Source organism: Balaenoptera physalus (assembly GCF_965194825.1).
Source record: "Balaenoptera physalus genome assembly, chromosome: 21".
In the NCBI taxonomy this organism is placed as follows: Eukaryota; Metazoa; Chordata; class Mammalia; order Artiodactyla; family Balaenopteridae; genus Balaenoptera; species Balaenoptera physalus.
Window position 1 is genome coordinate 7,623,286 of NC_138902.1, and position 144,179 is coordinate 7,767,464.

At 40.8% G+C, this 144,179-nt stretch overlaps 2 long non-coding RNA genes and 1 pseudogene across 11 annotated transcripts; all 3 read left to right on the forward strand.

The window, feature by feature from the left end:
- Positions 1-3,259: 3,259 nt before the first annotated feature.
- LOC309651588 lies at positions 3,260-4,314 on the forward strand (annotated as a pseudogene). Its single transcript has one exon. The product of its transcript is annotated as an uncharacterized misc_RNA (transcript).
- Positions 4,315-43,967: 39,653 nt separating this feature from the next.
- Positions 43,968-100,685, forward strand: LOC309651483. Of its 9 annotated transcripts, none has more exons than XR_014258166.1 (8): positions 43,968-44,164; positions 84,152-84,288; positions 85,736-85,969; positions 89,334-89,412; positions 92,089-92,207; positions 92,305-92,518; positions 98,496-98,684; positions 99,702-100,685. It is a non-coding gene; the product is annotated as an uncharacterized lncRNA (long non-coding RNA). The 9 variants fall into 9 exon arrangements; XR_014258173.1 differs by lacking the exon at positions 99,702-100,685 and adding an exon at positions 98,839-98,936; XR_014258167.1 differs by lacking the exon at positions 99,702-100,685 and having other exon boundaries at positions 92,302-92,518; positions 98,496-98,986.
- A 27,005-nt stretch (positions 100,686-127,690) lies between these two features.
- Positions 127,691-128,316, forward strand: LOC309651497. The gene is made up of 2 exons (XR_014258194.1): positions 127,691-127,744; positions 127,826-128,316. It is a non-coding gene; the product is annotated as an uncharacterized lncRNA (long non-coding RNA).
- Positions 128,317-144,179: the final 15,863 nt, after the last annotated feature.

A 144,179-nucleotide genomic window follows, 5' to 3' on the forward strand; every position in this document is an offset into this window, starting at 1 on the left:
CCACTGGATGGTGGCCGCTCCCACCCACCTCCACCCTCCCCCCCCCACCTCCCCCCTCCCCCCCCCCCCCCCCCCGGCACAATAACCTTGAGGTTGTGACCCAGAGACCAGAAAGATCTGAGAAGCAGGGAAGGACGTGACGAAACCCTTTGTCCATGTTGCTCCAGGCTGAGCAGGGCTAAAGTGGCGTAGAGGTGAATTTGCCCCCAGCCAAGGGGTATGGGGCAGCAAGGGAGAGGGACTGGGGGGCTTTGTCCTCAGAGCTTCTTCCCAATCAAGGCTTTCTACCTCTCTGATGGAGGGTGAGGACACCCAGGGGCCAGCCCAGGGCGTGGAGCCCAGAGAGGCACGGGCTAGAGGTGCCCTCCTGGTGTGCTGATATCCAAAGGCAGGACAGTGCGTTGAGTGAGTTCAAGACAGTCACCAAGGGAGGGGCTGCGGACAGGACAGTTACCAGAACCCCGGTACCCTGAATGAAGGATACCAGCAGGAAGTTATTGCAGGCGTCCAGAGGGGACTCGGAAGTTGGCAGTAGTTGGATGATACGCCTCTAGCAGGAGGACTGGATTATTTAAAAGGTGGGAACAGTTTAGGTGTGGTCTCGGGACCTAGGTCCAGTGACTCCCAGGGGGTCCATCCCGTTCTTCCTTTGTTTAAAAGGCAGAGATGGTAGGACCCAGAGAGCACGATTTTAGACTTCTTGAGTGCATGGGCTTTGCTTACTCACCTTTGTACCTTAGCACCTCACACAGAGGGGCTCCATAAATGATTGTTCATATCGTCATAATAAGCTATTGCCCCATTGTTTTTGCTTTAAAACAATTAAGACTTTAAACAATAGTTTTAATTTAAAAAATGATCATTTGTATAGAAAGTCTTCTAGAACATTTCCATGAAATCATAGTTTAGTTATACACCTATCAAAGTGGCCTTGTTGAAAGAATATTTTGTGAAATTGGCTTTGTTCAAGAAAATCTGAGGGTTATGGCCAGTTTCCACAAGAATCTTGACCAGGTTCTTGGTCCCATGGGGGTCACATTCAAATAGGAAAAACCCAAAGAAAGGGAGAGGCAGGTCCTTGGAGGGCGTGCTCTCATAGCACAAGCTGGTCCCTCCGGCAGTTGCTTCTGATAACCATCTACACGTCCTGACTCCATCCTCCCCCTTGGCAAACCCTACTGCCCTCTCACTGGACACCTCTGCTGCTAGGCATTGCCTGCCTTCACCTGTCTGCTTTTGGAGGCTTGATCCTATTTTACCAGAAATCAAGGCTGTGTGAGCCGGAGTTGGTGTGCAGCTCACAGAGGTAGATGTCCTTCCCAGATCCCAACCCCCTTTCAGCCATAAGACAAAAAAGGACATGATAGTCGGGAAGTCCTTCTCTGGAGGACAATTTGGTGCTGCCTCAGGGTTGAAGAGGTCGAGAATGCCTTCTGGGTGACCTTAAGACTTGGAAGGGTATGGATCAAATTCCCTAGTGTGTGTCTTATCACTTTGCACACCACTTGGGCCCTTGAAAATGAATCGAAAGATATTTTTGTTGAGGGTAGTTTGAATAAAAGAATTCTGTTGATGGGGCTTCCCTGGTCGCGCAGTGGTTGAGAATCTGCCTGCCAATGCAGGGGACATGGGTTCGAGCCCTGGTCTGGGAAGATCCCACATGCCGCGGAGCAACTAGGCCCGTGAGCCACAACTACTGAGCCTGCGCGTCTGGAGCCTGTGCTCCGCAACAAGAGAGGCCGCGATAGTGAGATGCCCGAGCACCGCGATGAAGAGTGGCCCCTGCTTGCCACAACTAGAGAAAGCCCTCGCACAGAAACAAAGACCCAACACAGCCAAAAATAAATAGATAAAAAATAAGTAAAAATTTAAAAAAAGTAAAATCAATCCCCAAATATTGAAAACAAAACAAAAAAACAAAACAAAACTCTTAAAAAAAAAAAGTAACTTATTAAATTTGGCGGGACAGCGGGTGGAGGGTTCAGAGGGGGATGGGATGAGTTAGGGTGGGGCGGGTGTGATATTCAGATGGAACAATATTTAACCTACAGCCCCTCATGCCTGGGATCCTTTGTACCAGCAGGCACGGAGGCGTCCTTCGTTTCATTCAGTTATTTTTTTAAAAAAACGGACTAGTTGACGAAGTGCCAGAAACTTTATACCAAGTGGCCTTATTGAGCCACTATTTTATTCAAGCAGTGCTCAGATCAGCAGTACCCCACAGGTCAGAAAATCACGGCGAACGGGGAATTGTCACAGCAGAAAAGGCAAGGGTAAGCAAGCCTGAAGCGTCCCACGAGGGGAGCCGTGGAAGAGGCAGCAAACCTGAAGAGCTCCCTGTGTGTGCGCGTCAGCAGGGGAGCGAGCGAGACAGAAAGTTGTTCTAATTGCAGCCTGTCTCCTGCGAACGTGTTGCTCCCTCTGGACTCTCCGGTAACCAGTTCACCCAAAACTTTTCTGCCACGAGGCCCCACATCTCCCGCGTGCCCCCTTCCTTCCTGCGCCGGCTAACAGGTCCCCGGTCACCGAAGCGTCACCTCTCAGCCCCCGGGAAATCTCCGCAGCCCCCTCGGACTGCAGCCTGGTCGCCGCCCGGCCTCCCAGTGCAGCAGTCGGGGCGACGGAGAGGGAGGCGGCGCGCAGGCCGGGGAAGACCCGGGAGGACCGACTCGCGGGCCGGGCTCGGGCATCAGCATGGGGAAGGGAGGCGCGGGCCGAGCGCGCCCCGCAGGTAAACAGGCTGGCGAGGCGCGGGGCCCTGTCGCCGCGGCCGCCCAGCGATTTCCAGGCACGCGACTCCGCCTCCCGGGCTCTCTCCCTCGCGCGCTCGCCCCGCCGCCCGCTCGCAGCCTCGGCAGCCGCCGCAGCATCGCTTCACAAAAAGGACTGTTCCCCGCCGAGCCGCTCCTCCACCTCCACGTCCTCCTCCGGTGACGGCAGCCCCGACAGCCGGGCTCGGGCGCGGCGGCGGCGCGGGGAGGACCTGTCACTCCCAGCAACCGCAGCTGCGGTGGCGGCGGCGGCTTTTTTTTTTTTGCCCTTATACTGCTTGGCCTTTCTGTGGTTCCACCCACCTCTTCTCTCCCTTCCTCCTCCTCCTCCCGTAAACAACTCTCCCATAGCTCCCGCCAATAAATAAATTAGGAGGAGGGTAAGGGGAAGGGGTGCGGGGGGAGGAGGGGAGAGGAAAAGGGAGGCAGCGCGACAGAGCGAGGCAGAGTCCGAACCAACAGCCAGGAGTATGCACGCACCTCACACCATGAGATGGCGACGCGCCCCACGCCGCTCCGGAAGGACCGGCCCCCGGGCCCCGCGCCCCTGCCCCGCCGCCCGCTCGCCGCCGCCACCGCCGCTGCTGTTGCTGTGGACCGCGGCCCTTGCGCCGGGGGCGGCCGCCGGTGACGAGGCGGCTCCCGCGGGGGCCTCGGTGTGCTACGCGTCCCCGCCCAGCGTGGGCTCGGTGCAGGAGCTGGCTCAGCGCGCCGCGGTGGTGATCGAGGGAAAGGTGCACGCGCCGCAGCAGCAGCAGGGGGCACTCGACAGGAAGGCGGCGGCGGCGGCGGGCGAGGCAGGGGCGTGCGGAGGCGAGCGCCAGCCGTCAGCCGTGAGCCCGGGAGCGCTGCCCGCCGCCAACGGGACCGTGTCCCCCTGGCCCGCGGGCCCCGCGCCCAGCGCCGCCGAGCCGGGAGACGAGGCGCCCTATCTGGTGAAGGTGCACCAGGTGTGGGCGGTAAAACGCGGGTGCTTGAAGAAGGACTCGCTGCTCACCGTGCGCCTGGGGCCACCCCGCGTTCCCCTCCTGCGGGCGGCTCAAGGAGGACAGCAGGTACATCTTCTTCATGGAGCCCGATGCCAACAGCAGCGGCCGCGCGCCGGCCGCCTTCCGAGCATCCTTCCCCCCCTCTGGAGACGGGCCGGAACCTCAAGAAGGAAGTCAGCCGGATGCTGTGCAAGCGGTGCGGTAAGTTGCTCGCCTCGCGGGGCGCGCTCGGGCGGGGCGGAGAGGGCGCACTCCTGGGGCGCGGCGGGCGCCGGGCTTCGACGGCTTCCGGGCGGACGCGGTCTGAGCGATGGAGTTTCGGGCTTGGAAGACTCTGGGCGATCCTCAGAGGAGGAGGGTTCGCGGATTGGATTCCACGGGCAGCGCCTTCTCCAGTGTCCCTGTTTCGAGGCATTGCCATTGGTGAAAGCCCAAGTTTGGTCCTCGGTTGGGGCCGCCTCAAACTTTTTAATTCCTTGGGGTTTCGTTCGCCAAGTAGAATGGAAATGGGCCGGCTGCTTTCTTGCGCGTGCCTTCTTGAACTCTTTCGTTAGGAGTTGCTGTTAAGGGCAGCCGTGAGGGGCTTTTTCCTCTGAAGGAGGAAAGGTGAGTCGGACAGGACTGTAAAGTCTTCCCATCACTTCGAGTCCGGAGTGTGGACTTGGTCAGGGATTTGTGTCTGTGGAGAGTCCAACAAGAGCAGGACGGAGCACTGCGATTCCCCTTGGGATGTGGCAAAGTTTTTGGCGAAGTCATGTCCGAACAGACAGGTGCAGTCTGCACCTTGTGAAAATGTGTATGTGAGAAGTATAAAGTTGGGTGTTTTCTTTTTGGTGACATCGTGTCAAGAATTTTTGTCTTCCCAGTCTTTTAATTTGGAGTATGCTTTGGCACGTCAGTGCGTCAGAACAGATGAGCGTCATTATAGAGCTTCACATGTAGGCCCTTAAGGAGAATTTCGGAAGATAAGTTTAGCAATCGTGTTTCAAAGACCTTTCCCGATTTTACCACTGCAGAGGGTTCTTCCCAGGTCTCCTTAGTATTATCAGGTCTGAGAAATCAGCTGATAATCTGATTACATTTCTGAAGTAGCATTACGTTTATGCCATTCATAAAGTAATTTCTAGGTTCTAACTATTTGTGTAATTTCCTGATGATCATGTAATCACTAAAACATAGAGGGGTTTCTTCTCAAACCAAAAATTAACATGATTACACATCACAAATTCTAACATGCATAATAGATTTCCCCCTGGTCTTGATGTATCCGTCTGATAGATGGCTGGGTTAATTGAATTTTTACAAAACTCAGCACCATGCCATGCTCAGTCTGCCTGTGATGCAAAGTGTGTCAGCTCTTTTCAGTTCGTATCAGGTGATGGCCAGTTATTTAAATTTCTGATTGGCATTTCTGATGCTTGTAGCCTGCGGTTAATTAATGCCTAACGATTTGGTTTTGATGTCAGGGAAGAGCATTGCTTATCCTCCATTGCCTTATTTTCACAATGCACTTTGTGCGCCAGAGACCTGTTAAGATCGCACCACGCTGTGGCCGGAAGCTGTTCTCAACAGTGGTGCTGAAGAAAGCTGAGTGACGTTGGGATTCCCCTGGTCTGGCTGATAGATGTTACTATAAAACATGGGAAACTCTCTGCTGGGAGCTGTCTTATTAGGAAACACAAAAGCTCCTCACCATTGTACTGCATCATATGTTATTCTGTTAGAGAATCTGAAACAAAACATTTTAAGCCACGCTGTCATCCCATTTTCACGTGTTTTATTGCATGCAGTTCAGGAAGGATTTTGCTTTTACCCCAAACCATGTGAGTTGTGGATCATCTACTGCACGTGGTGGAAGTTAATATAAAGGGGATCGTAGTTGGCAGTGGTGCCTAGGATGGGGGGTGGGGTGTTGCTAGATAAGCCATGGTGTTAGTTATGCCTTCTAACTAGAAAGAGATGTCAGTTTTCAGGGGTAAACTTCTTATAAGGGTCCAGAGGAGGCTTGGATAATGGAAAATTCATGTTGTCTGGAGAAATACTATTTTCGTGCTTCTAAGCCGAAAAAGCTTCACTAAAGGTAGTTTTGCCCTTTTGTTTGCCAGTCAAAGGAAATACATGGTTGTAAGTTGTGGCATGCTAAACAAAGCAGGGTTTTTTTTTTTTTTAATGAACTGGAAATCTCCTGCATGTAATGTAGTTGATTAAGAAATCATGAAGTTACTGCTTCAGGTTTGTGTAATTATTGTGTATGTTTGGTGATTTTAGGGTTATGTACTTTAAAGTATGATACCGCGTGAAACTTTAACTAAATAGATTTAGCTAAAGACCAACTGAAATCGTGCTCAAAGTTTCTCTTGGATTTTTACGAACGTAGTAGTTATTGTGACATTGTAGGCTATAAGTAAATAGTGTAAGCTATTTTATATAATGGAAACTCAGTAAATCCATACTTGGAATATGGGGTGTAAAAGTGTGTATGTGTGTGAAAACTTGTGAATTCTTCCAGTTGTGTGGTCTGGTTTAACAATGCCATTCAGAGCCTACCAGGCAAAGGAACACAAATGGGGGGGGGGGAAATGTACAGAGAGAATAGGGACCGATTTGTCGTGGTCGAGCTGCTTCTGTGTGCTTCTGGTCAGGAGATTTCAGGGAGAGTGATGGAGCAGAGGGTTCTCATCTAACCACACGAAGCTGCCCTGGGGGCGCAATGGTTGTGTTCCTGCCTGAACCCTGATGCTAGGCTGGAGAGGGGATCTAGGCAAGTCATTTTGTGATATCATACCCAGGGGAGCAGTTTCCAGCTCTCCTTTGCTCAGCTGCAGTGTTGTTTCCTACAAGTTGCTTACTAGTGTAGAAACTACACGTGCAACAGATTAGCCTTAGGGTTGAGCTAATGGAAGTCTTCCCTGAATTATTTTTTCTCTCCTCCCCGCCCCCTCTCCCCATCTAAGAGAAACTCCTGAGTAGAGTCTGTATAAAAAGAAGGTCTTCTCTGAACAATGGACTTTTGGAAACAAAAACTGTGTAGTGTATTTTAGATGACAACACAGAATCTCATAGCTTGTTTGCCTTATGTTTGAGGTTTGTGTGAATTGCACTTCCTTTACAGTTAAATTCTTCCCAGTCTTTGCTTTCTCTCTTGCTCACTACACAGGCTAAGACATTTCTAGGTTTTATATTTATTGGAATGCAAAATAATTTCAATTATTTTGTTCAATTAAATTGCCGTTATTCAAACAAATCATTGTTTGATGTACTACACTTCTAGTTTTCAAAGCATTGCCGTTATACTAGGCTGTAACTGATTCCCAAAAAGGAGTAAAAATACTGATGTTGAATAACATCTCTCATTGGGCCATGCAAGATTTGTACATCACTTGTGTTCTTACAAGCCAATCTAAATATTCAGTATATCATATTGGAATGTATAATAATGCAAACATGTTTATCAAATATTTATGATCAATGTCTTTCTTTTTCTCATGTTCTCAATAACTATTTAATAAAGTGTGCTGACCTTATGGTGTTATGAAAATGACAGAAATGCTGCAGGGATTTTCCAGCCAACTATTGAAGAGAATTGTTCTTAATAAAAGCTATATTAAGGGCATAGCAATAGGAACAGATACAGCTTGACTGCTTGTCTTTCATAAATACATGTGTAAGTGTAATTTCCCAAGTGCTTGTGATGGCTCTCTTTAAACTGTATAAATCTTACTGTCAATTCTATACTGTATATAGAACACTTCTTTCTGTTGAGTAGAGAAACCATGTATGTATTTATATATATTTATGTTAAAAAATGAAACCGAGATGGGTCATTTGGGAAAACAACTCTTTGGAATAAAAATATTTTAAAAGGTGAATTTAAATATCTGAATCAGAATATATTACAAGCACTAGGGGATCGCTCTCATCAGTTGTGGGAGATCTATAAATCCTCTGGATCTAGGGAAAGTTTTACCGTATGTCTTAATATATTAGGTAAGACCAGGAAGCTTAAACAGCCCTGAGGGTCAAAACAATGGGCCGTGCTTCCGCTGGCCTGTATACTTATAGCAAATGAGAGCAAAAGACGTGATTGGGCGGGTTATTGCCCTTGTCAAATGCAATCTATTCATTGTTCAGGAAATCTCCTTTGCTTCGATGCCCATTTTCTTCCTGTTATTTTTTTCTTAATTATAAATGTAACATCTTTTAAAACCTATTTTTAAATTTCAGTGACAAGTGATGAACTGGCCAGATGTCCAAAGATCTTGAAACTCTCATCTGCCCTCAGTACTTAGCAATACTTAGGTTTTTTGTTTGGTTGTTTTTGATATGCTCAAATGATGTGGAAAAATTATGTCTATAGATAGTTCTGATTGAATGGGTATCTTGATTAGCCTTATATAAATGAATGATAATGAAAACAAAGTATATAATGAGAAACAGTGGTAGGGATTCATGAATTATTAGTCATTGAAAGTATATAATAAAGTTTGTAAAGAAAACAAAAGGTAAAAAAATTAGGGCTCTTATGGACTCATGCAATTTGTTACCAAAAACAATAGTGTAACAACATGTTTTCATCAAAGTTTTCATAAGAAAGTGAGAACGAATTTTTAATGTCCTTACTTTTAAATAACAGAAACGGCTATTGTAGACAGTTTTCCATTCATGTATGAATGCTCTAAATTTGTGCATGCACATTTTAGTCTGTGCTGTTATGTTATCATGGAATTTAAGTTAAAATGAAAGTAACATTATGAAAGAATGTATGACCTAATGTATGACTCTCCCAAATATCAGTCACTTTCTAATACTTGAGCAGCTGATTAGTGATACAGCCTGTCACATTTTAAAATCTAAAGTTGAATTATTTGCAAATGTACAGAATTCAGACCTAAGTCTTATTGAGTTAAGTGCTAGTTGAGAGGCTGTATTTCATATTACTGTGTTTTTTCATATTGTTTAGGGCTGTGATGGGCTTGAGGTAAGCCTGTTTCTGAAGGCCTGTCTCCTGACTCTCCATCTGCAAATGATCCATACAGGTCGAAGAAGATTTAAAAAAAAGAAATTTTGGTGAAGTTGAAAGCTTAAAATGGGTTGACGAATCTCTGCTTGGCATAGATCTGATAGTTAGGAAATAGTCCCCCCCAACATAGACTTGCCACCCAGCCATCCTAGAAAGAGATGCCTAAGTGGTAATTGACATTATTTTTTTAGTCTTCCAGAGAACCAGGATATTTTTCCCTTTGGAAAATAGTTTCCTGAGAAACTGTATCCTAACTTTTGTTCTCCCCATTAGGATCTAGCCATATTTATATCCTGTTTTTTTTTTTTTTATAATAACTAAAAAAACAAAAAGAAAAAGAAACTTAGTTTACTCACAGCTTGGATGGTACAGGGGAGACAGAGCTATCAGTTCCTAACTCAGGCTTCAGCTGTGTCTTCCCTTCATCTCTGTTTCCTTTGTGAGGACACTGCAGGGTAAAGCTTTAGGTAAATGATGGGGCCCATGAGTGGATCTGAGTCTTCAAGAGAGCAAGTATGTACTGATGCCTGCTCATGGCCACACTGACAAGTCTTCTCTTGACACCTTGGAATTCGGCTGTCTGGGTCTAAGTGTGTCAGAATATGGAAGTCCTAGATCACAAGATGTGAATGTTGGTAGTTCCCTGGTGGCCTAGTGGTTAGGATTCTAGGCTTTCACTGCCATGGCCTGGGTTCAATCCCTGGTCACGGCACTGAGATGCTGCAAGCTGCACGGTGCAAAAAAAAAAAGAAGATGTGAATTTACAATAGGTGTCTTTCAGTTCCTGATAGGCTCTTTGTCCCTCCCATGAAGACATAGATGGTAACCTGCACTGCATCTCTATTTCAGGGGCTTCCCTGCTACAAAGCCCAGGGCTCTGGCTTTGGAGATCTGCCCCAGTCAGTGTGCTGGGAACTAGAAGAGCACAGCTCCGAGTGCTGCCTGCTTCTGGAGCTGGGGGCCAGGTTTAGGAGGTCAGGCCCAGAACCTAGAGGAGGGAATTATTTCTTTCGCTCTACTGTGCCAGCAAGTGTGAGCTGAACAGAGCCCAGCACAAGGGGACATGCCTGATGTGGGCCCTAGGGTCTTGGTAGTGGGCACACCCGTGAGCACGGGACATGGAGGGGTCATGATCAGAGAGGTGAAACCCTCTCTGCTTTGCTGCGTTTGGAAAGTCACAGCAGTAATACTGTCGTCCCAAATGTTTGTCTCTAGCCTGGGAATTGCTGTTAAGGCAAAGGAAGCTAAAAAATTGAGGGGCTTACTAAGACCACCGAGTTATAACTATCACTCATTGAGTTTGTATCTTTTTTCCTCTTTGATAGACACATATTGCCTGACCTGTGTGGGTTAAATACGTGTTGAATAATCAAATGAATAAATGAGTGAAGCATCCCGGATGCTTGTTGGAGGGTGTTGTTGGATGGTGGCAATCACTGTTCTAGGCTGAATTTTGGAGAAAACAAGCAAAACCTCTGATTCTTTCTCTTCAGGTCTGTGATTTGGTGAGCTAGCCTCTTTGTAGGAAGTAGCATTTAGAACAGGACACCATTTCCTCCTCCGGATCAACCTTTGGGCTTCCGAGAAAGGTTATTTAATTTCCTAAAATTTGTTTTTTCATAACTTATTCCTGGATTTTAATATTCCGTATTCTGTGTACTCTATAGCGCCAGCTGGGGAACAGAATTCCCTGTGTTGTAAACACTTCCAAGCACAGAAGGGGTTTTCGATCGTCAATGAATCCCTGCCACTGTTTTGAGCAGACCCATTACCAAATCATCCCAAGCAATTTTATTTTGGGTACTAGATCTCAGCTCTCAGAAATTCTATGTTCTCCCTGATCTCCCCCATAGGTGTTTCACCACGTCAGCCCTGTAAGTTCAGTTCTTGTAACTGAAGACGGAAAAGACTGCTTGTATCCCTCAGAAGTAATAAGAGAAGAGTTTGGGTGACTTACTTCTCACTTTTTCTTTTCCTTTGTCGTGAACGTCCTGTCAGCTCTCGGTTAGAATGTTAGGTGGGACGGCGCCTGTCCATTTGGGCTCTGGTGAACGGTGAGATCCTTTTCCTCCATTTTTTTGGCTGGCCCTGGAGGCACCACAGGCGACGTGTCATCCGTGAAGCAGCAGATGCAGCGGCGGCATTTTCTTCTACCGCAGGGAGCATCCTGGCTGCAGCTCAGTGCAGACCTGGAGCGGAGGTTCTGTCTACCGAGGAGGAGAAGGGCAGCTGTCGTGGTTTCAGGTAAAATTTGCCATTAGCCTTTGCCCTCGGGCGGTGGTTCTGACAGTGACGTCTCTTTGGTGGCTGCCTGCACGGAGATGTTCTGCTCAGAGTTCGTTGTCGTGCCATCAGCGCACAAGGACCACAGCTTTGAAATTTCCCCGGCTCTCGATTTCTTTGCAAGTCTGGACACCTCTGAGATACTCTTTCCTCCAAGGTCCTCATTCCCATCCACTGAGATGGCGCGCATCTTTTCCTCAGAAACCGTGGCAACTTTTCTTTCATTGTAGTGGGAATTTTATTAAAAAGTCAAGCATTTTTGGACCACAGTCTTATTCTGGTGAGTGTTTTTCCCCCCAAGTTTGTAATAACATAAAATTTACCATTTAAATTATTTCTAAGTTGCAGTTCAGTGGCATTAAGCATTCACATTCACAGGCCACCATCACCACCATCGATCTCCAAAAGTTTTTCATCTTCCCAAACTGAAACTCCAAACCAATTAAACAATAATTCCCTTTTCCCTCTCCTCCAGCCCCTGGCAACTACCAGTCTAATTTGTCTCCATAATTTGACTATATTTTACCTCATTTTAGTGGAACCACACAGTATTTGCCTTTTTGTTACTGGCTTATTTCCCTTGGCATAATGTCTTTAAGACTCGTCTATGTTGTAGCATGTGTCAGAATTTCATTCCGTTTGAAGGCTGAATAATATTCCATTGCATGTATCTGTTTATCTGTCAGTGGACACTTGGGTTGTTTCTACCTTTTGGCTATTGTCAATAACGCTTCTGTGAACGTGGGTGTACAAATATCTGTTCGAGACCCTGCTTTCAGTTCTTCTGGATACGTATCCAGAAGTGGAATTGCTGGATCATATGGTAATTTTATGTTTAATTTTTGGAAGAACTGCCATGGTGTTTTCCACAGTAGCTGTACCATTTTACATTCCCACCAGCAATGCACAAGGGTTCCAATTTCTTCACATTCCCGCCAGTGTGTATTATTTTCTATTGGTTTGATGATAGGAATCCTGATGGGTGTGAAGTGGTGGTGAGCAGTTTTTGTATTGTTGTTGTTTTCTATTCCAAGTTAGTGCTTCTAATTACACTGTCATTAATAAACAAAAGTTCTCAGAAACAGAGGTGTTCATCTATTCAACTCTTAATTTACCCAGCATTTAGGCTCCTGAATCTGAAGCCACCAGATAACAAAATTACAATAGATCATAACTTAATAAAAACCAGTAAAAGGTTTAAAGATTAAACTTAGCCTTTAGTCACCATAAGAATGTTGTACTCCTATTCATATTGCTATCAACATGGTCCAGAGAGACACCTTATCATACTTGGATTAGTATCAGCATCTTTTAATTGATTTGATTTATTCATTAAGTTTCCTTTTTTATAATTTCCCTGCCTCTATTCTGTCCATTGCTCCAAACTGACTTTCGTTAGACCCTGCACTGGAGGAGGAATCATTCTAAAATACTACTTTTATTAGACCTCTTTTTCTGCTCCAACTTCCAATGGATGCATCATAGTTACCTCTCGACCCCGACATTCAGGTCCTCGTTAATCCAAACCAAGCCTAATCTTTGTCACTTGTACTATGTGAACGATTTTATCCAGTCTGCTTCATGAACAGGCCATGTACTTTCCTCATCCTCTCGTTTTTCCATATGCCACTTGCTCTGCCTGGGTCTGCTTCTTCCCTCATTTCTGTCCACGGAAATTCTATGTGTCCTTCAAGGGACAGCTATATCCTACTGCTTCCATGACAGTCCTAATAACGATCCTGCCAGAAATACTCACTCTAGCCTTTGAATACAGAGCACCGTATAAAGTATGTTTTACTCCATACTTTATACGTGGTGCATTTCAAATTTCCCTTATGTTATCTTTGTTTTTTAAAAACTGATGTGTTTCACAGTTTTTCTAGCTGTGAATGTCTTGCCTCACGTGGGAGACCACAGTATCCTTGCAGCCAGACACTTGGGGTGTCCTCAGCTTATTCACAAGTGAAAAGTGCCCCAGCCTTAGAGTCAGGAGAACTCCTTTCCACTTCTGGCTTTGTAGTTTAGTACCTGGGTGGTTTGGAGTGAGTAACTTTACCTCTTTGGGCCTCAATTCCCGAATATGCAGCATGAGAAGGTGGAAGTAAAGAGCTTTCCATGGTCCATTCAAACTGCATCTGTTCGTCATCTCAGAAATGACCCAACATGCAAACCCCTTCTGCTGCTGCCCGTGGAGCTTTTCTCTTCCTCTCTTCTCATTTTAGTCTTGTTCTGTGGAGAGCAGTCATGGAAAAACAACTGTGAAACTTTTGGACACTCCGAAAGAGGAGTGACAGCTTAAGGAGAGTGAAAGAGTATCTCCCCTTTCCTCCAAAGCTTTTCACCTCCCTTGCCTTTTGGGTCATTTTATTACACTGTCAAAAATAGTTATTTGTGTTCCCGAGCATTGTCTTTTCAAGAAGCAGATACTGTCTTTGAAGCTATAAAGTATGATTAATATATTAATTTACAACTGTAAACTTTTAAAGCAAGAAGTTCAGTCATTTGTTTTATGAAATGACAAAGAAGATTCAAAGTGCTTTACTATGAATTTTTATTTATTTATTTTACCAGTGTAAATCTGACACTGTTTTGGGTTTTAATAATTAGTGCTGTTGTGGAAATGGATGAGACCAGCACAGAGAGTAGGGAAATCTTGGTTTCCAGCCGGATGGCACCAGTTCTGTTGATGGTGGGGAGAGAGTTCCCACCTTCATGCAGAATTGGGTTAAAAGACCTTCTTTCTCAGCTTATGATATTTATGGTTGGGGCAAGAAGATGATATATTTTAGTCCTTTTGTGAGTAGAAGGATCAATACAGAAACAAGTTGTCAAATGAGAAATAATTTGATCTTTGTAAATCACTGCATGAAGAGACGTTGGCAGTGCCACAGGGGCCGGGCATGACTCAACTGTGTTGTGTCTAGTTTTGTTTTGCTCCTTCCTTTGCCTCTGGTGAGTTCAGCTATTCCAGCAGATCTAATGGTGCTTATAAACCTTGGCTCCTAGGTCCATATCTCTAGCCCAGACCCTGTTTTCTGGCTCCAGATCAGTATATTCAAGCACTTACCAGATAACCCACCCAAATGTCCTATAGACACTTCATGGTAAATATGTTAAACAGGATCTCATCACGTCCCCTGCAGTCCATCTGGACACCTGGATACTAATGATGAAACTGCTATCACTACTCCTATTACAGTCACTGCTGTTACTGCCAGCGGCTTCCTGGAGTGACAGCTTATTCCATGCCACGTAGAGTAGTAAGTGCTCATAAGAGCTTAGTTAACCCCTCACCATATGGTAGCATCAGTGTCTTCCTAGTTAGCCCAACCGGAAACCTCTCCTTCTGCCCCATAGCCATTTGGTGACCAGATCTTATTGATTCTTCCTCCTTAACACATCTCAGACCCCTCCCTTCTACCCCAACTCCACTGTTTCTGTAGCAGTTCTCAGCCTTACTGTAATAGCCTCTTATCTTTGCTCAGGGATTCTCCTCATCTTAAATTCATTCTCTGAACTATTGCTAATGATCTTTCTGAAGCAGAAAAGATGGTACTATACCCTTGCTTAAACCTCTTCAGCTGCCATCAGGATAAAATCTGAACTCCTTAGAATGGCTTAGAAGGCATTCACCTTTTATCCAAGTGTTCTTATCCAATTTCTTTTCCTACCTGGAACCCAGTGCTACACTGATGGCATGGCTCCCCACGTGCCAAGTGGCTGGAGAGATCTTTACATTTACACCTACTGTTCATTCTTCCCCATAATGGTCTGCTTCTCTATCTACTTTCTGTACCTTTGCTACCCGTTGTTCCAGACTATGTCCTTCAGTGGGAGGATGGTTACATAAAACTTTATGGCTATATAATGGATTGTGTTGTCTTTAAGAATCTTGTTGTAGAAGAAAGTATAATGACTTACAGATACATTCATAGTATATTGTCAAGTGAAAAAATATTATAATGCAGACTGTGTATAATTGTTTTTACTATTATCTATCTATTTATATCCATCTGTCAATCTAAAGAGAAATAAAAACCTGGAAAGCTATATAACAAAATGTTATCAGTGAGGCATTAGAATTATTGATGTTAGGAATTTCATGTGTACTTCTAAAATTTCAATAGTGATTGTATATTCCTTTTAATAAGGAAAAGGAATACATGCTGTTTTTAATAGAAATACTGACAAAGACTGAATCTTACTTAAAGGAATTTGTTCCTTATGAACATTGCCTTTCTCATAGTAGATGTACTAGTTAGGGTAGGCTAACTGCTGTAACAAGTGGTACCCCAAATATATTACAGTGCAAATTCAATAGTTTATTTCTGCCAGTGAGTAGACAGACACAAGATAGTCTAGTCTTTCCTTTCCTCTGAAAGAGACTGGTGCTGACACCTGAGGCATAGCTGAACCTCACTTCCGACCAAATTGGTTGAAATAGGCAGGGTTCCAATTTGCAATGGTCATTTCATTCTTAATGGCTCAGCTGTCCTTTGGAAAGGAGACAGATTTGCCTTTTGCTGCCTCATTGTAGTGGGTGAGCTGAATAGTTACATGCAGAGCAGACATAACAGCCATCCATGTTTATGGTAGGTAAATACCATATGAACTATGTGCTCTTTCTTGTGTTCAACTTCGCATTTTGCAGGTTGGTTTTGCATTAAATCTTTTTTTTAACATTTTATTTTATATTGGAGTATAGTTGATTAACAGTGTTGTGTTTTGGGTGGCCAGCAAAGTGATTCAGTTATATGTATACATGTATCTATTCTTTTTCAACTTCTTTTCCCATTCAGGTTGTTACGTAATACTGAGCAGAGTTCCCTGCACTATACAGTAGGTCTTTGTTGGTTATCCATTTTATTTTATTTTTTTCCTTTATAGCAGCGTATACATGTCAGTCCCCAACTCCCTAACTATCCCTCCCCCCGACTCTTCCCCCCTGGTAACCATAAGTTCTCTAAGTCTGTGAGTCCGTTTCTGTTTTGTAAATAAGTTCATTTGTATCTTTTTTTTTTTTTTTTTAAGATTCTGCATATAAGGGATATCATACAATATTTCTTTCTCTGTCTGTCTGACTTCACTAAATCTTTAAGGTTTTGCGCTAACACTTAAAGGTGGGATGCTCACTATGTCTGATTTCATCTGCTACCACTGGAAATGAAGAGGGTCAGGCCATAGTCACTGCCTTTCACTGGCATGTTGAGGATGCCTTTTAAAGCTCTGTGTTTAACAAATCATTTTGATATAGGGGCTGTGGAGAAATACTCTCAGGCTTTATCACTGCCGACTTAATTGGGTTTCATGATCACATTGCTTAGTAGGATAAATTAAAAATGGCGGGTCAAACTGCCTGTAAAAAGCAAAATTATTAGGTTCAACCTGCCCAGTGTATTAACTGTATTGATGAGTAATCGTTCCACCATTTTAAATCACTTTTGTTAACTTTTTTCATAGTTGTATTTCCAGGAACTTGCTAAATAACTGTCATTATGTACTCAGTAATATTTATTTTTAAAATACTATCGAAAAGTCCATGAAAATGATTAAGTTGCCAATATTATCCACCTACTTCCTGTTAGTAAGAATGTTGGCGGGCTTCCCTGGTGGCGCAGTGGTTGAGAATCTGCCTGCCAATGCAGGGGACACGGGTTCGAGCCCTGGTCTGGGAGGATCCCACATGCCACGGAGCAACTGGGCCCGTGAGCCACAATTGCTGAGCCTGCGTGTCTGGAGCCTGTGCTCCGCAGCAAGAGGGGCCGCGATGGTGAGAGGCCCGCGCACTGCGATGAAGAGTGGTCCCCACTTGCCGCAACTAGAGAAAGCCCTCGCACAGAAACGAAGACTCAACACAGTCATAAATAAATAAATAAATAAATAAAAGACCGTGAATTTCTTTAAAAAAAAAAAAAAAAAGAATGTTGGCAATTTTATGATGCGCTGGTTGTATGCCAGTGCTTCCTTTGTGCAGCCCAGGAGGAAAAGGAACCAACTCGTAACAGGTGAATGGAGACAATAAATGCGTGGTTGTGAAGCTGTGTAAAATAATTAGTCTTTTGTGCATCTACATCATGCACGTTATTGTTGTGCTCTCTTAAAATTTTTTTTTTAATAAATTTATTTATTAATTTATTTATTTTTGGCTGCGTTGGGTCTTCGTTTCTGTGCGAGGGCTTTCTCTAGTTGCGGCGAGCGGGGGCCACTCCTCATCGCGGTGCGCGGGCCTCTCACTGTCGCGGCCTCTCTTGTTGCGGAGCACAGGCTCCAGACGCGCAGGCTCAGTAGTTGTGGCTCACGGGCCTAGTTGCTCCGCGGCATGTGGGATCCTCCCAGACCAGGGCTCGAACCCATGTCCCCTGCGTTGGCAGGCAGATTCTCAACCACTGCGCCTCCAGGGAAGCCCCAGAGGGTACTTAAGAATTATGTGTAGGGATGTCCCTGGTGGTCCAGTGGTGAAGACTCCGTGCTTCCACATCAGGGGGTGTGGGTTCGGTCCCTGGTCGGGGAACGAAGATCCCACATGCCACATGGCGGGACCAAAAAACAAAACTAAAAAAAATTATGTGTAAAGGATAGAGACTAATCACATATGTGTGGTACTCTTCTTCAACCTCATCCTCATCATGGGCCATTTGGCTCCGTGAGGTCCTTGGGTTCCAGCACAGCTTAAGGCAGTGTCCTACCTGCAGGTCAGTCAAGGACGTATCTGTTCATTCATTAAAATGGATTAGAAATTTGTCGTTAATTTACCACTTCTTCAATGAATTTGTGTAGCCCCCCAAATCCTATTCCTTTCCTCTTAGATTTAGGCACTCCTGACCTGTGAGAGAGATTGTAGGGGCCATTCTGAGGATGTTGCTTAAATAAATTACGAGAATCATGAGAGGGGCTTCCCTGGTGGCGCAGTGGTTAAGAATCTGCCTGCCAATGCAGGGGACACGGGTTCGAGCCCTGGTCTGGGAAGATCCCACATGCCGCGGAGCAACTAGGCCCGTGAGCCACAACTACTGAGCCTGCGCGTCTGGAGCCTGTGCTCCACAAGGGGAGAGGCCGCGACAGTGAGAGGCCCGCGCACCGTGATGAAGAGTGGCCCCCACTCACCGCAACTGGAGAAAGCCCTCGCACAGAAACGAAGACCCAACACAGCCAAAAATAAATAAATTTAAAAAAAAAAAAAAAAGGTCCGCATCAAAAAAAAAAAAAAAAGGAATCATGAGATCGCTTAACAGTGTAGGTAAGTGATAGAAAAAGAGAAGCAGTGAGTGCACTTGACTGATTTACTGCTTCAACAAATATTTTCTGGGCATCCATTATTTGCTAGTCTTTCTACTGCTTTCTGGAATCCTGGTGATGAAGAAATTAGGCATGGTTCTTTCCGAGCTAATAGGGTAGAATTAACAGTTACATAAGGGATTGTGATATATATTATATATATTATTGTAGAGATATATATATAATTGTGCTAAGTTTTTATAGGGGCAAAAGTACAAGGTATCATGAGAACATAGAACAGAAGACTGTAACTTAGTTTGAAAGATATCAGAAAGTCTCCTTGAGAAAGAGACATTTCTGATGGGAGTGGGAAGAGGAAGAGGAGAAAGGAAGAGAGAAGGACATTTCCATTCCTGATGCAGGGAAGAGGAACAGCAGAGAGGGCTGTCAGTGCAAAGGAGGCAAGACTGAGGTCTGAGAGGTAAGGAGAAAAATCAGATTATTTTGGAATTTTTAGGGTTCTGGACTTTGTCGTAAAAGCCTGGGAAACCACTGTAGGGTTTTTAAGTACATCAGTTATAAAATTTCCATTTTGAAAATGTCACAACTGGCGGTTGTGCAGAGAACGGACAGAAAGGGATGTTGGGTGCCTGCAGGGAACTCGGGGCTCCGAGTGGGGTGAGGATGTGGGCTTGCTCTAGAGAGGGAGCAGAAGGGATGAAGAGAAGCAAAAGGATTCGAGATGGTTTTGGAGACATCTCTTCAGCTTGGTTATGACGGGGGGGTTGCTTGTGAAGGGGGCTGTGGAGGCTGGCTCCTGGGTGTCTGGCACGAGCCCTTGCGTGCGCGTTAGGAAGGGGACGGGGAATGCTGCAGAAGGAGGTGAAGCTTCCTGTGGTTTTGATCCGTGCAAATGGAAACACCAAGTCAGCACTTGGATGGCTGGAACTCAGAAAAAGAAGTCTGAGTTGGACTTAGGAACATGGGAGTTTTGGACAAGGACGTGGTTATTTCTGTCCCCAGGGAGTAGATACAGTTGCTTGAGGGAAAGTGGGTAAAGGGTGAGGAAAGGTGAGTAGAAGATGAAGCGTGAAGCACAGCAACCTTTAATGGTGAGGCAGACGAGGGGACAGAGGTGACAGGGAAGGAGCAACCAGAGAAGGAAAAGGAAGACTTAGCAAGGGATCAGGATGGAAGAAGCGGTCAGCTGTGTCCCTAGAAAAATCATGTCGGAAGGTGGGGAAAGGAGAGCCTGACCAAAGCAGCACTTCCTGAGTGCTGACTGCTGTCAAACGCTTTGCATTTTATTATTTTTTATTTTTAAAAATTTATTGGAGTATAGTTGATTTACAATGTTTTTAGTTTCAGGTGTACAGCAAAGTGAATCAGTTATACATATACATATAGCCACTCTTTTTTAGATTCTTTTCCCATCTAGGTCATCACAGAGTATTGAGTAGAGTTCCTTGTGCTATACAGTAGGTCCTTATTAATTATCTATTTTATATATAGTAGTGCGTATTTGTCAATCCCAATGTCCCAATTTATCTCCCCTGCCCCCGCTTTCCCCCATGGTAACCATAAGTTTGTTTTCTACATCTGTGACTATTTTTGTTTTGTAAATAAGTTCATTTGTACCATTTTTTGCATTTTAAAGTGCACATAGTTTGTTAACAGCATGGAGGCTTTGTAAAGAGTTCTGGCCAAGTGCCAGGGGTGGACTCCAGACAGGGGTGGGTTGAAGTACTCCTGGCCAGCTTCTGGATTATCAATACTGGCTTTTAGCAATATATTTATTTGAACCTAGGTAGCAGGAAGCCATTTTTAAAACGCAACCAGGACTTCCCTGGTGGTGCAGTGGTTAAGAATCCGCCTGCCAATGCAGGGGACACGGGTTCGAGCCCTGGTCTGGGAAGATCCCACATGCCCACGGAGCAACTAAGCCTGTGCACCGCAACTACTGAGCCTGCACTCTAGAGCCCGTGAGCCACAACTACTGAGTCTGTGTGCTACAACTCCTGAAGCCCGCACGCCTAGAGCCCGTGCTTCGCAACAAGAGAAGCCACTGCAATGAGAAGCCCGCGTACCACAAGGAAGAGTAACCCCTGCTCGCCTCAACTAGAGAAAGCCTACATGCAGCAACAAAGACCCGACACAGCCAAAAATAAATAAATGAATAAATATATAAAAACGCAACCTTGTTTTTGACATGGGGTTGGGAAGAGCGATTCTACTTGAAGGATCTAATGGGTAGTTTGTATAAAGATATGAGTTTTTAAAAAATCATCAAATTGTTGCATATAGTGTAACTAAAGTGTTGCTGAAGGTCACCCTTTTATTAGTGTTTTCCCCCTTGGCTAAGAGTTCTTTTCTACGTACCACATAAGCCACTTCAGTGACAGATAATGGTTCAAATATTTCTTGACACGCTGACTTGAGAACTAACTACTGTCTCTCTAGTAGGTACCTGGGTCCTATGGGAATTTAATGCTTTGTCACGTAAGGACTTGAGAAGTGACATCTATCAATCTAATTAAAAAATATATTTGAGTCTAAAAGTCCTCGGACCGTACATTAGAGCTATCTCTCTTTATCTGAAGCTCTGACTGGGCATTTTAATGAGCGCCAGTCAAGAAATGCAAAGTTATTATTCTGACAGTAACTGAATGCGTTTCTCCTGCCCGTCTATATACAGTCTTTTTATTGTCTAGTCAGCTGCTGAATTGATGCATTCATACCTGTATTTGCATGAGGACTTGGAGCTGCCATAGGAAGAATGGTTTTGAATTTCCTGTTTTTATTTGTTTACTTTCTGTGCAATAATAGTGTTTTCGTGCAAGGATTTTTTTTTACATTGGGTTTGCCTAATTTTAATACAGTGTACGTAAGCTAAGAATCAGATTTATGAAAACTGTACATTTATAAATGAAAAGAAATGGAGAAAGGGATGAAAAGGAAATCTCCAAAAAAATAGGAAAAACAGTCCTGAAAGCTTTGACCGCAGCAGCAGGCCCCTTGGTCTAATTCACCCTGTAGAACCACAGATGGGTTTTTGGACCAAATGTTCTGATCTTGGACAAACAGGTGGTTTGCAAGCAGGGTTTGTACATTAGAGTATACAGATCCCTGGGCTTAACTCCTGGAGCTAATAATTCATTTGGTCCAGGGTTTTGTCCTGAGACTCTGCGTTTTGGGAACTCTCCTCAGGTGATCTGGGAGTCCTTGGACTCTGGGTCCCTAATGTGTTTTCAATGTGTAAAGTTGAGGATTTTCTGGAAAATCAGAAGCTGGGTAAGAAAAGAGAGAATTAGAATTTACTGAGTTTCTCATATGTGCCAAACATTCTTTACATATTTTACCTCCTTTATTCCTGAACACCATCTTGCGAGGTATATCACTCTCTTCCAATTTTAACCCCAGATTCAAAGAGGTTTACAGAACTTTAAAGGTCAGGCAGCTGCTGGGAGGCAGAACATCTTTTTGCATTCGGTTCACTTGATTTCCTCTGTTAGAACCATGACGAGGATCGGAGCAGTGCAGCCGGGGAGAATTCTAGTGACACCATCCTCTGAGCGAGGCCATCTTGCCCTCTTTGTCGTGGGGAGCATCCACGTTTGCTAGTGGACACTTTCCTATTTATCTTCAGAGAGTGTCCAGATGGGTGATTGGGTGGGGAGACCTGGAGGCATTTTGAGGGTGTTGAAGTCAGATCCATTTGGACAAAACCGTGTCTTCAACAGATTGCAACGAACAAGTCAGGTTATCCTGTTACGAGTTGATATCGTTTCTCTAAAAGGTCTGTGCTAACAAGCGCGTGTCTGAATGGGCAGACACCACACATGGACATTAATATTTCTCTAGGAAGGAAATGAGACCTGATGGGGTCCAGAAGGGACGATCTGGAGGTGGGAGTGGACTTAGCACCCAGCTTAAGGGTCAGGCCTTGCTGCCTGGACCTACCTCTGTCACTTGTGACCTTGGGAACATTCCTTGATGGTTCTAAACTTGATGCACGATGCAAATAATGTGTCTCTCTTAGAGACGAGGGAGTGTGGGCTGTGATAGTGTAGTTCGAGCACCTAGGTCATAGTAAGTGCCCTGTTTATGCTGATTGGGAGAGTGAGGGGTGGTCACCGTGGAGCCTGCATGGCGGCAGGGAGGATGCAGTGTAGCTGGGGACACGGCAGGAAGCAGCAGTAGAGGCAGAAGTAAAGGTGAGCATCACCTGCTTGAGTGCTGTGCTCTCCATTCCCTTCACGAGTTCCTGTTTTTTAATCTGTGACACCAAAGGTTCTTTAACAGTGTTCCTCCAAGGGTGATGTGTGGGTCAGCAGCCTGGACCAGCCTGGCGCTCATTAACACCGCAGATTGCGGAGTCCGCCCCAGACCTACCGCTCTCCGGGTGTTTGATGCTCTCTGAGGGCTGAGCTGCACTGCTTCTCGAGGCAGCCTCCCTCCGTGTGAACCATGTTTGGGAAGCTGCCTGGTCACAGAGGAGCGGGTGTCCAGGCTCAGCCGTGCTGGCTCTGCAGCGAGGGTTCTTTCTGCAGGATGCTGTAGATGGTGGCAGGTGAAAGACACTGAGCGTGAAGGGGAAAAAAGAAAATCTTTACTAGAAAAGTTAAATGATAACATGCCCTACCCAAATGAACTCCGGGACTGGCACCAAGAATGAGTAATAATGGGACACCAAGTAAGGATGCTCTCAGAAGAGCAGCGGGTACCATGCGGGCAGACGAGATGGTGGAAAGGGGGTTGAGAGAGTGTGTCCGAGACTCCCCGGGGAGGAGAGTGGAGACCCCCTCACACTGAGCCCTGATTGGGGCAGGTGCCCTTGGGGAGGGGAATTGCAATGGCCTTAATCCAAGAATGACTTTGAGGGAAGCTTCCAACACGTAGAGAAAGATCAACCTGCCAGACTCCACTTGCCCAACTGGAGTGCACGATGGCTGCTCAGCCGTTGTAGGCTCTGGGCTTGGGGAAGAGCTCCCACCTTGCGGTGGGCTCTGTGCAACCAGGCCGAGAGTGGATTGTTTTGCATTTAGAATATCTTAGGGAATTGAGCAAGACGAAAACCAACCTTGGTAACTACAAAGAGTGGACATAATGCTGCTTTCTATCTTCTCACTACGAATGATTTGAGCTAATTTGGTGTGCTCATTCTGTGCTAAGCCCTTCCTGTTTGTTATCTCACTACATCCTGGTAATAATCCAGAGGTTACCATCATTATACCCATTTTACAAATGAAACTCTCCCAGTGCAGTTATGGTATTTGCCCAAGACACACAGCTAAATGAGTGGTGAAGCTGGGATGCAGAACCAAATCAGTCTTGTTAGAAAGTTTCCTTGTATACTAAGTGCAGGTTTTCTCTACTTGGCTCTTAGGAAAAAATGAAAGGCACTGTATGTGAGGACCATTATAATGTAAATAATGAAAGCAATAGTATGTATTCCCTGCCCTCCCTGATTCCACAAATACTTATTTATTGATCACTCACTGCTCCAGGCGTGGTACAGTTGTTAAGTGGGATATGGAGAAATGTGAGGAATTTATAATCCAGCTGAGGAGAAAAGATAGGTGTACACTTAACCAGATTACAGGCGTAACGTGTCACAAATGTGTCACAAGTGTTTAGATCTATGAACTTTTCCCAGGAAGGAGAAGGCACCTCTGCTGGGGCAAACCAAAAAACAAAACAAACAAGCAACCTTTAGAGAGCATATTAATTAAGATAACACTCTTCAGGTAAATGGGATTGTTTCATTTTATGTTTTCAGAGTGTGTCAAAAACCGTTTGTAGAAGCATGTTGCATATGTGTATCTTGAGTTGGAAAAATAATTAAAACAGGGAGTATCAGTTAATACTAGACATTTGCCCCTTCCTTGGATAACTGCTGTATAACAAACACAGGCCCACCTGCCACTACAGATAATAAAACTCTCACAAAAGAACCTCACCAAATGGGGGAGAAGTTATTACTATGGTTTTTTTTGGGGGGGGAATGAAAAAATGTATATCAACACTCTTCCTTGGAAGAAATGTAATTTCTGTTTTAGTAGGAGAAAATAGAATAATACCCTGGCTTCAATGCTATTATCAGGAAACATGCCTTTGTTTTTATCTTGAGGTAAGGTTTTTTTCATATCCTGTTGGGAGACTGTAGTAACATAGTTATTTTCGGCGATATTGTTTGGCCATCATTCTTTGAAGTTCATGTCTCTGGTCTCATTCTTAATTGCTTTTACATTTTTTATTACTAACGTTTAATAGCGACCACCCATTAAAACTATTGCAGTACCTAAGTATATTGTAAATTTGTCTGACGTGTTATTGCTTCTGGATTAGAAGATGGAAAATAATTACAATTTTTCTTCTTGTTGTAATGCTATTATGATGATGATTTACTATTTCCCCAGTTTCTGTGATTTGGTTCTTTTCTTCATTTGTATGTTTATTTGCTGGACAGGACATTTGCCTATGTACATTTAAAAGGAATAAACTCTCAGAGCTGTTGATTTGAGAAATCCTTTTACAATGCCATGGTAATCTGTTTAGCTCCCAGACATTTCTTAGCAGATCGAAGGAATTTCCTGTCCACTCCCAGAGGTCTGGCCGACTTTTATTTATCTTAATGAAGGTTCTTCAGCTTACCTGGGTCTGGTCTTGGCCTTAAGTGAATTAGTGAACCAGAATCTTGGAAATGGAATATAAGCAACATTGCATTAATTTCTAAATGTTTAACCTCATAACACAGCAGGTGCTACCTAAGGTGGTTGCTGTAGTGTGAGGGCAAACTTACGTCTGCAGAGCCTGTAGTTGGCAATATTTTAAGGAAGTATGGGTCTTTCATGCCATTCGTTTCAAATGCATTTGTAACACTTTGTAGATATGTAGGGATGAAACAAATGCTTCTCCAGCTAATCAACCAACCAAGCAGCATGTTCACCCCTGGATCATTGATAACTATTGATAGTTTATAGCATATGACTTTACACAGTCATTAATTCAGTGATATGATCTGACCTTTACTAAGCAGTGTCCTAAGGATGTCACTGTTTTAAATCCTCAACAAAGTGTTAAAAGCCCACAGAGTATTCAGAGCACTGCTTACAATCTCCATATTCATAGTCATTTTTTTCCCCCAGTAAATATGCTTTGAGCACTTATTATGAGCCAAACACTCGGATACATTGCTGAATAAGGACCTTACCCTTATGGTGCAGATTCGTATTTTACAATCTGTCAGCTCAGTGGTCTCAGAAAGGCCATCTTTTCCCAAAGTAGTTTGTGAAATCAGAAGGAAAAAAGGTCATCTTGGGGTTTAACCTGAGTTCTTGTCTTTTTCTGACCACACGATGGGCTTTAAGGAGAAGAGGGAATGACCAGAGAATACCTTCCGAGAGCAAATGACTTTTCCAACACAGGACGTGGGCTGGCACTTCCAGGGTAAATGAAGCCATCAAATTAAGTTGGGCAGTTGGTGGAGGGGGGCAGGTCATTTGTGGTCATGGGAGAGATTTCCAGATTTTCACAAGCTCAGGAGCTCTGTGGCATTTGAACACTTTTCACCTTAATTTTAAAATAGTGATAATTTAAAAAACCTGTATAGGTTGATATTGCACAGCTAACTGAAAATGAGCTGTCCTTCAAAACAATGCATTCGTCTCCATGAATGAAGGGCTCCTGAAAATGCCATGAAAAGGCTGTCACGGGCTTAGGCCTTGTGGTTTCCAGCCTTGTTGCAAAAAGACAAAACAAATGTTGCAGTCTTTGCATTTTCAATGCCTGTCGGTTCCACCTGCTGCCCTGCATTCCTGGGTTCCTGTTTATCCATTTCTAGGTCTCATTTGGTCTGCAGATTGCTTTAATGTGCTGGGTCCAGGTGATGTGATATACATGCAGTGATGAATAAATGAATGAGTAAATAAATGAAAAAAAGTCAGGTTCTCCATCTTCTAGGGCCTCATCCAGCTAACTTTGCAGTAGGGGCTGGTGGAGCATCTCTGCGTGTCTATTTCCTACATGTCTAATGGCATGAGATAACTGTGAGTCTTCCTTAGTTAGACTTCGTTATCATTACTGGGATGGAATGAATTCGAAAATGATAGAAACACTTGTAGCTCAGAGGAATGAAACATATCCAGAATTCGTCACTGGGAAGGGGGAAGAGAAGATAAGGGAATCCTTTGGGTTCCTCTTCCCACCATCCTCCTCACAAGTTCCTCCCATGTTAGGAGGAGTTGGTCGGATGATTGATTCAGGCTGTCCTTCATGGGGCCCTGTGTCCTTTTGGGGCATGTTTCCCTGTCTGTGGCCAAGTGTGAAAGGGCTTGTGTTCCCATGGACGGCTGGAGGACTCCTTGCCTGTTATGCGTGGCAGGCCCCCCGGCCTTCCCTGCGCACAGCGTGGGTGGGACCCTCCCAGAACCCCAGCGCAATGCTCGGGGGTCTGTGTCAGCGCTCAGTGAGGTTGGTTTGCTGCAGGGCTGTGGGCGTGCTCCACAGTCCCAGGATAGATTGGACTGGAGAAAGTAGGAAACTTCAGGGAGACTTTGTGGCTAAGCTTTGTACCCAGACACTGTTTACCAAAGGAGTTCTGGATTTGGAAGTCATCAAAAAAATTAAACTTGTCCACCTATCTATAAAAATGATGCCAATTATTGTGTTCATGCCCCTCAGCAGGGAACCCCAGAGAGGAAGGGAGGTGTGAAGGGCAGGACCCGGAATCAATACCCTTCCCCCCACCTTCAAGCCACTAGCACAGTCCAAAGAGGATCCAGTATTATTACCATTACTATTTGTTTGGTACCCATTGTGCAGTTAGCTCTGGATGATGGTGTCTATGTGCTTATTTTCCTGGTTAGGTTGCAGGTGGGAGATTGAAGGTTACACATCTGTGGGTCTCCAGCAGCACCTAGTAGAGTGTTTTAAAGCGTGACTTATTGCACTTTTTTTTTTCTTCTCCAAATGTGAAATACTTTCATGTGGCACCTTGTCTAGTTAGCAGGGCTTTCACGGGGCAGAGGGCACAGATGTGTGTAATTTTCGGGCAGGTGTGTAGGTTGTACCACACTTTCAGTAGGTGAGGGACTCTCCGAAGTACAGCTCTGCTTCCTCTGGTGGGTGGCTTTCTCCTCCCAATCTTCCCCTTCTTTTCTGTTTTTGGAGATGGAAATCAGAGGAGTGAGCTGCAGGTTGAGATGATGGGAAGAAAACCAGAAAGCAAAGAGAACAGGTAGATGTTTTCAACTTTATTTCATTCACAACTCAAAGTCTGATTAGGAGAATGGGACCTTTCCCTGTAAAATAATTATCAGGATTATCGGCTGAAAGAAAAGAGAAGCAGGGAGAAAATGCTCTACTCTTTTGCAGTGTGGTAGACATTTGTCGTTTTTGACCTAACTTCTCCCTGACCACCCTCGTTGCTCAGAGCCCCCTTCCTTCCTTCTCCCGCAGAGAGAAGCAGCAGTAATCCCCCTGCAGTCGAGGCCTCCCACTCCTGGGAATTCCCTTACGGGGAAGAAGCAATCAGTTAACTCAGGATACTTTTCCACTCTAAGATTTGTTGGGTTCCTTTGAAAAAGAGATAATTTAAATGAGTGGTGAAGGAATTAACTGTGTGTAGGGACGTCCTCCAGCCATCCCTGGGAACACACGTCCAGGGTGGGGAAAGGTGGAAAATGTGAGAGAGAGAAGGTATAATGGATAGTGAAAACTTGTTGAGAAGTTGGCTGGGAAGTTTTCCAGAGCCAGGTGGAGGGATTGTTTTACCAGTTCATTAAGATTTCTTCCTGCAATAGTCTTCTGGAACTTCCGTCTTTAACCTCAAAACAGCAGTTAGTATACATTATATTTTAATTCAAGTTCATATTATAGTGAGAAAAAAATTAACTGTCTCAGTAGATTCTTTGTGCCAAGTCGAGAGACCCCAAAGGAGGACGCAAGCACATGGAGAGGGAAATGGTGGTTGAATTGCAAATTCAGGCATGGCAGTTGCTAACTTCTTCAGGAGAGGGAAAAAGAACACACCACAATCAACTGGCAAAACTTACTAGATTAGGAATTAATCAAGGTCAGAGACTCTGCTTGGGACTGGGGTGGATAAAGAAAGTATGGTTGATGACCAGTGTGTTTATAGTCTCATTGGGAAGTATCTGGGCCTTGGAAAATAACTACACTACGAGGTTATTTTTGGCAAAACGTCAAATGATCAAGTCACGGATAAATGATAGAAGTATTCAGAGGAGCTGGAGCTCATTTTTACCTGGAAGGGTCAGAATAAGCTTTCTTGAGGGTGGTTAGGTTGGTGGTGGACCATACATGGCAGGGGGCGGCAGTCAAAGAGAAACCAGAGCTGGGCAGTAGTTAAAGCGGTAAAAACAGATTTTGTTGCAGCAGGGAAAAGAGACCTCAGTATTGAACTGGACTCAGTTCTGAATACAGCATGGGCAAGTGGTGAGTGCGGATTTATGGCCAAGCAAGTAGCAGGGTGGAGGCAGTGGATGGGAAATTACTAAGAGGAATCATGGGGTGATAGGGATTCTGGCTAAAATGACCAAAAAGGATTCTTGCTGAAGACAGGCCAGGGTGATCAGACATCAGCTGGGGGTGGAGTGGAGGATACAGAGCCAATCAGATACCAAGGGGAGGAGAGTTCTTGTTAAACTGACTTAGAAGGGTTCGTGCTAAAACTAGGTTTTACAAAGAACTGCACAGATGGACCTAGGAGAAGGTTCAGGAGCCCGACGAAAGTTTGGTTAAGCAAAGAAACTTGGTAACACACAGAGAGGAACAGACGTGAATGGTTGGGCACTTTCTGTATCTGCAGTGGTCCTGAGCCTTCCAACAGTTCTGCAAGAAAGCTCTGTTACCCCCATTTTATAAGAAGGAAACACAGGCTCAGAAGGTATAAATATGTGACCCAAACGTCCTCATCCGTGAATATAGTCCAAGTCAGAGCCAGATTTTAAACCCAGGGCCTCTTCCAACACCAGCTTGACTTTATGCCATTCTGTAGGGTGACATGGTCTGGAGCCGGAAAGCTAACGCTTTGCACCCAGGACTCTTAGTCCCAGCCTGTGTTTGAAAATCAATGATTACTATGGTGGATCTTTATTAAATCTTTTAAGTTCTCAGTCAACATAGAAAAGCATGGGTTTTCTTTCTTTTGTAAACTTTAATTCTTGTGGTTTTGTTGTGTTACACTGCCGTCATCCTGGATGCGTTAATGAAGAGGTGTGATGTGACCCAGGGCCCCCAGCTGTTTAATTCTGCTGATTTGCTCCATCTTCACATGAGTTCTCTGTGCTGCAGGAGCATCATCAGAGCGTGGATGACGCTGAGAGGAGTTTCTGTCCCGCCGTTAGTGCCCCCTTAGGGATCCCCATCCCCCAGGTAATTTTCTTACCGTCTTGTTGCTATTTGGGAACGCTGCCACGTTGTTGGCAATGGAAATATAGTTTTTAAATGTGCCTCCTATTGTGTTTCTATAGAAAGCCTCTTCTGGAGGCTCTGGAGCCCTTCAGAAGGGCTTTAATTACTGCATTAATTGCAAACTTGGGGACAAATTGGGCCCAGTAGTAACAAGCTATTGGGCAGATTCCTGGACTGCTTTAAAGAAAATGTTAAAAGCCTTTTGGATGTGAGAGGCCAGGATTGAGAGAAGGAGGAGGTGGATACACGTGGGAGGTACTGTCTTTCTTCAGGCTATGAGCTTTGCATTAAAAAAAAAAATCTCTTTCCCTCTCTAATTTGCATTTCCGGGCAAGTGTCAGATGGCTCACTGCTCCGAGGCCTCAGCAGTTCCTACCTGGACTTGGATTGGAGGACAGTGGGGGGAGGTGGTCTAAATGTTGTAGAATAGAACGTCTCTGAAAAATAGTTGGCTGGGGAAAAAAAGAAATTCTCCTGGTGTGGTCCTTTTAATATGGTAATCCTCGAAATGCTCATTTTTTATTCTGAAGAAAAAAAAAGGAAAAGAAAAAAAAGGCCAGTAATTTCCTTCTCTGGCAGAACACTCACTAGAATGTTTCCTTCACGTTCAGTTTCTTTGGTGGTTGGCTTATGGGCAAATTACCACGATGTGAGTATGGGTTTGGGAGCTGCTAGAAGATTCTGTAAGTTGGTTTTTATGACATTTACCTTGGTCTCTTTCCCTGGGAAAATAACTGATTAAATACCAAGGTGACTAGATGGAATTGAATTCCATGCCTCAGTGATTCATTCAGAATGGTGTCTTCTAACAGGCTTTTGAGAGGAAATTACCACATGTGTCATTTCTGGCAGGACTAGGAAGAGGTTTCAGATTCGAAACCGTAAGTGGCAGTCACACATGTTTTCCTGGTTTACAAGATTTTCGCTCTTAAGGTGCGTCAAGCACTTCTCTAAAGCTCCTTTAATCCTCACAACGGCCCTGTGGGGTTTGGGACTATCATTAACCCCACTGGCAAATGACAAAACTGAGGCTTAGAGAGTCCAAGTGGAAAGATGAGGCTGTTTGGCTCTAGGGTCAACTTATTCTAACCTAGTGCTCGAGAAGACATTCATCCCATTTAACGTCGCCTTCAGTATTCATTGACAGGTGCTTAGTGTTGTTCTTCTCTCCCCCAGAGACGCACACACTCTATCCATCCATCCACCCACCCATGTGGCTAGCTACCTACCTACTTACCTACCTACCTATCTAACAAATATTTATTCAACAGTGTTCTGGAAACAAGATCAGGAGTTGTGATGTGAGGAAAGACCCCATCCCTACATTTGAGGAGCTCCCAATCTTGTATGGAAGCCAGTAAGGTACTCGAGGATGGAACTTCTGACCCATGCTTGGGGGAGGGCTCACTCATCACTTCATTATTTTAACAAGGCACTGAGCTAGTAGATGCCAGCACGGTTGACAAGTAGGCGATTCTCCCCATCCTTGGTAGTTCCAGTCTAGTTAGGGGAGACGGACAGGTAGACAGCTTGGTGAGTTCATTACTATGATGCCAAGTCAGGAGGGGTCCAGCATTTGTAACCGTACAAGGCACAGATCCAGGAGAGGAACTGCACCGTGATTTGGTGTGCCTGGAGAGCAGAGTGTAAATGGGGAAGAGGTGAGAGGTGAGGCTGGAGAGGTCCTGGGAAGGGCTGGGAGTTCACAGCGTTGTCTGCTCTCTTAGGGACCCTAGACTCTATCAGGACAGTGAGAACAGTGCTTTGTGCCCGGCAGTAAGGTCTCAGGTCACTCTAACGGAATAGTAGAAAAGCAGAACCGGAGTGTAACCGAAAATTAAGCAGCGATAAGATACAGCACATTTCAGAAGACTGGAAATCACTGCTCTTACTTATAGTTTATAGCTATTTCCTTACCAGAGACAGACTGTGAGGGAGTCTGGATCCTGTGTCTATTTCTGGGATATTGGTTCAGCAATAAAGATGTATTTGGAAAGGAAAAAGAAGGGGGTTGAAAATTTAAAAAAAAAATCAGTACACATCAAATTAATTTCTGATTCTTCCATTGAGAGAATGATCACATTTCAAAGTTGTAATATGGAGCTGAGACTTAGATAATGGATGGGTGGATTTTGACATTTCTCTATAATCAAGTCGTGAGAACGTTACAAAGCTACCAGAGTTTATACTTTCCAGAATTAAAAGGAATGGAGTAGAATTGGATAATGGGTTGTGGAACCTCTTATTCTTGGATCGTTGGTTTCTTTAGATCCCAAATTGGCAGTAACTAAAAGTTATTTCAATTTTATGTCTGCTCAGTGGCTGAAATGAAGTGGGTTAATTGATGTGGTTTTGCTTTTTGGGGAGGAATGCCCTAGTCACAGAAATCCCTGAAGCTCCCAGGCCTTCCTTATAGCTCCCCAGACATGTTTTCAGGATAAGTAGTCAGGGAGAGAGGCACTTCTTTGTCTCAGACTGCCTTCTTCCTGTGTCCGAATGGACAGTGGACCAAGAGTGCTAGTTAGAAGCATGAGTCTAATTTCAGTTGATTGTGTAATTCAGTGGATCAGAAAGTATTGTGTCCTCAGCCCAAAATAGATGATTAGGAAATTGTAGCCTGGATATTTGGAATGAAGTGCTGGAGAAAGAGGTGGGTAGGTGTGGAGGCCAGGCCTCCTGGCATGCACCCCTAAAGCCCTTTTATCTTTTGTCTCAATGCTTCACCTCCAGAGTAGGTGTGTGAACACTGAGCTACTGTGAAAAGTATTTGTTTCATACAACTTTATGTACACAGACCCTGATGTAGTGTGTGGCATACAGTAGGAGTTCAGTAATTGTGAATGAATGAATGATGTCATCAGCTTATATAACAGTTTGGCTGTACCGTGTATAACAAAGCTACTCCAGGAATGAGGGGTCTTGGCATAACCCATGCATTATAGAAAGGAACATTTTAGGTGTCTATTAGAGAGATTCAGGACAAAGACATTTCTGTGCATCTAGTTCATCTTTATTTCTTCCTACCACCCTCCCTCAGCCAGCCTTCAGCATTTTGCCTTAAAGCTCTACAAGTCATTGAACAATTTTTTTCATGTTTTTTTAGGACAAAAAATTGACTAAAAGCAATCCATCCAGCACTGAGTCCTTACTTACTGAAGTCAGTATTGCTCTGTTCTGATTCCTTTCTCAGCCATTGTTTTTGTTCGCTGGCCAATTCCATCAAATCCCTGTCCAGTCCTCCTGAGCTCCTAGGCTGCAGGCCTTTTCATTCTTCTTACCCTGCCCGAACCAGGCTTTATCCCTTCCGTCAAAAATCATTAGTGAATCTTGCATTGCCATTACCTCGTTTCAAGATAGGTATTTCATCCAGTTACAACATATATGTGCCTGAAATCAGGAAGATATCAAAAGGTGACTAACAGGAAATGTGATTATTGGCAGAAATGTTCTATTGAACAAGCTTAGAACTATCATTCTATTTATTTATAAGATAGAAAATGTACCTTTTCGTTGAGATGGGCAGATCAAGAGCTCCCCAGGTGTGGTTTCCTATGAATGTTTACCAAGCTTAACCCAAGTTACGTTTTGTTACTTGGTATTGAGTTAGAATCTCCCTGGTCCTGGTAGGTGGTGGTATTGGGTGTGGCATGGGATGAGGGGGCAGTGAGGACAGGGCCACAAAAAACATATATACAATGGAATATTACTCAGCCCTAAAAAGGAATGAAATTGGGTCATTTGTAGAGACGTGGATGGATCTAGAGACTGCCATATAGAGTGAAGTAAGTCAGAAAGAGAAAAACAAATATTGTATATTAACGCATATATGTGGAACCTAGGAAAATGGTACAGATGAACTGGTTTGCAGGGCAGAAATAGAGACACAGATGTAGAGAACAAACGTATGGACACCAAGGGGGGAAAGTGGAGTGGGGGAGGGGTGGTGGTGTGATGAATTGGGAGATTGGGATTGACATGTATACACTGATGTGTATAAAATTGATGACTAATAAGAACCTGCTGTATACAAAAATAAATAAAATTCTAAAATTCAAAAAAAACCCCAACAAACATGGGCACCAGGGTCTTAACTTTCTTTCATTTTAACTTGAGTTGTATTTTCTACTACAGCCCTTGCCTTTGAAGTTTTTATGTGACTTCCTGGGGATAGACAGTGTTGTGGAAGCTCACTGACCTTTCCTGCAGTGAGAAGAGGTGACAGGTTACCAGGGAAAAATAAGAGATCAAAGACTTTTTAATTTTTCCTCGTTTGTTTTTTAAGCACCTGCTTCTTCATGGATGCAATTGTCCAAAAAGTCAGGTAGGGAAATTGGACTTTTACATACCTGGCACTCTTACCGGGGAGAAGAGAATCATTATAAGCACGATTATTTTAGCAGCAATTTGCTAGATTAGTTTCTGAAGGATGTATGTGTATGTGTTTTGTGTTTCACTCTTAGTTTCGTCCTTAGCTTAAGTCTTTCTCCACTAAAGGCAGAGTAGAAGCAAACACAAGTCAAGCTTTTTTTCTAGCTAGTAGACTTAAAACGAATGACTTCGGTAACTTAATTTAGAAGTTTTGTGAAGAATTCTTAGAATGCAGTGATGGCATCATGAGAGGAGCAAAGGAAACAAAAAGCTGCTGACTTTCTTGTGGAGGAGAAGTAAGAATTTCATGAGATGGAGGTGTTAACAGCCTACCATTCATTTTACCAGAGGATAAAACCAGTGTCACTAGCAAAGAGATATGTACCAGGCTATGGCTTCCTGATTTGAGGAACAGTTCTCAATAGCAGAAAATAGAAGTGTTCTCAGACGTATGTTAGGTCTCTCACAATCTATCAAAAATAAAAAAAAAAAAATGATAGCAGTATGGAGATGAAAGAGAAGGAGAGAGAAAAAAGATTGACTGTCAAAATGTTACATGCAAGAATGCATTGAATGTCACTATTATAAGAGGTCTTATTGTGATTACATTTCCGATCTATTTGGATTTTCTTGTCTTAAATTCTTTTCAGTTGTCAGTTTGGGAAATGTCTCCTGTCGAGGTGTTTTTTTCCTTGCTGTTAAATTTCAGCACAGCATCATTCACCAGAACTGGGTAGGGTAGTACTGGGAATGTTTTCTATCTCAGCAAGAACCATAGATCATTGATGCTGGCAGATTTTCTCTTCCTGTTTCTACCGTGAGAAAGCATCAGACGCCAGCCTAGTAGTAGACAAACCATTAGATCAATATTCCAAGATCTAGAGTGTTCTGCTATTGATTTGCATTATTCATCCCATTTTAAAAAGTGACAAAATTATTCAACAAACATGGAACGCAGAGAGTTTCACTGAAGCTGTGTTTGTGATAAAGGCTATGGATAAAAGACATCTGTCAGGTAACAATCTGGACTGGTTTAAGCACTTGGATTTCCAAGGTTCTGTGCAAGAGCTGCTAGCTCATGATTTAGGACCCACGCACAGGAGAATTCAGGCTGCATTAATATAAAAATATGACTTGCAGCCCTGGAGATGTGGCTTCAGAGGAAATGATGACTTAATGCTTGTGATCTGTAAGAATGTTGGTGTTTTGGGTCAAATAACCTATGCATTTTCTCAAGGGAGGTAGGTTTGTGGAAAAAAGGCAGTAATTAAACTGAAATACCAACAAGGAAAAAATAATTTAACTGTTATGATGACTCATTTAGTTGGCAGCTTCAGGTAATGAGGTGCTCTGGATTAATTTTCCTGAGAGCAGAAACATATCCCTTTAAATGATTAAGCATGTTATCTTCATCAATCTTTGAAGGAAATATTTCCAAGGTACATTTTATATTCTCTTTTGTCAGTAGTATTCTTGACAATTTTTAGGACTAGAGACATAGTTTTGTTTTTTTTTTTAAAGAGTTTAAAGAAATATTTGATCTTTGAAAATCATGTTACATCATTGGTCCCCAGTGTTTTCATCTACAGTATGTGAGCTTTGGGTTAGATGATCATCAAGGTTCCTTCCATCTCTAATATTCTCTAAGTAAAGGGCTCTTGTGCACAATAAAATTTAAAACATAAGAATCATCGAGGGGGCTTGTTAAAAATGCAGATTCTTAGGTATCATTGTTGGAGGTTCTGATTCAGTTGGTTTGAGCGAGGCAAGAGAACCTATATCATAAATGGGTGCATACCCATGGCCATTTTGATGACCTCATTTTGAGAAACTGATTCTCTTTCCAGCCTCAGATAACAGATGTCATAACCATTTTTGGCCACCAGGGTACCGTTGCTGCCCTGCCCTCAGTGGTGTGAAGTTGTAAGGGGCTGACCAGACCCAGAGGCCTGTGCTTTGATAGTTTGCTTCTGATCCCATCCTCAGTATTAACTGTCACTTAGTTAATGTAGCTGCTGAGGAAAACCAGATAATTGAGCTTAAAATTAGGTGCCCTGCATTTGTACCTATGAGTCATTAAGTTTTCATCTCAGGCTGGGTAGGGGCGAGGGGAGGACTTCCATTTTCTCCTGTAGTCTAAAGTGCATAAATGAGCCACGGCTATCTTAGACCCTGTTTGGAGGTCTCTTACTCTTTGTTCGTGTTCTTTGTCATCCTAAGAGTCAAGTTTCTGGAAGGGCGACATCAGGATAAGTGGCAGATTTCTGTGTAAATATGTTAACATTTCATATAGTGAGATTTGGGGTCAGGGCTGTCCCTGACTTCTCTTTTAAATTTCTTTATTTTTTAAACAGTTTTATTGATATATAATTCACATGCCATACAATTGACTCTTTTGAAGTATATGCAATTCAGTGGTTTTTAGTAAAATCTGTGAATTTATAGAGTGGTATGCCCCTATCATGTAATCTAATTTTTGAACATTTCCATCACCCTCCAAAAGAAACCTTGTGCCTATTTGGAATCACTCTCATTCCCACCCCCAGACCCATTCAACCGATAATTTACTTCTTACCTCTATAGATTTGCCTTTTGTAGACATTTCATATAAATGGGATCATACAGTATGTGGTCTCTTGTGTCTAGCTTCTTTTATTTAGCATAATGTTTTTGAGGTTATGCAGTAGCATGTATCATATTGCCAAAGAATATTCTATAGTATGGATATACTACGTTTTATTTATCCATCCACCAATTAATGGACATTTGGTTTGTTTCCACGTTTTCGCCACTCTGGCTGATGTGTGCATGTAGTTTTAATTTCACCTGGGTGGTTACCTAGGGGTAATTACCTGGGTCATATGATGAATCAGTGTTTCAAAGTAGCAGTTTCAAATTTGACAATTCCACCAGCAATGCATGAGGGTTCCAGTTTCTCCACATCCTTGCCAACACTTGTCATTATTGGATACAAGTCCTTTATTGGATATATGATTTTCAAATATTTTTTCCTAGTTCATGGCATGTCTTTACTTTTTTAATGGTGTCTTTTGAAATGCATTATTTTTTATCTGAATGAAGCCCAGCTTATTTTTTTCTTTTATCAATATACATTTTGGTGTCATAGCTAAGAAATCTTCACCTGACCCAACATCAGTGTCTTGATGCTTACCTAAAATCGTGTAGGCTTTGTTCAATAGGAAGTGACCAGTGACACCTACTATTTAGTGCCTTGTTTAAACAGATTAAAGATGAATATTCACGTTGTGGCCTGAACCTCCTCTAATGAAAGCTTGCCAGCAGTTTTCCTAAGGTCGTGAAGGTGCCGCAGCCAGACTGGACTCATCCGTCCCCATGCCATGGCCTTCTTAGCATCTTTTCCTCATCTTAGTGCCTGCCAGCAGCAGAGGAAGGAGAACATAGGTCTCTAATTTACCTTTTTGTACTATGAGGTAGCACTGTGCCCTCCTTACTTTTTCAGAGCCTTAGGTAGAGGACCCTACCCTGAGGTGCCACAGCTGGAGGAACACAGCCCTTCTTTTTCTATAGGGTTTAGAGTGAGATATCGGGACAGTAGCTCACTCTCAGGCAACAAAAAACCAAACAAAAAACCACCCACTACCTTAGGGTTTTGTCCTAAGAATATGCTGGTTGCAGCCTCTGTAGGTAGACACCAGGCATCCCTGAGAGCTTCTGATAGACTTGATACTTCTCCCCAATCCTGTTGTGTCTCTCCTGCTTTCTTAAAATACTAAGTACTTTGTGTCCACGTTCAGTTCTAGATTTTTCCCACTGAGTTTAGACTGGGAGAAACGTTATCAAATCCCAGCTTCATGAATGCCTGATTATCACTTGGAACTTTTGTCTCTTGAGCCTAGAAGGCATCTCTTGTGTATAAATGACACTGGACATTGATATGCACCATAAACTTGAATATAGTGCACATCTAGTAACAGCTTGTATAAAACGTGTTACTCCCCCAAAGTAGTCCTCACACCTTATAATTGAAAAAGTGAGTGATAATTGACCAAATGCTTTCACAAATATGATCCCGTTTAATCCTCACATCTCTGTGGGGAATTACTGCTCCTTTTTTTAAAAAATAAATTAATTTTATATTTATTTATTTTTGGCTGCGTTGGGTCGTTGCTGCGCGTGGGCTTTCTCTAGTTGCGGCGGGCGGGGGCTACTCTTCTTGCGGTGCGCGGGCTTCTCATTGCGCTGGCTTCTCTTGTTGCGGAGCACGGGCTCTAGGCGCGCGGGCTTCCGTAGTTGTGGCACACAGGCTCAGTAGCTGTGGCGCATGGGCTCAGTTGCTCCATGGCATGTGGGATCTTCCCAGACCAGGGCTCGAAGCCGTGTCTCCTGCATTGGCAGGCGGATTCTTAACCACTGTGTCACCAGGGAAGCCCATAAGCTACTCTTTAGTAAATGTGGGCCCTTGAGCAGAAACATCAGTTTGTTAGAAATAGAAATTCGGAACCCACAAAATCTGCTTAGTCAGAAACTCGAGGGGATGGGGCCCAGCAGTCTGTCCTTGACACACCTTCCAGGTGATTCTGATGCAGGCTCAAGTTTGAGAACCATTGGTGCCGTAGTTAATTTTTTTTTTTTTTTAGCATTCCTTTAACCTTTCAAAGTGATTTATGAATTTCATCTGACTTACCACCCTTTAGGACAGCATTTTTCTCGCAGTGCTTTGTTTTTGGCCAAAATAAAGGGTTCCGTGGTCAGCTGGCATGGGAAAGACTACATTCTTATGCATACTTACTCTGTGCCCCCCATACCCTACCCCCGAAGTAGGTAAGGATTCTGGGGTCAGTTGCCAGGTTTCAAATTTTAGCTCTATCATTTAGTAGCTACTATTACTGCCACCTACTTACCTTAGTGATCTTTGGGGAAGTTACTTTCCTCTCCGAGCCTTTACTGTCTAGCTTGTAAACTCATGGAATAAAATGGCAATTACTTCTGTAGGGAGTTGTGAAGACTAAACAAAGTAATGCACATACAGTGACTCAGGTGGTGTTTGGCACGTGGAGAGCTTCCTTGAATGTCGTGGATCATACTGGCTATGACCCTTGTCATTGCCAGGACTGTACTAAATAAATAAATAACTCTCCATCGGTTATCTCTGGCGCTTGGCGTTTCACTGCTCATTTCTAAACCTGAACATTTGCCGTGTGCTCCATTTTTCAATATTATACAGATGAGACTAGTTTTCACTAAAATCCCGAGATAAACTATATTTGAAATTTTGCTTATTTCTTCCTTTTGTTTTCTGCCACCAAGCCACTTTCCTATCTGGGGCAGAATATTTCTTTTGATAGTGATTTAATATTTTAAGCCTTTGTTGAAGAATGTTGTCTAAGATGTGTCGAAAGTCTAAATAAACATTATTTCCTGCCTCAGTTTATTTACCACTTCAAAAAATTTCAGGTGTTTTATATCTATATCTCTTTATAGATACAGAATCTACCTATAGATATAGAATTAATACAGATATCTATAGATTCTATAACTTTACGGTGTTTCTTCTATTAGGTTATTTTTATTTCAGTGTCTGAGTCTATTCTTAATTAAAAATGCCATCAACCTACCCTATACTTCCAACAAATCCACAATGAATCTTATTTTATTGGGTCTTCCCCAGAGCCTTTGTAGGAGCCGAATTTTGGGCTATTTGGATGATTCTATCTAACTTTGCCTACAGATTCATAGTCGTCCTCAAGAGCATCCAGAACTCTGGTTGGATACCACTCCATCCTGGTGATTCATTTCACTTTTGTCAGTTAGGACGAGTACAACCCTTGCATTTTTCTTTCTTTACTTTAGCATAGTTGGACTACTTCATAACAACATTTGTATCCAAATATCCTCTTCAGTAAAATATATCAGACTTTTGATTTATTCTCTTTTCTATCTTTTATTCATCCATGTACTCATGTTTGTAAGTCCAACTGATTCTTGGCTGGCTTTCTACCAATAATAAAAGAAAAAAAAACCAACAACCAGAAAGTCCTTAAATTTTTTTTTTTTTTTAGCATTCCTTTAACTCTACCAAGTGATTTATGAATTTCATCTGTCTTACCATCCTTTAGGACAACATTTTTCTCACAGACTTTTGTTTTTGGCCAAAATAAAGGGTTCCGTGGTGAGCTGGCATGGGAAAGACTACATTCTTATGCGTACTCACTCTGTGCCCCCCATACCCTACCCCCAAAGTAGGTTAGTGATTCACAATTCACAGTGGCATTTTGAAAGATTCTGAGATGTACTGCATAAAGAATCTAATAGATTAACTTTGACCTATTCACCACCCCCCCACCCCCCCCACCCCCCCGTAAACACCTATTATCATCCCATGAGCTAATGTTGGATAGGACACCTCTGTGACCTTTTGGTTTAGGAGTTTCCTTATTCTCTTTTGGTCAGTCTTTGTGTTTGTAGATGTACTTCTCTTTTTGTCTTTGCTTATTTATTTCATTGCTAGTTAGACTTGCTGGGTCTTTTTTCCTTTTGCATTCTCAATATTAATTTGAAAATTTTGTACTTGAACTTTCTGTAACACATCTTTGAAACGATTCCTTTCCTCTTTCTGTCATCTGGTCTCTGAGTGATTGTCTTTTTGTTTTCATGTTTCTTTAGAGTGTTAGCCCTGGATTGGGTCAGATAACTTATGGGGAGTACTTACAATGAGTTTTAGGTCTTGTACTTGTGAATATTTGTTTTTTCCATTTATGCTTTTCCCATACTTAGTTTTTTGATAGGCGTCTGTGACCCAAGTTGAAATTTTATAATAATTTACTTTGAACAACAGAATAATTTTTGTTATCTTTCTGTATTCTATATTGAAATGGTAATTTTCATACTTTTAAGAAGAATGCTACTTTGGTACTACTGGTGGTTATAATGGTTTCAGCTGTTTTTTTAATTTACTTAATAGTTGATGTAAGATTTTTAAGCTTCATTGCTTGTGATAGGGAATTAGCAACTAAAATAGTATGTTAACATTTATATTTTCCAGTGAACCTACTCAGAAATTCACTTTTCCTTCGCAGAATTTGTAACAGAACTTCATATTGCCTTGCAGTGCTGACTGCATACAAGCTACGCTCTTGTTTCTGCTTGCAGGCTCTTGCCAGATGTCATTTTCTCAATGACACCCATTCCTACCACTGCATTTGAAGTTGCAGACCTCCTTCCCCACACTACCTGTTCCCCTCTCTACTTCATTTTTGTCTTTTGTGTTGATCAATATGTAACACACTATGCATTTTATTTATTCATTGTGTTTGTTCTCCTTCAATACAAGGTGAACTCCCTGAGGGCAAGTGTTTTCATCTGTTTGGTCACTGCTTTACCTCAACTGTCTAGAACAGTGTGACACATTATGGGTGCAGAGTAAGTTTTTTATTGAAGTACAGTTGATTTACAATGCTAATTTCTGCTGTACAGCAAAGTGACTCAGTTACATATATATGCATTCTTTCTCATACTTTTCCATTATGGTTTATCACAGGATATTGAATTTAGTTCCCTGTGCTGTATAGTAGGACCTTGTCGTTTATCCATCCTATATATAATAGTGTGCGTCTGCTAACCCCAAACTCTCAATTCATCTGTCCCCCAATGAATTCTTGATTAAAAAAAAATTTAATCTCAGGAGATGTAGAAAATGCATTCCATAACATTCAGTATCTATTCATGATACAAAATGAACAGACTATCATTAGAAGGTATAAATATTCAGCAGATGTGATATTTAATGGTGCAACATTGAAAACATTCTTTTTTAATATTGGAAACAAGATAAGACACCTTTCACCAACAAGATAAGATAATCCTTCTTTGCAGCATTACATAGGAAGTCTTACACAGGAAGAAAAAGAAGAATTCTTAGCATTGGAGAAGAAGAAACTGCTATCACTAGTCATTGAGGATATCTTGTCCCTGTAGAAAAACCAAAAGAATCTACAGATGAAGTATTCGAATGAATAAAAGTGGTTAGCAAGTACATTGCAAACAAAATCAATATACCTAAATCAGTTGTATTTCTGTACTCTGCTACAACTATTTAGAAAAGGCAATGAGATACCATTTATAATATTATCACAATTATAAAGTACCTAGGAATAACTCTAGCAAAAATAGGCAACAACTATATGGAGGAAAATATAGAACAAAGACACTTAAGAAAAACTAAAGGAATGGAGAAATAAATCTTATTTCAATAGAAAATTTCAATCTACAGAAGATGTGATTCTCCCCAAATTGTTTTAGAGATTTTATGAAACTAAAATGAATTTCCTTCACCTCCCTCCCCCACATAGAACATGCGAGCTGATTCTTAACAGCAAATGGAAGAGTGAATTGGGGATTTTTGACCTACTAGATATTAAGACTCGCTATTATAAAACTCTACCAATTAAGACAGCATGGTACTGAGCAGAAATAAAAATAGATGATTGGAAGAGATTAGAGAAGCCAGGAGCACAGCCGTACATTTATGGTAAAGAGGACTATATAAATATATATGTATATGTTTTGGGGTCAACCTTTAAGTTCTCTTAGCAAATTTTAGTTATACATTGCAGTGTTATCAACTAGTCACCATGCGATACATTAGAACCTCAGAACTTATTCATCTTATAGCTTAAAGTTTGTAGACTTTATTTTTTTAGAGCAGTTTTATGTTCACAACAAAATTGAGTGAAAGGTACAGGGATTTCCCATGTACCCCCTGTTCCCACAGATGTATAGCCTCCACCATGATCAACTACTCACCAGAGAAGTATATTTGTTACAATTGATGAATCTACATTTACACTTCATTAGCACCCAAAGTCCATAGTTTACATTAGGATTCACGCTTGGTGTTGTATGTTCTATGGGTGTTGACTAATGACATTATCCATCTAAATTATGGTATCACTTAGTTGGAATCAAAGAGTATGTAGCCTTTCAGATTGGCTTCTTTCACTTAGTAATAAGCATTTAAAGTTCTTGCATATCTTTTCATGGGTTGATGGCTTCTTTCTTTTCAGTGCTGAATAATATTCTATTATCTGGATGCACCAGTTTGTTTACCCATTCATCTACCGAAGGGCATCTTGGTGGCTTCCAAGTTTTGGCAATTATGAATAAAGCTGCTATGAAACATCTGTGTCCAGGTTTTTTATGTGGACATAATTCTTCAACTCCTTTGTGTAAATACCAAGGAGTCCGATTGCTGGATCATATAGTAAGAGTATGTTTAGTTTTGTAAGACACTCTTCCAGAATGGCTGTACTATTTTGCATTCCCACCAGCAATGAATGAGCGTTCCTATTACTTCACATTCTTGCAAGTATTTGGGGCTGTCAGTGTTTGGATTTTCATTTTTCTAATAGGTAGGAGCATTGTCTTTAATTGGCGGTGTGGGGGGGGAACAAAGGAAGTAACTCAGATATTCATTAATATCAATCGAATGATGTTGATTAAGCATGGTCAGTCCCTGAACTAGTGTCCTCCCGGACTGGGGAGTGCAGCGCGGGGCGGGGACTCGCAGAGAAGAGGACAGCACATCAACCCCAGCGGGAGGCGCGCAGGTCTCGGGATGCGGAAGGCGGGCCGGCGCCGCGCTCCTCTCCGCCGCCGCGAGCGAGATGGTCACGTGCAGCGGAGGGGCTGACCCCGCGGGCGGGCCTGGGAGGGGCGCCGCGCCCTTGGTTCGGGGTCGCCCGAGGCTAGGCGCGAGGCGGGCGCTTGCGCAGCGCGGGGCGGAATGAGAGCCGGGGCGGAGTCCGCCGCGGGTGGGGAAGGGCGGGGAGGAGCCTGGGAGCGCGCCGGCCGCCATAGGGGGAGGGGCAGGGCGGAGCCGCGGCGCGCGCGTCCGTCGGAGGGGGAGGGGCAGGGCAGCCACTGGGCGCGCTCAGGGCGGCTGCCGCGAGCGTTAGGCGAGCGTGGACCGCGGCGCGGCGGTGCGACTCCTTCCCCGGCCCTCCTCCCCGCCCCAGGCGAGGGCACCGTGTGGCGGCGGCGGGGCCAGCGAGGCCGGAGGAGGCGGCCGTGCCCGGGCATGGTGGTCTGGGGCAACGCGGAAGGTGAGCGACCCCCGGGCCCGCGGCGGGGGTGGGGGCGGGGTGGGACCGGCATCGCGTCGCCGGGCGGCGGCCCGAGCGCGGGCGGCCTGAGGCGGGGCGGGGGCGGCGCGCCGGCCCGGCCCCCGCTGCCCTTAGTCTCGCGGTCTGGGCGGCCCGCGAGAAAAAAAAAAAAAAAAATAGAATGATCTTAAAAATTGAGAGTTGCATATATAATAAAATGGCATGAAACTGTACACAAACATTGTCCCAAAACCAGTTTGCTGGTTTTGATACTGTAATATAGTTAGGTAAGATGTAACCATTGGAGGAAACTGGATGAAGCATGCATAGGACTTCTCTGTACTATTTTTGCAACTTCTTTTTTACCTCTGATTTTTTCAAAATGAAAAAAGAAGTCAACAATTTTAGAGCTGTTTTCTTGCAGATGAAATACTGTCCCGCCATGAAAGCAATGAATTACTGATAAAAACCGAGGGCTACATCTCAAAAACATCATATTGAATAAAAAAAAAATTAGCATAAAAAGATAGTATAAAGCTCAGAACATACAACCTAAACAATATATTATTTAGAGATACAGCTATGAGAAAATTAACAAGAAAAGCAAGTGAGGGCTTCCGTGGTGGCGCAGTGGTTGGGAGTCCGCCTGCCAATGCGGGGGACGCGGGTTCGGGCCCTGGTCTGGGAGGGTGCCACATGCCGCGGAGCGGCTGGGCCCGTGAGCCACAACTGCTGAGCCTGAGCGTCTGGAGCCTCTGCTCCGCAGCAGGAGAGGCCGCGATGGTGAGAGGCCCGCGCGCCGTGATGAGGAGTGGCCCCCACTTGCCTCAACTGGAGAAAGCCCTCGCACAGAAACGAGGACCCAACACAGCCAAAAATAAAAATAATAAATAAATAATAAATAAAAAATTAAAAAGAAAAAAAAAAAGAAAAGCAAGTGAATGATAAGACACAAACTTGAAGATAATGTTTATCTCAAAGGACTAACGGAGGGTATGTGACCAAGAAAAGGGATTCAGGGTCCTCAAAGGTGATTGTAATGTTCTTTTCCTTAAATTTGTATTAATCACTATTTTATAACAACTCTTAAGTCTTAAAAATATATAAACCTGATGTTTAGTATTTAATAATCACCTTTATTGAAAAGAGTAAAATTAAGTGAAAGGTGAATAAAATTCAGCAACATTAAACATGTTTGATAGATCATATAATTATAAGAGCGTCTAAGAGAAGATTGGGTTCTAGTGTAAATTCTGGTCTGACTCTAATTTGGGGTTAGTAGGTTTTGGTCAGTGGTTTTTGAAGGGCGGTCCCTGGGCCAGCAGCATTAGTACCACTTGGATATTTGTTAGAAACGTAAATTCTCAGACCTTACCCCAGACCTACTCTCTTGGGGAAGAGCCCAGCACTGTCTATTTTAACACAAACCCTCCAGGAGATTCTGATGTGCACAGACTTTTGAGAGTCACCAGGAAGTTCAACTTTCTCACCCATAAAATTAGAAGCTAAAACTAGATCAGTGTTTCCCAAAGTGTGGTATATGTAGTACTGATCATGTGCAAGATGTTTTTAAGTGATAGACACATCACCATTTAAAATTTTATTTATTGTAATGTTTGTTAGACTAGTACAGATAGCTAACCAAACCCATAAGTTCACTGATGTTGTGTCATACATTGCTAAGTTAAAAAAAAAAAAAAAAGAAAGGAAATGAAAGGAATCAACTTAATGTAAATATAAATAATAAGGCAAAAGAGTAAGGTATGTATAGCAGAAAGTAACACAACATTGTAAATCAATTATACTCCAATAAAAATTTAAAAAGTAAGGTGGTATGAGAAGATCACCGAATTCCTGGGGTTAGTTCTTAGATATTAAAGTTTCAGTAGTCCTGAAGAGGATCAATCTTGAAAATATTTTCCATTCTAAAATTCTGAGACTTCATATGCTTGCTTTTCTTACAGATCTGCCTCCTTAATTTTGCTTTTTAAAATTCAAGCTAATACGTTAAAAATTTAGTCCACACAGCTTGTGTTGGGAGAGGAATGGCCTGTTAATGTGCTTTTGTATTGGGGGATACTTAATCTGAGATTGAAAATTTAACTATAGCTAATGGAAAGTGTGGGTAATTCACATGCGAATCATTAAAATTAAATATATTAAGGAGAAATCTGTTTTGAAAACATGATTTAATTTTAGAAGCACTTTCTTCCTTTCACTACTTGTAGTATTTATAGTGGAATAGGCAGATGGTTTTATGTAAGGAAATGAAATGAGATTTGTGGACAGTAAGAAACATATTTTGATAATTAGGGATTTAGACTTTGAAAGGTCTATACAAGTTATAAACAGCTACAGCATGACTGGCCCTTTTGTTAAAAAGTAAATTTATTTATTTATTTATTTTTGGCTGCGTTGGGTCTTTGTTGCTGTGTGTGGGCTTCCTCTAGTTGCGGCGAGCGGGGACTACTCTTCATTGCGGTGCGTGGGCCCTAGGCGCGCGGGCTTCAGTAGTTGTGGCACGTGGGCTCAGTAGTTGTGGGTCGTGGGCTTAGTTGCTCCGCAGCATGTGAGATCTTCCTGGACCAGGGCTCGAACCCGTGTCCCCTGCATTGGCAAGTGGATTCTATACCACTGCGCCACCAGGAAAGCCCATGACTGGCCTTTTTAACTGGCATTTTAAATAGCTTTTTTGAGATGTAGTTCACGTATAGTTCACCCACTTAAAGTGTACAACTCAGAGGTTGTGCATAGCCAGAGAGTTGTGCAGCCATCACCGTGCACAATTCTAGAGCATTTCATTACCCCAGAAAGCAACCCTATATCCATTAGCAATTATTCTCCATTCCCTCTACACTCTCAACCCTAGGCAACCACTTATCTACGTCTTATTTCTATGGATTTGCCTATTCTGGGCATTTCATATAAATAGAATTTATATTTCATATAAACATAATGATACGTAGCCTCTTGTGACTGGCTTCTTTAATATAATATCTTCAAGGTTCATCCATATTGTAGCATGTATCAGTATTTTATTCCTTCTTATTGCTGAATGATATTCTGTTCTATTGATATGATATGTCACTTGATGGACATTTGGGTTGTTTGCACTTCTTGTCTTTTATGAATAATGTTGCATGTATGAACATTCATGTACAAGTGTTTGTGTGAAAGTATGTTTTAATTTCTGTTTTCTACCTCGGAGTGGGATTTCTGGGTCAGATGATGACTGTGTTTAACATTGTAAGGAACTGACTGGATCTAAAATGCATTCTCATTCAAAGCAAAATTACAAGTTTGCTGAAAACTTAAATACATGTCTGTTCTAATTTATAATAAGGTACCAATCTTGTTTGTCAATGGTTTTATTACAAAATATCTCTCTAAAATGATATTTGGCAAAAATCATCATTAAAATACATGTTTTTGAAAACAGCAGCTTACAAACGGCTGTTCTACATCACAATTTATCATCATTTATCAAAATTGTCACATCTTCTGTGACATGGGTCTTTCTCTGCATATTTTATCGCTGCCTGTGTCGTTTAGCATTTAGGGGGGAAAAAATGTCATGGAATCTGCTTCCTGAGCTGATGATTGAATTCAGATTGTTTTGGTTGACTTTTACAAATAAATTATATGTTAAGAAACTGATGGTAGTTTTTTTTCTAAAATTCTCGTTTCAGCAATAATAAAAAACATACTTCTAAAATAAAAACATAACATTTTGGAGTCTAGCTGCATCTGACACTTGATATTTTGCTGTGCTGCCCTATTAATATTTTGAAGTTATAAGAAGAGATACTTTTTTGTGTAATGAGAATTTATGTTCAGTAAATTGTTAATATTTGACTTTGTCTTACTTTCTTCTAATGCTTTCCTAAAGGCTTATGTACTAAATTACCTACCTTTAGATTTCTTTTTAGGAAAGGTGTTCAAGATATTTCTTTTTCATACCTACTTGTGAAATGAGGTTTTTAGCACCTCCTTGTTATGAAGGAATATTTGTGAAAAAAATAAGATAAACAACTAAATGCAGTGAATAACTGAAGTAATAGAGAAGTGATAGTATAGAAAAAAGATGCTCCTCAGGGAAGAGAAAGAAAAAATACCAGGTGGACTTGAATGGATAAGATTTATTTAAAGCCTTTCATTGCTGCATGAAGGATAAACAAAAAGAGTAGTAAGGCAGCATGAGGCATTCAGTGTCCTTGTAAAGAAGACAGGAAATATCCGTAATCTCTGAATCTATAACTATATGATTCTACACATAGATCAGCTAAAATCATCCTTTGTTTTATTTCTAGTAGGGATAAGCTATTCTATGCACAATATTGTAATGGATGTTTGTAGTGAAGACTTGAAGCATTTGGATCATTTGGGAAGTAGACTGAGACAGGGTTTAGTGTGTAGAATACTTGTAAGCATGTGCCCTTGGGAACAACATAGTGGGAGGGAGGCAGAGGCGTCAGGATTGGGCAGAAGCTTACGTCAAAGTGTCTCCTTGGCCAGCCTTCCAAGAGAGGTTTGTTGATCGCTTGGGTGTGGGGTATGACAGAAAGAGGTGTCAGGATGATTTCAAGGATTTCAGCCTAACTAACTAGAAGGACGAAGTTGTCATCAACTTCATCCTTTGCAAGGAGGTTTGGTGGAGAAGATCTGGAGTTAGTTGGGCCTGTTAAACGTTCGAGATCTGTAAAACATCTATTGGCAGAGGATGAGTTGGTGAGTCCATATGTGAAACTGGAGCCCAGGAAAGAGGTCTGCAGTATATACAAATATGGGGGTGGTCAGCCTAGGATAGATGCTAATTCGACCAGGAGACTAGCTGAGACCAGCAAGTGAGCATGTGTAGACTGACTTGAGGATGAGACAGGGCTGAGTCCTGGGACACTTCAGCGCTTAGAAATTGGATCAAATAGGGGAAACCAGCGGAGGAGACTGGGATGGAGCCCCAGGACCCAGCACACTGCTTAACAGCAGTGGGTAGTGGATGTTTATTTAGTGGATAAATGTCCAAAGGGGAGGGAAAATAACATAGGACAATGATGAATTTTATTTCTCCAGGTAGAATAAATTAAAAGGTGAAAAATAGGATCAACTGTTATCTGTCTCATCGGTGAATGGGTGGGGAGTGAGTCATGGAAATTAGAATAAAAATAGATGTGCTCTTTTCTATAAAAATATATGTGTATACATATAAAATAGGAACCATTCCTTTTAATAAACTGAAGTATTTTTAATGCAGTTACTTTCTTTTAATCTTTATGGTACCTATTGTGCTTGTGTGGCTAATTCTTGGAGAAACTGTATAAAAATGTCCCTTGTGTATAGAGATGAATCCAGTTCTTCAGATTGATTATTTCTATTGTTTGTGAATATGCTTTAAAGTAGCAAATTAAGTAGTTGAAATTCATTTGAGAAATTATCCTATATTTGTATCTCTGTTCTTTGTACTAAGTTACAGAAGAATTTCATTTATATATTTGCTTCCATATATTTGATAATTTACTGTAGAATTTTCAGTGTTCTTCATGGTTAAAATTGGTACTAAAGGTGATTTGGAAATTGTGTTGAGCATGTATCTTGCTAAACTATAGAAGACAGACATTTTCTTCAAGGATTTTATATTCTAGGTGAAAAAGTTAAAACATTTATGGAAAGGTACATAAACAGTTTTCTTGGGAAAATATACAGTTATGTCATTGAAACTCTGAGTCCTGTCTTACACTGAGCGGGACATTTATTAAAGAGTAGACTGAAAGTAGAAATATCTGTAAGCTTGAATTTTGACGGAATGAAAGAAGAATACAGAAATCAAGCTCACAAACTCAGCTGCCTTGATGTGGATGAAGCTTCTGTGAACAGACAGCTACTGTCCTTGAATAATAGTTCACATATCTTTTAAAGTGAATTAAGCTTTGGTTGTATTGGACCTGACCTGTCGGTGAGAAGGAGATGGCTGAGTCCAGGGAGGCGTGTGAGCTTTCTCAAGACAGACTAGAGTCGCTGGTGACTGAGACAAGTAGTGAAACGTTATTTCAAGGGTTGAAATGTGAATAGGAACCAGTGATTTAACAATGCTCATCTCTAACTTTAAGCCTTTTCTTGAGCCAGAAACCTTGGTTTTTTATGAGAGTTTGAGATTCCCTGAAGATACAACCTAGGTTGGACAGTTACCCAGATCTATTACATATTTAAGCTCAGGAAAGTTATGTGAACTGTGTTACTGCTTCTTGTTTTTATGAATTTTTGATCCAGGCTTTCAGAAAGACCTGAGCTGAACTCTAGGACAAAGCTTGTGGTGACCACCTTTGCTGTTTCAAGCCACTGTCCTCTGTGTTTCTTTGTGTCATTCAGGAATTTTGTTGTCATAGCTCCTCTATTACTGACGTGTGTGTGTGTAGGGGGTGTCCTTCATTTGTAAATTCTGTAATCTTTGGACCTTGGATGGAGATGGTAAATACAGAAGTCTTAGAATAGAATTGGTCCCAAACTATTTTGAGAGAAAACACAAAGCATATTAAAATTTACATTTTCAATTAAAGCATAGGGAAACCATACACAAAAAGGGTGCAGAAGTTGCTGCTGTTGTTTATTGTGTTATATGCTGGTTATAGACCTTCATTTTACGGTTATTTCTCTGAAATGCAGTAAAAAAAACCCAAAAAACAAAAAACAATGCCTAGCACCATAGCAGCCCCTATGAAATGAGGCATATGCTGTTTCTAAGACTCACAGCATGTTTTTCTGATACTGTGTTTGCCCATAAACATGTTTATGGTAGGTGCTGTCTGAGGCAGGGGCGGTTTTCCTATGGAAATCCTCTCTTGAACATACTGGTTTCTGATTCCCCTTGAGGAAGAATGAAGCTCCTTTTTGCTTCCTTAGCAAATTTGATACTTCAAGTATTAATAACATAGCCAGTGGTTGATATGTATCTGGATGACTTACAGGTCATCATGATGGCTGCTCTGTCATAAGTTGCTGTGGTTTCAGAGTACGTTAATACTCTACGCAGCGTTTTGAGGTGGGAGGGAGCTGAGGTGTAATGAAAGAGAAATTCCCTGCACAGCAGTGGTGATGCCTTAATGATAAAATCATCTTGCTCGGTCTCAAAATCACTGGGTCTACCAGCAACAGCATTAGATGTGAAGTCTGACCTGGGCTTACATTTTGATTTTGCCATTGAAAGCGTTATGACTTTGCCCTCAACACTTCTGCGAGTCTAGAGGAATGTTAATTACTAAATTAAAACAAATTTATGAGATCCTTTTGATGGAGTAGAGTGTAATATCTGCTGAGTGCCCCAATAGACATTCAGCCCTTTAGAGGAGAAGACTTATAAGTGGTAAAGAGTAGGCTGCTTTTGGAGAAGGAAGCGTGAGGTGAGATGGCAAATTTGGGAATATGTTTTCTAAGGAAGGCCTTGGAGGAGGCCATCATTCTGTAAACCTGAACTTGAGATACAGCAGTGTCAGTTTTGGGGATAGGAGGTCTCTGGGGCATTTATGATTGGGAGTGTGTGAAAATACTGATTCAGAGCCACGAGACCCTGTGACATTGGCTGCATCTAACCCAGGTCTTTCTCATTTAGGGCCCCAGACTAGGGAAGCTACAGTTATCTTCTGAAAGATAGTAAAAAAGATGATCTTGCTGCTCTTAAAGTGAAAGAATCCAAATTTTGGGGAAGAAATGTTTTAGGGACAGGATTGCCCCCATGGTTTTAATATCACTCTTGACTGATTGTTTATTTCGCTTCTTATTTGGGGAAAAGTATATGGAAGTTTAGGTTGGGAAAATTACTCGGAAGAGTTTCTTAAGAATAACCTCGTTAGATAGTTTGAGTGTAGATGTGAGAATAAAGTTTTCTTAGAAACAAATGATTTTTTTTATAGTTCAAATATTTTATTTTCCTTAAAGATAGGAGTAGATTTTATAGTTTGAGACTCTTGCTATTATTTAAGCAATAACCAATAAATGTGAGTAAGCAGCAATTATTTAGGAAGAATGATATAATGATGAACTACTGGAAAATATAAAAACTATAGATAACATTGTGGAATTGGAAGGGACTTATCACCCGATTTTATAGACAGTTTCTCTCATTATTCAGCCTCCTCACTGTAAAATGGTAAAAATATTAGTTGATCCAGAGTTATTTTAAGGAATAAAAGAGAATTTATTCATTCAACAATTATTTATTAAGTGCTTACTAGGTGCTGAGGCACATGCAGGTTCAGAGGATGTGTCTGTGTATTAGAAAGAAGAAAATCCTGGCCTTCATGGATTTTACCGACTAAGAGGCAAGAGGCTTTACCCAGTGATGACAAACGTGATGAGGGCTTCCAGTGTGCTCCCTGCAGTGGTGTTTTAGACTGAACACAGTGCCTGATAGTTGCGGTAGAAGAAGACTAGCACCAGTGTGTCTTGGATGCAAAGTACACCCATTATCTCATTTAAATGTAACACCAGTTCTATAAACTAGGTCTAGTTTCCCCCCTTTTACAGCTGAGCAATGTTGTGTTCTTTTAGGTCTGTGATCAAATCATGGTTATTAAATAAATTAATGAGTAAACCGACCTAAAGTGTGGTCCAAGGTCTTCAGCCGGATAGTGGCAGAGCTGGCACTAGAACTGGTTTTGACTCAAGCTCAGGGCTCCTTTCATTGTACCACATTGCCCCTCAGAGCGTGCATGGGCAAATAATCGTATGTACCATGGTAGATAGGAAGAGTGCACCGTTTCAGAGATCCCATACTTGCCAATATGAAAATCATTTCACACAGTACAAATAATAACAGTGAAATCAGGGCTGCTAGCATCCTCAGTTTTAATTCCCATCGCAGTTATATTCAATTATCCAGTGAGATGGACTTTGGCTGTGGATTTAGTGTATTAAGTAATAGGATCCAACTCTACGTTTTCTCTGGCAAGCTATTGGCTGTGAAGTAAATTCAAGGCTAGTCATCCAAAACGTAAGGTGTCCTGAAGTAGATGTATATGTCATCTTGTCTAATGGGTGGGTTGTGTGAGAGATTTTTCTTTCCAAATTGAGTCATTGGAGACCATTGCTCCTTTTACTGCCTTTGAAATCCTGCAGCTGGTGAACCTTTGGTAGTTGAGATTTCTTTCTCAAAAAACAAAAACCAAAAACATGTATTATAAGTATTTGTAGTCTAGTTGTGTGTGGGTTACGTGTCTTAATTAGTAAAGTTCTAATGAATGTCCTGAGATTTTATAAAAACTTCAGTAATAACTAAAAATGAACATTTCTGATCCTTTCTAGTGACCCCATAATCAAATCCAAGGCAGTTTCTACTCTCTGCCTTCTATCCTCCAACTCTGAACCATCTTGAAAATACTTGTTTTTTCTAAACATTGTTAGTTTAGGGAGTTACTTGGAGTGAGAGTCTCTTTCCTTTGGCTTCCTTTGGGTCAGCAAAGCAGAGGAGTTAGTTTTGGAGGGTTCTCCTTCTAGGCATCATCAGTTTTAGTCCTTGGCAACGTCTCTAGTCCCAAAGAAATGATGTGGGACTCCCCACATCTTCCAGAATTTATAGAAGGCATGTGATGTATTAACAGTACCTGTGTCTCTTCTGTAATTCATTTGGGCTCTGCAAAATGCCAAAGTGTATCTAATAGAGCAGTACAAGACATGTGCCTGTTTTCTTAAAAGTCAACCTTAATTTCGTGTCACTCCAGTCTGCCGCTGGTCTCCCCAATAATTAGGATTTTAAGGCTTATGAATAGTTAGGGGCGCTCCTAGTCCAGAAAGGAGATGCAGCTGAAAATATGACAGATATTGGCACTACCACTGCAGTGCTTTGGGTTTAAATATTCATCAGACAAAACTCAACTCTATGAAATGAATGCCAGGATAGACCAGTCTCATCCTGATTTCCTGTCTGGAGTCTATTGCTATAAACGGTGTATATGTTTATAATTCCTGCCCCTAATAGTCCCTTGCTTCTGTAGAGCAGTGTTTCTTTCCCAAGCACTTAAATATGTTTGATTTTACCCTTGCACCTGTCTTTTAAGGCAGACAAACTCAAGTTGACACACAGTTTTTCTCATGACAAGGACCAGTTGTGATTTATGGCCATTTACAGGATGTCAGTGATGTGGAGAGGGTACATTTTGAGCGAACAAGGCTATATATGTATATCCTTTCACTTGGCAATAAAGAACATGGTAAAAAGCTGTTTTCTTCTCAGTGAAGAGCCCTTAGGCTAACTTCCTATAATGTTCACCTAACGTGTTACTATGTTCAAGTCACCTTAACAAATATTTCTTGAGTGCCTGCCTCCTGCAAGGTATTCCACTGGCTGAAGTGAAAGTTTCTGTGAGAAGCCTGATGTCTAGAATTTGGAAGTAAAAAAATGCAGTGTTAGTGTGGGTCTTTACTGCTTTAGTTGAAAAGAAAGTGTTATGAGGTAACCTGTCTTTTCCTTTATGAATTTGGCTTGTTTAGCAAGAAACGTATTAACCAAAGATGAAAGGTAGATTCAGAAACATTTATTCACTTTTAATATGAGTGTAAACTTTTATTTTCACCCGAAATTCCTAAACACCTTGATTATAATAAAGTACAACCCTGATTTTGGCTTTTAGGGCCAAGGATAAAAGATTTGTAGACTTACTGAAGAGTAGATTCTATGAAAGCACAGACTCCTGATAAACGCTGAGTGCCCTGTAGTCCTCTAGATCAGCGGTCCCTAACTTTTTGGCACCAGGGACCAGTTTCGTGGAAGACAGTTTTTCCACGGACGGGGGGTTGGGGGTATGGTTCAGGTGGTAATGTGAGTGATGGGAAGCGGCAGATGAAGCTTCGCTCGCTCCCCGCCACTCACCTCTTGCTGTGCGGCCAGGTTCCTGGGGGGTTGGGGACCCCTGCTCTAAATAACTGTCCTAAAAGTGGAAGAACCAGTCTTTTTGTTGGTGAGGACCCAGTGGCCTCCATCATTGTAACTACTGTGATATAACCTGTAGTGTGTGATTGATAAATAATTTAATACTGTCGACAGGGGTATTTGTTGCTTATTTTGTACATTTGCAAGCAGTTCTTTCTTCCTCATGATACTCCTTGCATTAATAGTTGACCAAAATGACATGATGAGTCAATAAGACTGCTTTCCCTGTGACCAGAGTTGTCAGGACAAGTCAGGGTCTAATCAGACATTTTCATTTCATTAAGTTGGACTTTTTCCAGAGCCTTTTGGAAGCCAGCATAACACTTGTTCTTGCAGGTCATTGGCCCAGACACAGTCACATGATTACACCTCCACGCGAGAACGTCTGGGAAATGTTGTTTTATAGTCTCGTTTCGGAATAAAAATCAGGGTTCTGACGTTAAGAAAAAGGCTACTGCTGAGCTACCCCAATTCTTTTCCCTACCTCCGATTTCTTCCTGATACTTAGATGGAAGATCTGGCTGTATTCCTTTTCTTGAAGTCTGTGTGGCATACTTGGGTACTTCATGTCCTAGTCTTTCAACCTGAGAGGAGGATCCTTAAGTTTTTGCAGCTTGCAACTCCATGAGCTCAGTAGGAGTATCCTTGAAGCAAAATAAGAACAGGGTGTTGCATGCTCTTTTTTTTTAATTTCAGATTTTAATGATCAATTTTAGTTATCTATGCAAAGTGATTCATGCAGATCATAAAATTCTTAGAGGAAAAGGAACCCTGGGACAGAAGACATGGGTCCCCTGAGGGCGGTAGTCATGGTTTGCAAATAAAAATTGTGACTGCAGCCAGAAGAAGGAACAGTGGGTGCTGAGAAAGCAAATGACAGATAACCATTCCTAGAGGGTTTATTTGGCTTTTTAGAAATAAGTAAAGGAAAAGTTCCCTCTAGTTTGCTGCTTTGAGTCTTCCCTTTGAGCACATCATCTAGACAGAGTTGACATAGATGGTTCTTTTAATTTAAAATCTCTGTAGTCTTCAAACAAGGAGGCCCCATGCAGGCAGTCTCATAGATGGTTGTACATGAATTACCCGTCTGTCTTCAAAAAAGGGAGTTTCTGATTTCCTTCTAAGAAAAGGATTTGCAGGATGTGGTGGGAATGAGGTGAGTGAGGCCTTCAACTTCCATGCAGTTGCAGACATTTTGGAGGCAACTTGAACTCTTTGGATCATACTTTAATCCCTGATACCTAAGGATGGCGATCCTAATTTCAGCATCTGGGTGGTATTCATGAAAGACTTCTGGTTGAACAAGTTAGGAAGGATGCCCATATGAATAAACCTTATTATATGCCCCAGTTTCTGGGCAGCCTGCAGTACCGAGTTCTGACCTGGTATTAGGATGCCTAATGTGTGGAGCTAGTGCCACTGCAGCTCTTAAGTCTCATCCAAGATGGTTATTTTCCATGTGCTTCTGAGTAGCTGTTTCTTTGGCTTTCTAATAGCATGGATACCCAGCATGATCACAGACTCCTAGATATGGAAGTATCTGAATGATAATGTAGTCTAATTTCGAAAGAAATGAAATGAAAGAGGCCAAGTGACTTGCTTCAAGGTATCTGGTAGAAAAACTGGTGTTAGAACCTTGGTTCCGTGTTCTCAGTCCAGTGCTGTCTTGCAGTGCACTGGATTTCTCAGAGAAAATGAGACTAAATGCGGTGTTTTTCTGTGTCCTCCTTTGCTCCTGGTACTTAACAGACCTGGAATCTACTCATGTATGTGTCAGGTTTTAGATCAGCAATAGGCTCACTGATTATGGAAATAATTGGGGAGAAGTGGTATGTGTGAAAGTTTCAGGTAAGCGAGGCAAGGGGTTATTGTGGTGGATTGGGAGATGTTTGCCAGTTCAAATCACATTTCTGCAGTGCGTGATGGGACTTGGGGCTCTTCTTTCTGTAGCTTATTAACAGATAAGCTGTTTCGCTGCTGGAGCTGCTGAATCTACAATAGCATGAATCAGCAAGAAGGAGGTGTAATTAGTCACGTGGACTTAGGCCTTTCCCATTGCCAAGGCTTGATATAGTCACATCTTCCACTTTTTTTTTTCCTTCCGGTTTTACTGAGATATAATTGACATACAGCACTGTAAAAGTTTAAGGTATATAGCGTAGTGCTTTGACTTACATACATCATGAAATGATTATCACAGTAAGTTTAGTGACCATTCATCATCTCATATAGGTACAAAATTAAAGTAGAAAAAAAGTGTTTTTTTTCACATCTTCTGCTTTTTCCTCTTTGTAGAGGCTCATCACATGGAATGATAGCATGTTTAGTCTTCTGTGTTACACTTGGTTTAGTCCACGTAATTACATGTAATGTAAAATTACATACAGTGCAAATCAGTCAAGAGGCTCTCTTTCCTTCCTCCATCTCTGAGACATGGGTGACCACAGGAGGCCACTCTGTTGACATTTCTTGCTCTTGTCGTGGCCCTGTTGCCAATCAGTCTAAAAAAGTATTTTTATATGAATTTCCTGTGAAGTTATTTACATGAAAAGTTTTCTAAACGTATGTAATTCAAACTTGATTCTTTGTTTAATGCCAGTGTAATTTTTATTGACTAGAAAAAAAATTATATGAATTCTAGGTTTTCCCGGGAAATCTATAACATGCAGATCTGAAGTTCATATGGGACCTCTGTCTCCTCGTGAGCCCTAGGTAAGGTACAGTGAGGATGGAGAGGTGGATAAAGGAAGGAGTGAGTGATGCTTCATTGAGGAAGGTGAGCAAGGTGACCAGATAGGTTTGTTTCATGACACAGAGTGTAATTTAAGCACTTACTTTCTTTTGAAAACATCTCTTTTCACCATCTCCCTATCCTGATATCACAGGAGGAGGGAAAAAACCAAACAAACCTGTTGCCTCATTTCCTAAAGCAGTGATTCTCAAACTTGAATGAACATGCAAATCACCTTGCATTTTCCAAGACTGCCGACTCTGATTTAATAGTGGTGGGGCAGTGGTTCTCAAAGTGTGTTCCTCAGAGCAGCAGCTCTGGTTCCGCCAGCCGTGTTAGAACTATAAATTCATGGACCTCGCCTGATCTGCTGAATTTAAATCTCAGAGGATCGGCCTCAGAAACTGTTTTTACACATTCACCAGGTGATTCTTGTGTACCTTGAACATTTGAGAATCACTGCCATTGAAGCTATTCTCTTGGGATTTTCCCAGGCCTCTGGTATTTGCTACTCTGTGATTGGGCCTTGGTATTATTCCCTTGATATTTAGCAATTGAAACTTTTGGGCAGAGATTTTACTTGAGGCTCCTGACTGGATGTTAGTGTCCAGCAAGTTAACTGGCTCTATTAAAGTATGTTTCTTAGTCCTTCACCACTCTCTGTGTTATAACCCTGATACTTTGTAAAGCAAAGATGCCACTTCATGGAATCATGAACATCAGTACCATGGCTAGACACCATACATAACATGGCGATTGGGTAATACCTTAAAAGGTAGACTGAAAAAGAAACCGATGAAATAAAACACCCCAGAAGAAAATGCTCTTGTAGATTTTCAGGGGTTTTACGTCTTAATATCAACTGAGTCCCAATTCACAGATAGTTTCAATCATATTAATAGCCAGTGGGCGTTGTTACCTAGATTCTGTGCCTGCTTGGTTCAGATGGGTGCAAACCTGCTTAGCAGTGCCTTTACCAGTGTTGCCATTACTGGTGAAGGAAGAGTATTTTGTAATAGGGATTGGATTCTCTCAGAAGTCAGTTTTCTTAAGGTATTTGCAAAGGATGAATGTTACCTCCTACAGTGTTTCAAGAGCTCTAACTTTAATTTTCTGAAAGTTTTACTGATTTCCTCCAAAGGCTATAGCTGGAGAAATACGCACTGTATGTTATTATTTGTCAGATTGTTTACAGGGTCTCCAATATAGGTGGGCTGAGGCTGTGTTTGTGCTTTTCCTCTGGGAGGTTTTTCATCTTAGAGAAAGGATCCATGTGTTTTGTGAATCTCTATAAAGCAATGAGAGGAGTTCAAAATTTATTAGAGTATTGGACAGGTGCTCCAAAGAGGGATATTTGGGCACAAGGTCTAGATGCTAATGTATTATGTTCTTTGAAAACAGCTTAAATATAAGTACATATAAGAACCCTAGTTAAGATTTAAGGGTAATGCTATAAGATCTCTCATAAAGGAGTCACAAAAAGTGGTGCAAGTTTGTAACCTTTCCAGAAACAATACAGTGTATGTTCACCCGTCATTTGCAACTTGAAGAAATTTACCCAGTTTATGCGGAAAATTGAAAAGAAGCAGATGCTTATTCCTAAGCTAGAGTTTTGAAGGCCAACAATTAAAATAAACATGTCTCTGCCAAAACTTGAACTAAATTAAAAAATTTAGCATATAAATTAAAGCTTACTTAAAACTAAATTTATCAAGGAAATACATTTGTTTTGCATTACTGGTTTCAATTATTGTGAAAAGGCTTCCATTTTTATGGAACACTGAAGATATTTTAAAGTTTCAAACAATTTATTAGACAATTGCAGCATTGAAAATGAGATACAAGTGTCTGGCTTAAATGTATGAACTATTAGCACATCGTTGATGAGCTTAGAGAGAGATGTTAAAGCAGCCATTATCCTCCTGCAGGTTCATGTTCCTATTCCCAGGGGACTGTAAGAAACTGGTTTGTAGACTGAAAACTGATAAAGCTATGGGTGAGGATATACGTAGCATCTCTTCTCTCCTATTCGTTTGTTCTTTCTCTTGGGAAACTGAATTTTGGGACATTGCTGATGAATTGCTGTCAGGCTTGGGTACTCTTAGTTTATTGCCATAGAAGAAGAGAGAGATTACTTCCTTGTTTGCAGTACCTGTCTGCTCTAGTCCTGTCTGTACAGTGTTTTCTAATTAATATTTCCTAAACACCTCATAACTTTTTTTCATTTACTAAATATTTATTTAGTTCTTGTTTTCCCAGTTTCCTTGAGGTATAATTGACAAATAAAATTGTATATATTTAAAGTGTACAAACTGATTTGATACACCTAGACATTGGGAAATACTGGTCCTGATCAAGTTAATTAACATTTTCATCACCTCACATAGTTCCCCTCTACCCCCATACCCTTGTTTTTGTTTTTGTTTTTTTTGGTGGTGAGAATGCTTAAAGTCTATTTCAGCAAATTTCAAGTATACAAGACAGTATTGTTAACTACTGTAACCATGTTGTCCATTGGATCCTCAGAACTTATTCATATTCTTCTTAAAACTGAAAGTTTGTACGTTTGACCAACGTTTTCCTGTTTCCCTCATCTCCCAGACCCTGGCAAGGACCCTTGTATTCTGTTTCTATTAGTTCAATTTTTTTTTTTTTTAAGATTGCACATGTAAGTGATACCATGTAGCATTTGTCTTTCTCAGTCTGACTTTTTCCATTTAACATAATGCCCTCCGAGTTCATTCATGTTGTCACAAATGACAGGATTTCCTTCTTTTTTATAGCTAAATAATATTCCATTGAATATATATACCACATATTCTTTCTTCATTCATTGATGGACACAGGTTTCCTTATCTTGGCTATTGTCATAATGCTGCAATGAACATGGGAATGCAGATATCTCTTTGGGATACTGATTTCATTTCCTTTGGATATGTATCCAGAAGTGGGATTGCCGGATCATTCGGTAGTTCTATGTTTAACTTTTTGAGTAACCGCCATACTGTTTTCCATAGTGACTGCACCAATTCACATTCTCACCAGCAGTGTACAAGGGTTCCCTTTATTCATATCCTCACCAAGATTTGTTATCTCTTGTCTTTTTTCATAATAACCATTATAATAGGTAGTGAGGTCATATCTCATTGTGGTTTTGATTTGCATTTCCCTGATGATTAGTGATGTTCAGCACCTTTTCATATATCCGTTGGTCATTTGTATGTCTTCTTTGGGGAACTGTCTATTCAGGTCCTCTGCCCACTTTTTAATTGGATTTTTTTTTTTTTATTTTGCTATTGAGGCATATGAGTTCTTTGCATGCTTTGGATATTAATCCCTTATCTGATAGGTAGTTTGCAAATGTTTTCTCACATTCTATAGGTTGCCTTTTCATTTTGTTGGTTGTTTCCTTTGCTCTGCAGAAACTTTTTAGTTTGATGTAGTTCTACTTGTTTATTTTTGCTTTTATTGCCTGTGCTTTTGGTGTCAAATCCAGAAAGATATGGCGAAGACCTATGTCAGATAGCTTATTACCACCTATGTTTTCTTCTAGAAGTTTTATGGTTTCAGGTCTTACATTTAAGTCCTTAATCCATTTCAAGTTAAGTTTTGTCTATGATATTCTTTCGCATGTGGGTATCAATTTTCCTAACACCAGTTATTGAATAGACTATCCTTTCCCCATTTTCTGTTTTGGGCACCATTGTCAAAGGTTAGTTGACTGCATATGCATCCCACATAACAATTTTCCTGAAAACTTTCATTTACTCCTGTTTGCTGGGCCAGGATTCATGGCCCTCAGTTTACTGTTCTATTTTCATTGTTCCCTAATCATCACTCCTCTGCTTCAGTCAGTCAGTGATTTTCCTTCTTCCACCACATCTCAGGTTCATGCAAAGTAGCTTCTTGGGCAAAGTTGCCTTTTGTTTCTAAACAGGTCCAGTCAGATCATCACATATGACTGCTTGTACATATAGAGGAAGGCAGACTATCAGGAGAAAACTATTTTAGGATTCTATGTTATAAACATTTTAACTAAAAAACTTTTAAATTTAACGAGTTCATGCTTCTTAAAAAGAAAATGCTGAACACAATTTAATCCTTTCCAGGTAAATTAGAGTGACATTATACACAGTAAAAATAAGTTGCATTGTAGTGATTTCTACTAGACAGGTAAGGTATTAAGGACTAGTTGTCTGATCCTAAATTGAATAATACGTCTTGCAGCTGATATTTGTTTTTATAATGAATGCACACGTGTGTTGGTTTAAATTGCTGTGTTGAGATTAATGTTCTCAGAAATTATTTCTACATTACCAGGAAGTGGTACATTTGAAGCCTCTCCTGTACCATCTTGAGATTAAAAAAAAAAAAATAAGAACTTTCTTTTATTTCCATTACTTAAGTTTATTTAAACTTGTGTTTAAAAAACAAAATATCTTCTCAAATCCCCAGTCATATTTCCATGCAGCTTGGTTCTAAGAGTCCTGGAAACAAAGAACAGTATCAGTCCAGGACCTTTGCAGGAAATGTCCTCAAGATCACTAGTGCATCTTAGGATGTTAGCCCAAGGGCCAACTGGGATATCAGGCCACATTGAAGAGAGAATTTAATTTGTAAGATTTGTTGTGACCGTCAGACAACATATGTCTTTTGACTCCATTAAAGAATGTGTGAAGGCACAGCACTACTAATGTTACATTAGCTATCTGTCTTTAACTTTCAAAAATAATTTGAAAGCATTTTTCATGCCATTTTTCAGACGGTGAAAAGAAGTGCAAAGAAGTTAATTTGGCCAAATATAAGTGAAGGAGACGTGATTTTAGCTCGAGAACAAATGCTTTGTCTCATTACTGTACTGCTTCACTATAACAATCAAGATGTGGAGATTTCTAACATTTTCACCATGAATGTTAAGAAAACACTAGATTGCATGATGTGTTACAGAAACACCCACTAAAATCCACTGAAGTAAGAAGTTGTGAATTCTCTCTGTACTTTGATAAATTCCCCTTGGGAGCACACCGGTTTGGAATCAAGAATGCTTGGTTCTAGTCCTAACATTTCCATTCTGTGGGTCTCAGTTTTTAATATTAAAACTCTCCAAGGTCCCTTCTTAGTGCAGTGATACATGCCTATGGAATTGGGGCTTTTTGCATGCTTTATGAAGTATTTTAGAGCCAGCTGGCCTGGCACTTTACACTGGAGGAAAAAGTAGCCATTAAGGTCTTAAATTTGTCGCGTGTAGTAAAGACTGAAGGTGAAGATGAGAAGTTTTGTTTTCTTAGGTGTTGTTGAAGCAGGCTGCTACTGACTGCTGCCCTGGGAAGCTTGGGATTCGTCATAGGGCCGGAGGCTGTGCCTGCCGGTCTGGCAGTGGGCCATCCTGGCGAAGCACAGCGCAGTGGCTGGTGTACGCTGCCACGTGAAGTATTAGATAACTGCCCAGAAGAGCTGCCATACATGCAGAGGAGGGGGTATTCGGGGCTGCCCATGGTAGTCATAAAATGATAGATATGAATCTAATCTTAGAAAAGCGAGTTGAACTCCCTCACTTTTGGTTGGGGCTCAAGGAAGTGAGGAAAGTTGTGCAAGTTTGTACCTTTAGTGTGAAAGTTGAGGATGGAATTCGGGTCTCCTGACTACTTATCTAACTCACCACTTACACTCATTTATGCTAAATACCATGCCTCCTTTTGCTCCCACAGGAATATGGTCACTTGGTGAATTTATGTTCATTTATTTCATATACAACCTGAAATGCCTCTTCTTGCTTATCAAATCAACATAAAGCACTGGAAAATTGGATTCAAGCTTAGACAACAGACACAGTGACGTATTAAGATCATTTTATGCCGTATCATGATGATTTTTAGGGAGTTAATTAATTTCCGCTCAAGGAAGCATAAACAGCAACTACATGCAGGTAAAAGACAATAGACAAAAAGGTAGCAGTAAATGTTTGCCCTTTGGGTTCCACAGGGCTTGTGTTAGATAAGGTCTTACTTTGCATAGTTATGATGCGGTAAAGAAGTATACTCCCCACTAGTAAATATTTCAGAGATGCTAAATTGGGAAACTGGCAAATTGCAGGTATGAATGGATGAGTACAATGTGCTCAATGAATAAGGAATCAAAAGGAATCAGAAGGAATCGAAAGAATGTAAGCACCTTAAATGTATTCAGGTACAAAGAAATCACCACAAACGAGACCATGATGGAGGAAAGGTACTGGCTTGTCAATAGATTTGGGTTTGCAGTTTGGAAACCACTCTGTAAACTCCACAAGAACTAATAATTGTGCTAATAACCTTGGTTTTGATAATCATAATCTGGGTATTCAGATTTACTGGCATGACATTATGCAAATCAGTTAACCTTTCTGAAAATCTAATTCCTCATCTGTGAAGGAGTTGGATTAGAATATATTTCCTGGCTTAAATAACCACTGTTGGACAAAGAATCTTATAATTAGTATCTGCAGCTCTTCAGGAGGAAAAAAAATAACGATAATTGTTAACTTCAATGAGTAACTTTATTTCTTTGAGTTATGGGATAGTCATGCTTTTTTCAGTCGTCATAGATACTCCCCGTCGCTTAAGATTATAAATATATGAGGCTTGAACACACAAAGGAAACTTAGAGATAGTCCACCCTTACTCGAAATTTTATTCTTAAGGGTGGAGAGGCCTTGAATTACAAAGTGACTTGTCTAACTGGTTAATGGTGAAGCCCAAAGGACTAACAAGGCTTCCCAGTTCTCCACACACAGGGCTCTTTTCTCCTATAGGAAAAGGGGTAAATAGGTTTTCTTTCTCATGCCAATTCAGGTTGATTAGTAAGGCCTGGCTGTTGAGCAGGACTGTGGAACTGAGAGCCAGGTACTATAGAAAAGACTAATGTTATCGATGAGGACTGTTTGCTATATAAACAGAACGGGGAAGTCACCTATATGTTTGGCACCTCCTCTCAAAGCTATGCTTTACACATGTTCCTTGAGATTAAACTTTGAATATTTCTTCTGCCTTGCTTTTTAACAACCATCACTCCCAATATTAATTAATGTTGTCTAAGGTATTTCACTCTAAGAGACGGCCTATGTCTCAGTGGACCAAACTTGGATTTGGTCATTAGGAAATACGTCATTCTCAGTGCTTGGATCCTCATTGGGTTTTCTTGAGCTGTTTTTCATTTCTGACGCTGCTAAATGTTTTAGACTTCTCCATTAGCATCATGTGGCCTGTCTGACTAGGATTTCAGGCTGCCAGGCAGGACCACAGCTCTGAGTACAGGCTGGCTGTAGTTTTGTCCCTCATTATAAGACCATGGAATACAGTAGGAGAGGAGCGGCAGATACCTTGTCCTTTGTGGTTCCGACAACTTAAGTGCAATTCTTGGCAGCCTGGTTTTAGACTCTGATATGGGCCTTTTCTCGTATGATGTTGCAGGAAGCTTTCTCTTGCTGCTGACATGTTCTGGCTCCTTGGTTTACTCAGAGGAGTGGTGAAGGAGACATACCTCAAGCCAGGAGCCGCTATGTTGGCCCTTATGCTCTACTTTCTAAAACTTTGCAGGATTTTGGAAGAAAATGAGAATATACTCTGGAACTGGAGATACATATACCCACACATAGATTCATATATATATATATATATTTTCACTTCTTCAGGTCTATGTCCTCATTCCTATCATCTGGAATTGTTTTGAAAGAAAAAGGCATATTACCCTCATAAGGAACTAGAGTTTAACTTCGGAAACTTACAACACATTTATAAAAGACACAAAGTGTTCTCTCTTTTTAGAACTGTTCAAGTGCAAGTCAGATTTGAGTTCAAATGGAATGAAATGCCTGTTTATTTCTGGAAGCAAGTTTAGTTATTTTCTAGTCCAGATTCTTTGTTTTACAGATGAAAAAATGGAAATCCAGGGTCTAGGAGGGTTAAGTGATATGCTCGGTGGTACATTTCAGAAGAAACAGAATAGGAAAAAGAATCCAGAACTTGCCAATTTTTGGTCTCACGCATTTTATCTCTCACCGCACTACTGCCTCTGGGTTTAGAATTACAACAGTTTGGTTTCCTTTTAAACTGATGACTTAGGTTTTTGTTAAGGTTTGATTTACAGTTTAGTAAAAATTTAATACTTATGTTCATTTTGGGTTTTAGCAAGTCAATACTATTCTAGAGTTTTATTTTTATTTTCTTTAAGCCTGTAATGGGCATTGAGGTCTCCCTGTGGTCTCTGGACTTCTCTCTCGGCTTTGAAGATTCTGCTGTTCCCTGCTCCATCTCAACTTATGCATATTCTCAACCACAGGGGAGTCTGGAACATGCCAAACATTATGGTGAGGCTGTTACAACGCTCAACCCGGTCTAAAACCTAAGCCACAGGAGACACAGACTTCTGGTTCCGCAGAAAGCAGGTGTTACAGGTAAGGAAGGGAGCATAATGTACAACAGCCAGATTTTAAACAGCTCTGCTCAGATTTCATATTCCCACACTCCCTCTAATTTACAGGCTTCTGTTCACAGGTAGTTTGAAAACCTATCTGTACCAAATTTAAATATTCAGTGACTTGCCTATAACTAATCATACTTGAAATTAAAAAAGCATGTGTGAACAAGCAATAGCACTAACTAGTACTCACAGGGGAATATTCCAGCTATATTACAATGAGACTTTTGGCAGTAAAAGCACTCAAGTACTGTTTCTTAAAATGTAAGGATTAGGTGTTCTTGAGGTAGAAAAGAAAAATCTATTCTTTGCAGATGGAGGGGACAATGAAATGGATTCACTAGCAGAGTCACTTTTATGGAAATTTGGATCTGTACTGTGAAATTTTAGTGTTTAAACAAGATCAGAGGCCTTGTAGGATGATTTTTTAACATGCTGGATTAGAAACACCAGACAGAATTGATTCCCAGTAAAATGGAAAACGTCCTGAATTAAAAAGGGGCCTCAAAAAAAAAAAAAAAAAGGAGCCTCACTTGGTAACACTTAATTTTCTAACATGAGTGCTCCAAGCTCTTAATAACTATTTTAAAACACTTGATAATTCCATGTAAGATAAATTTTACGTAAGAATAAAAATGGACAGCGTATATGAATTTGGTGAGACTGAGCATACAATGTGGATTTGCCTTGGAAAACTTGGGCAGTTTTTGAGATTATTGAAGTTGAGCGTCTGTTGCAAGATATCTAACTGAACTCTCCCAAAGCATTTCCTGGAAGCATTTGCCCAACAAGTAATCTTCAAACAAACGAACAAACATACATACCCACCATTCCTCTATTCCGTGTAATATAATCCATGGACCAACAAGAATAAGCTTATTTTCTACTTGTACAGTTTTTGGGTGATGCTGCTTTTCCTAACCTTCTCACCATCTGTCAAGACATAACTTTCATTACTCTCCAGCATCACTTTTAACAGCGTCATCTTTCTTTTTGTCCTTTCTCCTTCCCTCCCTCCCTCCTCCTCTCCCCCTTTGTTTTTCTTCCCTGCCTCCTTTTTCTTTCTTTAAAAGGAATCTCTTTTGACCTGTGTTTTCCTCAAGGGTTCAATTGTTTTTATATTTCTCTCCCTCATAATACAGTCTTTGGGGATTTAAAAATACAACATAAATAGAATCTTCTGTGATTTCTCAGCAGAAAGGAAGGTATGGTTTGTATTACTTTCTCTCATAGGATTCTTTATGGGGTAAATATTTCCAGATGCCCCAAATCTCTTTGTTACATTTACTATAAGAACCAACAACTCTTCCTTTTTCTCTACGGTGACATGATTGTGTCCTGGGATAGCTCCCACTCGTATCGCTATGAAAACAGAAGTTTCATAAACCAGAGATGAGTTACTTCAACGCAGTTTAATTCAATAAACAGTTATTGAACATTTACTGTGTCCAGGATACCACTGGCCATGGTGAATGATACATGATCCCTCCTATCAAGAAATTTGCAATCTAGTATGGGAGAAACTATGCAAATAAATGTCCAACCGTAAGACGACTGCTACGGTATAGTAACAAGCAAAGATTTAGGAACTCAGTAGGTAAGCAAAATAAGTAGAATAGTAAAGATGAGGCTCTTTTGTTTGTCAGTATTTTACTTTAGCTCTGTATAGTTTTGAGATATGAAATGGTGTCATTTTACTTTACAGTTCTTGTTACTTTATAATCATTACCACGACTTTGTAGTCATAGCTCATGTGTAAGTTGCTTCACTTATGTGAATGTTAGGGAAAGGTACTATGCTTCCGGTAGAGTCTTCTTCAGAAGGAGATTTATTGATTTGAGTTTATAACACTGAATTATGGTTTGGTAATACGTTTTATTTCAACTAGAAGATAGCTACTTTATCGATCCCGTGGGCAAACCCTTACGCTAGATCTGGGCGGTGAGCCCTCTCAGGATCAGCTGTCACACAGCAAGAGATAAGACTTCCTGGATCAGTTTTCTAAAGTGACAGGTTTATTCCCTGGTCAGGACAGAAGATACTCTCTTTTTAACGAACAGGCTAGACTTCTCTGTGTGCGTATTTGTTCCATGTGTTTCGGGGTGAGGATGGGGTTGAGGAGTCTACTCTGTTTTTATGGGGCATGAATCTGGCTTAAAAATGACAGAGCCCTTTAACAGGGAAATTGCAGCTGGAAGACACCAGCAAATAAGTAGATCTGGGACTTGAGAAACTGTGCCTCCCTGGAGCTATCCAGGGTACTGAACCACTTCTCCTTATGTTGCCTTCTAACCCCGCGAAACAAACATTCAGACATTTAAAAATATCTAGCTTTTTTTTTTTTTTTTTTTTCTGACTAGAGAAATTCTTTAACCTGTATATTTCTGATAATTGTTCTTGCTCTAGTCTTGGCCATCTGTAGCAGTTCATCTCTTGTGTCTTTTATTCACTAAACAAATATTTAGGTACAACCTTCTCTGCGTTGGGCACTTTTCTCATAGTTAAATTACTCAGATTGAATATGATTATTTTTGCCTTTTTGTGAAATTTGGGTTAAAGAAACAAATTTTATGGGATACCTAAAGGATCTCAGGTTTTCAAGTGTCGTTTGAAGAACCTGGTTTCTGGTCCAAAGGTTGTGTTTGTTTACCTTTGTTTACAGTACTTAGAATAGCCCTTGGCATAAAATAGGCAGCACAGAAATTTTATTCCACTGATGATCAGATTTATTTTGTGGAATTTTTTAAAAAATAAATTTATTTTATGTATTTATTTTTGGCTGCGTTGGGTCTTTGTTGCTGTGCGCGGGCTTTCTCTAGTTGTGGCGAGCGGGGGCTACTCTTCCTTGTGATGCGCGGACTTCTCACTGCGGTGGCTTCTCTTGTTGTGGAGCACGGGCTCTAGGCGCATGGGCTTCAGTAGTTGTGGCACCTGGGCTCAGTAGTTGTGGCTCGTGGGCTCTAGAACGCAGGCTCAGTAGTTGTGGTGCACGACCTTAGTTGCTCCGCAGCATGTGGGATCTTCCTGGACCAGGGCTTGAACCCGTGTCCCCTGCATTGGCAGGTGGATTCTTAACCACTGCACCACCAGGGAAGTCCCATTTGTGGAATATTTTTCTATACCGTGTTACAAGGAACATATTTCTTTTCAACCTAAAGATAAAATTCTTTGAAGGAAAATTTTGCTCTAAGTGCTCTAGATGCAACATGCACATAATCCTGATGAATGTAGGCTAAGCATTTTGGGACACTGTCATATACATTAGGACCAAAGTACAAGCTGACCGGAAAGAAAGGGACCAGAAACTTCCAGCTCAGACTTTTCTATTTATGTATTTTCTCAACCATCTTTTCATTCTATTTTATTCATACTAGTCTATTCTGTATTCAGGTAAACAACCACCACCTGTTCACCCCCTCTCCTCCAAAAGAGGAAAAAAAGAAATTTTCCTTTGATGACAGCAACACATGACCCAGGAAGGTGGAGTATATTCTAAACTGTCCTTTTGTAATTCCTCGTTCTAAGCATCGGGCAAGACAAATTGGTCTTGACTTCCCTGGAAGTGTTGGTTTCTTTCAGTGAGTATAAGGGGTACAGAATCAACAGTGTTCCTAGTGTTCTCAAGACCAGTTATTGTATGGGTCAGTAAGGCTAAACCCTTCACCCCCAACCTGGTGTTAATTTAATGTTATTCTCAGTAAATATCTGAGACAGACTGAATTTGAGCAGAATATAAAGTATCTGGCTGAAATTGAATCAGGCTCAGTGTTCTAACATAGCGATTTGCCACTACCCACATCTATTTCTGTGGTATGCCTTTTTTTTTTTTTTTTACAACATGTACATTTAGAAACTTGGTAAGGTCCAAACTGTATCATAATTGACATGAAAATGTCAGTTTCTTGGGATTGCCAAACTCAAACACTTTTCTTGGTATCTCAGTGAGAAATCAAATTTGAGGTTGAAGAGTATTGACCAGTAAGCTTCTTTTCTAGAGATTGTTACTCTACCTTTGGTCATGGACCAAGTTTAATTATTCCTGTTGCTTTTATTTCCCATTCCTTAGGGAAGTGATAGGCAGTTGTTTAGTCACCGGAAGTTGTGAGAATTTGTGGATCTCAGCAAAGACCCAAGAGACCTATACAACAGTATTGTTTTCCTACTTATTACCAAGACCCAGTTTGTTTTAAAATCTATTTACTGATTCCACCTGAGTTGCATGACTTAGTTGTAATATAATCTCTTGATTTCTTGAATTATCTCCAGACTGGACTTCATGATTGATTTCTTTTTCGCCTTTGACTTATTCAGATGGAAATAGGTTAAACAAACAGAAAAACTTGACTATTATTCAAAGGCTGAAGGATTCCTTCATTACTTCCATCCATTTCCTTGGGAATCAATACCATTGGCTGTTTTCTTTTAGTTAGCATAGTTTTGCTTGCTTAATATAATTGATATAGTAATTTAAGAGTTATATATACGTGGTCTGACTTAACCTTCCAATTCTGTGGTGTAATATTACTACTGTCATTTTATGTGTGAGAAAGGTAATGTTCAGGGGGAGTTAAGGAATTTCTAATGACCATAAAAGTAGGAGTCAGGACTGAAGATTCAGACCCAGCTCTCTCCGACATTAGTCACTGCTTTTAATCACTCTTCTGCTTGCTTTAATATTTCTTTACTGCCCACATAAAGTGCCATGTCAGAATATAGAAATGGTTATTAACTGAGGAAGTAGGAAATATTTTGATGTTTTTAGGGAAATTCAAAACATTGTAGAATAAAAAGCTGGACATGATTTTATTGGCAGTTTTATTGCGATGGCTTAAAAGAAATGAAGTTGTTCCTGAAGGTACCTAGTTTATTGTCGTGAAATATATTTGCTTTGCCTCATGCTGTATTTTGTAACACTTGGTCCTGGTAGGGTTTATCTGTGCGTGTAGTTTGATATAAAGATCTCAATTTTAACAAATACTGGGAACTATTCGGAGAAAAAGCCAAAACATATGTGTTTTTACTCAGTAGTTTTTGTTTAGGTCTGAACCTTTGATAGGAATTTGTTCCAAAACTGTGGTTATTACAGAAGATGAAGAAAGCCAAGCTGAACACAAAGTTAGATGACTTGTCTATTTAATTTTAGGTGATACTTCCCGAATGTCTTGAGAAAATATTTTTCAACTTGTTTCAGAATTAGAATAGACTCTGTTGACAGTTTATGCAAGCATATATCTGTTATACCTTTTTAGAAATTCGAAGTAAATTCTTCTTATAAAAATAATACACAATCAATAATACACGACCATTTTCTATGAGGAAGTTTTCAAATGAAAAAACATTAATCTCTAAACATCCATAACCCCAACCAGTTAATATGTTAGTATGTTTCATTCGGTTTTTGACACACACAAATGCACACAAAACTTAACATATAATTATATAATTTTATATGTAATTTTGTGTTCCAGTTTTCTACTTAATTAATAGCATTGTCTTATTTTGCATTTCTGTGACTTCCAGGGAGATATAATCTACTTTATTGGCCAGTTCTATCTAATTTGGGGTTCTCTGCTTGTGTGTATGGTGTATGTGTGTGTATAATTTAATATATATATGTGGGTGTGTATATATACACATGTATAATTAGTTTTCTTGTTTTAGAAAAAGATGCATTGTATTCCTTTTAATACATCACAACTTACCCATTTTATTGGGAAGACTTTGCACATATTAAAATCTGATATATTAGGACTAATCAAGAAGAGGCCAGTGTGACTAAGATGTTTTTTAAATGTTTTTTTGTATTGTATATAGCAACTGGAGCTGCTTTCCCAACAGAAATTTGAAGTAATGCCGAACCTGTGCTAATGAATAGATATAATTAATTGGAAAACTTCATCTGTTTTCCTACAGTGTCTTAAAGACTTTAAAATAATCCCTCAGTACTTTAATCATATCTCCTAGTTTTCTCCTTTAATTTACCTAGCAATATTTTTTCTTTATTTTAAGATCATCTTTAGCCTAATCCATATAGCCCTATTAAATTATCATATCAAAAACTAACGATAATTTTCTATACCTTTTATTTTCATAGGGAAATATTTTGAGATCCACCAGTGTGATTAAAAAATAGAGCAGGTGGAAGTGGGGCAAGGGTGGGAATTGACATCTGATGCAAGAGCCAAGGAGGAAACCACTGTTTTTACTCTGGTCAGGTGATATCATGCTAGCCTTACATTTCTAAAATTTGAGTATCTTTGGAATTATATTCAACTGCAGCAGTTTAAGTTGTAAATGCTTTAATGTTTTCAAGGCATGTCTTTTAGTGACTAAACTTTTCTACTGCATTTATTTCAGTAAGGTTGAGGGGATTTCTATTGGATGATCTTCTCCAAATGAGATAAATATTCTAATGGTAACTGTCCTCCTGGAACACATATCTCTTGTTATTAAAAGTTTTCTAAGAGTACTGATGAATTTAAATGACTCACAGTAGCACAATAGGCATTTTAGTTAACCTGATTTTTGGCAACAACTTTTTTTTTCACTGTGAAACTTCTTATTCCAAGATGTTTGAAAAAAGGGGAAAAACTACAAAGAAAAACGTAAAATTTAAATGAACTGCCACTACTTAGATAAATCAGGGTCAACATTTTTTTTTTAAAAACATCTTTATTGAAGTATAATTGCTTTACAAAGGTGTGTTAGTTTCTGCTTTATAACAAAGTGAATCAGTTATACATATACATATGTTCCCATATCTCTTCCCTCTTGCATCTCCCTCCCTCCCACCCTCCCTATCCCACCCCTCTAGGTGGTCACAAAGCACCCAGCTGATCTCCCTGTGCTATGCGGCTGCTTCCCCCTAGCTATCTATTTTACATTTGGTAGTGTATATATGTCCATGTCACTCTCTCACCCTGTCACATCTCACCTCTCCCCCTCCCCATATCCTCAAGTCCATTCTCTAGTAGGTCTGTGTCTTTATTCCCGTCTTGCCACTAGGTTCTTCATGACCTTTTTTCTTTTTTCCTTAGATTCCATATATATGTGTTAGCATACTGTATTTGTTTTTCTCTTTCTGATTTACTTCACTCTGTATGACAGACTCTAACTCCATCCACCTCATTACAAATACCTCCATTTCGTTTCTTTTTATGGCTGAGTAATATTCCATTGTATATATATGCCACATCTTCTTTATCCATTCATCCGATGATGGACACTTAGGTTGCTTCCATGTCCTGGCTATTGTAAATAGAGCTGCAATGAACATTTTGGTACATGACTCTTTTTGAATTTTGGTTTTCTCAGGGTATATGCCCAGTAGTGGGATTGCTGGGTTGTATGGTAGTTCTATTTTTAGTCTTTTAAGGAACCTCCATACTGTTCTCCATAGTGGCTGTATCAATTTACGTTCCCACCAACACTGCAAGAGTGTTCCCTTTCCTCCACACCCTCTCCAGCATTTATTGTTTCTAGATTTTTTTGATGATGGCCATTCTGACCGGTGTGAGATGATATCTCATTGTAGTTTTGATTTGCATTTCTCTAATGATTAATGATGTTGCGCTTTCTTTCATGTGTCTCTTGGCAATCTGTATATCTTCTTTGGAGAAATGTCTGTTTAGGTCTTCTGCCCATTTTTAGATTGGGTTGTTTGTTTTTTTGTTATTGAGCTGCATGAGCCGCTTGTAAATCTTGGAGATTAATCCTTTGTCAGTTGCTTCATTTGAAATATTTTCTCCCATCTGAGCGTTGTCTTTTGGTCTTGTTTATGGTTTCCTTTGCTGTGCAAAAGCTTTTAAGTTTCATTAGGTCCCATGTGTTTATTTGTGTTTTTATTTCCATTTCTCTAGGAGCTGGGTCAAAAAGGATCTTGCTGTGATTTATGTCATAGAGTGTTCTGCCTATGTTTTCCTCTAAGAGTTTGATAGTGTCTGGCCTTACACTTAGGTCTTTAATCCATTTTGAGTTTATTTTTGTGTATGGTGTCAGGGAGTGTTCTAATTTCATACTTTTACATGTACCTGTCCAATTTTCCCAGCACCACTTATTGAAGAGGCTGTCTTTTCTCCACTGTATATGCATGCCTCCTTTATCAAAGAGAAGGTGACCATATGTGCGTGGGTTTATCTCTGGGCTTTCTATCCTGTTCCATTGATCTATATTTCTGTTTTGTGCCAGTACCATACTGTCTTGATTACTATAGCTTTGTAATATAGTCTGAAGTCAGGGAGCCTAATTCCTCCAGCTCCATTTTTCGTTCTCAAGATTGCTTTGGCTATTCGGGGTCTTTTGTGTTTCCATAGAAATTGTGAAATTTTGTGTTCTAGTTCAGTGAAAAATGCCAGTGGTAGTTTGATAGGGATTGCATTGAATCTGTAGATTGCTTTGGGTAGTAGAGTCATTTTCACAATGTTGATTCTTCCAATCCAAGAACATGGTATATCTCTCCATCTATTTGTATCATCTTTAATTTCTTTCATCAGTGTCCTATAATTTTCTGCATACAGGTCTTTTGTCTCCTTAGGTAGCTTTATTCCTAGATATTTTATTATTTTTGTTGCAGTGGTAAACGGGAGTGTTTTCTCAATTTCACTTTCAGATTTTTCATCATTAGTATATAGGAATGCAAGAGATTTCTGTGCATTAATTTTGTATCCTGCTACTTTACCAAATTCATTGATTAGCTCTAGAAGTTTTCTGGTAGCATCTTTAGGATTCTCTATGTATAGTATCATGTCATCTGCAAACAATGACAGCTTTACTTCTTCTTTTCCGATTTGGATTCCTGTTATTTCTTTTTCTTCTCTGATTGCTGTGGCTAACACTTCCAAAGCTATGTTGAATAATAGTGGTGAGAGTGGGCAACCTTGTCTTGTTCCTGATCTTAGTGGAAATGGTTCCAGTTTTTCACCATTGAGGACAATGTTGGCTCTGGGTTTGTCATATATGGCCTTTATTATGTTGAGGAAAGTTCCCTCTATGCCTACTTTCTGCAGGGCTTTTATCATAAATGGGTGTTGAATTTTGTCAAAAGCTTTCTCTGCATCTATTGAGATGATCATATGGTTTTTCTCCTTCAATTTGTTAATATGATGTATCACGTTGATTGATTTAAGTATATTGAAGAATCCTTGCATTGCTGGAATAAACCCCACTTGATCATGGTGTATGATTCTTTTAATGTGCTGTTGGATTCTGTTTGCTAGTATTTTGTTGAGGATTTTTGCATCTATGTTCATCAGTGATATTGGCCTGTAGTTTACTTTCTTTGTGACATCTTTGTCTGGTTTTGGTATCAGGGTGATGGTGGCCTCATAGAATGAGTTTGGGAGTGTTCCTCCCTCTGCAATATTTTGGAAGAGTTTGAGAAGGATAGGTGTTAGCTCTTCTCTAAATGTTTGATAGAATTCACCTGTGAAGCCATCTGGTCCTGGGCTTTTGTTTGTTGGAAGGTTTTTAATCACAGTTTCAATTTCAGTGCTTGTGATTGGTCTGTTCATATTTTCTATTTCTTCCTGGTTCAGTCTCGGCAGGTTGTGCATTTCTAAGAATCTGTCCATTTCTTCCAGGTTGTCCATTTTATTGGCATAGAGTTGCTTGTAGTAATCTCTCATGATCGTTTGTATTTCTGCAGTGTCAGTGGTTACTTCTCCTTTTTCGTTTCTAATTCTATTGATTTGAGTCCTCTCCCCTTTTCTCTTGATGAGTCTGGTTAATGGTTTATCAATTTTGTTTATTTTCTCAAAGAACCAGCTTTTAGTTTTACTGATCTTTGCTATTGTTTCCTTCATTTCTTTTTCATTTATTTCTGATCTGATCTTTATGATTTCTTTCCTTCTGCTAGCTTTGGGGGTTTTTTGTTCTTCTTTCTCTAATTGCTTCAGGTGCAAGGTTAGGTTGTTTATTCGAGATGTTTCCTGTTTTTTGATGTAGGCTTGTATTGCTATAAACTTCCCTCTTAGAACTGCTTTTGCTGCATCCCATAGGATTTGGGTTGTCGTGTCTCCATTGTCATTTGTTTCTAGGTATGTTTTGATTTCCCCTTTGATTTCTTCAGTGATCACTTCGTTATTAAGTAGTGTATTGTGTAGCCTCCATGTGTATTTCTTACAGATCTTTTCCTGTAATTGATATCTAGTCTCATAGCGTTGTGGTTGGAAAAGAAACTTGATACGATTTCAGTTTTCTTAAATTTACCAAGGCTTGATTTGTGACCCAAGATATGATCTATCCTGGAGAATGTTCCATGAGCACTTGAGAAAAATGTGTATTCTGTTGTTTTTGGGTGGAATGTCCTATAAATATCCATTAAGTCCATCTTGTTTAATGTATCATTTAAAGCTTGTGTTTCCTTATTTATTTTCATTTTGGATGATCTGTCCATTAGTGAAAGTGGGGTATTAAAGTCCCCTACTATGATTGTGTTACTGTCAATTTCCCCTTTTATGGCTGTTAGTATTTGCCTTATGTATTGAGGTGCTCCTATGTTGGGTGCATAAATATTTACAATTTTTATACCTTCCTCTTGGATCGATCCCTTGATGATTATATAGTGTCCTTCTTTGTCTCTTGTAATAGTGTTTATTTTAAAGTCTATTTTGTCTGATATGAGAATTGCTACTCCAGCTTTCTTTTGATTTCCATTTACATGGAATATCTTTTTCCATCCCCTCACTTTCAGTCTGTATGTGTCTCTAGGTCTCAAGTGGGTCTCTTGTAGACAGCATATATATGGGTCTTGTTTTTGTATCCATTCAGCCAGTCTGTGTCTTTTGGTGGGAGCATTTAATCCATTTATATTTAAGGTAATTATCGATATGTATGTTCCTATTCCCATTTTCTTAAATGTTTTGGGTTTGTTATTGTAGGTGTTTTCCTTCTCTTGTGTTTCTTGCCTAGAGAAGTTCCTTTAGCATTTGTTGTAAAGCTGGTTTGGTGGTGGTGAACTCTCTCAGCTTTTGCTTTTCTGTAAAGGTTTTAAATTCTCCATCAAATCTGAATGAGATCCTTGCTGGGTAGAGTAACCTTGGTTGTAGGTTTTTCTCCTTCATCACTTTAAGTATATCCTGCCACTCCCTTCTGGCTTGCAGAGTTTCTGCTGAAAGATCAGCTGTTAACCTTATGGGGATTCCCTTGTGTGTTATTTGTTGTTTTTCCCTTGCTTCTTTTAGTATGTTTTCTTTATATTTAATTTTTGATAGTTTGATTAATATGTGTCTTGGCGTGTTTCTCCTTGGATTTATCCTGTATGGGACTCTCTGTGCTTCCAGGACTTGATTAACTATTTCCTTTCCCATATTAGGGAAGTTTTCAACTATAATCTCTTCAAATATTTTCTCAGTCCCTTTCTTTTTCTCTTCTTCTTCTAGGACCCAAAATTTAGAAATCTCTTGCATTCCTATATACTAATGATGAAAAATCTGAAAGTGAAATTGAGAAAACATTCCCGTTTACCATTGCTACAAAAAGAATAAAATATCTAGGAATAAAGCTACCTAAGGAGACCAAAGACCTGTATGCAGAAAATTATAGGACACTGATGAAAGAAATTAAAGATGATACAAATAGATGGAGAGATATACCAGGTTCTTGGATTGGAAGAATCAACATTGTGAAAATGACTCTACTACCCAAAGCAATCTACAGATTCAATGCAATCCCTATCAAACTACCACTGGCATTTTTCACTGAACTAGAACAAAAAATTTCCCAATTTGTATGGAAACACAAAAGACCCCGAATAGCCAAAGCAATCTTGAGAATGAAAAATGGAGCTGGAGGAATCAGGCTCCCTGACTTCAGACTATACTACAAAGCTACAGTAATCAAGACAGTATGGTACTGGCACAAAAACAGAAATATAGATCAATGGAACAGGATAGAAAGCCCAGAGATAAACCCAAGCACATATGGTCACCTTCTCCTTGATAAAGGAGGCAAGCATATACAGTGGAGGAAAGACAGCCTCTTCAATAAGTGGTGCTGGGAAAATTGGACAGGTACATGTAAAAGTATGAAATTAGAACACTCCCTGACACCATACACAAAAATAAACTCAAAATGGATTAAAGACCTAAGTGTAAGGCCAGACACTATCAAACTCTTAGAGGAAAACATAAGCAGAACACTCTATGACATAAATCACAGCAAGATCATTTTTGACCCAGCTTCTAGAGAAATGGAAATAAAAACAGATAAAGAAATGGGACCTAATGAAACTTAAAAGCTTTTGCACAGTAAAGGAAACCATAAACAAGACCAAAAGACAACCCTCAGAATGGGAGAAAATATTTGCAAATGAAGCAACTGACAAAGGATTAATCTCCAAGATTTACAAGCAGCTCATGCAGCTCAATAACAAAAAAACAAACAACCCAATCTAAAAATGGGCAGAAGACCTAAATAGACATTTCTCCAAAGAAGATATACAGATTGCCAACAGACACATGAAAGAAAGCTCAACATCATTAATCATTAGAGAAATGCAAATCAAAACTACAATGAGATATCATCTCACACCGGTCAGAATGGCCATCATCAAAAAATCTAGAAACAATAAATGCTAGAGAGGGTGTGGAGAAAAGGGAACACGCTTGCAGTGTTGGTGGGAATGTAAATTGATACAGCCACTATGGAGAACAGTATGGAGGTTCCTTAAAAAACTAAAAATAGAACTACCATATGACCCAGCAATCCCACTACTGGGCATATACCCTGAGAAAACCAAAATTCAAAAAGAGTCATGTACCAAAATGTTCATTGCAGCTCTATTTACAATAGCCAGGACATGGAAGCAACCTAAGTGTCCATCATCGGATGAATGGATAAAGAAGATGTGGCACATATATACAATGGAATATTACTCAGCCATAAAAAGAAACGAAATGGAGGTATTTGTAATGAGGTGGATGGAGTTAGAGTCTGTCATACAGAGTGAAGTAAGTCAGAAAGAGAAAAATAAATACAGTATGCTAACACATATATATGGAATCTAAGGGGAAAAAAAAAAAAGGTCATGAAGAACCTAGTGGCAAGATGGGAATAAAGACACAGACCTACTAGAGAATGGACTTGAGGATATGGGGAGGGGGAGGGTTGAGATGTGACAGGGTGAGAGAGTGTCATGGACATATATACACTACCAAATGTAAAATAGATAGCTAGTGGGAAGCAGCCGCATAGCACAGGGAGATCAGCTGGGTGCTTTGTGACCACCTAGAGGGGTGGGATAGGGAGGGTGGGAGGGAGGGAGATGCAAGAGGGAAGAGATATGGGAACATATGTATATGTATAACTGATTCACTTTGTTATAAAGCGGAAACTAACACACCATTGTAAAGCAATTATACTCCAATAAAGATCTTTAACAAAAAAAAAACATAAAAAGAAATGAAATGGCGGTATTTGTAGTGAGGTGGATGGAGTTAGAGTCTGTCATACAGAGTGAAGTAAGTCAGAAAGAGAAAAACAAATACAGTATGCTAACACATATATATGGAATCTAAGGGGAAAAAAAAAGGTCATGAAGAACCTAGTGGCAAGACGGGAATAAAGACACAGACCTACTAGAGAATGGACTTGAGGATATGGGGAGGGGGAGGGGGAGGGGTGAGATGTGACAGGGTGAGAGAGTGTCATGGACATATATACACTACCAAATGTAAAATAGAAAGCTAGTGGGAAGCAGCCGTATAGCACAGGGAGATCAGCTTGGTGCTTTGTGACCACCTAGAGGGGTGGGATAGGGAGGGCGGGAGGGAGGGAGATGCAAGAGGGAAGAGATATGGGAACATATGTATATGTATAACTGATTCACTTTGTTATAAAGCAGAAACTAACACACCATTGTAAAGCAATTATACTCCAATAAAGATGTTTAAAATATATATATATATAGCAAGGATTACAATAAGTTATTTTACAAAATAGAATCCAAGCATTTAATGGGACTGAGAAAATGTGCTCATCATAAACTTTTACGTGTTGACTAGTAGAGCAGCACAATGTGTAAACTGACAAAAGCTTAATAGAAGTGTGACTGTTTCATAAACCTCTGAATATTTGACAGACCAAATAGATGAGAAATACGAAGGGTAGGGAGCAGGGGTGGCAAACTTTTTCTGTAAAGGGCCACATAATAAATATTTTAGGTATTGTGGGCCACATGCTGTCTCTGTCACAGATTCTACTCTTTTTTTTTTTTTTTTAACAACCCTTTAAAAATGTAAAAATCCTTCTTAGTTTGTAGGCTATTCAAAAACAAGCCACAGGCTGGATTTAACTTGTAGACCATAGTGGGCCAACCCCTGAAATGGAAAATTCAACTAATATATTTAATAAGGCAATTTATAATGAATTTTTAAAGTATGCATCAAACTTTGTACCTTAGAGATGTTTTCTATGCTTGTACAATGAGAGCTGCTTTGGTTGCAAGTTTAGAAACTCTCTCGAATTAGCTTAACGTGGTGAAGGAGCCATGATGAGCATCTAAGGAGCCATAATCCAGCTGGCTGCAGGCTCCAGCCCTAGTCTGAGTGGCCATGACCAAGGGAACAGGTCTCACCCCCATGATGGAAAAAGGCATTATCCGAGAGGGGATTGCGAGTTGAGCAGATACTCAAAACATATCTGTGACACGACAGCCTTCGGAGAACAAGTGTGTGTCACACACACATGAACACAGGCACGCACGTACACAAATGCTCATTCCTCCAAGCATGGCACTTCCTAAGGGGATCCCAGTTTCTCAGGTGTTTTTCAAATTGTGGGTTGTCACCTATTAATGGTAGAAGATTAATTTAGTGTGTTGTTTGGCTCTTGAAAAAATGAAATAGAATAACAGAAAATATCAGCATATCTTTACCTGTAAGGTTAGGTGTTGTTTTGAGATTTTCAGCTTCTGTTTTATATAAAAATATATATTTGTCTAAGAAGTTTACAAAACACTAAATTCTTGGTACAACCACAACTGTAGTCAGCCCCTGTCCTGAAGGAGGGAACCAACCCCACGTGGACTAAATTCTCAATTCACCCACCTCCCAGCACACATGCCAAAAAAGGGGGCTGTCTCAAAGTGTGTAACACTCACCCTGGGCTTCATTGTCTAACTGTATGAAGTTGAACATGGTCCCAGTGAATGGGAGATCATTAATCTTTTTCTGTGTTCTCCATGATTGTAAGTAATATTTATGCTATCTACTCCTAGAAAGTTTGAAGAGACTCAGCTGTTGGGCTGGCTGGAATATGTACCTGTTTCACTGACAGTTTTTAAATTTTTACTTGTTTTTTTATTTATTTGGTTGCACTGGGTCTTAGTTGCGGCGTGCATGTGGGATCTAGTTCCCTGACCAGAGGTCGAACCTGGGCCCCCTGCGTTGGGAGCATGGAGTCTTATCCACTGCACCCCCAGGGAAGTCCCTGTCAGTTTTTTAAATAAATTTATTTATTTTACTTTTGACTGTGTTGGGTCTTCGTTGCTACGCGCGGGCTTTCTCTAGTTGCAGTGAGCGGGGGTTACTCTTCCTTGTGGTGCGCGAGCTTCTCATAGTGGTGGCTTCTCTTGCTGCGGAGCACAGGCTTCAGTAGTTGTGGCACACGGGCTCAGTAGTTGTGGCTCGCGGGCTGTAGAGCACAGGCTCAGTAGTTGTGGTGCATGGGCTCTGTTGCTCTGCGGCATGTGGGATCTTCCCGGACCAGGGCTCGAACCCATGTCCCCTGCATTGGCAGGCAGATTCTTAATCCCTGGCAGTTTTTTTAAATGACAATTTCATCTCTTTCAAAGTTACTGCTCTGTTCAGTTCTGCTACTCCTTTTTGCATTAATTTTGGTCATTTATGTAAAAATCATTTATTTTCTTCAACTTTTCAAATATATTAATGTTAGTTTGTAGAAGGCCTTCTCTTATACTTATCAAATATCTTCTACATGTCTCCTTTTTAATATTTAATGTTATATGTTTATTTTTCAGAACTGTACTTGCTAGAGGTATGTCTATTTTATTGTTGTTTGTTGTTTTCAGAGAAATGGCTCTTGAATTTAATTCTATCATTTTTGCATTTTAAAATTCATTATTTTAGCTCTTATCTTTCTCAATTTTTTCCTTCTGCTTTCCTCAGATTTAAAAAATACATATTTTTTTGCAATTTCTTTACTAATTTCTTGAGAATTCTTGATGTATTTATTTTAACTTTTTCCTAATTAATAACGAAGCCATTGCAAGTAATGAATTTTCTTAAATACCGTTTTGGCCTGATTCCATAATTGGAGTGTTTTAAATGATTTTTGACTGTTTTTCATTGAATCTTCTATTTTAATTTTTAAAATGATTGTATTGTGACAACAGAAAGTGGCCGATATGATTCTGGCCTTTGAAAATTAATGGAGTTTTCATATGTGGAATCTAATTTTTTAAAAAATAATATAAATAAGGGCTTCCCTGGTGGCGCAGTGGTTAAGAATCTGGTGCCAATGGAGGGGCCACAGGTTCGAGCCCTGGTCCGGAAAGATCCCGCATGTTGGATCTAAGCAACTACGCCCATGCACTGCAGCTACTGAGCCTGCACCCTAGAGCCCACGAGCCACAACTACTGACCCCGCGTGCTACAACTACTGAAGCCCGCGCCCCTAGAGCCCATGCTCCACAGCAAAAGAAGCTGTGGTGATGAGAAGCCTGCGCACCGCAACGAAGAGTAGCCCCTGCTCGCCCCAACTACAGAAAGCCCCCGTGCAGCAATGAAGACCCAACACAGCCAAAAATAAATAAATAAATTTATATTAAAAACATATATAAATGAACTTATTTACAAAACAGAAACAGACTCACAGATTTCGGAAACAAACTTATGGTTACCAAAGGGAAAATGTGAGGGGGAGGGATAAATTAGGAGTTTGGGATTGACATATACAAACTACTATATGTAAAATAGATAACTGACAAGGACTTACTGTATAGCACAGGGAACCCTACTCCATATTCTGTAACAACCTATATGGGAAGATAATCTGAAAAGGACTGAATATATGTATATGCATAACTGAATCACTTTTCTGTACACCTGAAACTAACACAATATTGAAAATCAACTAGGCTCCAATAAAATTTTTTTTAAATTAAATGGAGTTTTTATTTCTGATTAATACATGATAGATTTTTGTAAACATTTCAGTAGACTCCTTCTGGAGCTGTCTGGCCAACTTGAACCCCTTCTTTGAGAATTGTCATCTCCCCCCCAGGGTGGGTTTTCGTAGTATGTGACTTTGCTTTCCACTCCCATGCCACACCTGCTCCCACCTCCCCAAGAGCTAAATGAACACATCCAAGTTGGGCCAAACAAGTTTTTTCTCCCAGGAACTCGGTATTGAGGCTCAGTGACATATGGAGCTCTGCTCTCCTCTGGTTGTTCCAACTGTGGGGAAACCTATATCCTACCTTGTGCATGAAAAAGTGGGGAGAAAGAGAGGGAAGGAGGGGGGAGGGAGAGGTATGGGGGAAGGGCAGAAGACTGAATCCTTGGCTCCTGGCAACTCTCCAGCTTCCTGTTTTATTTTCTTCTTGAAGTGTGACTACATTTCAACCTCTGAGTTCCAAGAGATGCTCCTGTACACTAGAGTAAACTCCTTTTCTTGGTCTATAGGGCAGTTTGAGTGGATCTCTGTTCCCTGCGTAAGCAGGTATGAAGGATGTTTGGATGGAGAACTGAACTCAGTGTCTCTGTACCCTTGGAAACGGTTTGTCCCACGAATAAGTAAACATTCGCTTCCCTTCCAGGCAAGGGAGACCAGAGAATTATGATATCTCAATGCTGAGTCACTCCTCTTTGTCCACAAGGAAGGAAAACTGCTCAATGTTTCTTGACAATCAGGGCTTTTCCTAATCTAGAATCAAGAGCTCTTATGAAAGAAAAGGAGAGACCAGGCTTTTTTGGTGTGGAAAGGAGCTTGGCCTCAACACTGGAGGAGGCTGGGAAAGAAATGGATGTGCATTCTGAAGATGAGCTGTTTTCCAGGAGGTGCCGGGTGAGTGAGCAAGAGGAGGCCCTCTGTGGAGGCTGGCCTTGGGGTCCCCCAGCTGTGCTGGGCCAGAGTCCTCACTGACCCACCACCTGGCTTTTTAACCATTGACTGCACAAAGCTTTGTTCTTTTTTAAAAATTTTTTTTAAAATATTCATTTTATTTTTAAATTTTCCTTATTCCTTTGGCTGCGTCGGGTCTTAGTTGCGGCACGCGGGATCTTCATGGAGGCGCGCGGCATCTTTTTATAACGCACGGTCTCTGTTGCGGTGCTTGGGCTTCTCTCTAGTTTCAGCCTTTAGGTTTTCTCTCTCTAGTTGTGGCGTACGGGCTCTCTCATTGAGGCGCGTGAGCTCAATAGTTGTGGCGCGCAGGCTTAGTTGCCCTGTGGCATGTGGGGTCTCAATTCCCCAACCGGGGCTGGAACCCGGGTCCCCTGCATTGGCAGGCAGATTCTTTACCACTGGACCACCAGGGAAGCCGCAAGCTTTACTCTTTTATTCACTTTTGCCCCTGTTTTTACTCCCTCTTTCCTAACCAGCATAGGCAAGCATCCTAATGTGTTTGAAATGCTAAGTATTTTTTTTATTTGCTCGTATGAAAACATTTACTGTTGTTTATGTGCATGTGTATTTTGAGATATAATTCACATGTCATATAATTCACCATTTTAGCATGTACAGTTCAGTGGTTTTTAGCATAGTCACTGTGTTGTGTAAGCGTTACCACTACTGTGCATGTATAATTAATTTACATAAGGGTATTCTGTATTGTCATTCTGTTTCTTACTATTTTTGTAAGGCATCCACGCTGCTGCATGCACATCTGGTTCATTGCTTCTCACTGCTGCAGAGAAGTCCCTAGTGTAATCTACCACATTTTTCTTATCCACTCCCTCTGCTATGGACACCTAGATTAACTCCAAATCCCCCTCCAACCAATGCTTCAGTGAACATCCTCGTACCTGCCCCCTTGTGGGCGGGCGTGAGAATTGCTCTTCTGGAGGGGACTGGGTACAGGCTGAGCGACCACCTGATTCCACCAAGTACCACCGCATGGTTCTCTAGAATCACTGCAGCAATCCACACTTCCATTGCTGTTCCCATAACCCCACAGGCTCCCAGCATCGTCAGCTTTCTGCTTTCTGCCCTTCTAGCCAGTATAAAGGGATATATTCTTGTTTTGTCTCACTTCTCAATACCACTAACATTGTATGTATCTTCATATGCTGATTAGCCTTCTGGGTTCTTCTTGAATTGCCTGTTTTTTGTTGTTAGTGTTGTTTGGATTTGCTTCTCTCTTTTTTCCCAATTGGACTTCCTTTTTTTTTTTCTTTCCCTGTATCCTCTAGATAAGAGACCATGTTTGGTTTATATTCTGCAAATATCTTCTCCCAGTCTGATCCTGCTGTTACTTTTTTTCCCCATGGTCTCTCATTTTCCTTGTGGTTAGAAAATTCAAGCCGCCTACACCCGAGCCAGTGCCAGTGAAGTGCTGAGCATCCACACCACTTCATACCAGTTCACACCAGTGGAAACCTGCCTCTGCCACAGACGCCCTCACCTGCGACCACAGGGGTAGAGGGGCCCGGCCCCTGCCACAGGTGTGCTCTGCTGTCCCCTGGCTCCACTGTGACAGCTTCTGGAATATTCCCTCACCCGCCTCCCAGCAACCGTAAAACCAAAGGTGACTTGGGCACCCTGTGAGGCAGTGAGGGTGGGGACCCCTCCCAAGGAGAGCGGGGGAGTGGGATGGGGAAGGGGCAGAGGGCTAAGCCCAAGGGGAATTTTGGGGAGGAACAGTAGGTTTTCTTTTTTTAAGTGCTTTTAAAATTTATTTACATTTATATTTATATTTATATTTATTTTTTGGCCGCACGGCATGCAGGATCTTAGTTCCCCCGACCAGGGATCGAACCTGTGCCCCCTGCAGTGTAAGTTCCAAATCTTAACAAGTGGACCACCAGGGAAGTCCTGGAACAGTAGGTTTTCAAATACAAAAAGGCTTTATCAGGGTAGAAATTGGTTTGGAGAGTTGGTCTGTAAGTAAAAGACCCTCAGGGAAAATGTGAAGTTGGGGCTCCTGAGTGTTACCCCATCCCAGGCAGGGAAGCTGGTCATCTACGTAGTCAGGGAAGGATGCCCTTGGGTCTCAGGCTCCCTGAAGTTAAGGCTTAAATCAGACTCAAAGTCTTGCATAAAATGTACCAGAAAAGTGACAAATTCCAGACCAACGTGGCTTGGCTGGAAACAAAACAAAGAAAGCCAAACATTTGAAAATACTGAAATCCAGTCTAGTAATCACGCCGAATTGCAACAACTGAGTTCTGTACTTTGCTCTCACCTCTAGTGCTGAGGGTTAAGCCCGTTGAGTTGGAGTCTGGTGATTGCAGTGGGGTGTGTGGGAGGATCCTGAACTGGGAGGCAACCCAAACTCCTGGGCTGCGCTGGGCGCTTCCCTCCAGGCACCGCTGCTGCGCCAGGGCGGACAGGTCTCCCTTCGCAGCCATTCTGGATGACAGGCTTGAAATGCAGCATCAGTGGATGCTGATGCCATGGAAACCTCCCCAGTCCATTTTTCCTCTCCATAAGCCGAGACTAAGACGTTTACAATGAGACAAGAAGGTGTGGTCCAGCTCCAGCTGTTTAGCTAACTGGTAGTTATTCATAGAACTGCCTGGCCCAGCACGACAAGATGCTAACCTCTGTATTGGGTTTTGGCAAGTCAAGCAATTAAAAATAACATTAAAAAAAAAAAAAAGGTCATGAAGAACCTAGTGGCAAGACGGGAATAAAAACACAGACCTACTAGAGAATGGACTTGAGGATATGGGGCGGGGGAAGGGTAAGATGTGACAAAGTGAGAGAGTGGCACGGACATATATACACTACCAAATAAAATAGATAGCTAGTGGGAAGCAGCCGCATAGCACAGGGAGATCAGCTCGGTGCTTTGTGACCACCTAGAGGGGTGGGAGGGAGGGATATGCAAGAGGGAAGAGATATGGGAACATATGTATATGTATAACTGTTTCACTTTGTTATAAAGCAGAAACTAACACACCATTGTAAATCAATTATACTCCAATAAAGATGTTAAAAAAAAAACTTGTCAGGCAGCCTACTAAGGCTCCGTGTAGTTATGTCACCAGGCCAAGAAAAGTGTGTTAAGTGAGGGCCCATGGGTGACTCAGCACCCTGCCTCTGCTCTAGTGCACCCATCTGAAGATGAGAACCACACAGAAAGAAGAAGAGCGGAGGGCCAGAGAGACAAATTAAGACATCATACGTATCCCCAAATTCAACCATGACGGAAGCAACTTCTGTCCATTCTGGTACTTTCATTTCTTGCTTAAGAAAGTTTCAGGAGGATTTCTCTTGTGGGTCACCAAAACATTCTGACTAATACAGGTGGTGTAAACGTAAGAAAGGAGAGAAAAATATTCACTCATTACATTAACTACCTGGAAAACCCCAGATAATCAGCTGAAAACTTATTCAAGCAAATAAGAGTAAGGATGAATTTTTTAATTCAATAAGTGGTGTTGGGATGTTAGATCCCTGCTTCACACCAAAATACATTTCATAAAGAAAAAAAGATGTAATTAACCCATAAAAGAAATAGAAGAAAATATGGATACATTTTTATCTGATTTGGGAATAGGAAAAGCCTTTCTTAACCATTCAAACCAAAGCAGAAGACGAAAAAGACAAACTTGTAAAAATTAACTCTTCTGTTTTAATAACAATAAAGGATAGAATGAAAAATCAATTAAGATAGGGAATTTGGGAGGAGGATCAGGGTTAGGGCTTCCAGGGGCTGTATTTGGGGGAGGGGAAGATGATTGATTTGATTTGGGGAGTGTTGGTATTTGTGGGAACAGCTCTGTCAAAATGAACTAGAAATAGACACACGCATCTAAAACTGAGGGTGACCCCAAGGTTAGAGACATGTGTTTGGGACAATTCAGCATACAGATGATAGTTAAATCTACTAGAGTGGCTGGGATTACCCCAGAGTGAGAAAAGAAGTGGTCCCCAGAACTTGGCAGGACACTGACATTTAAAACCCAGGAGGATTCTTAGGTCCTTCAGGGCAGGAGGTGCTCCAGGTCTGAGTTATATCCTTGTGGCCTGGATATTCCCTAGCACAGTGCCAGATACGTACTGGATATTCTATACACACCCGTTTTTTTCTTTTTTTTAAACATCTTTATTGGAGTACAATTGCTTTACAATTGTGTGTTAGTTTCTGTTTTATAACAAAGTGAATCAGCTATACATATACATGTATCCCCATATATATCTCCTCCCACTTGCGTCTCCCTCCCATCCTCCCTATCCCACCCCTCTAGGTGGTCACAAAGCACTGAGCTGATCTCCCTGTGCTATGCGGCTACTTCCCACTAGCTATCTATTTTACATTTCGTAGTGTATATATGTCCATGCCACTCTCTCACTTTTATACACACCCTTTTGATTGTTTCCGTTAGTTTCTTAAATTTAATTCATTTAAAAATAGGTCAATTCATATGATTCAAAATTCAATGAGTGTGAAAGGATATCTTCTTGGTATCCCTGTCCCTCAGCCACTATTTTTCCTCCCTGGAATCAATGAAAATCAACACTTTCTTGCATATCATGTCAGAGATAGTTTATGCGTATGTGAGCAAAAAATATATATATATATATATATATATATATATATATATATATATGCACACACACACATATGTATATAAATTCTCTGGTTTCAACTCCTTTTTTCAATTGACACAATATTTCAGAGATTGTGTCATGTCAGTAAATCAAGAGTTTTTTCATTCTTTTTATGACTGTACAGTATTTCCATCTCTAGATTACCATAATTTGTTTAACCAGACCCTTTGTGATAGCTATAAATGTTATTTACAATATTTTGCTTTCACTAACAATGCCGGAATAGAGAATTTTGATTGCGTGTCATCCGACGGTGGTGGTTTTGAAATGTGTCACCTTGATTAGGCTGAACCGTGGGCTTCACAATTCCCTGTCATGTATGTTTCCTGCAGGGTGGATCACAAGACATTTTGGTCACATGAGATTGGAGGACAGATGTAAAGATGCAAATGCTTGTTTTGACCTTGGAAGGTGAGGGCAGGACCACCGTGTGCTTTTGTAGCTCACAAGACTTGTGGCTCATCTGTGGGCTGACCTCCTTGGAGTGAAGAGGTGGGCTGTAGCCACTCTCAGCTTAGAAAAAATTCTGTCATGTTTTCCCATCTGCTTTTACAGCTTGCTTTTCTGTATTTAAATATGTAGCCCCTTTGGAATTTGTCCATTTGTTTACCCAGTAGTTCCAAGGCCATTTATTGAATACTCTGTATTTTCCCCATTGATTTTAATGCCATCTTCACCATATTATACATATTATATTATACTATACATTCCTATATGTATTTGGGTCTGTTTCTAAACTTTCTCATCCTTTCTACTGATTTGTGCATAACAATTTATTTATTGAAATTTACAACATTAAAAAAATATCTAATTGGTCCAATCCCCCTTAATTACTTGTTTTTCAAAATGTTAGTGGCAAATCTTGTTTTTTCCTTCCCGTTTTATTGGGATGTAATTGACATGCAGCTGTATATTTATGTACAGCATAATGATTCGACTCATATACATCATGCAATGATGACCACAGTAAGTTTAGTGAACATCTATCATCTCATATAGATACAAAATAAAAGAAAAAGAAAAAAATTTTTTCCTTGTGATGAGAACTCTTAGGATTTACTTTCCTAATGACTTTCATATATAACATACAGCAGTGCTAATTAAATTTATCATGTGTTTCATTACACCCCTAGTACTTATTTATCTTATAACTGGAAGTCTGTACTTTCGACTGCCTTCATCCAATTTCCCCTCCCCCAACTAGTAGCCAGAAATCTGATCTCTTTTTCTCTGAGTCTGTTTGTTTTGATGTGTAATTGACCTATGACACTATGTTAGTTCCTGTTGTACAACATAGTGATTCAATATTTCTATACATTTCAAATGATCACTGTAAGTCTAGTTACCATCTGTAACCACACAAAGATATCACATAGTTGTTGGCTATATTCCCCACACTGTACACTTCATACCCTTCACTCCTTTACTTTGTAACTGAAGTTTGAACCCTCATCGATTTCTTTCCTCCCCCTTCCCCTCTGGCAACCACCTGTTCGCTCTCTGTATCTATTACTCTGCTTCTGTTTGTTCATTTGTTTTGCTTTTTAGATGCCACATATAGGTGAAATCATAATGGTATTTGTTTTTCTCTATCTTTTATACAAGGTTTAGACTCAACTTCTTGAATTTAAAAATTCATTTAAAAATTTTATTGGAATTATGTTAAATTTATAGAGACTTGATATCTGTATGATATTGAGTCTTCCCAGCTAAGAACAGTACACTTTTCACTTGGTCAGCTTTTCGTTTGTGTCCAAAAGTAAATTTAAAAATTTTCTTTGTAGAAACTGCACATTTATTGGTAAGTTTATTTCTAGCTATTTTATCTTTTTGTGGGACAATTGAAATGTCAAGGTTTTTGTTTATGCTTTTTTTCTTCAAACCAGATAGTGGAGATATTTTTGGTAAAACTGGAGATTGATCTCATCAAGTCTCCAGGCCAAGCACTCAGGAAGCATGCCAGCAGCGCTGTTATCTGTTCCGAGGACCCCACTGGTGTGGATGACTGTATGTCTGTAGAAATTGCTAAGGCCATATTCTCATGCCCTCTTGTGAACTGATACAACTCTGCAGTGCTGGGAGTATAAAAATCACTATGCTTTCAGCATATTAATTCATTAGAAATGGTTAGAACAGCAAGGGAGTTTTGAGATCAGGCATCTTGTCTAAAGCTTTCATTTTATAGATGAAGAAGGCCAAGGTAGTTGAAAAGTGATGAATTAAAATTGCAGACTTTGGATGCCAGAGTGGGTGCCGTCTCTTCCAACTTACACTGTCTTTTCTCCTTGAACTTAAAATGTCTCAACACTTCAGAGGAGCACCTACAATAGTCACTGTTTCCACCATAAGCACCAGAGTGAAAACACCTGGTCAAGACATCCCACCTTCACTGATATTCAGGCCAGGAGCTGTGTTTGACCCTGTTTGTCCATCTCCAGACCTTTGTGCTAATCCAGCAGTTCTCAGAATGTGGTCTGGGGACCCCTGTGAGATTGCAAGACCCTTTCAGGAAGTTTTCAAGGTTGAAACTATTCTTATAATAATATTACAACATTATTTGCCTTTTGCTCTCATTTGCTCAGGAACGTTTTCCAGAATTTTCCAAGAAAGTATACTTAGGATATAAATATGTGCATTTTCAGACATTAACTAAGTTTGTTCTCAGTACTTTTGCTGAGCTCTTACTACTTCAGTTATACTTGCTATAATGTCTTTAATCTCATTATTGTCAAAACACTTGTTATTTGAAATCCTGAAGTTTGTCTCCAGCCTATGTGGAAACTAAGTAAGCACATTTTGTTGTCTTGATTTGCAGTCATTTTTTTTTGAAATTTTTAAATATCTAAGTATAATTAATGTACAATATTACAAAAGTTACAGGTGAACAATGTAGTGATGCATAACTTTTAAAAGTTAGACTCCATTTATAGTTACTGTAAAATATTGGCTCTATTGCAATCATATTTTTAAATATTAAAAACTTTTCTAAAATTTTAAACATTTTGTAAAACTATTTTGAAATTTAATAAAATTTTATTCTAAAATAAAAGAAAATGTATTTATAATATATCTTTCTTATTTTTAAAGGTGAATGGTTACTTTCTCAGCCCACAGCTTCACGATCTGCATATAGTCATTTCTCTGGCTCAGAAGGCAGGAACTTTCAAAGAAAAAGGGTGAAATTGTGAATAAGAAATAAAAATATGGTGAATATTACCTTTTCCTTGGTTGTATACATGTTAACAATTCATTATTATTTCTGAAAGTATTACGGTGAGTGACTTCTGGTTTCCGGTCCAGCAGGATCTTAGAAGTGATCACGCCATCCTAACAACAAGAACAAAGCTGAACAAACTGAAAAATCAGCAACTCTTCTTAGATCTGTCGTCAGAGCAGTGAAGTCACAGGGCAAACAGCTGTCCAGAAATTTAAAGAGACAAATAGGTAAATGGAGAGAATCACGATTTACCAGATCTGAAACCCCCTGGCAGAAAACTCCGTGGGAACCAGTGCCCAGGTAGGGAAAACTGAACTGTAATTGATGAATTGCTGGAGACTCAGAGGGGACAGTCTGAGAGTTAAAAACTGCAGGAGGATCCAGTCATAGGGGGTCCCCACAATTTTGTGAGTTTTACCTCTAGGAGCTCACAGGGAATATCAGAAAAAATTCCCTTGTGCTTCCACCAGGGGGAAGGGAAAAGTAACCTTTTTTTTTTTTTTTTTTTTAAAGAAATTCACGTTCTTTTATTTATTATTTATTTATTTATGACTGTGTTGAGTCTTCGTTTCTGTGCGAGGGCTTTCTCTAGTTGCGGCAAGTGGAGACCACTCTTCATCGCGGTGCGCGGGCCTCTCACCATCGTGGCCTCTCTTGTTGCGGAGCACAGGCTCCAGACGCGCAGCCTCAGTAATTGTGGCTCATGGGCCCAGTTGCTCCGTGGCATGTGGGATCTTCCCAGACCAGGGCTCGAACCCGTGTCCCCTGCATTGGCAGGCAGATTCTCAACCACTGCGCCACCAGGGAAGCCCAAAAGTAACCATTTTGACAAACCCAGAGAATTCTGTTCTTCTTAACATGGTCTTCCCTTGGGAGAAACTATTTATCCAGAGCCTGACCTACTAGGGCTTTATCAGAGCCTAGCTGACCGTGGGGAAGGGAAATACCCAACTGCAGCCCCCTCTTGCTTTCCACATGGGGAAGAAAAACTTCCAAGTCCAGCCCCCTCTACCCATCCTCTCCCACCAAAGACAAGGAGAGGAACTGAGAAGCACCAGGGTTGTTCACAGAGGCTCAAAAGACTGAGACCTAATCATAGGGCTATAGAATGCTACCCCGCCGCCACACTTACCGTTCCTTTACTAAAGCCCTGTTTACCGCGGTACCTTTTATTCAGTACATCGTGTCCACCTTTCAACAAAAAATTACAATGTGTACTAAAAGGCAAAAAAAACAGTTTGAAGGGACCAGAACCAGAGTCAGATATGGGAGGAATGTTGGAATTACCAAGAATTTTTTTAAACTGTGATTAAAATGCTAGGCACTTTAATGGAAAAAGCAGACAACATGCAAGACATGGTGGATAATGTAAAAAGAGAGATGAAAATTCTAAAAAAAAAAAAAAAAAGCCCAGGATCAAAACCGCTGTAATAGACATGCAGGATGCCATTGATAGGCTCTTTAGTAGACTAGCCATGGCTAGGAAAGAATCTCTACACTTGAGGATATTACAATAGAAACTTCCAAAAATGAACAACAAAGAGAAAAAAGACTGAAAAATACAGAATATCCAAGAACTGTGAGACAACTACAAAAGGCATAACATATGTATGTATCGTGGGAAAGCCAGAAGGAGAAGAAAGAGAGAAAGGAACAGAACCAATATTTGAAGTAATAATGACTGAGAATTACTTCAAATTAACGTCAGACACCAAAACACAAACCAGGAAGCTCAGAGAACACCAAGCGGAATAAATGCCCCCAAAACTACACATAGGCATATCATATTCAAACTGCAGAAAACCAAAGATAAAGAAAAAATCTTGAAAGAAGGTAGAAGATAAAAAAGCTTACCTATAGAGGAACAAAAATAAGAATTACATCTGGCTTCACCTCAGGAACCATGCAAACAAGAAGAGAGTGGAGTAAAATATTAAAGTGTTGAGAGAAAAGAAAACCCACCAACCAAGAATACTGTACCCTGTAAAATTATCCTTCGAAAGTAAGAGAGAAATAAAGACTTTCTCAGATAAAAATTGGGGAAATTTGTTTCCAGTAGACCTGCCTTGCAAGAAATGTTAAAAGAAGTTCTTAATGTAGAAGGAAATTGGTATAGATCAAAAACTCAGATCTAGATAAAGAAGAGCATTGGAGAAGGAATAAGTGAAAGCACAATTAAAACTTTACTTTTCTTAATTGATCTAACAGATGACAGTTTGTTCAAAATAACTACCAAAATGTATTCAGTTATGTATGCTTATATGCATAATATAACACTCCTTTGTCAGAAATGGACTCCAGCTGGGAGAAAATCACTAAGGATACAGTTGAACTCAGCACCATCAATCAACTGGATATAACTGACATCCATAGACTGCTTCACCCAACAACAGCAAGTTACACATTTTTCTCAAGTTCACATGAAACATTCAGCAAGATAAACCACATTCTGGGCCATAAAACACACCTTAACAAATTGAAAAGAACAGAAATCATACAATGTGTACTCTCAGACCACAGTGGAATTAAGCTAGAAATCAGTAGCAGGAAGATACATGAAAAAATCCCCAAACTCTTGGAGATTAAACAACACACGGGTCAAAGAAGGAATCTCAAGAGAAAATTTTAAATTTTGAACTAAATAAAAAATAAAACATTAAAATTTTAATATACCGTGAAAGCAGTGCTTAAAGGGAACATTATAGCATTGAACACATATATTAGAAAAGAAGAGATTTCTAAAACCAGTCATTTAAGCTTCTCTTTTAGGAAACTAGAAAAAGAAGAGCAAATTAAATCCAAGGTAAACAGAAGAAAAGAAATAATAAAAATTAGAACAGAAATTAATGAAATTCAAAACAGGAAATCAAGAGAGAAAATCAATAAAACCTAAAGCTGGTTCTTTGGAAAGATCAATAAAGTGGATAAACTTCTTGCCAGGCTAACTAAGAAAAAAAGTGAGGACACAAAATTATTAATAAGTGAAAGAAAAGAGGAGACATTACTAAAGATTTCATGGACATTAAAAAGAATAATAAAGGAATATGATGAATAACTCTGTGCCTACAAATTTGATAATCTAGATGAAATGGACCAATTCCTTGAAAGACACAATCTGCCAAAACTCACGCAGAAGAAATAGGCCACCTGATAGGCCTATGTCTATTAAGGAAATCAAATCAATAATTAATGATCTTCCAAAACAGAAAGCACCAGGTCCAGATGGGTTCACTGGTGAATTCTACCACACATTTAAGGAATAAATTATACTAATTGCTTACAATCTCTTTCAGAGGACAGAAGCAGAGGAAATATTTCCTAATGTATTCTATGAAGCCAGAATTACCCTAATACCAAAACCATCACATGGCTAAAAAAGAAAAATCACAAGATCATATCAATAAATGCAAAAAGCATTTAACAAAATCCATTCCCATTCATGATAAAAAAAAAAAAAACTCTCAGTAAACTAGGAATAGAGGGGAACTGCCTTGGCTTGAGGAAAAAATATCTACAAAGAACCTACAGCTAACATCATACTTGATGGTGAGAAACTCAAAGCTTTCCCACTAAGATCAGGAATAAGGCAAAGACATTGCCTCTTATCACTGCTTTTTAAACATCATACTGGAAATCCTAGCTAAGCAATAAGACAAGAAATGGAAAATAAAAGGTATGCAGATTGAGAAGGAAGAAATTAAAGTGTCTTTGTTCACAGATGACATGATCGTCTACATAAACAATGTGAAAGAATCAACAAAAAACTCCTGGAACTAATAAGTGATTATAGTAAGGTTGCAGGATACAGGGTAACTGTACAAAAGCCAAGTGCTTTCCTACATACCAACAACGAACAAGTGGAATTTGAAATTAAAGCACATTACCATTTACATTAGCACCCCAAAAATAAAATTTTAGGTATAAATCTAACAAAATATATTCAAGATCTATTTGAGGAAAACTACAAAACTCTGATGAAAGATATCAAAAATGAACTAGAAAAAAACAGAGAGATATTCTGTGTTCATGGATAGGAAAACTCATTGTTGTCAAGATATCTTCCCAATTTGATCTACAGATTCAGTGCAACCCTAATCAAAGTTCCAGCAAGTTATTTTGTGGATATTGACAAACTGATTCTAAAGTTTATATAGAGAGACAAAAGTCCCAGAAGAGCCAACTCAATATCGAAGAAGAACAAGAAAGTCAGACTGACGTTACATTATTTTAAGTTTTACTATAAAGCTTCAGTATTCAAGACAGTGTGATTATTGGTGAAAGAATAAGCAAATAAATCAATAGCATAGAACAGCAGCCCAGAAGCAGACTCACATAAATATGGTCAACTGGTCTGGTGAAGAAGCAAGGCATTACAATGAAGCAAATATAGTCTCTTCAACAAATGGTGCTGGAACAAATGGACACCCACATGCAAAAAAAAAAAAAAAATCTAGATACAGACCTCACACCCTTCACAAAAATTAACTCATAATGGAGCATAGTCCTAAATGTATCATACAAAACTGTAAAACTTGTAGACATACCATAGGAGAAAACCCAATGACCTTGGGTATGCTGATGACTTTTTAGAGACAACACCAAAGACATGATTTATGAAAGAAGTAATCGATAAGCTGGACTTCATTAAAGTTAAAAACTTCTGCTCTGTGAAAGACACTGTTAAGAGAATAAGACAAGCCACAAACTAAAAGAAAATATATACAAATGACACATCTGATAAAGGACTGTTCTCCAAAATATACAAAGAACTCTTAACACTCAACAATAAGAAAACAAACAACCCGATTTAAAAATGGGCAAAAGACCTGAACAGACACCTCCACTAAAGAAGATATACAGATGGCAAGTAAGCACATAAAAAGATGTTCAACATCATATGTTATTAGGGAATTACAAACTAAAACAACAGTGAGTTACCACTATAAACCTGTTATAATGGCCAAAATCCAAAAGACACCAAATGCTGGCAAAGACGTTGAGCAACAGGAACTCCCGTTCACTGCTGGTGGAAATGCAACATGGTACAGCCACTTTGGAGGACAGTTTGGCAGTTTCTTATAAAACTAAACATACTCTTACCACATAATCCAACAGTGGCACCCCTTGGTATTTATCCTAATGGATTGAAAACTTATGTCCACATGAAAACCTTCACATGGATGTTTATAGCAGCTTTATTCATAAGTGCCAAAACTTGGAAGCAAGCAAGATGTCCTTCAGTAGGGGACTGGATAAACAAACTGTGGTACACCCAGACAATGGAATATTATTCAGGGCTAAAAAGAAATGAGCTGTCAAGTCCTGAAAAGACATGCAGGAAACTTAAATGCATATTACTAAGTGAAAGAAGCCAATCTGAAAAGTCTACAAACTGTATGATTCCAACTATATGACATTCTGGAAAAGGCAAAACTATGGAGACAGTAAAAAGATCACTGGTTGCCAGGAGTGAAGGGGAGCAGAGGAATGAATTAGCAGAGCACAGAGGATTTTTAGGACAGAGAGACTATTCTGTATGTTACTACAATGGTGGATGCATGTCATTTACATTTATCAAGATCCATACGATGTACAGCACCAAGAGTAAACCCTAATGTAAATTATGGACCTTGGGTGATAATGATGTGTCTACATAGGTTCATTGGTTGTAACGCACATCCACTCTAGTTCAAGATGTAGATAGTGGAGGAGGTTGAGTGTGTGTGGATGTGGTGTTTATAGGAACTCTCTATAATTTCTGCTCAAGTTTGCTATGGACCTAAAATCGCTCTAAAAAATAAAGTTTATTAATTAAAGGAAAGAGTATTATGATGCCAATTAAGTTGTAGTATCACTTGGAGACCAGTCACTCAACATTTACAGAAAAAGGAATTGAACATTTTAAATGTAGGTGTGATGAGCTCTTTAAAAGTGAAAAGTTATTTGTTACAGATTTTCGCATTAGAAATGAGAAAACCTCTAAAACAACCTACAAGGTAAGTTATCTTACTATGTTGGCTGAAGAAGTGCACACCATAGCTGAAAGGCTTACAAAAGGTTTACAGTTGACAATGCTGAATGCCTGCAGAATGAAGTCCATAGAGAAATCATGGTAGTGCCACTTTCCAATGACACAGTAACTAGTTATATGAAAGTTTGGGCTACCGATGTGATAAATGAATTCTCATGTGCAGAAATTGTACTTTTGCTTTATCAATGGGACAAATCTATAGATGTGGCTGGGTTTGCTGCTTTGCATGTTTTAATCCATTATCAGCCCCAGCTAATAAACACTGAAGATCTTTCATGGGAACACGTGGCAACAAACACAAAGAGCTGAAGAACTTTTCTGACAACAAACTTGTTGCTTGGCAGGAAACACGAAACGTTGAATACCTTTTTTGAGGCTCATGGTTTATCCTGGAACAAGTCTGTTGACATTTGCACAGATGACAGAAAAGCCAAGGTGAGTAAAACTACTGGCACCTTAGCACGAATCGAGGCAGTGACATTAAATTGTACTGTCTTTGTATTCTTCACCACGCAGTTACAAAACAAAACAAAACAGTTTCACTTAGGAAAGTCCTTGATAAACCTGTAAAACTTGTTAATCTCATCAGACCTCAACTCCTTGAATACACATCGTTTTCGTATTTCTCCCCAACAAAATGGGGAGCCCTTGTGTTGCAAAGTGAAGTATGGCGTTTGTCTCAAAGAAAAGCTCCTGTCAACTGCTTCATTTGTGATCTGAGCAAGCTACTTTGTCATGGAAAACCATTTTTACTTGAAAGAACAGCAGGAGGACAAATCATGATTATTCAGACTTGGGTATTTGGCTGACATTGTGTTGGAAATAAAGAGTGAGCCCTTTATTTCAAGGAAAACATTGACACTTCTTTTCTTGCCAATGATAAGACTGAACGTTTAGGGGAAAATTAGAATACTGTAAAACTTGAATTCACCACCATATGTTTGACAGCTTCCGGATACTTTCTTTATATGTTATGTGATGACATTAATGAATTATTTTGTATTGTTTGAAGTATGTCAACATTGAGAAGATCTGCATAACTCAGTAAACCAATATTTTCCAAATGAAAAAAATGTGTGAAGTTACAAAGATATTCATGAGTAAAATATCCATTCAAAGTGTCAAATAGACTGATGATGGATTTTAATGTAACCATTAAGATGGTATGGTGTGATGAATTGGGAGACTGGGATTGACATATATACACTAATATGTATAAAATGGATAACTAATAAGAACCTGCTGTATAAAAAAATAAATAAAATAAAATTCAAAAATTAAAAAAAAAGATGTTATAAAAGTTTCATTAGTTTAGTTTCTGATTCCACATTGTAAGTAACCTTTAAATGCTATCACTTGTCGAGTTTTGGTGTAGCATCAAAGAATATCCATAATTATCTGAAAAAACTATTAAAATACTCCTCCCTTTCTTGTTTATCTGTATGAAGCTAGATTTTCTTCATATACTTCAACCAACACAACAGATTGAATGCAGAAGCAGATATGAGAGCTGTCTTTTATTAACTCAGACATTAAAGAGATTTGTAAAAAATGTAAAACAACTAAATTTTCTTTTGTTTTGGAAAATATAGTTTGAAGTATAGCTTAAGAAATGTCCTTGTCTTATAATATAATGGGATTATTATTTTATTAAGGAATAAATACATACCAAACATGGGAGAATTACTGTGCTACTCTATTCCTCTGCACAGCACTTATCACATACCTACCAATCCAATAAAATTGGTCATGAATACTCAAGGCTGTTTGAATTGCCTAAGCTTTCCTCATTTACTCACACTAGTCCTTATTCAGGCTCCACCTCTAGCCGATTCCAAACTTTTGGCCCCATTTTCTACCGCCCAACTCTGAACACACCTGTGGCAGCCACCCCCCACCTCCCTCCATCTAACAGAACCCAGTTTTGTTTCCCCCTCCTCTGAGTGGCCTTGACCTTCAGAGCAGTCCAGGGCCCTCTCCAGCCCCAAGGGGGCACCTTAGTTTCGTCTAACCCAATATGGCTGTCTCATTCCCTTTGCAAAATCATTGGTTTAAGCGTGGCTGTGAGACCATGAGATGTGAGAAATCTTCTGAGGACCCTGGGAAGGTTTCCTCAGTCTTAAAATGGGACATAAGACAGGGTTGATTCCCTCCTTCTGCCTGGATATTGTTGTTGATATATGAAGCCCAGAACCACTGCAGCCATTTGGGGCCCATGAGGAGAATCAGCCTAGCAAACAAGCCCGTGTGTGGAGGATGACTGAACATAAAGATAGAGGCGATTTGGCCCCTGATGACGTTGCTGTTCTATAAACGAGCCCTGCCGCTGCCCAGTCTCGAGAGCTCTAACTAGGAGCTCTTATATTTCCTATTGAGAATTTACCTTTTCTTTAGCTGAAAATATCCAAACCCCTCTGGACATTCATGCAAATTATTTCTCCTTGCCTCTGCCCACTCCCATCAGCTCTCCACTCTCCGGTTTCCTTTGGTGAGAAGACATTCTAGAAGGGCAAAAGGCACAAGCTGTAGACCCAGACTGCCCAGGCCCAAAGCTGGCTTGGTCACATCCTAACTGGTGAGAGAAGGCAATTTATTGAATCTGCTGGGCCTTGGTTTCCTCATTTGTGAAAGGCGGCTAATAAGAGGGCTACATTTCATGAGCTTAAGCAGGGGGGACTAAAAGAGCTAATACTTTTAAAGCATCTGGAACAGTTTTCACTTTCTTGAAATCCATCAAAGGAGGATTCAAACAAGGTGAACTTTTAGTGAATGGCATGCATTTTTGCTCACAGATTTCATTTAGACCAAAACATTAGGTTGGACCATATGAAGTTACCAGTAACCCACTGTTTCTGACTTACAAAAATGGCAATTTCACATGGTTCAATCTACTACCCCTGGAAACTATGCTTCAGAGCTGTGAAAGAAAGCTCTCTTCTCTTTTGGAAAAGAAGAGCAGTTCCAGAAGCAGGTCCACAAAGGACAGGACATTGGAGATTAAACTAGGGGCTGCCAGGGAGTTCCCTTCTATTATAAGCAGGCAGCAGAGGCCGAAAATAAAAACAAGTAAATGGATTACGTATATTTAATTTGAAAACAGTACAGTGCTATCTAAAATTATTATAAAAATATTGTTTATCATATAAGCAATCTTTAGTGCCTCATCCATGAAAAAGATACATTTTAATAGTAATATATTTTACATTTCAGTTTTTCACTTGAAAAGACCAAAATGTAAAGGAATTCATTGGCTGCCCCGTAGACATTGTGACTTTTATTCATCTCATGATCCTGGGCAAGTCACATGGTCTGCAGTAAAATATGGGTTCTTAAGCTTTGGAGAGTCTGAGGCTTCAGGTGTCTTTCTCACTAAACTGGTTTAAATTTTAATTAGAGGATAATTCCATACTAAGAAGAAATGTGGCCTTTTGACACCCTCCCCGGGGGATAATAACATACCAGCTGCCAGCTACAAGGAGCTTGATTTTTTTCAAAACACCAGGCATTTGGCAAAGGCAGTGCTGAGCCACTCACCACGGCTCTCCACGGAGGCCGAGTGCGGGGGCTGCTCTGCCCTCTTTCATAAGGAGAAGTGTCACAAATTGGAGCCGGACAAGACGGCCCAGAAAAAGAATGCGGTGGCCCCATGGTCCCTCACAGTCTGTTTCCTCTAAGAAGGAGCAGGCGCCACCAGGTTTCCAGGCAACGCCCCTCCCCTCTGATGCCTGCAGGAGAGACCAGGCTCCCAGGTGCGCCCCCCATCAGGGAGCAAGGTGATGGAGTCAGGGAGGAGCGTCCATGCGGCAGGGGATGGGGGAAGACGTGGGAACGCCCACACAGAAGTGGACACGCTCTGTTCAGAAGGTCACTTTCTGCTCGGGGGATCGCGTCTCTGCTCTGGAATTCTGATGTAGGCCTATTGAGGCCCATGGAAACCACCCCACAGAGACCTGGTGTGGGTCCTGGATGCGAGCTACCCTTGAACCAGGAGCAGAGCCAGCTCGGGAGCTCCCTGGTGGTCCGAGCCCTGACCCAAATCTCCCTTTTGTTCCCCAAATGGTTTGTATCCCAAGCTCTGGGAGGCAAACGTAAGCACTGCTAAATGGGAAATGGAACTCCACACTTTGACTCAAGGCCTGGCCTTCAGGATGGACACCCTGAGCCCCGTGTCAAGGTACCTGGGCTCCTTTTGGAGCAGACTTGGCTGAGCGGGCTGCCAAGAGGCTGCCCAAAGCTTGGCTTCCTCGTTGGCTGTCTGTGTAGGACTCCTGTACTTACCTTTCTCCTTCTGTCCTCCCTCCCCACCCCTCCCCTGGCCCCATGAGAGTAGTTACCTCTGGGGAGGGCCGGGAACATGACCTGGGAAGGAAAAAAGCCACCTCAACTTTATTTGCCATCTTCCATTTCTTTTATAAAATTAAAGGTCCCTGCAAACTTTTTATGACAAAATATTAACGTGATATTTTAGGGAGTGACTTAATTACTCCATATTTTTCTGAATCTTTAAACTTAATACAGTATTTCAACTGTTAACGGTGGTGAAATGAATAGTGATACCCTTTTTCTCCTTTTATGTGTTTCTCACATTTCTTCTAATGAGCATGTTTTTCTTTTCTGATTGAAAAAATCTTTTTTAACTGTGTTGAGCAGTTGTTTACATAGGCGCTGTGAGATTGGTGCTCTGTGGAGAATTACTGGGACATGGGCTTGTGCTTTATTAGGAGATGATGCTGTAGGACACAGCCTTTGTACAGTATCATTGGGGAGCAGAATAAAGACATTTAACCATAGAACGACACTATAGTGTGTTGGACTCCGACCAGGTCAAAGGTAAGTACATAGGGGGCATGAGGGCAGGGCACTACTTTCAGCTTGCATTTCACTCAGAAAGTTAGTCCATCATCCAAAAGAAGGTTGCAATAGTCCCTCCTCTGGGGAGGAGCAGAGCTATGGTCCTGCACAGAGGGAGGAGCCCTTCCCAGGACAGGCAATCAGGAGCCACATTAGCAGCAGATGGACAGTGTGGGAAGCTGAGAATCAGGTCAAAGTGGAACCAGGGCTCTTTGCTTAAGGACTAAGGCTCTCATCATTCGCTCAGTGAGGAGGCCTGGAAGGTCACAGCAAAGCTTCGTGGCATACTCTTTTTATCTCGTATATGAGAATACTTGAGTGTGTGCGGGGAAATCCACGTGGTGCATTCGATAGCAGAGTGTGTGGAAGTTCACTTTCAGCAATACTTTTGTTACTTTAAGGCAGTTTCAAAGAATCTGGCCAGGTTCTGTTGAAGCTTTGACTTCCCCCGTCAGAATGCAGCTTCTGAAGGGAGGAGTCTGGGAAGATGGTGGAGGAGGAAGCACCAGGAATCTGTCTCTCCACCCAGACAACAACTACAATGGCAGAATCAACCTGATGTAGCTATTTTGGAACTCTGGAGTCTGTTGAAGGCTTGCAACTTCTGGCAGAAGGCTTGGAGGCAAATTGCAGTCAATTGCAGCCAACTTCAGCTCCTGACTCATTAGCAGTTACCCATCCCCACTCCCAGACACATGGCAAGAGGCTGTGCAGCTAGCACACAACTTGTGGGAGCTAGAGTGGGCAAAAGGACCCTGTCCCCCAAATACTGGGGACCTGTGCTCTGACTGCTGACCACAGAGGTGCAGACAAAGAGGGTGAAGCCATTGCTGTTGCACCTCCCCTCATTGGTTCATAGCCCTCCCCCTTCAGGTTGAAGTGAATGCCAGAAGATTTAAAGGGCCAGTGCGCTTTCCCCCTCCCATCATTTTTTGCTTTTCCTCTTTTGGGAGCCTGAACTTAAAGACTAGGACATTCAAAAACAGCTGAATATACAGAGAAAATTTAAAAGTGACTGTGCATGCTCAGGGAAAGGCTCAGAAAAGACCTGAGAAGACATTAAGTTTACAACTCAGGCTGATCCTTGGCACAGAGACAGCTTATAACAGTCAAAAAACGACAACAAGAAACATCAAACCCTGGGGGAGGGGGACAATCTGAGAGTTTCCAGAGTTACCACATCATTAGATTAAAATGTCCAGTGTTTAATACAAAATCACAAGGCCCATTCAAACAAAGGGGAAAAAAGTCAACAGAAACTGTCCTTGAAAAAGGCCTAATGGCAGATATACTAGACAAAGACTTTAAAACAACCATCTTAAAGATGCTCAAAGAACTAAAGGAAGATGTGGAGAAAGTCAAGAAAATAATGTGTGACCAAAATGAAAACATCAATAAAGAGATAGGAAACACAAAAAGAAACCAGAAAGAAATTCTGGAGCTGAAAAGTACAATAACTGAAGTGAAAAATTCACTAGAGAAGTTCAAAGGCAGATCTGAGCAGGCAGAAGGAAGAATCAGTGAACTTGAAGATAAGACAATGGAAATTATCAAGGCTGAAGAACAGAAAGAAAGATTAAAGAAAAGTGTGACACGACACTATCAAGAGGACCAACATACACATTGTGGGAATCCCAGTAAAAGAAGAGAAAGAGAAAGGGGCAGAGAGAATATCTGAAGAAATAATGACTTAAAATTTCCCAAATTTGATAAAAGACATGAATATAAACATCCAAAAAGCTCAATGAATTCCAAGTAAGATGAAGTCAAAGAGACCCACACAGTCTCATTATAATCAAACTTTCAAAAGACAAAGGGGAAACCTGGAAAGCAGCAAGGTAAGGGAATAGTCACATACAAGGGGATCCTCAATAAGATTATCTGCAGATTTCTCATCACAAAGTTTGGAGGCCAGAAGACTGTGGGCAGATTTATTCAAAGTGCTCAAAGAAAAAAACTGTCAACCAAGAATCTTATATCTGGCAAAATTGTCCTTTAGAGTGAAGGAGAAATCAAGGCATTCCCAGATTAAAAAATGCTGAAGGAGTTCATGACCACTAGACCTTCCCTACAAGAAATGCTCAAGAGAGTCCTGTGGAGTGAAATGAAAGAACACTAGACAGTAAACTGAAGCCATATGGAGAAATAGAGATCTCATTAAAGGCAACCACATGGGCAATTGTAGAAGCTAGTATCATTGTAACAATGGTTTGTAACTGTACTTTTTGTCTTCTACATGATTTAAGAGACTAATACATTTAAAGAAAACAACAGGGCTTCCCTGGTGGCGCAGTGGTTGAGAATCTGCCTGCCAATGCAGGGGACACGGGTTCGAGCCCTGGTCTGGGAGGATCCCACATGCCACGGAGCAACTGAGCCCGTGAGCCACAACTACTGAGCCTGCGCGTCTGGAGCCTGTGCTCCGCAAAAAGAGAGGCCGCGATAGTGAGAGGCCCGCGCACCGCGATGAAGAGTGGACCCCGCTTGCCGCAACTAAAGAAAGCCCTCGCACAGAAACGAAGACCCAACACAGCCATAAATAAATAAAATAAATAAGTTAAAGAAAACAACAATTATTAGTGTAATAGCTAGTATTACTGTAACTTTGGTTTGTAACTCCAAATTTTGTTTTCTGCATAATTCAGGAGGCCAGTACATTTAAAAGAATTATTAGTTTATGTTTTTTGGCATACAATGTATACAGATGTAATTTTGTGATAACAATAACCAAAAGGGGTGGGGACAGAGCTGTAAAAGAACAGTTTTTGTATGTTATTGAAATTAAGCTGTAATAAATTCAAATTAGAATGTTATAACTTTAGGATGTTAAATGTAATCTCCATGATAACGACAAATAAAATAGTTTATAGAGTATACACAAAAGGAAATTAAGAAGGAATTTAAACCTTTCACTACAAAAATCAACAGAACACAAAAGAAGACAGTAATGCAGGAAATGAGGGAAAAAATGGCTATAGGGCATATAGAAAACAAACAGCACAATGACAGAAGTAAGTCCCTTATTATCAACAAAGACAGAGATTGGTAGAATGGATAAAAACACATGACCCAGCTATATGCTGTCTACAAGAGTCTCATCTGAAACCCCAAAACACAAATAGGTTGAAATGGGAAGGATGGAAAAACATATTCCATGCAAATAGTAACCAAAAGAGAGCAGGACTGGCTATACTAACATCAGACAAAGTAGACATTAAATCATATAAGGTTACAAAAGACAAAGAAGGACATTATATATTAATAAAAGGCTCAGTAGAGCAAGAAGATACAACAGTTATAAACATTTGCACACCCAATGACAGACTATCAAAATACATGAAGCAAAAATGGGCAGAATTTGAAGGGAGAAATAGAGAGTTCTACAATAATAGAGACTTCAATGCCTCACTCCCAATAAACCAACTAGATCTAACAAGAATATACTGAACATTCCACCCAATGACAACAGCATCTACATTTTTCTCAAGTGCACATGGAACATTTTCCAGGTAGACCATATGTTAGGACACGAACTAAGTCTCAATAGACTTAAAAAATGATATCATACAAAGTTATGACAGATATCTTCTCTGACCACAACAGGATGAAGTTAGGAAAAAAAAAACAAACACATAAAGCTGAAAAATTCACAATACTGTGGAAATTAAACAACACACTTTTAAACAATCAACAGATCAAAGAAGAAATCACAAGGAAAATTAGAAACTACTTAGAGATGTGTAAAATGAAAATATAACATACCAAAACTTACATGACACAGCAAACATGATGCGAAGGTGGAAATTTATAGCTAGAACAAGAAAGAACTCAAATCAACAACCTAACTCTACAACTTAAGGAATGAGAAAAAGAAGAACAAACTAAACCCAAAGCTAGCAGAAGGAAGAAAATAACAAACATTAGAGTAGAGGTAGATAAAAGAGAGAGTAGAAAAACAGTAGAGGGGCTCAATTCGGCAGCATATATACTAAAATTGGAACGATACAGAGAAGATTAGCATGGCCCCTGCGTGAGGATGACACGCAAATTCGTGAAGTGGTCCATAGTTTTGAAATTAGAACACTTCCTAACACTATACACAAAAATAAACTAAAATTGGACTAAAGACCTAAATGTAAGGCCAGACACTATCAAACTCTTAGAGAAAAACAGGCAGAACACTCTGACATAAATCACAGCAAGATCCTTTTTGACCCACCTCCTAGAGAAAGGGAAATAAAAACAAACATAAACAAATGGAACCTAATGAAACTTAAAAGCTTTTGCACAGCAAAGGAAACCATAAGACGAAAAGACAACCCTCAGAATGGGAGAAAATATTTGCAAACGAAGCAACTGACAAAGGATTAATCTCCAAAATACACAAGCACCTCATGCAGCTCAATATGAAAAGAAACAACCCAACCCCAAAATGGGCAGAAGACCTAAATAGACATTTCTCCAAAGAAGATATACAGATTGCCAACAAACACATGAAAAGATGCTCAACATGACTAATCATTAGAGAAATGCAAATCAAAACTACAATGAGGTATCACCTCACACTGGTCAGAATGGCCATCATCAAAAAATCTACAAACGATGAATTCTGGAGAGGGTGTGGAGAAAAGAACCCTCTTGCACTGTTGGTGGGAATGTAAATTGATACAGCCACTATAGAGAACAGTATGGAGGTTCCTTAATAAAACTAAAAACAGAACTACCATACGACCCAGCAATCCCACTACCTATAGTGGGATTTTCTCAGGCATATACCCTGAGAAAATCATAATTCAAAAAGAGTCATGTACCACAATGTTTATTGCAGCTCTATTTACAATAGTCAGGACATGGAAGCAACCTAAGTGTCCATCGACAGATGAATGGATAAAGAAGATGGGGCACATATATGCAATGGAATATTACTCAGCCATAAAAAGAAACGAAATTGAGTTATTTGTAGTGAGGTGGATGGACCTAGAGTCTGTCATACAGAGTGAAGTCAGAAAGAGAAAAACAAATACCATATGCTTACATATATATGGAATCAAAAAAAAATGGTTCTGATGGACCCAGGTGCAGGACAGGAGTAAAGATGTAGAGAATGGAGTTGAGGACACGGGGAGGGGGAAGGGTAAGCTGGGACAAAGTGAGAGAGTGGCGTGGACATACATACACTACCAAATGTAAAATAGATAGCTAGTGGGAAGCAGCCACATAGCACAGGGAGATCAACTTGGTGCTTTGTGACCACCTAGAGGGGTGGGATAGGGAGGGTGGGAAGGATACGCAAGGCGAGGGGGATATGGGGATATATGTATACATATAGCTGATTCACTTTGTTATACAGCAGAAACTAACACAACATTGTAGAGCAATTATACTCCAATAAAGATGTTAAAAAAAAAAGAAAAACAATAGAGAAAAATCAATGAAACCAAAATTTGGTTCTTTGAGAAGATCAACAAAATTGACAAACCTTTAGCTAGATGGACTAAGAGAAAAAGAAGACTCAAAGGACTAAAATAAGAAATGGAAGTGGGGACATTACTACTGATCCCACAGAAATAAAAAGGACTATGAGACAGTACCATAAACAACTGTTTGCCAACACATTTGATAACTTAGATGAAATGAACAAATTTCTAGAAACAGAAAACCTACCAAGACTAAATCTGAGATTAAGAAATAGACAATCTGAGTAGACTTATATTTAGTAATGAGATTGAATCAGTAATAAAAAAAAAAATCTCCCAACCAAAAAAAGCCCTGGACCTAATGGCTTCACTTGTGAATTCTACCAAAACATTAAAATAAACAACTAATACCAATCCTTCTCAAATTTTTCCAAAAAAATTACAGAGGAAGGAATACTTCCTAACTCATTCTTATGAGGCCAGCATAACCCTCATACCAAAGCCAGACAAAGACAATAGAAGAAAATAAAACTACAGACGAATATCCCTAATGAATATTGATGCAAAAATCCTCAATAAAATACTAGCAAACAAATTTCAGCAGCATATTACGAGTATTATAATTCCATTATGACTAAGTGGGATTTCTTCCTTGAATTTAAGGATCATTCAACATATGAAAATCAATCAATGTAATATACTACATCAACAAAATGAGGGAAAAACCCTACATGATCATTCAATTGATGCAGAAAAATCATTTGACAAAACTTAACACCATTTAATGATAAAAACATTCAAGAAAATAGGAATAGAAAAAACTACCTCCACATAATAAAAGTCGTATATGAAAAACCCACAGCAAACATAATGTTCAATGGTGAAAGACTGAAAGCTTTTCCTCTAAGATCAGGAGCAAGGCAAGGATGCCTGATTTCACCACTTCTATTCAACATAGTACTGAAAGTTCTAGCCAGAGCAATTAGGCAAGAAGTGAAAATAAGTAAAAGGCATTCAAGTTGGAAAGGAAGAAGTAAAATTATCTGTTTGCAGATGATATAATCTTATACATAGAAAATCCTGAAGACTCCACACACAAAAAAAGCTGTTAGAACTAATAAATGAATTCAGCAAAGTAGCAGAATACAAAGTCAACACACAAAAATTGGTTGCATTTCTATACACAAACAATGAACAATCTGTAAAGTAAATTACAAAAATAATTACATTTACAATAGCATTAAAAAGAATAAAATACTTACGAATTAACTAAGAAGGTGAAAAACTTGTACAATGAAAACTACAAAATATTGCTGAAAGAAATTTTTTAAAAACATAAATAAGTGGAAACACATGCCATGTTCATGAACTGAAAGACTTTAAATTGTTAAAACGTCAATATTACCCAAAGTAAGCTACAGATTCACTGCAATCCCTACTGAAATCCTAATGACTTTGTTTTTCAAAAATAGAAAAACCCATCCTAAAATTGATATGGACTCTCAAGGAACCTTGAATAGCCAAAATAATCCTGAAAAAGGACAAAACTGAAGGACTCACATTTCCTGATTTCAAACCTTACTACAAAATCAACTTTACTTCAATTAAAAAAAAAAAACTTACTATGAAGCTACAGTAATCAAAACTGTGATATTGGCATAAAGACAGACATATAGACCAGTGGAATAGAATACAGCACAGAAATAAACTCTTGCATCTACAGTCAAATGATGTTTGACAGGGGGGCCAAGATCATTCAATGGGGGAAGGGCAGTCTTTTCAACAAATGGTGCTGGGAAAATTGGATATCCACATGCAAAAGAATGAAATTGGACCCTTACCTAACACCATATACAAAAATGAACTCAAAATGGATCAAGGACCTAAATGTAAGTTCTAAAACAAACTACTGGAATAAAACATAGACAAAAGTTTGGCAACACTGGTAATGATTTCTTGCATATGACATCAAAAGCGTGGATAACAAATGAAACAATAGACCAATGGGATTCATGAAAACAAAACAATTTTGTGCATCAAAAGACACTATCCACAGAGTAAAAAAGACAACCCACAGAATGGGAGAAAATATTTGCAAATCATATATTTGATAAGGGATTACTATCCAGAATATATAGAGAACTACTAAAACTCAACAACAACAAGAAAAAACCCGATTCAAAAATGGGCAAAGGACTTAAATAGATATTTCTTCAAAGAAGATATACCAATGGCCAATAAGCACATGAAAAGATGCTCAAAGTCACTAATTATTAGGAGAATGCAAATCAAAACTACAATGAGGTACCACCTCACACTCATTAGGATGACTACTATTAAAGTATAGAAAACAACAAGTATTGGTGAAGGAGTGGAGAACTGGAACCCTTGGACATTGTTGGTGGGGGTGTAAAATGGTGCAGCAATTATGGAAAACAGTGTGGAGGTTCCTCAAAAAATTAAAAACAGAATTACCATATGACCCAGCAATTCCACTTCTGGGTACATACCAAAAAGAATTGAAAGCAGGGTCTTGAAGAGATATTTGTACACCCATGTTCATAGCAGCATTATTCACAGTTGCTAAAATATGGGAGCAACCAGTGTCCATCAACTGATGGGTGGATTACTAAAATGTGGTATATTTATGCAACGGAACATTTTTCAGCCTTAAAAAGGAAGGAAATTCAGATAAATGCCACAGCATGTATGAAACTTGAGGACATTATGCTAAGTGAAATGTCAGTCACAAAAAAAGACAAATACTATACTAGTCCACTTATAGAAGGGTCTTAGACTAGCCAAAATCATAAAGACAGAAAGTATAATTATGGTTGCCAGGGGCTGTGGGGAGGGGAGATGGGGAGTTATTTTTTAATAGGTACAAGCTTCAGATTTACAAGATGAAGAGAGTTCTGGGATGGATGGTGGTAATGGTTGCATAACAAGGTGAATGTATTTTATACCACTAAACCGTACACTTTAAAATAGCTAAGATGGTAAATTTTATGTTATGTTTATTTTAACAGAGTAAAGAAAAGGTATTTTTAAAAATTCAGCTTCTAAGAATGAATAAAACCAGGTCCCACCTTCCTGACTTATAGAATATTACTTTAGTAAAGCTTATTTCTCCCAGCTGTGGTTCCCATTACAAAAAGGTCTTGTATATCTTCTAATTCCATCAGTTAACAGATACAGATAGAACATAAGTTGTGCACAGCAGGCACTGGATTAGACCCTAGGATGCTGTAATAAACAAAACAGGTATAGGTCCTGTCATCTGGGAGGCATTCCTAAATGGGCATTGCTGTTCTTGCCTTTTATACAGTTGATCCTTGAACAATGCAAGGTTAGGAACTCCGCCACACCCAGTCAAAAACCACAATAATTTTACAGTCGGTCCTCCATATCCGAGGTTCCGCGTCCATAGATTCAACCAACTGTGGATTGTGCAGTGCTGCAGGAAGCATTTAGTGAAAAAAATCCAAGTGTAAGTGGACCCACAACAGTTCAAACTGATGTTGTCCAAGGGTCAACTGTACATTCTACCTGGCCTGTATCTAAGAGCTCAGAAGAATCTTAACGTTGTTGAGGACAAACTCTTTTCTCCATTATAGTTTATTTCTAGGTAAATCCAGCTGATATGTGTTGTGATGGTTAATTCTGTATGTCAATTTCCCTAGGCCATGGTACCCAATTATTTGGTCAAACATTATTCTAGATGTTTCTGTGAAGGTGTGTTTTGGATGACTAACATTTAATACTGTTAGAGAAATGCAAATCGAAACTATTGATACAATGTGGTACCACCTCACACCAGTCACAATGGCTATCATTGAAAAGTCTCCAAATAACAAATGCTGGAGAGGGTGTGGAGAAAAGGGAACCCTCGTGCACTGTTGGTGGGAATGTAAATTGGTGCAGCTACTATGGAGAGAAGTGTGGCGGTTCCTCAAAAAACTAAAAATAGAGTTGCCATACGATCCACCAATCCCACTCCTGGGCATATCCCCAGAGAAAACTATAATTTGAAAAGACACAGCCACCCCTGTGTTCACAGCAGCACTATTTACAACAGTCAAGACATGGAAGCAACCTAAATGTCCATGGACAGATGAATGGATAAAGAAGATGTGGCACATATATACAATGGAATACTACTCAGCCATAAAAAAGAATGAAATAATGCCATTTGCAGCAACATGGATGGACCTAGAGATTATCATACTAAGCGAAGTAAGTCAGAAAGAGAAAGATAAATACTATATGATATCACTTATATGTGGAATCTAAAATATGATGCAAATCAACATATCTACAAAACAAAAACATATTTACAGATATAGAGAACAGACTTGTAATTGCCAAGGGAATGGTGGGGGAAGGAAGGATTGGGAGTTTGGGGTTAGCAGAGACAAATTATTATATATAAGATGGATAAACAACAAGGTCCTACGGTATAGCACAGGGAACTATATTCAGCATCCTGTGACAAACCATAATGGAAAAGAACATGAAAACTATATATATATATCTATATATATAGATATATATATCTGAGTCACTTTGCTGTATAGGAGAAATTAACACAACATTTTAGATCAACTATACTTCAATAACATTAAAAAGAAAACAATTTAATACTGTGAATTTTGAACAAAGTAGATTTTCCCCTGTAATTTGGTTGGGCCTCACCCAAACAGTTGAAGGCCATTATAGAACAAAGACTGACTTCCCCCGAGCAGGAAGGAATTCTGCCAGCAAACAGTCATCAGACTTCAGCTGCAACATGAGCTCTCCTTGGGTTTCTAGCCTGCTGGTCTACCCTGCAGATTTTGGACATGTACGTTCATAAGCATATGGGCTGTTTCCTCAGAATAAATCTCTCTTTCTCTCTTTCTCCTGTGTATATACATATACACATCCATTTTGGTTGTGGGCATGGGAAAGGGTCCAAAGCTACCAATACTTTCCATTGTCAGGGAAAATAAATGGGTTTTGGTTGCTAAAGCTGAAAGGACTCTTAGAAATAATCTAGACCTGTGTTATCCAAACTCCTCTTGTCCAAATCAAATCTTACACAGTACTCCACTCTACTGAAATGGGGTAAAGGAACCTACTTATTTCAACCGCCTTATTCTTCTCCCCTCTCCTCTCCCCAAGGTACTCTCGGAGGCACAGCTCCTGAACTTGAACCTTCCAGCTCATTATTTACAAACAGGATTAATGTGTATGTGCCCCAGGAACATATTCTTGCATGCTCCCAGTTTTATTTTTACAGTAGTGCTACTCAAGTCTGCACCAACGTTATTATAGATATAAATTCCTTACGCTCGTAGCTCTGGAAGAACTATAATACAACAGGTTTACCAATTCAATAAAAATATTCCAAACCAATACAATTTAACTTAATAACATTCATTTGCCAGACGATGTTGTTTTGCTCAACTAAATTGCTACTGGTGATGTGAATATGCTAATGACTCTATGGAGAGCATTTTCTTGTGTTTGACAGGTCCACTCCTTTTTTTGGGGGGGACTACGTCTTATTCCTCTTTCTTTTTCTTTTTTAAAAATTTTTATTTTATATTGGCGTATAGTTGATTAACAATGTTGTGTTGGTTTCAGGTGTACAGCAAAGTGATCCAGTTATACATATGCATGTATCTATTCTTCTCACTCCTTTCTTTTAAAATTACTGGACAACCTTCATGTATAGGGGGCTCCATGGTATCATTTGGCCTTTACTCAATGTGGATATGGTTAAGACCTCTTCAGTTCTTTTCTGGGTACCCCCTGGAAATGAGAGCAGTCCTGCCTGACGCCAAAGGGAAGATAAACACGGACAGACACCCAGGCTCGGGGCTGGGCAGCCCTTGGTTAGAAGGGGGCAGTGAAAGGATCCAGGTAAAAACTTACATGAGTTTTCATCAACATGAAAAATTAATAGCAGATCAAAGGCTAATAAATAGTGAGTTGAAGTGAAAGGTGTGTTCTTATCTTATTCTTGTGACTTTTCTGTAGGTATGCATTTTTTTTTTTTAAGTTGGGGAAAAAAGAAATTCTCACAGAGAACTCAGAGCTCCCAAGAATATGTCTATATCCCCCAGTGTGAGAAGCACTGATCTCCTTCAACCCTTTTTAGATTGGAAAATTGAGGTTCAGAGAGCAGAAGTAACTTATGGGGGTGCTACCGGGCTAATTAGTGGAGAATTAAAATTAGAATCTGTCTCCTTATCCAGACCCTTCCCCATACTACTATGAATTGTCGGGCTTAGCACTCTGACATTCTCACACGGTTATATTTTGCTGCAAGAAATTGGTGAGGATTTCACTATACATAGACCTGGGTTTCCAGAACCCTACTAAGCTGACCTTTGAGAAACACCAGCTGGTATACCCCCCATATCACAGGCATAACTATCCGGCAGGAGGGGCTGCGGAGTGTTTTATTCTTAAGCAGAACAAAAATCTCTTTGTGCTCATACTCCAGTGACTAAATCCTCCTCCAGTGAGTAAGTACCACGTGAGGCCAGGCAGGGCCAACGGACAGGACCTGGGGCCACGCCCACACCCAGACCCACCTGAAGGCACCTTCGAGGCTCTAAGTCCCGCCTCCAGCTCTGCACTTTAGTTTTTCATCAGTAAAAAGAGAAAATATAAAGCTTAGGATAGAAGCAAAAATTATTCTATGTAAAAGCACTTTGAAAATAGGAGTATGACAGATGGCCAAGAGGCACATGAAAAGATGCTCAACATCGCTAATGATCAGAGAAATGCAAATCAAACCCACAATGAGGTACCACCTCACACGGGTCAGAATGGCCATCATCAAAAAGTCTACAAATAATAAATGTGGGAGAGAGTGTGGAGAAAAGGGAACCCTCTTACACTGTTGGTGGGAATGTAAATTGATACAACCACTATGGAGAACAGTATGGAGGTTCCTCAAAAAACTAAAAATAGAACTACCATATGATCCAGGAATCCCACTCCTGGGAGTATATCTGGACAAAACTATTCGAGAAGATACAGTCACCCCTATGTTCATAGCAGCGATATTCACAATAGCCTGGACATGAAAGCCACCTAGATGTCCATGGACAGATGAATGGATAACGAAGATGTGGTACATATATACAATGGAACACTACTCAGCCATAAAAAAAAGAACGAAACAATGCCATTTGCAGCAACATGGATGGACCTAGAGATTATCATACTAAGTGCAGTGAGTCAGAAAGACAAATACCATATGGTATCACTTATATGTGGAATCTAAAATATGAAACAAATGAACTTATCTACAAAACAGAAACAGACTCACAAATATAGAGAACAGACTTGTGGTTGCCAGGGGGGAGGGGTGTGGGAGAGGGATGGACGGGGAGTTTGGGATTAGCAGATACAAAGTATTATATAGAGAATGGATGAACAACAAGGTCCTACTGTATAGCACAGAGAACTATATTCAATATCCTGTGATAAACCATAATGGAAAAGAATATGAAAAAGAATGTATATATGTATAACTGAATCACTTTTCTCTACAGCAGAAATTAACATTGTAAATCATCTATACTTCAATAAAATAAATTTTAAAAAGACATCCAAAAAAAAAAAAAAAGAATATAGGAACATGAAACAAAGCACAAATGTTTTAAGAAAAGCTCATCATTTAAACCATCATCAGGGTTAAATAGCTGAATGACTGAAAGATGTGGTTAGTGCTAAAAGGAGTGAAATGGCTGAGGAGCTGAGAAGAATTTGTGAAGGGTTCCAGCCAGTACTACTGTCTCCATCATACCAAGAGGGCCAAGTTCATGGGAAAGAGCCAGGGGGAAACACCAAGTCATGTTTCACGTGAAACACAGACACTACAGGTATTCATCAGAGAAAATTACATGCAGAGAGGGCGATTCAAAGAAAACCTCCTTCCCCCACTGCAAATATACAGAACTGCAAATACATCGCAAAAGGGAACTCTCCTTTGGTTTTCAGTAAACAGTCAACAACTTCTGGAAGCTATAATCTAGTTCTTAAGGGTCTGCACTGACAATTAAGCTGGGGATGAACCCGTTTGACCACAAACCTTATAACTTGCACAATGCTTTCCACAAATGTTAGGTTCACAGTTCATTAGAAGGATCCTGGGACCCTGGCCAGCGTGCCAGCCAGCCTTCTGGTGCCTCTTGGAGAGTCTGGCGGTGGGAAATAAAAGTCTGTAAATGGTCTGGGCAACTGAGAAACAAAGTTTATAAGTTGCCTGGGCAAGTCTACTCACTGTTCCTATTTCACAAAGGAAACTAGCATGGCTGGTCCAGCCAGGGGCGGATGACCGTCAGTAGAATGGCTGGACTGGCCAAGAAGGTGGTTTCTGGAGAGAAGTGCTTCCGTTAGATTTGCTGGTGCCTAAAAGTGCCACCCCCCTGCACCCCTTCCTCAGACCCACACGCCCCTGGTGATGTCACCCAATCCCACGGTTGCATCCAGCCTCCACCTGCTCCCAATGCACTTTTACCAACCCGGTTCTCTAAGCCGGATGTGCCCCCCACCCCACATTTGGACGGCTGCACCTGGAGTCCCACGGGCACTCCGGGGCTCCCATCCCCAGCCCTGCTTCTCCTGTGTTCACGGTCTCGTTGGACGGGCACTCCTAGACACTGAGTGTCGTTCTTGCCCCGCCCTGACATCCTCATGTCTATCTCGTGAGCCTCCCCTCTTCCTCAGTGGCTGGCTGTGCCATCCGCCCCCCCCACACTGCGGCACCATCCCAGCTTGGTCCTCCTGCCTTGAACTTGTTCTCCTAGACTCTGTCCTCCGTGTCGCCCACAGAAGTAAATTCAAGTTCTTCAGGACAGCGGTGAAGGCCGCCGTTCAGTCTGCCTCCCACCTCTCCTCCCCTCAACTCTCACGTTCCACCAAGGCCAGATCGCTGGTGCTCTCCACACTCACTGCACTGTTTCCAGCCCATGGGCTTCTCCACGCTTCCCCTTTGCCCGAAACACTCTTGTGCAGCCTCACCTCCTAACCGTTAGCTCATCCCCTCCGACTTAGTTCCGGGGTCTGCTCTTCCTGGAAGTGGTCCTTGCCTCCCCCTGGGGTTGGGTGTGGCCCCCTGTGCAGCTCAGCCCCACGAGGTGCTCTGTCGTTTCAGGCGAGTCCTAATTTTATAACGATCCCCATATGTCCCTTATAACTTCATCTGTGAGCTCCAAGACAAGCAGAGACTTTGTATCCTCAATATGCAACAAAAGTGCTTTGAGGATATTTGCCGGACAAATGAATAAATGATCTGAGTTTACTTTTCTGGGCCTCGAGGAACTATTTCCAACACAAAATCCACAATCTGATAACCCATCCCCAACAAGGGCCTACTGGGGACCCTCGGTGGGGGATGGGCTCCTAGCTCTACTTCTTACCACGTGGTAAACGGCGGCCCTGGGAGGGCTGGCTGCCTGGGTGATCGGCCAAAGATCTGAGTAGCCGTGCAATGAAGGTGTTGGGCTCGTGGACCAGGGTTGTTATCGAGGTCTACCACCCCACGAGCTGAGCTCCCTTCCGGGCCTTAGTCTCTAAAGGAGAGCCTGGACTCAGACCAACTCTAAATTCCCTTCTGGTTTCAAGAAAAACCATCAGCTGAGGCAAAGTGGCTTCGCCCAGGGATTCAGAAGTGATGAATGATGAGAAGGGGACAGCCACGTGGCATCCTCTTCCCTAGAGCCGAGGGGGATGGCTGGCAAGGCTAGAGACACATTTCGTTGTTCTACTGGGGGATGGGGGAGGGCAGGTGCTACGAGCACCTGGCCAGAGGCCAGGGCTGCTGCTAAACATCCTGCAGGGCGAGGGACAGACCCCACAGCAGAGAGGACCTGGCCCCAACGTCAGGGCCGAGGTGGAGAAACCCTGCCCAGAGGTTTAGCCCTTCACCTTTGCGTCCTAATTCACCAATAGGCCCGCGACTCAGGTACAGTGGATCCGTCTTCTATGCACAACAGATAGGCAAGCAGACAAGGAAAGGTCACCATCACTGGACCTCCAAAGAACTGAAGTTGTGTGTGTTTAAGGCAAAGAGTTTAGGGTACTTACCTGTTCAGGATTCACCCAGGCAAATTTGTCCAGACTGCCACCTTCCAGTCGTAACTAAATCAGGTGGAGGTAGGCAAGGTAGACTCTGGACAAATTTATAATATCCCACCTACTCCCAGTGACCTGTCCATTGCCCTACTGGTTCCCACCCTCCAGTCTAGTGGAAGGTGTGACACTTTAGTGTCTTGGAAACATTTCCTTGAAGATGTCCCAGGATCCTGGGAAGCCCCCTTTGATCTCTTTCTCTTTAATTCCATATTTCCTGTGGTTTCTATTGCACAGCCTATTGCTTTGTTGTATGTGGTTTGGGGTTATCCACTGAGGGAACCTGTAACATAGTCACACCCCTAAGTGGATTGCAGGCCCTTCCAAGGGTTTCTGTGGCCCCTCAGTGCCCACCACAGCACTGAGTCTGTAGCAGAAATTCATTAAAAACTTGTTTGATTCATTTCCACCTTCTAAGGAGATAATTAGCAAATTACAACAGCTAACTCCTGCTTATGAGGAGACTCTGCCCCTATCAAGTTTATTCTCATGATTCCTTTTCTCTGCACATCCCCTTACCCCTTGTGACCCTAGCATATTTTAGTAACTCTGCTAGTAGGAGTTTCAGACGGGGTAGGGAGAGGTTGTGTTGCAAAAAGGGGAGGATGCTTGGGTCAATGGAAGTTGGAAGGTGCCTTTCCTTTGTACCTGGCTAGGGTGGGAAGGTGACACAGGAACACTGTCCTAGACCCCTCTCCCAGTCCCAGGGGAGGTGGCTGGCCTTTTTGCATCCTTTCCAAACTTCTAGCAGAAGCAGAAGCCAGTAGTGTACATGGACATGGAGAGGTTAGAACCGAGTGCTAGGAAAAGAGTTTGTGGTACTGGTTCCTTCTTTCTGTATCTTTCCACCCTACTCTTACCTTTCCAAGCTCACATCTGCTTAGGCTGAGACTTGGGCCTATAACAACTGGGGATTTTCAGGGTTGTAACATATGATGCTCCTACATTTGTGATGATACTGGCCACACTTGTTACTGTCAGGTACTCTTGCATCAGCAGAATGGATGACACTTTGAGGACCACTACCCACTTTCCAAGTCTGTGCACACAGAATGGGAAATGCTTTCAGAAACCGCCTGGTTAGAGCTTTAGGACCAAACTAGTCAAGATGAGGACGTTAAAGTGACTCTTTTCTATCAACGCTTGGATTAGGTGGTCACTTGTGAACACTGCCTTATCAAAGCAGAGTTAAGGGGGTAGCGGTTAATGCCAGATCCCTGCCTTCAAAGCTTCATTAAATCACCTGTGCTGATTAAGATGCTTCTAATTCTAAGACTCGATGGAATTTCTCCTTGACTAAGAGTCAGGACACCTGCAATCTGTTCCCTGCTTTGCCGCTGACCTTCAGTAACTGACTTCATCTCTCCAGTCCCTTTTGCTAAAATGTGGATAATCACACCCGCTCTACCTGCCTCCCAGGTTTGCTGCGAGGACAAGCGGAATATATGGCAGTGCCCCTGTCCCCACCCTCCACGTTAGAAAGGCCTCTTGGAACCTTCTGGCTCTTTTCATCGTGCCCACAGAGCCCCTCGCATTACCGCTGTCTGTGCTGTTACTGCGTGCACGGCCAGAGGGGGGCCCCGGGGGAAAGGAGGAAGCCAAGGCTGGGCTGCCCCCGGCACTGCTTCCAGCCTGAGTGCCCCCTTCAGCAGCCACGGGTCCCCAGCGTCCCCTGGCGAGCTGGGGACTCAGCCCGTCATAGATGGTGTGAGCAGCCACTGTCCTGTGTTCTCAGGGCAGCAGAGAGAGGAGCGATGCCCCCCTGAGCGTCTCCGCCCAGCACCCCACACCTTCCGAGGCAGCTGGGCACTTCCATTCCCGCCGGGCAGCCAGGCGGCTCGCAGGACTCCCGGCTCCCCCAAGGTCAAGTCTCCTCCCCACCGCGGCTCTCCCATAGCACCGCCCGCCAGCCTGGCTGGGATCCTGCACTGTGCTGACGAGCAGGGAACCAAGTGCTGGTGGGAAATACTGTGCAATTCCGAGGGATTACTGTGATGTGGATTCCACCTCCATTTAATCCTAAATAGAGACAGCTAAACACTAGATTAGAGGCGTCAGAAGTTGTCGATTGTTTACTAAAACCAGGAGGGTAGTTCAATGGGATTCAACGGTACATATTCATTAAGGGAGAAAAAGGAAGTGCCTTTAAACTTCCCCACTGCATATAATTTACTCTGATGAATACCCACAGAGTATGTGCTTCATGTCAAATACAAGTTAATTTTCCCTCTGGCTCTTTCCCATGAACTTGCCACAGGGCCATAACTACTTAATCCCACTAGCACTGGAGTTCAGAAAACTCTTACTAAATTATAGTCCTGGACTCCCTCCCTCTCACGCCGCCCCTTACCTCATCTGTCAGCCTCAGATGAATGTACCTTCGGCTCAGTTTTATTTTTATTATGTCTTTCCTGGGGTCCTGACATCCTCAGAATCACCTCCCTGTGCTGTCACCTCCTTAACAAACTTCTTCCTTGGTCTGACCTCCAGGGAACCCATCCTCATGTCTACATCATAGCAAAGCAAGAAAACATCACCAGCGATGAACCCACATATATTAGCTTAAATGTTATAACATACAATTTGGGGGATTACCATCAAACCTTAGTCTTCAACATTTTCCTGTTGCATGGAATCCCTCTGATTCACATCTTAAACAAGAATCACCATCCTTCATCAACTCGGGAAAATTTCTTGCCTCTTAATGTTTGATCATTCTTTTTCTTTTTATGGAATTCCAATTCATTGAGGTTTAAACCTTCTCATTCTGTCCTTTATCATGTTTCTTTCTTTCTCTTACATACTTTTCATTTCTTTGTCTCTCTGAGCTGCATTCTGGGGAAGCTCTTTGGGTACTTTTCTTTTCATAATTCTTTCTATCTCATGTTTACAACAAAATTAAGTATCTTAATAAAGCACAGTAAAGTCTTATTTAAAAATTTTACACACACACACACACTCATATCCTTGAGCAGATTTCAGCATTAAACAGTTGCACACATCAAGTTTCAGCTGTTTATTTATTAATAAGGTAAATCCCCAAAGATACAACTGACTTTGCACAGTTAGGGAGAAAATATCATCTCCTGCATAAGCAGAAAATTGTGCGGATGGCTTCTGAAAACCTTCATTCTCAGTAGCTTTACAAAAGGAAACTTGCATTTAAAAGTCCAAGCCTTCCTTCCTCAGTTTGCTGTGACCTACAAGCACTGAGTGGTCAGTGGGGATTCCAGGTTAGGAGTTGTTCTTTCTGACTCTGACGGAAGGACTGAGCATCCCTCTGTCCCACGTGACATCAGGCCACTCTAGGACTCCAGCCCCAAGAGGAGACAGATCAGGTTGGATGCTTATGGCCTGGACCTACACAAAGACAGAAGACTGTATATACATATATAACTGAGTCACTTTGCTGTACAGCAGTAATTTACACACATTGTGATTCAGCTATACTTCAATAACAAATTTTTTAAAAAAGAAGACTGACGTTTCCAGGCCCAGGAAAAGATTATACAGTCTTTTGCAGAAGAATCTTCCAATCCTTCCAGCTATGTCTGAGCTACCTTTTAACCTATCCAGTGAGTTTTTTTTTTTTTTGAGTCTTACTCTTTATTTATTTATTTATTTATTTATTTATTTATGACTGTGTTGAGTCTTCGTTTCTGTGCGAGGGCTTTCTCTAGTTGCAGCAAGTGGGGACCACTCTTCATCACGGTGCGCGGGCCTCTCACCATCGCGGCCTCTCTTGTTGCGGAGCACAGGCTCCAGACGCGCAGGCTCAGTAATTGTGGCTCACGGGCCCAATTGCTCCGTGGCATGTGGGATCTTCCCAGACCAGGGCTCGAACCCGTGTCCCCTGCATTGGCAGGCAGATTCTCAACCACTGTGCCACCAGGGAAGCCCTCCACTGAGTTTTAATTTCCATTATTATCATGATTTTTTAAAGTGCTATGTTTCTTCTTTCAAATCTGTCTGGTCTGTTTGGCAGTATCGTATTTCTTGCATCTGTTTTTGGTCCCTCTTTTATTTCTTTAAACCCTGTGAAGTGCCCACTTTAGATTCTCTAGGGGATATGCCAGCATCTGATGCCCTGAGCATCTGACCTTTCGTTGCTGGTCCTTCTGACTCTTCCTCAGAGGCTTGCTTGTTTCCTCCTATGTTTTGTAACTGGGGCTATGAGCTCATGTCTTACTTACCGAGCTGTTATTTGTGGAATCATACGAAGCTTTGGCTGAGCGTGCCGACCTCCAAAAAGGTTTTACCTTTAATTCCGCCAGGTGCCCTCAACCCAAGACCACTGAAAGTTAAAGTTCTCAGCCCTGAGATTTCTGGACAGCCCAGGTGATTCAAATTCATTCCTCAAACCCATGTGAGGGAAAGCCGTGGTTATACGCTTTCAGGGTACTTTTTTCCCACATCTAGAGTCAAGGTCAAAGCAGGTGAGTTTCTCTGTCATGGCTTTGCTGGTGCAGAGTTGTTCAGGCCACCTTTGTGCTGACGGTGGCGTATATATGTAAGGGTCTTATCTCCAACTTCCCACCCTGCACGGACCCTTATTCCATGAAGCCACTCAAACCCACGGCTCTTGGAAACTGAGACTGGAAAACTCCTTCCTGGGGTCTTTGTATAGAAGCTGCCAGAACCCGCTTACCGCTGTGGTTTCCTGGTATCTCTTCAGTTTGACTCCTGAGAATTTCCCCTGCTTTCTTGAAAGTGCAGTCACTTGCAGGATTATTTATAATAGTCAAGACACGGAAACAATCAAAGTGTCTCTTGACAGATGAACGGGTAAAGAAAATGTGGTATTTAAACAATGGAATACTATTCAGCCTTAAAAAAAGAAGGAAATCCTGCCATTTGTAATAACATGGATGGACCTTGAAGGCATGATGCTCAGTGAAATAAGTCAGACGGAAGTACAGATACTGTATGATCTCACCTATATGTGGGATCTAAAATGAAAACAAAAACAAAGCAAAACTCAGAAAAAGAGACGATTTGCAGTCACCAGAGGCAGGAGGTTGGGGAGAGGGAGTAGAACTGGGGTAAGGGCGTCAGAAGGCACAAACTCCCAGTTATAAGATAAACAAGGACCAGGGATGTCATGTACAACACGGTTAATATAATTAACACTGTTATATGTTATATTTGGAGCTTGTTAAGAGAGTAAATCCTGAGTCCTCATCACAAGAAAAAAAAAAAACAGTTTTTGCTCTTTTTTTTGGTAAATATATGAGGAAATGGATGTCAGCTAAACTTATTTGGTAATTAATATACAACACATATAAATCAAATCATTATGCTGTACACTTTAAACAGTGTTGTATATTATATCTCAATAAAACTGAAAGAAAAATAGGTAAAAACTTTTTTAAAGAAGGTACATTTATATATTTAAAAGAAAATTTTAAAAATTATTGCATTCAATATTTTTAGTTGTTTTATTTAGTATTGTTTTTAGAGGATACCTACTCCACCATAATGTTGGAAAAGGAAGTTTCCTTCCATATTCAGAATCCCTTTTTCCTCAGGAAAAAAACAAAACAAAACCCATTAGTAGGAAAAGAAATAGTACCAGAGCCAGAGCCTCCCTCCCCTACCCCAAAGAAAAGCCTAGAAGTCAGTGTACCTAGATATGTGAATGTTGCTTATATCTTGGATTGGGCTGCCAACCCAGACATGGGGACAGGGGAATGCCTAAATTAGGCTGCACTCTATTTAGGGAACTTAATCTTTTTTTTTTTTTTAAGATTTATTTATTATTTATTTATCTATTTTATTTTTATTTTTGGCTGCATCGGGTCTTCGTTGCGGCACACAAGATCTTTGCTGTGGCGCGTGGGCTTCTCTCTAGTTGTGGCACGCAGGCTCCAGGACGCATGGGATCTGCAATTGTGGCTCGGGGGTTCCAGGGCACGTGGGCTCTGTAGTTTACGGCACTTGAGCTCTCTAGTTGAGGTGCCGGGGCTAAGCTGCCCCGCGGCATGTGGGATCCCAGTTCCCTGACCAGGGATCGAACCCGCGCCCCCTGCATTGTACGGTGGATTCTTTACCACTGAACCACCAGGGGAGTCCCTAGGGAACTTAATCTTATATAATTTCATTTAAAAAAGGATACATCCTTGCTCTGCTAACATGAATTCCTTGCTAGCATAGTGTAATTATATGGGCCAAATGGAAGACAGATAAAGAAATAAACAGGATCGTAGAGGAAAAATGATATTGCTAAGTAAGAGGACGAGGTGTGTTGGGCGATGTGGTTAATGTCACATGTGTGTGGGATGGGTCCCTGGATACTGGATGCTAACCAGGTCAGGCCCACTCATAGCTACATTTAATTGTCTCCCAGAAGAACGGTTTGCACGGTGGCACTTGCAATTGCTGGGGCGTGATTGTCCCACCAGGACTAAGACCCTGTGGTTGCCTGGGCTTAGGTGGCTACCGTAGTGAGCAAGCTAAAACAAGCTAGTTCCTCAAACCTGACCCATTGGCCCTGCAAAACAGAAACCGTGTCAAGTGTAGGAGCAGCAATGGGGTTCTTCAGAGCAGCTCAAAACCACTGATGGAAAACGTCTTCATCTTGGCTGGTGCGAGCACATGCTCAGTTACTGTGGCAGGACCTTGGGGGAATGTTTTCAACATCCAGGGTTCTTTGGATCTGCTCCCTTCCATCCTAAGTGGTTCGATGTGTGTCTGTGTGTGTTTGCATTTTCACACCTCCTTTCCTTGTTGGCATTGGCCTTGGTCTTGGGAGGCAGTAGAAAGTAATGTCACACACTCTGAGTTAAAACCCCAGTGCTGATGCTTACCACCTATGTGAACTTGGAAAATTACTTAACCTCTCTGAGCTCAGCTCCCTGAAATGAGAAACATAGATAATAACAGTGCACATCTCAGCGGAGGACCAGATGAGATAAGGTAAAGCCTTCAACACATTTCTTGGCAAGCGTGGAGCACTCGAGAAACTTAAGTTCCTAATATTATGGGTAGTGATGTTAGTAACAGCAGAACAGCTGTGGAAAAAGTGAGCAAGAGAAAATGCCCTGGGCCCTGGTTTCAACTGACGGAGCACCGTGTGGAGTTTTTTCTTCCTCCTAATTAGTTCCTGCATCCTGTCCATATCCTGCCTGTAACCTGGTCCTGCCGTTCACTGGTTAAGTGACTTAGAGAAGTGTGTTGCTCAGGATGGGTCCTGAGCTAACCCATCTCTCGGCGGACGCGTAGAAGTTTATTTTTCACTCAGGCAAGCTTGGCTGTAGGTCCAAGGAAGCTGTCCTCCCTGCCGTGGCCAAGGTCACCAGGACCTTCCCATTTCACGCCTCCCAAGGAGGAGTCTCCCCAGTCGCCCGGGCGGAGGGGGCGGGTGGCGCCAGAGCCACCCCGTCTTCTGTGCATCCAGACAGCGCTGCTCCTGGCGGCCCCCAGGCCAGGTCTGGTCCGGTAGCCTCTCCTGTGCCTCACTTTCCTTATCTACGAAATGGAAAGACTGCCTCCCAGGGCTGTGAGGATTAATAGTAGGTACAGAGGATGCATAGTACCTTTGTCAGGGTCCTGGCAGGAAGCAGCTGGCACACTGACAAGAATTTGTTGTTCCCAGAAGACAGTGAGTGATGCCACTTGGTACAGCGTGTGAGCAGGTGTTTGAAGTCTGACTCCTTCGAAGCAGGTCAAGCCCAACTCTAGAGCAGACAACAAGGGAGCCCCCGGGCATGTAACAGGGCAGATCTGGGGGTAGAGGCACGGCACGTTGCCAGCACAGCACGTTGCCAGCACAGCACATAATAAACCTTCGTCAAATCTAAAATGCTCAGCCTGCATCCCCATTCAACTGGGCTTGTAGAGTGTTGCTGGCTCCCTGCCACCCCCAAACATGGGTCTGGCTTATTCTCTGGTCTTTCTCTCCCTCTTCACTAAAGCATCGAGAAGAAACGGTTGTGACTGCAGACCCCAGGTTGTAGCACAAATCCAGAGAAACATATAACACAGGACCACCCACGTGTGTCCTCGGGTGCACTGTGGCCAGTGTTCCGCTTGGTATGGACGGAGCCGCTGTATCTCCACCTGGACACGCTTGGCTCCCTGAGGCTCCGCTGAGAAGGATGCGGGGTAGGATGCTAGGATCCCGAGGATCCCCTCCCCACAGCTCAAGCCCCCCCCCCCCCGGACTCTCGCAATGGCTCCCGGTGGGCCTCCCCACTCTGTACCGACTCCATCCAGACATCCTTGCTCCCATTTAAAAAAACATTTGCTACATTTGGGATGTCACAAAAGCAGAAGGGCTGGTTAAAACATTTCGTGGGCTGGTAAATATTTTTCATCTATTTGCATGGTTGATACTATTTACTAAATTTGTTTTTAATGTGATTAGCATCCTTTATGACTCAATCAGCAAAAGCTCTTTTTTCCTCTGAATCCGTAACTAATAGCTAATTTCCAAATGTTGATCATTATTTCTGAATTATTTCCAACTTGAAACTGTGAATATAAGGCCATGACCTAATCATGTCTTGAATATCACTGAATAAAATAATTCTTCTATAACCAAAAAAAAAAAATCGCTGCTCCCTCTTTCACAGAGAACTGAGTCCAAACCTCAGCCTGTTACCCTACGCTACTCTCTCTCTCTCCCCACCTACCACACCCTCCATCCAAGGCCAACTCTACCACACCCAAGTAGTCAGTTTCCTACTGTTCTCCTCCTCCCAGCTTGGGTCCTGATGGAAAGCCTCTCCCACAGCCTACGGCCCTACGCTCCTCTGACTGCCAAGTCCGTGCCAACGTGCTCCATCCTCCCAGGAGGAAAAAGTCCCTTTTTATCTTCCATGGTCTTGTGTGACTGTTGTCTGCCTGATGCTGGTGATTTATGTATATGTTTGTCTCCTTTACCAGATTATAAGCACCACCAAAATCATCTTCATTTCTGTATCCTTCTCATGATGCTTGGCATGGTGTTTCACATGCATAGGTGCTCAATAAGTAAATCCATTCTGAGTCTTTTTCAAGAGCAATTCCCGTAAGAGCTGGGGAAGGAGAAGTCTCCATTGGCAGCCCTTAATTTATTTTATTTTTTAAATTGAAGTATAGTTGATTTACAATGTTGTGTTAGTTTCAGGTGTACAGCAAAGTGATTCAGTTACATATATATAGATATAGATATAGATATAGATATAGATATAGATATAGATATATTCTTTATCAGAGTCTTTTCCATTATGGTTTATTACAGGTTATTGAATATAGTTCCCTGTGCTATACAGTAGGACCTTGCTTATTTTATATATAGTAGTTTGTATCTGCTAATACCAATCTCCTAATTTATCCCTCACCTCCTTTCTCCTTTGGTAACTATAAGTTTGATTTCTATGTCTGTCGGTCTGTTTCTGTTTTATAAATAAGTTCATTTGTATCATATTTTAGATTCCACATATAAGTGATATCATATGACATTTGTCTTTCTCTGACTGACTTCACTTAGAGTATGATGATCTCTAGGTCCCTCCAAGTTGCTGCAAATGACATTATTTCATTCTTTTTTATGGCTGAGTAATATTCTAGTGTATACATGTACCACATCTTCCTTATCCATTCCTCTGTCGAAGGACACTTAGGTTGCTTCCATGTCTGGGCTATTGTGAATAGTGCAGCTCTTAATTTAGATACATCTCTCTTTGTTAAAAAAAAAAAAAAAAGCCTCCCCAAACCCAAACCTCTACCAGTGGAGGGATATGGAGCGCAGGACACATACCTGGCGTTACCTGGCGTGCCCCGCCCCATGAGAACCATTCAAAGCACTGCTTTGGTTGCACTGGAGTCAGGGTTCTGGGAGGGGCCCAAAGGCAACAGAGCCGGCATCTCGTGTGGCTTGTGACCTTCCGCTTCAGGATCACTTCGTCTCGCAAGGAGACGAAGGTCTAGCTGTCCTTAAGGTGCCGGTCAAGATGGACTCAGAGACTCTCGTTAGGACATTTGCACACACAGGACTCCCTGCAGAAGAGCACGCACTGCCAAGACCCCTGCTTCCCTCCTGCAAGCCTTCTAGCCCACGGTCTATTTGCAGACAAGTCTTCACCTTTATCACTGAGCTGCCAGCGAGGGTAGGCTTCCCTCCCATACGGTCTGGTAAATGGGGGCAGCCTCCCTTCCCGGGATGGCTCAGAGCCTCAGCCCCCCACTGCTCTGCTCTCTCCCTGGGAAGTTGCTGGTCACTTCCTGTCCCCTGATCTGGCCCTGCCGCTGGCCCAGGACGTGAGGAGGGCTCCCCTCCCCCAGTACCCCGGCCTCTGCAGCAGCTCAGAAGTCACATCCTGTGTTTGTGTTGTGTATTCCAGCCCCGAGGTCCCAAGCCCTGGGCACACAGCTCCTCGTTCCTGTTCCCTCCCTTTGCTCACCGTGTCCTGGCAACGTTGTGATCAGTCTCACGAAAAGGAAAGGAGGAAAAAGCCTCCACACTGGCTTGGTGGTCTTGGGATGAAATGGATGCAGAAGACAGCTTGATTGTCAAACTGGAAACTTTTATTTTCCTTTTCCTCTTCTTTTTATCTTTCCTATCAGGTCTTCTGTCCACGTCCCACTGCCTTCTTTCAAACAGGAAAGACACTGATTAGCTGCTGGATTTTTTTTTTTTGTTAAAACAACTATTGTTTTAGATTTCTTGTTGTTCGCTGAATGTTGTTTTTATTGCCAAATGAGCTTCGGTGGTTGATGTAGGGGGTCTCTTGGAAACTTAACTTTTTCAAGTTGAAGTGGAAAAGCTTTTTTGTTTGAATTGGCTTTTACTGGGTGCTTCAAGATTTGCTCTTAGCTCTTTGATGGGGGACTGAATAGCACTAGGTTTCCTTTGAGGTCCCAGTAAATAAAGGATCCCATGTCCTCCTGGGCACTTTATCGGGATTTTGCTGTGTGTGCTCTGTAACAGGCAGATGCAGTTTCCAGGAAAATGACATATAAGTGAATATAAATAATCTAATATTTTTAGAATTTGCTTTGGCCATACTCCTGGTCTCATTCTACTTCTTGTAGCAGATGGCTTTAAAGAGCATTAGCTATGCATATATTTAATATAATATACATATACCAATATAAAATATTATAGTGGTGTATAAATGTAATATATGTTTATATGAATGTATAACAATTATGTATTATATTAACATGTATTTTTGCATAGCATATATTGTACACAAACTATATGACTAATGCAATGTATTTATATGTTTAATATGTTCACAGTATTAATATGATATATCATGTAATATTGATTATAAAACAATTATATCATAATATAGAAATATATCATTATCTGATATAATACATGATATTTAATGTATTCTATATAACACAATACATAATGTATTATTATAAGACAAGTGTATTATATAATATAAATATAATACTTATATAGAAGTATATATATTTTAATTATACACTACACATACATGTATAACTATTTATAATTTTATTTACGTAGGAATCTGTTCATAACAATTGATGTAAAAATATGCAACATTTTAAATCAAATGGGCCATAATCTCACTACCTACACATAACTACTTTTAAAATCTTGAACCCTGTCTAAATCATGCTTACCTATCTCTCAACCTGTTTTTCTACACATGCACATATACACACATTTATACACAATATATATGTATACTACCACTTTTCAGTTCAATGTATATACATATATGATATAATTATATTCCTGTGTATGTAGACAAATATAAATCAAAGATATGTGTATAGGTATATATTTCACATATTTATATAAATATATCATATAAATAATGTATATGTGTATAAATACATGATTATATACATACACACACAGAAATATACTTATTTAAAAAGAGACCTAAATAAACATAGTTCTCGAAGAATAAAACTAGTTGTCTCACCGTTTCAAGAACAGTTTATAGTTTTCTACTGTATGTGCTTCTATAATTGTTATGAACAATTCCCATTTGTTGAATGTTAAGTTGTTTTAAGTTTTTGCCATTATTAATGAGGCTCTGAAGAACATGGTGGGCAAGATTACTTGAAAAACTCTCCTAAAAGAAAAGAGTTCGGTATGCTAGGTGAAATGGAAACAACTTATTTTTAAGTGCATGTCTGATTTTTGAAGTGTGCAGTAGAAATTTCCAGGACCCCTGAAAGAAGGGGGGTACATGTGTGAGAGTTATAGCTATATTAAGAGTGGACTGAAGATCTTGATAGCTTAGAACAGAAGCTGGCAATCCTGTTTTTATGGAGCGAAATAGCAAATATTTTAGGCTTTTGTGGACCAAAGAGGCAAAATTGAGGATATTATTTAGGTACTTATGTAACCATTTAAAATATTACCAGTTAAAATGTGAACATTATTCATAGCTCATAGGCCATAAAAAATAGGCAGCTGTCTGGATTTGGAATACAGGCCATAGTTTAATGACACACCTGACCTGACACAGAGACTTCTTGTTAAAATGGCCATGACCACATGGGAGGCAGGAGATAAGACTCCATCCCTCCTAGATGGGAAGTTAGAACTAAACCTATCTATCCCTAGGTTCACCTCTAATGAAAGGGTGTGCCAGTAAAAAAAATATCTGTTGGCAAAGGGAGACTAAGACCAAATTCTCTTGGCCTCTGCTCTGGGTAGGAAACAGGTAGGAAATCTTGAGAATTCTGAACCCCAGATCTCTGTTCACAGTGTTTGGGTTGCAAATTTATTTGCGGTCTTGCAAACAGAAGGTAAGAAATTACCTTAAAATGCTCCCAGATGGGTGGTATTCCACACACAGAACTAAACACTCTCTGGAGAGGTAAACCTTCAACCCAGGCCTATAGCATTCCCACAGATAAAGTTTAGCTAAACATGAGCTCATGATCTAAATTTACACAATAATGAAGAAATCAGCTACAATGGGAGAGAATCAGCAAAAACAATCAATGCCAGAATTAGATTCCCAAGGCCATCCATTGAATGTTGGAATTATCAGGTGCAAGGCAGAAAACAGACATAAAACTAGAACTGAAACAAGGAACAGGATGTTTTAAAAGAGTGGGTAGGCTCTTTAAAAAATTTCTAAAGTACATGTCATTGATAAAGCTAAAAACTCAAAGGTTGTGTAAAACAGCAGATTAATCATGGAGAAGAGTGAAATTATGCTGTTTTTAAAAATACGGCAAATCAGATTTTCTGCCTAATTATATAAGTAGATTTATCTTAAAAAAAATACACATATTTTAAAGACTTATTGGCTGGAAAATAACTAAAGGATATTTCAGAGGGCTTCTCTCCAAAGAAAAGTGAGAAGTAGCAAAACACAGAAAGTCGAGGGGAAAAAATGTCAATATATACATTGCTATAGGGTGCACTAAGGCTTAGGCCAGCAACAATGTGGAGGTGCTGACCCTTAGATACTTACAACTAAGCTGGCATCTTCAAAAAGTGCAACTATTTATAACTAAAAAGATTTATTAAAATTAATAACCAAGTGTTTTAATTGACATCAGAAGAGCAGAACAATAAACCCTGAGAACATAGAAAAAATAGATAATAAAGATATGAGCAGAACTTAATAAAACAGAAAAAAGTATAAAATTGAGGTGATTTAGTAAGTCAAAAGAATACTCTTTGAAAAGATTTTAAAAACACACTTTGATTAAGCAAAACAAAAACGTAAGTAAATAATACACAGAAAGAATCAGGACAATGTTACAGCAGAGAGGACAAACAGAGAATATATGAAATGCCAGTAAATTTGAACATTTATATGAAGTGGACAATTTCCTAGCTCCTAAAGTTTACCAAAACTGACACAAGAGGAAATATATAGCTGGAGTTCTTTCACCAGTAAAGGAATTAAGTCAATAGTTTACAATCTTTCACCAAGAAAATACCAGACCCACCCAGAACGTTTGGGTGGGGAATTCTATCAAACTTCTATTAAACAGATAACATCAGTATTAATAAAGAAAAACTTCTAGAGAGTAGCAAAGGAAGAATGCTCCTTTATTCATCTTAGGAAGTCTATATAATCCTAATACTGAAAATAGATTAGGACTGTAAGGAAAAAGAAATTTACAGGTCAAATTTACTTGTAAATATAAAAGCAAACATTTTAAGCTATGATATTAGCTACCCAGGTTCACTAGAGTAAGAAAAAGCATGAGCAAGTTAGGTCATCCAATGAATGAAAAGGTAGTTTAATGTCAAGAATATATATCAATAGATTGAAATCACCACATTTTATTTCTTTCTTCTGTCTCTTTAAAAAATTGATAAGTACTTATATTGATCTCTCTTGTACTAGGCACTGTCCTAAATCATTTACATATTTACTCCTTTAAACCTTCTATTATCCCTGGGGGAAGGTTCTATTTTGCTTCCATTTCTTAGCTACGACTCTAACCCCCAGGAAAGTAAAGCAACATTTGCAAGTTTTTGTGGATGGTCAGTGATGGGACCAGTACAGGAACATCCAAAGTCTGTGCTTGGAAACAGTGCCCCATGTTGACACTCACATTACAGATGAAAGGAAAGGAAAGGAACCATGCACTTACCATACAGATGAAATCTCACGTTACAGGTTAAAGGAAAGGAACCATGCACTTACATTATAGGTTAATACCCACGTAACAGGTTAAAGGAAAAAGAAACATGTGCTTCTCTCAAAAGTTGTAAAGAGAGCATATCTACTTCTAAATATATTTCCCAATTTCTTTTGCTTGTTTTCTGACCTTTGTAGTGCATTTTGCCATGAGGAAAATTTTAATTCTTATATAATTAAATGTATCCTTTTTTCTTTGTCTCTTAGAAAGGTGTTCCTTATGAATAATTTATTTCAAGTCTCCCAGGATTCTGATACCTTTACAGTTTCATGATGTTTTTACTTTTAACTAGTTGCTCTATCTAGAATTTATTAATGATAGCCATATTTTCCCACTTTTGTTGAATAAGTTTGGCTACTGATCCAAAATGTCAATTTTATTTTAATCTCAAATCCCTTACGCTCTTGCATCTAATTTTAAGATGCTTCCTATTCCACTGGTTGTTTTGTCTATCTGAAACAAAATGCTACCTTAATTATAATGTAATTCTAATATCATAAATGTAATTAGTAAACATAATACCATATATAATAAATGGCATAAATAAAATAACCAAATATAATTTACCATATAACAAGGTCAAAAGAGAACAAAACTATACTATCAGTTGAAATATCCCCCAAAGACATTTTATAAAATTCAATATTCTTTTCTAATTTAAAAGAAATAGTAAAATAGGGATTGATGAATGCTTCCACAGTAAGAAGAAATTATATATCTAAAAGAGAAAGAGATAAATGATAACCTTTAGTAACACTGGCAATAAATACAGGACAAGATGAAGATGCCTGATATAATGTTAAAGAAAAACTATTATGTAACATTGTCTTTGCAGCACTGACGAGTTCAGTGAAAAGAGAATCTCATAGAAAAGAGTATCTCGTTCTTCTTAATGTCTGTACACTTGTCCATTGCATGAACAGAACAGCTTATTTAACCAATATGTTACTGATCTGCATCTGGATTTCTAGGTTTTCATGGAATTTTATTATGCACAATTGTGACAAACTCTAGGACTTCCTCTTATGTTTATATCTTTGGAAAGAAACAATATCTCCACAGATGATTTATCTGCTCTGGCTGCTAGCCGACTATGGCTACTTCTCAGTTCTTCCCTTTACATTCCTAGTCAATATGAAAACGGAAGGCAAGAAGGTCTTCTGTTTAGAGACTGTAAAGGTAGGTCTTGGTGATAAAGTCTTGGTGGTAAAGGCTAAACATATCAACCCAGAACAAGTGTTTTTCCAGCTGTAACTATGTGTGATTCCCTTGGCTTGATGCTGTAGAGGATGTACGACAGGACTGTAGGATCTGCCCTCAAAGTGCTTCCAGTAAGATGAGCTAAGTCAAGTAGGGTGGCATATCTAATTCAAGACAAAATATAATGGCTCCTTTTCTCTCATAGCAAAACTTTGTGGAGAGAATGTACAAGTCACTGTAGGCTCTTAATTAAGGGAACACAATAAATCTTGTATTGGAAGGTGATTATTCTGGCCTCTTTGTAGAGATGAATTGGAAATTGTCTAGAAGAAGGAAAATTAGCTTAACCAAAGTTAAACTCATAAATAATTGAGCATTAATTAAACATCTGTGGCCTATGTTTCTCTTTGATCATAATTTCTCCCAAATTATACACCTTTTTGAGACCCGATTAATCATTGTCAAAGAGGCAATTAACAATGATTATTACTGTGTATTAGGTTTTGCCTGGGCCCTGAAGAAACCATCCTAAATTACGAGCTATGATTGTCACTTGATTTTCTCACAAAGAACAATCAGAATTCCTGGTCTGAAGTGGCTTGGAATGTGAAACTAATGAGTCTCTTAGATATTATTAGAGGACCCTACAGAGCCCATTGGTGAAAGTTTGGAAAACACTGGGCTTCATTAAAATTAATTCTTGTAGTGTGTTACAAAAGATGACTGAACCAAAAGGATAACGGTGTTTCTGGCTCTGTTGTTAGCGTTCTCCATGGAAACATCGTGGAAGCTTCTGGACTCAATTTCCTTCCCCATGTGTGAATGTCACTGAAAATATCCAACTCCATTCTATCCCCATAGAACTTCAGAAACTAAGCAAAATGAAGACTCAAAATTCATTTCAGAGAAGATGGCGGAAGAGTAAGACACGGAGATCACCTTCCTTCCCACAGACACATTAGAAATACATCTACACGTGGAACTGCTCCTACAGAACACCCACTGAACGCTGGCAGAAGACCTCAGACCTCCCAAAAGGCAAGAAACTCCCCACGTACTTGGGTAGGGCAAAAGAAAAAAGAAATAAGAGACAAAAGAATAGGGACGGGACCTGCACCAGTGGGAGGGAGCCGTGAAGGAGGAAAGGTTTCCACGCTCTAGGAAGCCCCTTCGCGGGCGGAGACTGCGGGTGGCAGAGGGGGGAAGCTTCAGAGCAACGGAGAAGAGCGCAGTCACAGGGGTGCGGAGGGCAAAGCGGATAGACTCCCGCACAGAGGCTCGGCGCCGAGCAGCACTCACCAGCCCGAGAGGCTTGTCTGCTCACCTGCCGGGGCGGGCGGGGACTGGGAGCTGAGGCTCGGGCTTCGGTCGGATCGCAGGGAGAGGACTGGGGTTGGCGGCGTGAACACAGCCTGAAGGGGTTAGTGCACCACAGCTAGCCGGGCGGGAGTCCGGGAAAAAGCCTGCAGCTGCCGAAGAGGCAAGAGACTTTTTCTTCCCTCTTTGTTTCCTGGTGCGCGAGGAGAGGGGATTCAGAGCGCCGCCTAAACGAGCTCCAGAGACGGGCGCGAGCCACGGCTAAGTGCGGACCCCACAGCAACAGGGGCGCAGAGGGAAAAGCGGAGAGATTCCAGCACAGAGGATCGGTGCCGACCAGCAGTCACCAGCCCAAGAGGCTTGTCCGCTCACCCGCCGGGGTGGGCGGGGGTTGGGAGCTGAGGCTCCGGCTTCGGTAGGATCCAGGGAGAGGACGGGGGTTGGCAGCATGAACACAGCCTGAAGGGGTTAGCGCACCACAGCTGGCTGGGAGGGAGTCTAGGAAAAGGCCTGCAGCAGCCGAAGAAGCAAGAGAGTCTTTCTTGCCTCTTTATTTCGCGGCACGCAAGGAGAGGGGATTCAGAGCGCCACCTAAACGAACTCCAGAGACGGGCGCGAGCCGCGGCGATCAGCGCGGGCCCCAGAGACATGCATGAGACGCTAAGGCTGCTGCTGCCGCCACCAAAAAGCCTGCTAAGGCTGCTGCTGCCGCCAACAAAAAGCCTGTGTGCGAGCACAGGTCACTCTCCACACCGCCCCTCCCGGGAGCCGGTGCAGCCCGCCACGGCCAGGCTCCCGTGATCCGGGGACAACTTCCCCGGGAGAACGCACGGCGCGCCTCAGGCTGCTGCAACGTCACGCCGGCCTCTGCCACTGCAGGCTCGCCCCGCATCCGTACCCCTCCCTCCCCCTGGCCTGAGTGAGCCAGAGCCCCCAAAGCAGCTGCTCCTTTAACCCTGTTCTGTCTGGGCGGAGAACAGACGCCCTCAGGCGACCTACACGCAGAGGCGGGTCCAAATCCAAAGCTGAACCCCGGGAGCTGTGCGAACAAAGAAGAGAAAGGGAAATCTCTCCCAGCAACCTCAGAAACAGCAGATTAAAACTCCACAAACAACTTGATGTGCCTGCATCTGTTGAATACCTGAATAGACAACAAATCATCCCAAATTCAGGAGGTGGACTTTGGGAGCAGGATATATTAATTTTCCCCCTTTTCCTTTTTTTGTGAGTGTATACGTATATGCTTCTGGGTGAGATTTTGTCTGTATAGCTTTGCTTTATAATAGCTTTATTTTACTTCACTATATTTTATCCTCTTTCTTTCTTTCTTTCTTTCTTTCTATTTTTTCTCTCTTTTACTCTGAGCCGTGTGGATGAAAGGCTCTTGGTACTCCAGCCAGGCACCAGGGCTGTGCCTTTGAGGTAGGAGAGCCAACTTCAGGACACTGGTCCACAAGAGACCTCCCAGCTCCACGTAATACCAAATGGCGAAAATCTCTCAGAGATCTCCATCTCAACATCAAGACCCAGCTTCACTCCACGACCAGCAAGCTACAGTGCTGGACACCCTATGCCAAACAACTAACAAGACAGGAACACAGCCCCATCCATTAGCAGAGAGGCTGCCTAAAATCATAATAAGGCCACAGACACCCCAAAATACACCACCAGACATGGACGTGCCCACCAGAAAGACAAGATCCAGCCTCATCCACCAGAACACAGGCACTAGTTCCCTCCACCAGGAAGCCTACACAACCCACTGAACCAACCTTAGCCACTGGGGACGGATACCAAAAACAACGGAAACTACAAACCTGCAGCCTGTGAAAAGGAGAACCCAAACACAGTAAGATAAGCAATATGAGACGACAGAAAAACACACAGCAGTTGAAGGAGCAGGGTCAAAACACACCAGATCTAACAAATGAAGAGGAAATAGGTAGTCTACCTGAAAAAGAATATAGAGTAATGATAGTAAGGATGATCCAAAATCTTGGAAATAGAATAGACAAAATGCAAGAAACATTTAACAAGGACATAGAAGAACTAAAGGGGAACCAAGCAACGATGAAAAACACAATAAATGAAATTAAAAATACTCTAGATGGGATCAATAGCAGAATAACTGAGGCAGAAGAACAGATAAGTGACCTGGAAGATAAAATGGTGGAAATAACTACTGCAGAGCAGGATAAAGAAAAAAGAATGAAAAGAACTGAGGACAGTCTCAGAGACCTCTGAGACAACGTTAAACACACCAACATTCGAATTATAGGGGTCCCAGAAGAAGAAGAGAAAAATAAAGGGACTGAGAAAATATTTCAAGAGATTATAGTTGAAAACTTCCCTAATAAGGGAAAGGAAGTTGTTAATCAAGTCCTGGAGGCACAGAGAGTCCCAAATAGGATAAATCCAAGGAGAAACACGCCAAGACACATATTAATCAAACTGTCAAAAATTAAATATAAGGAAAACATATTAAAAGCAGCAAGGGAAAAACAACAAATAACACACAAGGGAATCCCCATAAAGTTAAGAGCTGATCTTTCAGCAGAAACTCTGCAAGCCAGAAGGGAGTGGCAGGATATACTTAAAGTGATGAAGGAGAAAAACCTACAACCAAGATTAATCTACCCAGCAAGGATCTCATTCAGATTTGATGGAGAAATTAAAACCTTTACAGACAAGCAAAAGCTGAGAGAGTTCAGCACCACCAAACCAGCTTCACAACAAATGCTAAAGGAACTTCTCTAGGCAAGAAACACAAGAGGAGGAAAACACCTACAATAACAAACCCAAAACATTTAAGAAAATGGGAATAGGAACATACATATCGATAATTACCTTAAATGTAAATGGATTAAATGCTCCCACCAAAAGACACAGAGTGGCTGAATGGATACAAAAACAAGACCCATATATATGCTGTCTACAAGAGACCCACTTCAGACCTAGAGACACATACAGACTGAAAGTGAGGGGATGGAAAAAGATATTCCATGCAAATGGAAATCAAAAGAAAGCTGGAGTAGCAATTCTCATATCAGACAAAATAGACTTTAAAATAAAGACTATTACAAGAGACAAAGAAGGACACTATATAATGATCAAGGGGTCGATCCAACAGGTAGGTATAACAATTGTAAATATTTATGCACCCAACATAGGAGCACCTCAATACATAAGGCAAACACTAACAGCCATAAAAGGGGAAATCGACAGCAACACAATCATAGTAGGGGACTTTAACACCCCACTTTCACCAATGGACAGATCATCCAAAATGAAAATAAATGAGGAAACACAAGCTTTAAATGATACATTAAACAAGATGGACTTAATGGATAATTATAGGACATTCCACCCAAAAACAACAGAATACACATTTTTCTCAAGTGCTCATGGAACATTCTCCAGGATAGATCATATCTTGGGTCACAAATCAAGCCTTGGTAAATTTAAGAAAATTGAAATCGTATCAAGTATCTTTTCCGACCACAACGCTATGAGACTAGATATCAATTACAGGAAAAGATCTGTAAAAAATACAAACACATGGAGGCTACACAATACACTACTTAATAACGAAGTGATCACTGAAGAAATCAAAGGGGAAATCAAAAAATACCTAGAAACAAATGACAATGGAGACACGACGACCCAAAACCTATGGGACGCAGCAAAAGCAGTGCTAAGAGGGAAGTTTATAGCAATACAAGTCTACCTCAAGAAACAGGAAACATCTCGAATAAACAACCTAACCTTGCACCTAAAGCAATTAGAGAAAGAAGAACAAAAAAACCCCAAAGCTAGCAGAAGGAAAGAAATCATAAAGATCAGACCAGAAATAAATGAAAAAGAAATGAAGGAAACAATAGCAAAAATCAATGAAACTAAACGCTGGTTCTTTGAGAAGATAAACAAAATTGATAAACCATTAGCCAGACTCATCAAGAGAAAAAGGGAGAAGACTCAAATCAATAGAATTAGAAATGAAAAAGGAGAAGTAACCACTGACACTGCAGAAATACAAACGATCATGAGAGATTACTACAAGCAACTCTATGCCAATAAAATGGACAACCTGGAAGAAATGGACAGATTCTTAGAAATGCACAACCTGCCGAGACTGAACCAGGAAGAAATAGAAAATATGAACAGACCAATCACAAGCACTGAAATTGAAACTGTGATTAAAAACCTTCCAACAAACAAAAGCCCAGGACCAGATGGTTTCACAGGTGAATTCTATCAAACATTTAGAGAAGAGCTAACACCTATCCTTCTCAAACTCTTCCAAAATATTGCAGAGGGAGGAACACTCCCAAACTCATTCTACACGGCCACCATCACCGTGATACCAAAACCAGACAAAGATGTCACAAAGAAAGAAAACTACAGGCCAATATCACTGATGAACATAGATGCAAAAATCCTCAACAAAATACTAGCAAACAGTATCCAACAGCACATTAAAAGGATCATACACCATGATCAAGTGGGGTTTATCCCTGGAATGCAAGGATTCTTCAATATATGCAAATCAATCAACGTGATACACCATATTAACAAATTGAAGGAGAAAAACCATATGATCATCTCAATAGATGCAGAGAAAGCTTTTGACAAAATTCAACACCCATTTATGATAAAAGCCCTGCAGAAAGTAGGCATAGAGGGAACTTTCCTCAACATAATAAAGGCCATATATGACAAACCCACAGCCAACATCGTCCTCAATGGTGAAAAACTGATACCATTTCCAGTAAGATCAGGAACAAGACAAGGTTGCCCACTCTCACCACTATTATTCAACATAGTTTTGGAAGTGTTAGCCACAGCAATCAGAGAAGTAAAAGAAATAACAGGAATTCAAATCGGAAAAGAAGAAGTAAAGCTGTCACTGTTTGCAGATGACATGATACTATACATAGAGAACCCTAAAGATGCTACCAGAAAACTACTAGAGCTAATCAATGAATTTGGTAAAGTAGCAGGATACAAAATTAATGCACAGAAATCTCTTGCATTTCTATACACTAATGACAAAAAATCTGAAAGTGAAATTAAGAAAACACTCCCGTTTACCATTGCAACAAAAAGAATAAAATATCTAGGAATAAACCTACCTAAGGAGACAAAAGACCTGTATGCAGAAAATTATAAGACACTGATGAAAGAAATTAAAGATGATACAAATAGATGGAGAGAGATACCATGTTCTTGGATTGGAAGAATCAACATTGTGAAAATGACTCTACTACCCAAAGCAATCTACAGATTCAATGCAATCCCTATCAAACTACCACTGGCATTTTTCACTGAACTAGAACAAAAAATTTCACAATTTGTATGGAAACACAAAAGACCCCGAATAGCCAAAGCAATCTTGAGAACGAAAAATGGAGCTGGAGGAATCAGGCTCCCTGACTTCAGACTATACTACAAAGCTACAGTAATCAAGACAGTTTGGTACTGGCACAAAAACAGAAATATAGATCAATGGAACAGGATAGAAAGCCCAGAGATAAACCCACGCACATATGGTCACCTTCTCTTTGATAAAGGAGGCAAGCATATACAGTGGAGAAAAGACAGCCTCTTCAATAAGTGGTGCTGGGAAAATTGGACAGATACATGTAAAAGTATGAAATTAGAACACTCCCTGACACCATGCACAAAAATAAACTCAAAATGGATTAAAGACCTAAGTGTAAGGCCAGACACTATCAAACTCTTAGAGGAAAACATAGGCAGAACACTCTATGACATACATCACAGCAAGATTCTTTTTGACCCAGCTCCTAAAGAAATGGAAATAAAAACACAAATAAACAAATGGGACCTAATGAAACTTAAAAGCTTTTGCACAGCAAAGGAAACCATAAACAAGACCAAAAGACAACCCTCAGAATGGGAGAAAATATTTGCAAATGAAGCAACTGACAAATTATTAATCTCCAAGATTTACAAGCAGCTCATGCAGCTCAATAACAAAAAAACGAACAACCCAATCCAAAAATGGGCAGAAGACCTAAATAGACATTTCTCCAAAGAAGATATACAGATTGCCAACAGACACATGAAAGAATGCTCTACATCATTAATCATTAGAGAAATGCAAATCAAAACTACAATGAGATATCATCTCATACCGGTCAGAATGGCCATCATCAAAAAATCTAGAAACAATAAATGCTGGAGAGGGTGTGGAGGAAAGGGAACACTCTTGCACTGTTGGTGGGAATGTAAATTGATACAGCCACTATGGAGAACAGGATGGAGGTTCCTTAAAAAACTACAAAGAGAACTACCATACGACCCAGCAATCCCACTACTGGGCATATACCCTGAGAAAACCATAGTTCAAAAAGAGTCATGTACCAAAATATTCATTGCAGCTCTATTTACAATAGCCAGGACATGGAAGTAACCTAAGTGTCCATCATCGGATGAATGGATAAAGAAGATGTGGCACATATATACAATGGAATATTACTCAGCCATAAAAAGAAATGAAATGGAGGTATTTGTAATGAGGTGGATGGAGTTAGAGTCTGTCATACAGAGTGAAGTAAGTCAGAAAGAGAAAAACAAATACAGTATGCTAACACATATATATGGAATCTAAGGGGAAAAAAAAAAAAAGGCCATGAAGAACCTAGTGGCAAGACGGGAATAAAGACACAGACCTACTAGAGAATGGACTTGAGGATATGGGGAGGGCGAGGGGTGAGATGTGACAGGGTGAGAGAGTGTCATGGACATATATACACTACCAAATGTAAAATAGATAGCTAGTGGGAAGCAGCCGCATAGCACAGGGAGATCAGCTCGGTGCTTTGTGACCACCTAGAGGGGTGGGATGGGGAGGGTGGGAGGGAGGGAGATGCAAGAGGGAAGAGATATGGGAACATATGTATATGTATAACTGATTCACTGTGTTATAAAGCAGAAACTAACACACCATTGTAAAGCAATTATACTTCAATAAAGATGTTTAAAAAAAAATTCATTTCAAATAATGAAATGAAAATATAACGTAGAATGGAGCTGGGAAAATACCTGGTTTAAATTCTGGAAAGTACTAACTATACAACTCTGGATAAGTTGCTTAATCTTGTTTAGTCTGATTTCATGCGGATCTCACAGGATGTTATGATGATTAATTTAATACCTTTGTATAACGTACAGTGTTATGTAATTTCTTCTTGTTCTTCTTGAGTCAATTCATATCTTTAAGCAACTCACTTTAAAAAATAGTTACTTACTTGCTTAAATTACTCTTACCTTCTATTATCGGCTGAATTGTGTCCTGCTCAAGTTAATATGTGGAAGTCTTAACCCCCAATACCTCATAATGTGACTGTATTTGGAGATAAGGCCCTTAAATAGGTAACTGAGGTCAAATGAGCGGGCTGTAGTCCAATATGACTGGGGTCCTTATAAAAAGAAAATATTAGGACCCAGACATGCACAGAGAGAACAAAGTGATTATTAGTAACCACGATCATGTCCTGAATGCATGGAACACGTCACCATTTGCCAACCGCCCTGTCAAGTCAGCAGAAACTACAGAAATCGAGAGCTCTCCGCAGAAATTCACACACCCGTGCACCAGGTAACAGACCACAGGCAGACGTTCACTCAGCCTTTCACGTGTCCCTCACGGAGGGCACGCTCTCTCCTGGGCGGGGCGAGCACAGACACATATCGGGAGATTTACTACTTTTAAAATGCGTTGAGTCTGGAGCCTGTGCTCCGCAACAAGAGAGGCCGGGACGGTGAGAGGCCCGCGTACCGCGATGAAGAGTGGCCCCCCACTTGCCACAACAAGAGAAAGCCCTCGCACAGAGACGAAGACCCAACACAGCCAAAAATTAGTTAATTAATTAATTAAAAATTAAATTATATAAAATTAATTAAATATAAATATATTATATATTTATATATATAATATATATAAATCTATAAATATATCACATTAAATTAAAATTTAAAAAATTAATTAATAAAAAAATCAACCACTGCAATTAAATATTATTATTATTTTTTTTTTTTTCTGGGTGAAGTAGAAAAGAATAGCTTTATTGCTCTGCCAGGCAAAGGGGCACACAGCGGGCTCGTGCCCCTCAAAACTGTGTGTCCCTAAACCGGGAGGATTTGGTGAGGAGTTTTATAGCAATGGTTCAAGGGCGGGTTGCTGATAAAGATTACGGTGTGGGCAGGGCCTGCACTCCTTTAATCTGGCCTCAGGGGGTCTTCTCCTAATGAGCTTCTCTTGGTTCCTTTAATCTGGTCCCAGGTGGTCTCCTGATGAGCTTCTCGAGATGATCAAACTCTGGTCTTCTCTGGAATGAAGAATGCTAACATCTTCCATTTGTTGGGGGTTTTAGTTCGGTGATCAGAGAAAAATCAC